The 144,179-nt window shown below is 42.7% G+C and overlaps 3 protein-coding genes across 8 annotated transcripts; 1 reads left to right on the top strand and 2 right to left on the bottom strand.

Annotated features, from left to right (window-relative positions):
* Positions 1-870: 870 nt before the first annotated feature.
* Positions 871-6,336, top strand: uqcrq (ubiquinol-cytochrome c reductase, complex III subunit VII). Its single transcript, XM_078411257.1, is given in 4 exon segments — positions 871-893; positions 2,190-2,296; positions 2,299-2,379; positions 6,118-6,336. Coding segments are annotated over 4 exon segments (306 nt in total). The 3' UTR covers positions 6,213-6,336.
* An 18,879-nt stretch (positions 6,337-25,215) lies between these two features.
* On the bottom strand, positions 25,216-91,629 carry aff4 (AF4/FMR2 family, member 4). Of its 4 annotated transcripts, none has more exons than XM_078411319.1 (22): positions 91,239-91,629; positions 69,522-69,651; positions 66,624-67,457; positions 63,658-63,702; positions 61,212-61,298; positions 60,140-60,176; positions 58,894-58,945; positions 56,135-56,161; positions 52,530-52,584; positions 51,904-51,941; positions 51,377-51,536; positions 47,450-48,376; positions 43,083-43,171; positions 40,402-40,660; positions 37,797-37,900; positions 34,315-34,378; positions 33,818-33,954; positions 33,633-33,704; positions 32,273-32,366; positions 32,143-32,186; positions 30,093-30,316; positions 25,216-29,519 (listed from the first exon to the last, which is right to left on the bottom strand). In XM_078411319.1, the coding sequence occupies exons 2-22, from the start codon at positions 69,645-69,647 to the stop codon at positions 29,392-29,394; spliced, it is 3,603 nt and encodes a 1,200-aa protein (XP_078267445.1). In that variant the 5' UTR covers positions 69,648-69,651; positions 91,239-91,629; the 3' UTR covers positions 25,216-29,391. The 4 variants fall into 4 exon arrangements, with proteins under 4 accessions (XP_078267445.1, XP_078267446.1, XP_078267447.1 ...); XM_078411320.1 differs by having other exon boundaries at positions 51,377-51,533; XM_078411321.1 differs by lacking the exons at positions 52,530-52,584; positions 56,135-56,161; positions 58,894-58,945; positions 60,140-60,176.
* A 2,511-nt stretch (positions 91,630-94,140) lies between these two features.
* Positions 94,141-122,652, bottom strand: zcchc10 (zinc finger, CCHC domain containing 10). Of its 3 annotated transcripts, none has more exons than XR_013548067.1 (5): positions 122,588-122,652; positions 114,846-115,007; positions 112,069-112,107; positions 107,698-108,030; positions 94,141-95,158 (listed from the first exon to the last, which is right to left on the bottom strand). XR_013548067.1 is itself a non-coding variant. In XM_078411318.1 (4 exons), the coding sequence occupies exons 1-4, from the start codon at positions 122,626-122,628 to the stop codon at positions 107,778-107,780; spliced, it is 495 nt and encodes a 164-aa protein (XP_078267444.1). In that variant the 5' UTR covers positions 122,629-122,652; the 3' UTR covers positions 99,897-107,777. The 3 variants fall into 3 exon arrangements, 1 of the variants encoding a protein (XP_078267444.1); XR_013548066.1 differs by lacking the exon at positions 94,141-95,158 and adding an exon at positions 99,897-100,399; XM_078411318.1 differs by lacking the exon at positions 94,141-95,158 and having other exon boundaries at positions 99,897-108,030.
* Positions 122,653-144,179: the final 21,527 nt, after the last annotated feature.

Below are 144,179 nucleotides of genomic sequence, written 5' to 3'. Positions count from 1 at the left end.
GTGTACCTGCACTGTGTACCTGCACCCCAACACTGGTACTGCACTGTGTACCTGCACCCCAACACTGTGTACCTGCACCACAGCACTGTGTACCTGCACCCCAGCACTGTGTACCTGCACCCCAACACTGTGTACCTGCACCCAACACTGTGTACCTGCACCCCAACACTGTGTACCTGCACCCCAACACTGTGTACCTGCACCCCAACACTGTGTACCTGCACCCAACACTGTGTACCTGCACCCCAACACTGTGTACCTGCACCCCAACACTGTGTACCTGCACCCCAACACTGTGTACCTGCACCCCAACACTGTGTACCTGCACCCCAACACTGTGTACCTGCACTGTGTACCTGCACCCCAACACTGTGTACCTGCACTGTGTACCTGCACCCCAACACTGTGTACCTGCACCCCAACACTGTGTACCTGCACCCCAACACTGTGTACCTGCACCCCAACACTGTGTACCTGCACTGTGTACCTGCACCCCAACACTGTGTACCTGCACTGTGTACCTGCACTGTGTACCTGCACTGTGTACCTGCACCCCAACACTGTGTACCTGCACTGTGTACCTGCACCCCAACACTGTGTACCTGCACTGTGTACCTGCACCCCAACACTGTGTACCTGCACTGTGTACCTGCACCCCCAACACTGTGTACCTGCACCCCAGCACTGTGTACCTGCACCCCAGCACTGTGTACCTGCACCCCAACACTGTGTACCTGCACCCCAACACTGTGTACCTGCACCCCAACACTGTGTACCTGCACCCCAACACTGTGTACCTGCACCCCAACACTGTGTACCTGCACCTGCAATCCCTCCTGCACACCTAGGGCCATCACCTACCCCGCCTACATGACGTTGACGCAGCGTGCGCGGTGACGCAGCACGCATCACGCAGCGCGCAGGGCGCGGGGCGGGGCCGCGGCGCCGCCATTGTTGGTCGGGACCAAGGAGACGGAAGGTGAGAGAGAGAAAGGAGGTGGGGGGGGGGGAGAGAGGAGAGGAAGGGTAGGAGAGGGGGGGAGAGGGGGAGATGGGAGAGGGAGGAAGGGTAGGGGGGAGGGAGGGGGGAGAGGGGAGAGGGGGGGGAGGAGGAAGGGTAGGGGGAGGGGAGAGGGGGGGAGGGGAGAGGGGTGGGAGAGGGTGGAGGGGAGGGGGGGGAGGGGAGAGGGGGGGGAGGGGGAGGGGGGGAGAGGGGGGAGATGAGAGGGTGTCGAGAGGGGGGGGAGGGGAGAGGGGGGGGAGGAAGGGTAGGGGGGGAGGGAGGGGGGAGAGGGGAGATGGGAGAGGGAGGGGAGGAACAGAAGAGAGAGGGGGAGAGAAAGGGTGCCAGGACTGGGGGAGAGGAGTGAGAGAGGGGGGGGGAGAGGAGATGAGAGGGTGGGAGGGGGGGGGGGGGAGAGGGTGGGAGAGGGGGGGGGGGAGAGGGTGGGAGAGGGGGGGGGGAGAGGGTGGGAGGGGGGGGGGAGGGAAGGGGAAAGTGGAAAGGGAGGGAGGAGAGAGAGAGAGGAGAAGAGAGAGGGAGGCGCGGTGGAGAGAGGGGAAGAGAAAGGGACTGGGGAGAGTGGGAGGGAGAGGGATAGTGGGAGAGGGGAGGGTGGGAGAGGAGAATAGGGGACGGAGGGTGGGGGAGAGGGGGAGTGGAGAGAGGGAGAGAGAGAGGGGGAGAGAGAGGGGGAGAGAGGGGGAGAGAGGGGGAGTGGAGGGAGGGGAAGAGAAAGGGAGCTGGGACTGGGGAGGGGGGAGAGTGTGGGAGAGGGGAGGTGGGGAGAGGGAGAGTAGGGGACGGAGGGTGGGGGAGAGGGGAAGTGGAGGGGGGAGGAAGAGAAGAGAGAGGGGAGAGAGAGGGTGCCAGGACTGGGGGAGGGGAGCAGGAGGGTGGGAGAGGGAGGGTAGGGGGGGGAGGGTGGGAGTGGGGGGGAGGGGGGGGGGGTTGGGAGAGAGGGTAGGGGGGAGGGTGCGGGCCTGATGAGGGGCGGGTTGCCGAGGGAGGAGCTAGTTACCGGGGGCTGGATTGTTAGAGACTGTGTGTACTAACCAGCATCTGCAGTTCCTTGCTCCTACAATAAAAGTCTTACAGCAGCTCAACGGGCCTGTCAGCACAATCCACACAGAGTTGGAGCAGTGGTTCTGTGTCACACCTGGCGATTCATTCTGTCTGTTTTCTACAGAGCCTTTGGACTTTCCTTGGACTTGGACTTGCGACAGGATGGGTCACGGTTTGGAGAATTGGCCAGGGTGCGTCACATCATCACCTACACCCTCTCCCCATTTGAACAGAGGCCTTTGCAAATTACTTCTCCAAAGGCATCGCCAATTCATGGAGGCGTTTCCGTGGGCAGGTTTTTCGCGTTGTCCCCCGTAAGTACCGAGTCTTTGCCGCCACCCATTTCTGCACCAAAAGCAAATTTCGTTTAGTTTTAGATTGGAGGTACAGCGCGGAAACTGGGCCTTTCCCCACCGAGTCCGCGCCGCCCAGCGATCCCCGCACACACACACAGGGCCTTTCCCCACCGAGTTCGCGCCGACCAGCGATCCCCGCACACACACACGGGACAATTTACAATTTTACCAAAGACAACCTACAAACCTGTACGTCTTTGGAGTGTGGGATGAAAGCGGAGCGCCCGGAGAAAACCCACGCAGTCGCGCGGAGAACGTACATTGTCTGTACAAACGGCACCCGTAGTCAGGATCAAATCTGGGTCTCTGGCGCCATTAGGCAGCGACTCTACCGCTGCGCCACCGTGCAGCCTCTAACCTCATCGACCGCATCCGGTGTTCCCGATGTGGCCTCCGGTGACACCATGCCACACTGATTAAAAACATCCCGAGCAGCTTCACACGTGGTGCGCGCTCCCATGTCATGCTCTGTGTAAGCTGCCTCCTGCCGTGTACGTTTATATTGGTGCTGTGCTCCTTTTGAACGGGGGTACCGATTGAGAATGATCAGCCATCATCACATTGAATGGTGGTGCTGGCTCGAAGGGCCGAATGCCTACTCCTGCACCTATTGCTATTGAATAGAAGCGCACAAAAGATCAATACACAGAGTTGATAAGGTCTGAAGTCATAGGGATCAAGCCTACTCTGCCATTCAATCATGGCTGATCTATCTTTCCCCCTCAACCCCATTTTCCTGCCTTCTCCCCATAACCCCTGACACCCGGACTAATTAGCTTACATAGAACAGTGCAGCACAAGAACAGGCTCTCTGGCCCACAGTGAACTAGTATCACTTCATAGAGTCATAGAGTGATACAGTGCCCAACTCGCCCACACCGGCCAACAATGTCACAGCTACCCTCGTCTCACTTGCCTGCGCTTGGTCCATATCCCTCCAAACCTGTCCTATCCATGTTCCTGTCCAACTGTTTCTTAAACGGTGGGATAGTCCCAGCCTCAACCACCTCCTCTGGCAGCTTGATCCATATACTCACCACCCTCTGTGTGAAAAAGTTACCCCTCAGATTCCCGTTAAATCTTTTCCCCTTCACCTTGAACCTATGTCCTCGATTGCCCTACTCTGGGCAAGAGACTGTGCATCTACCCGATTTGTTCCTCTCATGATTATAGATGACCTCTATAAGATCTCCCCTCATCCTCCTGCGCTCCATGGAATAGAGACCCAGCCTGCTCAACCTCTCCCTCCCTGTAGCTCACACCCTCTAGTCCTGGCAACATCTCGTAAATCTTTTCCGAACCCTTTCAAGCTTGACAATATTTTTCCTCTAACATGGTGCCCAGAACTGAACGCAATATTCTAAATGTGGCCTCACTGATGTCTTTTCCAATGACCCTTCTACAATCATACAACCTGTGATCTGAAACATTAACATGATGGCCAGTTAAAATAATCTCCTCTGCACGTGATCCACACGCCCCCATTTACCGCACATCCATGTGCTCACACACTGCTGTTGTGTCTGCCTCCACCTCTGGCAGTACATGGCAGGCCCCCCACCATCCTCTGTGTAAAAATAACAATATATACCCCACACATCTCCTTTAATCTGTGCTCCTCACCTTAAAGCCATGCTCTCTACTCCATGGTATTTCCACCCTGGTGGGGGTGGGGGGGGCGTTCCGGCTGTCGATCCTATCAATGCAGCTCATCGTTTTATCTACTTCCATCAGGTCTTCCTCAGCCTCCAGGGAAAACAAGACAAGTTTGTCCAACCTCTCCTTATAGCTAGTATAAGAAAATAACTGCAGATGCTGGTACAAATCGAAGGTGTTTATTCACAAAATGCTGGAGTAACTCAGCAGGTCAGGCAGCATCTCAGGAGAGAAGGAATGGGTGACGTTTCCGGTCGAGACCCTTCTTCAGACTGAGGGTCCTTTTCGCTAATGTCCTCGAGTGTAGCTGCTGCTTACCTCATTCACCAGTATTATCTGCACGTTAATTATATCCAATTAGCCAACATTCCCTGCATAATGTAGGCAAATGTACTTCACATGGGTGATGAATATATCTGCATTTCACCATGGCTTTTCACTTAACAAAGCTCAAAAATCAAGTGAATATGCATTTGCTGGGGCGAGTATGAATTTTGAGAATGCGAACTCTATGTAATCTACGGTTTGTAATCTGAGGTTTATACTCTGCTTTAAGAAAACTTGAATTCAATGGTTAAATGTCGCATTGGATCGGAGAGTGGTGAAATAAAGTTTGAGGGAATTTCATCACATACTTGAGCTGAATAAAGACACAAAGTGCTGGAGTAACTCAGCGGGTCAGGCAGCATCTCTGGAGAACATGGATAGGTGACGTTTCACAGAGTGCTGGAGTAACTCAGCGGGTCAGGCAGCTTTTCTGGAGAACATGGATAGGTGACGTTTCACAGAGTGCTGGAGTAACTCAGCGGGTCAGGCAGCATCTGTGGAGAACATGGATAGGTGACGTTTCACAGAGTGCTGGAGTAACTCAGCGGGTCAGGCAGCATCTCTGGAGAATGATCTCCCCTGCCTGCACATGATCCATATCCCCTCCATTTCCTGTGCATCCATCTGCCTATCTAAAAGCCTCAATCGCTGCTATTGTATCTGCCTCCACCACCACCACCCCTGGCAGTACTGGATAGGTGACGTTTCAGGTCGAGACCCTTCTTCAGACTGATACTGGGGGGGGGGGGGGTTGGGGAGGAAAGAAAGTGAGTTGAAAGAAAGGGCAGGATTAAGTGTGGCGAGTAATTGGTGAACACAGGCTGGGAGGGGGAGTGTAGGCAGATGGTTGGACAAAGGCCAGAGATGAAAAAAAGCTGCATGACAAAAGGATTGAAGAGTTGCAAATTGTGAAGCCAGATGAGGAATATCGGGGGAGGGGAGAAATTGGTGCGAGTCTGGGGGGGGGGGGGGGGGGGCGCTTGACCTGAATAAAATGCGTTTCCTGTAGACAAGGAACTGCAGGTGATGGTTTACCAAGAAAGGCACAAAGTGCTGGAGTAATGTAGGGGGTTCGGCAGCATCTCTAAAGGACATCGATAGGTGACGTTTCAGATCAGAATCCTTCAAACTGAAGAAGGGTCCTGACCCGAAAAGTCACCTATCCATGTTCTCCACAGATGCTGCCTGACCCGCTGAGTTACTCCAGCACTCTGTGAAACGTCACCTATCCATGTCCTCCAGAGATGCTGCTTGACCCGCTGAGTTACTCCAGCACTCTGTGAAACGTCACCTATCCATGTTCTCCAGAGATGCTGCCTGACCCGCTGAGTTACTCCAGCACTCTGAAACGTCACCTATCCATGTTCTCCAGAGATGCTGCCCGACCCGCTGAGTTACTCCAGCAGTTTGTGTCTAAAATAGGTTTCATGTTGGAAGAGACTGTTTAGTTCATTGTCACGTGTACCGAGGTACAGCGAAAAGCTTTTGTTGCGTGCTAACCAGCCGGGGGAAATATAATACATGATTACAACCGAGCCGTGCACAGTGCACAGATACATGGTAAGGGAATAACGTTTAGTGGACGGTAAAGCCAGTGAAGTCCGATGAAGGATAGTCCGAGGGTCAGCATGACTGTGCTGCGTTCTTTATTACCTATGGTAGAAAATAATATGTTCATTGATCTGAATCAGATTTGGGTTTTTTTTCCCTCAGCATTTGTGATATCGTACCTGGTTTACACCTGGGGCAACCGTGACCACGAATTGTCTCTGAAAAAGGACCCAACTCGCTATGCCAACGACAGTTAGGTTGAGGTGCCGAGGCATTCCTACCGACAGATATACAGAGAGTATTTTCACCCAGCAATCTCACCTGCTAACTTGTGGGGGAAACTGTCCAGTCTATTGAAATAAAGTATTTATTCTATACTGTCCCCTGTGAGCTCACTGAAAAATATTATTCCATATGTAATTAATGTGAATTTCTTGATTAGTACGTGTGTCAGGGGTTCAAGATTCAAGATTCAAAATTCAATTTATTGTCACATGTACCAATTAAGGTACAGTGAAATTTGAGTTACCATACAGCCATACTGAGTGAAAAGCAACAAGACCCACAGCCACAAAACATAAACATCCAGCACAGTGGACTCCACATTCCTCACTGTCATGGAAGGTGATAAAGTTCGAGCATCTTCCTCTTTGTTCACCCGCGGTCGGGGCTGTTGAACCGTCCACAGTCGCCGCTGCCGACTGTCCGAGGCCCTCACGTCGGGGTGATCAAATTCCGGCGTCGGGGCGGTTGACAAACTCTCCGCGGCATTGAGCTCCCGAGTCGGCCTCTTCTTACCAGAGACCGCGGGCTTCACGATGTTAAAGTCCACAGGCCCCACGGTTGGAGCTCTTCACAGTCGATCCTCGGCAAAGGATCGCAGCTCCGCGATGGTAAAGTCCGCCCCACGCCCGTGGCTTGAAGGGCCGGGCCGGTCTCCAGGAAAGGCCGCCAACTCCTCGATGTTAGGCCGCAGTGGGGACGGAGATACGACACGGAGAAAAATCGCATCACCGTCGAGGTAAGAGATTGGAAAAAAGTTTCCCCCAATTCCCCCCCCCCCCCCACCCCTACATAAAACAAACCAAGAAACACTAAAACATACTTTTAATACATACTTAAAATAATCAAAACAGTAGAAGGACAGACAGACCGTTCTGGGGAGAAGGCAGGAGAATGGGGTTGAGAGGGAAAGATAGATCAGCCACGATTGAATGGCGGAGTAGAGTTGATGGGCCAAATGGCTAAAATCTGCTCCTATCACTTATGAACTGAAATACTAACATGGAAGGTTTAGGTTTATTACTGTTGTGCACTGAGGTACAGTGAAAATCTTTGTTTCGCATGGTATCAGATCAAATACTATACACACATACATGCAAGTCAAATTCAAGGATAATATGTAGAGAAGGGGAAGATACAGGGTGCAGAATATAGTTCTCAGCATTGTAGCGCAAAGTCCCAGAGACAAAGTCCAATGTCCGCAATGGGGTAGAGGTGAATCAGACAGTACCTTGGCTTGTGGAAGGACCGCTCAGAAGCCTGATAACAGAGGCTAAGAAGCTGTTCCTGAGTTAACCACATACTCAGTCTGCCTTGAGTTTAGGCCATGAAGTACAGTTGTATTTGGTAAGTGCTTTACACTTGAATGGTTGGAAATTTAATCCACTGCCTCCACTGTCTTCAGAGACAGAGAATTCCACAAATTCACAACTCTGGGTGAAAAAGTTTTTCCTCATCTCAGTTGTAAATGGCCTACCCCTTATTCTTAAACTGGCCCCTGGTTCTGGACTCCCCCAACATCGGGAACATGTTTCCTGCATCTAGCATGTCCAATCCCTTGATAATTTTATATGTTTCTATAAGATCTCCTCTCATCCTTCTAAATTCTAGTGAATACAAGCCCAGTCGCTCCATTCTTCATAAGAGGATTTCAGTATAGGAGTAAAGAGGTTCATCTGCAGTTGTATAGGGCCCTGGTAAGACCACATCTGGAGTATTGTGTACAGTTTTGGTCTCCTAATTTGAGGAAGGACATCCTTGTAATTGAGGCAGTGCAGCGTAGGTTCACGAGATTGATCCCTGGGATGACGGGACTGACATATGAGGAAAGATTTAAAAGACTAGGCTTGTATTCACTGGAGTTTAGAAGGATGAGAGGGGATCTTATAGAAACATATAAAATTATAAAAGGACTGGACAAGCTAGATTCAGGAAAAATGTTCCCAATGTTGGGCGAGTCCAGAACCAGTGGCCACAGTCTTAGAATAAAGGGGAGTCCATTTAAAACTTGAGGCGAGAAAAAACTTTTTCACCCAGAGAGTTGTGAATTTGTGGAATTCTCTGCCACAGAGGGCAGTGGAGGCCGATTCACTAGATGGATTTAACAGAGAGTTAGATAGAGCTCTAGGGGCTAGTGGAATCAAGGGATATGGGGAGAAGGCAGGCACGGGTTACTGATTGGGGGACGATCAGCCATGATCACAATGAATGGCGGTGCTGGCTCGAAGGGCTGAATGGCCTCCTCCTGCACCTATTTTCTATGTTTCTATTCTTTCATCACATGACAGTCCTGCCATCCCGGGAATTAACCTCGTGAACCTACGCTGCACGCCTTCAATAGCAAGAATGTCGTCCTCATGTTAGGCCAAAACTGCACACAGTACTCCAGGTGTGGTCTCACTAGGGCCCTGTACAACTGCAGAAGGACCTCTTTGCTCCTATACTCAACTCCTCTCGCTCAGAAGGCCAACATGCCATTAGCTTTCTTCACTGCCTGGCGTTGTGAAGCAGCAACTCTAACCGACTGTGCCGGTCTGAGGCAGAGCAAACGGAAAGATGGGAAGGAATCTTACCCAATTCCTGGTGATCCTAAGTCTTTTGGGGTTTAGTTTAGAGAAACAGCACAGAAACATCCCCACACACTAGCACTACCCCACACACACTGGGGACAACTTACAATTTTACCGAAACCTACAAATCTGCACGTCTTTGGAGTGCGGGAGGAAACCGGAGCACATAGAAACATAGAAAATAGGTGCAGGAGTAGGCCATTCGGCCTTTCGAGCCTGTACGCACCGCCATTCAATATGATCATGGCTGATCATCCAGCTCAGTAGCCTGTACCTGCCTTCTCTCCATACCCCCTGATCCCTTTAGCAAAAAGGGCCACATCTAACTCCCTCTTAAATATAGCCAATGAACTGGCCTCAACTACCCTCTGTGACAGAGAATTCCACAGACTCACCACTCTCTGTGTGAAGAAATGTTTTCTCATCTCGGTCCTAAAAGACTTCCCCCTTATCCTTAAGCTGTGACCCCTGGTTCTGGACTCCCCCAACATCGGGAACAATCTTCCCGCATCTAGCCTCTCCAACCCCTTAAGAATTTTATATGTTTCTATAAGATCCCCCCTCAGTCTTCTAAATTCCAGCGAGTACAAGCCCAGTCTATCCAGTCTTTCCTCATATGAAAGTCCCGCCATCCCAGGGATCAATCTAGTGAACCTTCTCTGTACTCCCTCTAAGGCAAGAAAGTCTTTCCTCAGGTTAGGAGACCAAAACTGCACACAATACTCCCCGTGCGGTCTCACCAAGGCCCTGTACAACTGCAGCAGAACCTCCCTGCTCCTAAACTCAAATCCTCTTGCTATGAATGCCAACATACCATTCGCTTTCTTCACTGCCTGCTGCACCTGCATGCTTGCTTTCAATGACTGGTGCACCACGACACCCAGGTCACGTTGCATCTCCCCTTCTCCCAATCGGTCACCATTCAGGTAATACTCTGCTTTCCTGTTCTTGCCGCCAAAGTGGATAACCTCACATTTATCCACATTATATTGCATCTGCCATGCATTTGCCCAGTCGCCTAATCTATCCAAGTCACTCTGCAGCCTCCTAGCATCCTCCTCGCAGCTAACACTGCCACCCAGCTTCGTGTCATCCGCAAACTTAGAGATGTTGCATTCAATTCCCTCGTCCAAATCATTAATATACTGTAAATAACTGGGGTCCCAGCACTGAGCCTTGCGGTACCCCACTAGTCACTGCCTGCCATTCCGAAAAGGACCCGTTTATTCCTACTCTTTGCTTTCTGTCCGCCAACCAATTTTCTATCCACCTCAACACTGAACCCTCAATACCGTGTGCTTTAAGTTTGTACACCAATCTCCTATGTGGGACCTTGTCGAAGGCCTTCTGAAAGTCCAGATATAACACATCGACTGGTTCTCCCTTATCCACTCTACTAGTTACATCCTCGAAAAATTCTATAAGATTCGTCAGACATGATTTGCCTTTTGTAAATCCATGCTGACTTTGTCCGATGATTTCACCACTTTCCAAATGTGATGCTATCACATCTTTAATAACTGACTCTAGCATTTTCCCCACTACCGATGTTAGGCTAACTGGTCTATAATTCCCCGTTTTCTCTCTCCCTCCCTTTTTAAAAAGTGGGGTTACATTAGCTACCCTCCAGTCCTCAGGAACTACTCCAGAATCTAAAGAGTTTTGAAAAATTATCACTAATGCATCCACTATTTCTGAGGCTACTTCCTTAAGCACTCTGGGATGCAGCCTATCTGGCCCTGGGGATTTATCTGCCTTTAATCCATTTAATTTACCTAACACCATTCCCGACTAACCTGGATTTCCCTCAGTTCCTCCATCTCATTAGACCCCCGGTCACCCGCTATTTCCGGCAGACGGTTTATGTCTTCCTTAGTGAAGACAGAACCAAAGTATTTGTTCAATTGGTCTGCCATCTCCTTGTTCCCTATGATCAATTCACCTGTTTCTGACTGCAAGGGACCTACATTTGTCTTAACTAATCTTTTTCTCTTGACATATCTATAAAAGCTTTTGCAGTCTGTTTTTATGCTCCTTGCCAGTTTTCCCTCATAATCTATTTTCCCTTTCCTAATTAAGCCCTTTGTCCTCCTCTGCTGGACTCTGAATTTCTCCCAGTCCTCTGGTATGCTACTTTTTCTGGCTAATCTGTATGCTTCATCTTTTGTTTTAATACTATCCTTGATTTCCCTTGTTAGCCACGGATGCACTACCTTTCCTAGTTTGTTCTTTTGCCAAACTGGGATGAACACTTGTTGTAGTTCATCCATGCGACCTTTAAATGCCTTCCATTGCATGTCCACCGTCAACCCTTTCAGCATCAATCGCCAGTCTATCTTGGACAATTCACGCCTCATACCCTCAAAGTTACCTTTCTTTAAGTTCAGAACACTTGTTTCTGTATTGACTTTGTCACTCTCCATCCTAATGAAGAACTCTACCATATTATGATCACTCTTGCACCCGGAGAAAACCCACGCAGGTCACGGGGAGAACGTACAAACTCCGTACAGACGTCTTGAAGCAGAAAGTGGACACTCACACACGTACACGGTCTATTTGGTGGCCAGCTACCTCGGGCTACCTTTGTAAAAGTGGTTCAAATGATATTGTCAGGTATGATCCAAAATGGCGGCGCTGCCCAGCAGCTGCAGTCCGTTTGTCTTTTGTGTTTTTTGTTGTTTTTTGTCTTAATTGTAATGTTTAGATGTGATGTAGTGTTTTTTGTGGTTGTGTACTATGTGTGTGTGTGTGTGTGTGTGGGGGGACTGTAAAATTGTCTCTTCCGAACGGAGACGCGACCTTTGTTTCTGTGTCGTGTCTCCGTTCCCGCTGCGGCCTACCACCGGCCAAACACCTGGAGCTGGCGGCCTCCAGCTGGGACCACCTGGGGCTCTGGTTCACAGAGCCCGCGGACCGGACTAACCATCTGCGGAGCTGGCTGCCTTCGGAGGCTTCGGCCGCGGGCCGCGTGTATATCGGAAGCCCGCAGGCCCCTGGGTGGGGGCCGACATCGGGAGCTCCGGCAGCGGCAGCGTCTTCGCCCGTCCCCGGATCGCGGGGCTTGGGTCGGCCCGCCGCGGACCTTCCACCGTTCGGCGCGGCCTGGAACGTGGCAACTACAACAGCCTGACCGCGGGAGAAGACGGCAGGGGACGAGAAATGACATTCTGGCCTTCCATCACAGTGAGGAGGTGACTGGAGGAGACTCACTGTGATGGATGTTTCTTTTTGTTGTTTTGTGTTGGTTTGTGATTGTGTGTGTTATTGCTTATTTTTATTGCTCTTATTGCTGGACTGTGGGTAACGAAATCTCGTCCAAAAGACGTGTTTTTTGGATGACGATAAAGGCTATTCTGATATTCTGATGAAGGAACCTGTGCAGCACAAAGTCTTTTAGTTGAGTAATGTAGTGAAGGTCATGAGAATGTAACTTGAACCATCTGCTCATGTTACCATTAATGTACTCTTACTAATTAGGTACAATAAAAATGGTGCAGGATTAGGTTTGGGTTTATTATTGTCACATGTACCAAGAAGGTACAATGTAAAGCTTTGTTTTGCATGCTGTCCAAATAGATCGGATAATACCATACATAGGTGCAATCAGTTCAAACTCAAGTACAATAAATGGCAGCAGAACAAAGTTCAATGATCATGGTAACATAAAATAGTGTAAAAACTGTCAGAGGCAATAACCCAGAGTAAAATTAAAAGGCACTGGAAATAAAAATGGGTTAATAAATAGAATAGACTGGGTGAATCATGATTTACTAACTCAGCGAGACAGGCAGCTTCTCTGGAGAGAAGGTATTGGTGATGTTTCAGGTTGAGACCCCTCTTCAGAATGCTATGTTTAGTTTAGTTCAGATATACAGCATGGAAACAAGTCCTTTGGCCCACGGAACCTACGCAGAGCATCGATCTTAAATGAACACTAAAATAACAACGGTTAATGAGGTTAAGACCAAATGAGTTTAAATGGGAGATCAAAGGGACAGAGGGTGTAAAACTGACAAATGAAGAGAAAACTTGTCGAAGGGACAAGTCTGAAGAAGGGTCTCGACCCGAAACGTCACCCATTCCTTCTCTCCTGAGATGCTGCCTGACCTGCTGAGTTACTCCAGCATTTTGTGAATAAATACCTTCGACTTGTCAGAGGGATGTTTGCAAACTGGAAGGAAGTGTACAATATTGTTCCTTGGTGGTTTATATTGGTACCAGCACATTCTTGTATATATATATATATATATATTTTGTTAAAAAAATAAATTAAAAAAAAAATATATATATATATATAAGATGGGAATGATCACTTTGATGGCATTTGTACCAGCATCTGCAGTTATTTTCTTATACTACTTTGATGGCATTGTACTGTACTGCCAACTTTACTGTTGTTTTTAGTCAGACGGTGGTGAATCTGTGGAATTCGTTGCCACAGACGGCTGTGGAGGCCAAGTCAATGGGTATTTTTAAGGCAGAGATTGACAGATTCTTGATTAGTACCACCCATGGTCAGCCATGACCGAGGGGGCCAAAGAAGATCAGTACGGGTGTCAGGGGTGATGGGGAGAAGACAGGAGAATGGGGTTGGGAGGGGGAGATAGATCAGTCACGATTGAATGGCGGAGTAGACATGATGGGCCGAATGGCCTAATTCTGCTCCTATCACTTATGAGGACCCCCAATAGACAGCAGGGATTAGACGAAATATTTAGATAGATCTCAGAATAATAGGGTTATAATAGCGAAGGGTTTTAACTTTCAGTATGTCATCTCAGATTTCAGTATGTCACCGTGGCGCAGCGGTAGAGTTGCTGCCTTACAGCGAACGCAGCGCCGGAGACTCAGGTTCGATCCCGACTACGGGCACTGTCTGTATGGAGTTTGTGCGTTCTCCCGTGACCTGCGTGGGTTTTCTCCGAGATCTTCGGTTTCCTCCCACACTCCAAAGACGTACAGGTATGTAGGTTAATTGGCTGGGCAAATGTAAAAATTGTCCCTGGTGTGTGTAGGATAGTGTTAGTGTGCGGGGATCGCTGGGCGGCGCGGACCCGGTGGGCCGAAGGGCCTGTTTCTGCGCTGTATCTCTAAATCTAAATCTAAAAATCTAAATTAATGCTAAAGGCTTGGATGGGGTGGAAATTGTTAAAGTATTCAGAATTTTAAAATGTATTTTTGTGATCGACTTAAGAAAACATAGACAAATTGCTCAGACCATAATGTCAATGAAGCTTTGAAACAGGTGTCTGAAGGTTGATCACTTCTGGAGAGTTGAATAGAAAACAAGAGTTACAGTAAATTTACATGAATGATTGGTTCGAACAGATTTAGTTTAGTTTAGAGATACAGCGCGGAAACAGGCCCTTCAGCCCATTGAATTTGCACCAATCAGCGACCCCCACACACTAACACTATCCTACACACACTCTGGACAATTTACCATTTTACAGAAGCCAATTAGCCTACAAACCTGCACGTCTTTGGAGCGTGGGAGGAAACCGGAGCACCCGGGAAAACCCACGCGGTCATGGGGAGAACGTACAACCCTAGCCAGGATCGAACCCGGGTCTCCGGCGTTGTAAGGCAGCAACTCTACCGCTGCGCCACCGTGATTTGGAAAGTTGACCAAGCATGTGGTTTGTTTGAGGTGCATAAAATAAACATGTTTGTGGGGTAGCAGTGGAGGTGGGGTGCAGGGGCTTTGTAGCCAGTTCCACTGCAAGGCTCCTGAGGGAAGTTGGAGTCAGAGGGCAGGCCCAAAGGAGGGCAATCAAAGAACTTGCAAATGCCGCCGAACGGAGCAGTCACTGGCTGTGGCTGAAAAGAAGAGATACTGTCTGGGCTGCCATGTGACCATCTAGAGGCTAACCATAAGACACAAACCCAGGGCTGATCACCCTGTGGTGGGCCTGCTTCGACTGAGGGTGTCTTGTGATAAAAGGCCGAAACACCCAGTGACGTTGAGGTACACAACTGAAGATGTGTCTGAATGGTAGCAACATCACCTAGTGGTCACCCCCAAGAACAACACCAGTCAATTGTAGTGCAAACCTTAGGGATTGTAACATCTAGTCCTACTAATCAATCACAGGGCAAATGAGATGAATATACGATTGGAAGGAACTGCAGGTGCTGGTTCACACCGACAATGTCACAAAAAGCTAGAGTAGCTCAGCGGGTCAGGCAGCATCACTGGAGAAAAAGAATAGGTGATGTTTTGGGTTGAGACCAAAGATACTAGAGGAACAAGATAGACCACTCGACCCTAAAAACTGTAGTATATAATGACGCCATTTTAGTTGGCAGAAACATTTAAAAAGAAAAATAACAAAAATCTGTGAATTGATAGATGAGATATATTCTGCATTTTAATGGTATCATCACACATACTGTTCCCCCACAACACTGATTACACTGCGAGAGGCATAACGAACGGTGGGTTTTGCTTACTAAAATGGCTCCTTTGCGTACTACACTTCAGTATCGTCGATTTCAACGGAGTGGTCCATCTTGTTCCTCTAGTATCTTTGGTTGAGACTGCAAACTTGAAGATATTGTGGACATGTTTGGAACAGAAACACTGCGAAGCTGGCAGGCCAAAAGGCAGCTTCCTTTGCTCTGCAATATCTATTCCTATCTTAAACTACGAGCGGCCTTATTGAGTTTGCAGTAAATGCTGATCTGAGGCAGCCAACAGGCAGCTCATGGCCAGGATAGACACAAAATGCTGGAGTAACTAACTCAGCATCTCTGGTGAGAAGGAATGGGTGACGTTTCGGGTCGGGAACCATCTACAGACTCATGGCTAGGAGTTACTCCTTGCGATATCTCCTCATCAGCGAATGTCCAAGGTTTGGCGTTTTGGCCCGGAGAGGGACGTCAGATCACGGGGACTGCTCCTGGAGACCAAGCCCGCCAGCCGACCGGACTTTGGACTCGTGGAAATGGCGCCAAAAACATGGCGGCGCGCGGTGTAAATGTACGTTAAAATAATTTCACTGTGTAGTTGCAACACCCAAAGGCCATATCCTCAATCTCCCCACGATGAGAGACTAAACAAGCCCATTCTCTTTGCCTCATCCTATCATCATGTTTGTAAACCCCATCATTGCCACATGGATCACCTGGGTGAACTGAATTATGGACTTTAATAGGTCCCTTTACCTTTGTCCAATCACTTGTGTATTATTTTGATGTCTGAAATTGCATTCAGATAAGCTCTGGAAAGTGTTTTAATCGTCACTCCAAAGACGTACAGGTGTGTACGTTAATTGGCTGGGCAAATGTAAAAATTGTCCCTAGTGGGTGTAGGATAGTGTTAGTGTGTGGGGATCGCTGGGCGGCGCGGACCCGGTGGGCCGAAGAGCCTGTTTCTGCGCTGTATCTCTAAATCTAAAAAAATCTATCACTTTGTGCACTAATACTTTAAACAAAAAACAATGCAGCTTTTGTTTTTCCCATTTTTCTAATAGTTAACCCTCGTTATAACCGATCAAATTGATCAAAAGGGCGGCACAGCGGTAGAGTTGCCACCTCACAGCGCCGGAGACCCGGGTTCGATCCCGACTACGGGCGCCGTCTGTACGGAGTTTGTACGTTCTCCCCGTGACCTGCGTGGGTTTTCTCCGAGATCTTCGGTTTCCTCCCACACTCCAAAGACGTACAGTTTTGTAGGTTAATTGGCTTGTTATAAGTGTAAATTGTCCATAGTGTGTGTCGGGTCGTGTTAATGTGCGGGGATCGCTGGTCGGCGCGGACTCAATGGGCTGAAGGGCCTGTTTCTGCGCTGTGTCTCTAAACTAAACTAAACTAAAGCTAGCCCCGTTTGCCCATGTTTGGCCCATATCCCTCTCAACCTTTCCAATCCAACCTGTCCAAGTATAACACCATTTTAAGAACCTGCCTCGTGCTCCTCCTCTGGCAGCTTGTTCCATATCCCCACCAGCCTCTGAGTACATAAAATAACATCAGTCTGAAGAAGGGTCTCGACCCAAAACGCCACCCATTCCTTCTCCCCAGAGATGCTGCCTGTCCCACTGAATTACTCCAGCATTTTGTGTCTACCTTCTATTTAAACCAGCACCTGCGGTTCCTTCCTACAAATAAAATTGCCCCACAGGTTCCAATTATAAGTTGCGCGGCTCACCTTAAACCTTTGTCCTCTGGTTCTTGATTCCCCTACGCTGGGTAAAAACGTTGTTGCATTCAAACCATAAATTCCCCTCATGATTTTCTACACCTCCAAAGATCTTCCCTCTGTGCTCCAAGGAATAAAGTCCGAGCCTGCCCAATCTCTCCCGAAAACTCAGGCCAATCGGGTCCTGGCAACATCCTTGTAAATCTTCTCTGCACTCTTTCCAGCTTAATGGCATTAATTTTGGGGGAAAGCGTAGACACAAAACGCTGGAGTAACTCAGCGGGACAGGAGTCTGAAGAAGGGTCTCGACCCGAAACGTCACCCATTCCTTCTCTCCCGAGATGCTGCCTGTCCCACTGAGTTACTCCAATATTTTGTGTCTACCTTCGGTGTAAACCAGCACCTACACCTTAATATTGGGGGGAAAAATTGTTGATACAAATTGTGGTTAATTTTATATAGTATAAGAAAATAACTGCAGATGCTGGTACAAATCGAAGGTATTTATTTCACAAAATGCTGGAGTAACTCAGCAGGTCAGGCAGCATCTCGGGAGAGAAGGAATGGGTGACGTTTCGGGCCGAGACCCTTCTTCAGACTGATTGACTTTAGGTTTCTGAAGATTAGGAAAAATATGGTTGTGGAATTCTCTGGCACAGAGGGCAGTGGAGGCCAAATCACTGGATGGATTTAAGAGAGTGTTAGAGCTCTAGGGGCTTGCGGAATCAAGGGATATGGGGTGAAGGCAGGCACGGGTTACTGACAATAGACAATAGGTGCAGGAGTAGGCCATTCAGCCCTTCGAGCCAGCACCGCCATTCAATGCGATCATGGCTGATCATTCTCAATCAGTACCCCGTTCCTGCCTTTTCCCCATACCCCCTCACTCCGCTATCCTTAAGAGCTCTATCCAGCTCTCTCTTGAAAGCATCCAACGAACTGGCCTCCACTGCCTTCTGAGGCAGAGACTTCCACACCTTCACCACTCTCTGACTGAAAAAGTTCTTCCTCATCTCCGTTCTAAATGGCCTACCCCTTATTCTTAAACTGTGGCCCCTTGTTCTGGACTCCCCCAACATTGGGAACATGTTTCCTGCCTCTAATGTGTCCAATCCCCTAATTATCTTATATGTTTCAATAAGATCCCCCCTCATCCTTCTAAATTCCAGTGTATACAAGCCTAATTGCTCCAGCCTTTCAACATACGACAATCCCGCCACAGTACTCCAGGTGCGGTCTCACTAGGGCCCTGTACAACTGTAGAAGGACCTCTTTGCTCCTATACTCAACTCCTCTTGTTATGAAGGCCAACATTCCATTGGCTTTCTTCACTGCCTGCTGTACCTGCATGCTTCCTTTCAGTGACTGATGCACTAGGACACCCAGATCTCGTTGAACATCCCCTCTTCCTAACTTGACACCATTCAGATAATAATCTGCCTTTCTATTCTTACTTCCAAAGTGAATAACCTCACACTTATCTACATTAAACTGCATCTGCCATGTATCCGCCCACTCACACAACCTGTCCAAGTCACCCTGCAGCCTTATTGCATCTTCCTCACAATTCACACTACCCCCCAGCTTAGTATCATCTGCAAATTTGCTAATGACGGCGGTGCTTTCCTCGAGGGGCTGAATGGCCTCCTCCTGCACCTATTTTCTATGTTTCTATGTGCATGTATGTGTTTAATAATACTTAAGAACACACAAAGAACTGTGGATTAAATGATTTTAATTTATATTCAAATCCCAGCAATTGTAACACCAAGATAATTTTGCTTTTGCATTCAGGATTTAATGGTGAAGTTACCACTTTCTCCAGAGATGGCGTAGAATGCTCTCGGACTGTTACAATGGTTAAAACACTATCATGTTTCCTGAATGATAGACACAAATTGCTGGAGTAACTTAGGGTCAGGCAGCACCTTTGGAGAAAAGGAATAGGTGACATTTCGGGTTGAGACTGAAGAAGTTGCTGCTTTACATCGCCAGAGATAGACAATAGACAATAGGTGCAGGAGTAGGCCATTCGGCCCTTCATAGAAACAGAAAATAGGTGCAGGAGTAGGCCGTTCGGCCCTTCGAGCCTGCACCGCCATTCAATATGATCATGGCTGATCATCCAGCTCAGTAGCCTGTACCTGCCTTCTCTCCATACCCCCTGATCCCTTTAGCCATAAGGGCCACATCTAACTCCCTCTTAAATATAGCCAATGAACTGGCCTCAACTACCTTCTGTGGCAGAGAATTCCACAGATTCACCACTCTCTGTGTGAAGAAATGTTTTCTCATCTCGGTCCTAAAAGACTTCCCCCTTATCCTTAAGCTGTGACCCCTGGTTCTGGACTTCCCCAACATCGGGAACAATCTTCCCGCATCTAGCCTCTCCAACCCCTTAAGAATTTTATATGTTTCAATAAGATCCCCCCTCAGTCTTCTAAATTCCAGCAAGTATAAGGCCTAGTCTATCCAGTCTTTCTTCATATGAAAGTCCTGCCATCCCAGGGATCAATCTGGTGAACCTTCTCTGTACTCCCTCTAAGGCTAGATTGTCTTTCCTCAGATTAGGAGACCAAAACTGTACACAATACTCCAGGTGCAGTCTCACCAAGGCCCTGTACAACTGCAGCAGAACCTCCCTGCTACTATACTCAAATCCTCTTGCTATGAATGCTAACATACCATTTGCTTTCTTCACTGCCTGCTGCACCTGCACGCTTGCTTTCAATGACTGGTGCACCATGACACCCAGGTCACGTTGCATCTCCCTTTTTCCTAATCGGCCACCATTCAGGTAATACTCTGCTTTCCTGTTCTTGCCGCCAAAGTGGATAACCTCACATTGGGAACATGTTTCCTGCCTCTAACGTGTCCAACCCCTTAATAATCTTATATGTTTTGATAAGATCCCCTCTCATCCTTCTAAATTCCAGTGTATACAAGCCTAGTCGCTCCAGTCTTTCAACATATGACAGTCCCGCCATTCCGGGGATTAACCTAGTAAACCTTAGCTGCATGCCCTCAATAGCAAGAATGTCCTTACTCAAACTTGGAGATCAAAACTGCACACAGTACTCCAGGTGCAATTTCACAAGGGCCCTGTACAACTGCAGGACCACTTTGCTCCTATACTCAACTCCTCTTGTTATGAAGGCCAACATTCCATTGGCTTTCTTCACTGCCTGCTGTACCTGCACGCTTCCTTTCAGTGACTGATGCACTAGGACACCCAGATCTCGTTGTACGTCCCCTTTTCCTAACTTGACACCATTCAGATAATAATCTGCCTTCCTATTCTTACCACCAAAGTGGATAACCTCACACTTATCCACATTAAACTGCATCTGCCAATGCATCCGCCCACTCACACAACCTGTCCAAGTCACCCTGCAACCTCATAGCATCTTCCTCACAGTTCACACTACCACCCAGCTTTGTATCATCTGCAAATTTGGTAATGGTACTTTTAATCCCTTCATCCAAGTCATCCAAGATGGGCGGCTGAATCCTGACTATGGGTGCTGTCTGTACGGAGTTTGCATGTTCTCCCCCCCCCCCGACCTGCGTGGGTTTTCTCTGGGATCTCCTGATTCCTCCCACACTCCAAAGACATACAGGTTGTTGGCTAATTGGCTTGGTATAATTGTAGGTCAGTGCTAGTGTGCGGGGACCACTGGTCGGTGCGGACTCGGTGGGCCGAAGGGACTGTTTCCACGCTGTATCTCTAAACGGGTCTCGACCTGAAACTTCACCTGTTCCTTTTTCCCCAAGAGAGGCTGGTTAACCTGCTGAGTTACTTCAGCATAAACCAGCAGCTGCTGCTCCTTCCTACACTCACGTTCACTCAGGCTGCAGATCAGGTACTTGGTATTGTGCTCTCATTATAACAGATTGCCAGTGGCAATAATCTCTTCTCTCGTGGCAAGTTTCCAGTTCAATTCTTACCAGCAAGCTGCACCAGTTGTTGCCTCACAGCGCCAGAGACCCAGGTTGAGTTTTAGTATCAGCTACTCGTATGGTACAGAAATGAGGTTGCACAAGTGTCCATTTTGGTGTTGGCAGGGTTAGGGGGGAAGATTAAGGACCATGTCAAGTTACGGGCTCCCTTCCACCCCCTCCCCCTCGATTTGATGCATGCAAGGCTTCAACAAGAAAATCTATGGTGATCTTTTGGCGAACAATGTAGTGGCAGCAAGGCAGCACAACGCCAGAGTCCTGGGTTTGATCCTAACTACAGGTGCCGTCTGTACAGATTTTGTACGTTCTTCCTGTGACCACGTGGGTTTTCTCCAGGTGCTCCAGCTTCCTCCCACACTCCAAAGACATAGATTTGTAGGCTAATTGGCTTCGGTAAAAATTGTAAATAGTCCCTAGCCTGTCGGATGGTGTTAGCATACGGTGTGATCACTGGTCAGCGTAGACTCAGTGGGCTGAGGGGCTTCGTTCCATGTTCTATTTCTAAAGTTGATCAATTGAATGTGAATTGAGAAACAATACAAGTTAATTCACAATAACATTTTGACTCAGTGGGATGTACATTCAAGAGAGTTAGATTTAGCTCTTCAGGCTAAGGGAATCACGAGATATGGGGACAAAGCTGGAACGGGGTACTGATTGTGGATGATCAGCCATGATCATATTGAATGGCGGTACTGGCACAAAGGGCCGAATGGCCCACTCCTGCACCTATTTTTTTTAATGTTTCTATAATATTTGTTAGCTGTTATAAGTGAATGACATAACCAAAGACAGTGGCATGGATTGGTGAAATATACTAAATTATCTTTTAAGTTGCAGCAGAAAGGAAATTAAGTGGATATTTTTTAGAAGTAATTTGATAAATTATTAGGAATGTTCTTGGAAAAAAAGCACCAAAGGAAATTTAGCAAGAAAAAAAGATTGGTCAAGAGCACAAAAATGAATGCAAGTGCTCTCATTTGAACTTGATAGGTTGTGATTGGGGGAAGCAAGATATCAGGGCCTTGGAATATATTGGTTTTAAGGCCAATAATTTCTCCAACGCTCTTCTCCATCGCCCCAAACAAATACTGATCTCCTTGAACCCCATCGCTCCATTATTCTCTTGCATTTCTTCCAAGGCAGAACGAGAGTATTTGTTGATGTACTGTATTCTGGAATTTTATTCATAACCAGGGACACATTTTCCTGTTTTTTACTCAATGGGACCAACATTAGTGAATACATGCTCTCCTCTTCACAAAAACACCAGGCTGGGGGGGACTTAGTGGGTTAAAGCAGCATCTGTAGAGGGCATGGACAGGTGGCATCTCGTGTTGGGACCATCTTTCAGACTGAAGGTCCCGACCTGAAACGCCACATGCCCATCCCACCACCACTTACCAACCCCTGCACCTCAACATTCCTCACCTCTGGCTTCGACGCCCTACCCCCCATAAACAGTTGTACAGCATGGAAACAGGCCCTTCACCTCAACTTGTCCATGCTGACCAAGATGCCCCATCTACACTAGTCCCAAGTGCCTGTGTTTGGTCCATATCCCTCTAAACCTTTCATATCTATGCACCTGTCCAGATGTCTCTTAAATGTTTAGTACCTACCTCAACTGGCTTATTGCATTTAATAATAATAATAATAATAATTTTATTTGTCACATGTAGGTTGGCACAGGGTCAACAATACAATGAAATGTATTTGACAAGACAACGGGTCACCTCAGCAGTAATATTCCAAGGATAAATCAGATAAAAATGACATACATAAGGTAAAAAGGCAATATTAAAAATAATCAACATATATGATTTGAAATGTGTTTGAGTTCAGAAGCCCGATGGCCTGATGGTAGAAACTGTTAAGTCTGGTGGTACGTGCAGCCATACTCCTGTATCATCTGCCTGACTGTAACAAGGTGAACAGCCTGCATGCTGGGTGGCTGTGGTCCTTGATGATGCTGCGTGCCTTCCGTAGGCACCGCCGGTAGAGAATGTCCTGAATGGCCGGGAGACAGTTGCCAGTGATGTGCTGTGCCGTCTTCACCACTAACTCTCTGTAGTGGTTTGTGGCTGTGGGCAGAACAGTTCCCGTACCAGACTGTAATGCAGCCCGTCAGCAGGTTCTCGATGGTGCATCTGTAGAAGTTTGTGAGGATGCTGGCGTTCATGCCAAACCTCCTCAGTCTTCTCAGGAAAAAGAGGCGCTGGCGGGCTCTTCTTCGTTATTGTGTCCGTGTGCAGTGTGCAGGAAAGGTCCTCAGTGATGTGCACACCGAGGAACTTAAAGCTGCTGACCCTTTCAACCTTTCTTTACCCACCATCCTGTGTGACAAAGTTGACCCTCGGGTTCCTATTAAATCTTTCCTCTCTCACTTTAAACGTCTGTCCTCTGGTTCTTGATTTCCCCTTCCCTGGGTAGAAGACTCTGTGCATGAACCTTATCCATTCCACTCTTGATTTTACGCACCTCCATGAGACACTGTCATTCCGTACCTGAAGTGCAGAACTTCAACGTCCCACCCATGGATTTTGTGAACGAGGCGAGGAAACAATAGGTGCAGGGGGAGGCCATTCGGCCCTTCAAGCCAGCACCGCCATTCAATGTGATCATGGCTGATCATTCTCAATCAGTACCCCGTTCCTGCCTTCTCCCCATACCCCCTGACTCCGCTATCCTTAAGAGCTCTATCTAGCTCTCTCTTGAATGCATTCAGAGAATTGGCCTCCACTGGCTTCTGAGGCAGAGAATTCCACAGATTCACAACTCTCTGACTGAAAAAGTTTTCCTCATCTCAGTTCTAAATGGCCTACACCTTATTCTTAAACTGTGGCCCCTGGTTCTGGACTCCCCCAACATTGGGAACATGTTTCCTGCCTCTAACGTGTCCAACCCCTTAATAATCTTGCAATGGCATCAGTGTTTAATGGTTAAAAAGAGCCAAGTGCCCCGATTGCAAGAAGTCTTCGAACCTTATCAAAATAAAAGTCATAGTGGCTCTGACATGCATTTTATTCCAGAACTAAATAAAAGTAGATAGGTCAGAGTACATCTCTGAACCTACGTAAATCAGATGGGACTGGCAGTATTCATTCCAGATATGCTTGCAATCTTTTAGACACGTTAAAAAGTGGTGGTAGCAAGTCTATAATTCTAGAGACTCGTTTGGGGGGGGGGGGGGGGATTTTACATGCTGGTTTATAATACATAGAAAATAAGTGCAGGACGAGGCCATTCAGCCCTTCAAGCCAGCACTGCCATTCAATGTAATCATGGCTGATCAACCACACTCAGTACTCCATTCCTGCCTTCTCCCCATATCCCTCGATTCCGACTTGACTAGCCCTAAGAGCTCTAACTCTCTTTTGGGTGCATGCAGTGAATCAGCCTCCACTGCCTTGAGACAGAGAATTCCACAAATTCACAACTCTGTGGGAGATTTTTTTTCTCCTCATCTCAGTTCTAAATGGCCTGCCCCTTATTCTTAAACTGTGGGCTCATGTTCTGGACTCCCCCAACATCAGGAACATGTTTCCTGCATCTAGGTGTCCAATCCTTCAATAATTTTATATGTTTCCATATGATCCTCTCTCATCTTTCTAAATCCCAGTGAATACAAGCCCAGTTCTTTCGCCATATGACAGTCCCGCCATCCCGGGAATTATCCTTGTGAACCCACACTGCACTCCCTCAACGTACTTACAAAGGCAATATTTTAATAAAAGGTGACAGGTAACAAACATTCTGGAGTGCCAGAAGGTACAGTTTAAACCAAAACTATGGAATAACAAGATGTTTTAGTTTAGTTTAGAGATACAGCACAAAAACAGGCCACCCGGTCGACCAGCGATCCCCGCACATTAACACTATCCTACACACAGTAGGGACAATTATACATTTACACCATGTAAACTAACCTACAAACCTGTGCGTCTTTGGAGTGTGGGAGGAAGCCGAAGATCTCAGAAAACTCACGCAGGTCACAGGGAATAAGTACAAACTCCATAGAGACAAGCACCCCTAGTCAGGATCGAACCCGGGTCTCTAGCGCTCCAAGGCAGCAACTCTACCGCTGCGCCATCGTGCTGCCCTTAATTCTGAAACAATGGGATCTACATTCTGTAAACATGACCGTAGGAGGTTGGGCCGAAGCTCGACATCGTGATTAAACGGCAGAGTACAGCGATCCATTTAAACACCACTTCTGAGACTTCCCCTTAATTTACCAGAAACCCCATTTGACGGAACCATGCAAGTCCGGTGCCTCTGTTACAACAAACACACAAGCTGGTCAGCATTTGAAAAATTTATTAAAGAAAAATCTCACCGGAAATTCACTAAAGTTAACAATCTGCATTATACAAAGCAAATCTACTTTTCCTGACAGAATAATAAGAATCTGAGGTTTTCTTTATACACTGTAAATATGCGAATTCCATCTTACTTAAAAATATGCAACTTGTGACTAAAGTTGAAAAATACAGAGCTGTGCTGCAACAATCTAGATTTACTAAAAACCCTTTTCCATTATGATGGAAAATATATAATTTTTACAGAAGCCAAAAGTTCAGGTTATACAATGCATTTACTTGCCATAAACATTATCTTACAAATACTTCCCAAATGCCTCACCACGTTAGAGGCAATCTCTGCAGCACTTTCTAAAGGGACAAGGTACCGCATACTGCTAAAGATGGCACTATGTTAGAGAACATTGTCCGCAGCTACAAAAGAGCTTCCACTTACTGATTTAACTACCGTCTCCAACATTTTCAAGTGTTATAAATCATAAGTGAACACGGCAATTTGGAGCTTATTTAAAAAAGAACATTAGAATGAAAAATAGACCATTTCCCATTAATTCAAAGGCATGTTTTGCAAGTTTATATACCCTAAATTACACTACCTTTATTTCATAATACATTTATTTGATAGGATTAACACTCCATGATCGTGTATAATTCACATAAAGCAGGGCCTCAAAAACAATTCAATATGTTAGTAATCGTGTAACTACATTCCCCCCCCACGACTGACAAAAGCAACCTGTTCACGACAGACAAGTTCAATGAGGGTGGGGCTAACATGATGAGTGGAGGTAAGCTGGGGGCAGTGACTAACTACAAACATTAAAATAAAAAAAAAGATCAATTTAACTTAGTATGAAATGTTCACTTTCAGTGATCCTCCGAATTAAATGCAGAAAGCCCACAGGCAAATCGAGAACAATGATTTGGTGAGATTAAAAAACACTGATCAGGACTGATTTCAACAACGTTTTTACAGGAAGATACAAAAGCCAGGTGCATACTCGAATGGTCATAGTTATCATTTCCCTTTTTATTTACTGAAACTACTGCTTGCTATCACACTTTAAACCCAAATGCTCAACGTGTATTGTAACCATCAATTCATTTGTAGCTCAAGTCTGAAATTAAACCAAATCATGTAACGAATGAGCGATTGAAACTTGTTCATCCAAAAGAAAATCAGAACAAGTGACAGGGAAGCATTAAAATGGGAACGATGTGCTAAAAAGGTCGAGATAACCCGGATATCTACAGTAATAAATACTATAAAATATTATAAGGTCAGTTATTTCTATCAAATAAACATTTATAATTAGAAATACACATTACATTTAAAAACTTGATATTCCATGGCAGACATCATAACAGACACAAATCTATTACACACCTTCAGTATTTAACATCAAATACGCAGTTCGAGACAACGGTTAAAGGTCGAAACCATTTTGGAATTTGGCTGAGTGTGTGCATGATCTCTCCACATACTACTGTACAGGAAGACGCTGCTCGTCACCAGTTTAAAGGGTGTTTCGCACTGTGGGGCAATATATTAGCGTTTTCCACAGAACGCACAAAAGGAGAATACATTACAAAAAACAGATTCACTTTGCAAGTATTAGGCTATAACAAGTGGCACTCATTTTTTTTTGTTAAATACACAAAATATTATTTGTTTGACTTCTCCAATGTGAGCCATAAACACAAAGGCATTTCGGCAGTGACAGACGTGAGGAAAAGCAGATTGCTGAGCCTTTCCTTGTGGCTCCATTTTATTGGAACCTCTACGAATCTTAAAGTTGCCATTTCTTTGAAAAAATATACTTCTGACAAGCCCTATATGCAAGATTAACTCAATAGTGTTGCAAGAGATACTGTTAATCAGGCATGACTTCTCACAATCAAGCCCACCTTTCCACGGAGATGGAGGTATTACAGAAGAATTAAAATCTTCCTGGGAGAAGGAAAAAAACCTAAAGCCCTTGTTCATGCTGTCCCCCCCTCCCCCCACACTCTGTCACACCCATGCGCTCTCAATACTGATGCCACTTCTCACTTCAAGCACGCCATATGGATTTGCAGCAGGGAACCCATTACAGAACATTACAAAGCAGCAGACAGAACACACTTACAGAACGTGTCCTCAAAATAAAATAAATACATAAATAAAATGGCCCAATTTAGCAAAAAACAAATATCCCCAAAATAATCCCCATCCCAAATAAATTTATTTTTGCCTGTTAAAGTTACTTATACATTTACTGACTAATCTAGCCAACATGATGCTAGATTACGGCAAGGGTGAGATGTCGTCTTTTTAAAATTTGCAGGATAGGCGTAGTTTTTTGAAAAAAACTTGCAGGCCGACATTGGATTTTAAATAATTACATTAAAATAGATTCTCTATTTAGGACAAAGAAATATAGGACACTATATTTCCTTAGCTCACCGGGTAGTACCTTAAGTTTATTTTAAAATGCTTGCACCTGTTCCCAAATGTTTGTTTTTTTTGTTTACTCTCACAGAATGAGATCCCATCACTGGCTCACAAACTAGTGTAGTCATTTTGAAAGATCGAAGAGGCATGGATTCTGGGGCAGATGTGGTCACTAATTGTAGCAACATTGAACAACACAGCATGACCCAAGCTGGAAAACAACACAACTCACAGATTTCCTCAAATTACATCATTTACACGGATTTAGTGTTTGATGCAGCACCTTGTAAAATCTACTGAAAATGTACGATTAAAATAAGGAGGAAAATACAAGAAATGTATAAGGCACACTCAGTGTGTTTGAAGTGGCAGATTCAAAACCCCCCAAAAAAGATCAGGACAAAAACATACAGAAAATGGAAATTGCTATATAGTTTCAGTTTCAAAGAAATGCAATGTTAATCAATTTGATTTAAACAGAAATCGTGCAACTCTGAAAGATATTCGTTGTATTGGTAGCTCGCAGTTTCCATCTCTTAAACCTAATACATAGGAATTCAATCACATTTTTTAAAAGTAGTTTTCTATACCGTGGCACATCCAGAAACAAATCCAGTTAAATGCAAAGCAAATACAAATCTCTCTGTGAAAAGGTGTCAATTCATTTTTTTTGGGGACAACGCACATTTTTAGTGCACTCTTGTCTATGTACATAAGGTGGAATCAGATGCCTTCCCAGTGAGGGCGATGTGCAGAAGTTATGTTGGTGAGGCAAGGAGCTGCTATTCATTTGGCAGACTGGTTACTATAAACCTTGCGAACAAACGCTGTACAACCTCTGTACACGACTGCATGCCTTCTATACAAATGTTACACTAGATCATTTTGGACAATCCAGTCACCAACACTCAACATTCAAAAATGAATGCAGTAAAAAAAAAATTTTTTAAATCCCACCCAATATCTTATAATGTTCGTCTGACAAAAGATCCATTCATCATTACGCTATATTAACTGTGCTGGAAAATTGATGCTGTTCATAGAACTGTGTACCATCGATACAGCAGCATGATTCTCCTCTTCAATGAAAGTAGTACATTTCCCAATAAGGTCATACTATTTGATCCAGAAACAAGATCTGGCTTTAAACATGCAAACAGTCTCACAATTAATATTTCTTTAATATACCCTGTGATAATTCCTGATTCAGCCAAGGAACTGAACAGTTTTTTAAAAAGGTCGGTGAAACTCCTTAGAATAGCTATGAACTTATTTGGTAACATCAAACAGATATAAAATATAATGCACTCATTGTAGATTCCATGCAAGTTAACCCGGGTTTTTGTTTCAAAGCAGTGATTCCTTGATTAGTGTAATGTAAAAGAGACAAATCACGGTATGCATGATTACGAGACTGACGCTGACAAAAAATGAAATGATCCTGCATAATAGGAACAAAATTCCCAAAGTTCTAAGATATCTGTGAGGAAATGTAACAGAAATGTTAAAAATTGCTATTTGCTTTTTTTTTTAATCAGAAAGTTATGTTACTAGGTTCAAAAATAGTTTCATTGGTAATATATCATAATTTTTTTTTTTTGTTCTGTAAAAGGTCAGGAGCCTATTTACAATTAGAAAAAACGTGGAAAGGGTGACATGACGTAATTTGCGTGACAGTAAGAAAAAGGCAGATTTTCCAGGTGTCCTGTCCAACTTTTCCCGAGCTCACGGTAACAGATTAGCATCCAAGCGGAGCCAGTGTAGTCCCTGGCGGCTGTAACGTACGAGGTCAGTCATACTGCTGCTGTTGAACACCAGGGGGTGCATTGCCTTGTCCAGCTCCACAAAAAAGTCTGGGGATAAAACAAAAAACCTTTTCACTGACTTCATTAAACAAATTTGTATTTAGTATATTCACAGCGTAAGTACAGACGGAGCGTAGAACAGAACAGTGCAGCACAGTAACAAGCCCTTTGGCCCAAACGTCTGTGCCGAACGTGACAAGTTTTAAGATACAGGAACAGAATTAGGCCACTCGGCCCGTTGAATTATAACAAAGTAGGTTTAATTCAGAACTAAAGAATCAAACCTTTTCAGTCTGCATAAATTTGACCTGAAAACAACAGGATAATATTTCATTGGTTCTAGGACCAGAATTAGGCCATTCGGCCCATCAGGTCTACTCTACAATTCAATCAAGGCTGACCACCCTCTGACAAAAGAAATTCCTTCTCATCTCCTTTCTAAAAGTACGTCCTTTTATTCTGAGGCTATGGCCTTTGGTCCTAGACTCTCCCACTGGTGGAAACATCGTCTCCACAACCACTCCATCCAGGTCTATTTCAGGATAGTTCATGGAGAACGCAAGGGTAACAGTGATCGAACGCAATGTAAACGTGCTAGAAACGCACGGTCTTTGACCCTACCTTTGTTCTCTTTACCCAGCTGGTCAGCTTGATCCCACACTTCGGTGGCAAAGAGGAAATTGGACGTGACTTGAACGTAACTGGCTGCCATCTGGTGGATTCTCTGCGGAATTGTGACTGAGGCAGAGGAGCTGCTGGAAGAAGTGCTACTTCCGGAGGAATAGGTCCCAGTATTCCCCGGAGAAAGCTTGGGAGACACTGGGGATGGAGTGCCAGCAGCTTTGCTACGGAATGACCATGAGAGAAAAAGTAATAATTAAAAAGGAGTCATATACCACCATCAAATACAACATACTTTCATGTTCACATGCTTTAAGACTTTTTTTTAAAATACACTAGTTTTGTTTTCCTCTACTTCATTTCACTTTCCTGATCCTGTTGACTACGCAGGTTTTATTTTGAATTTAATGTTAAAAATACTAATTGCTCTCATTTGTGGCCATGAAGGATAGAAATTATCAGCAGCTCACGACAAGGCAACAACTTCTCAGCAACTCACAAAAGGACGCGTAGTGCTGGAGTAACTCAGCGGGTCAGGCAGCATCTCTGGAGGACATGGATAGATGACGTTGGATAGGTGACATTTCGTGTGAACTCTTCTTCAAGATGGAGTCAGTCAGAACCCTGGAAGTTCTGTGTTTTTTTTTTAAAACCTACTCTCCGACTCCCTAAATTCCCTTTGTGGGACCTCAACACCCTACCACTGTCATTGGTACCAATATGGACTACGATTCATGGCTGCTCACCCTCCCCCTTTCAGAATGTCCTGTATCAGTTTAGAGACAGCCTTGACACTAGCTCCATTCTCGTCTCGCTTATTGCTACAGAAACGTTGAAGGTAGACACAAAATGCTGGAGTAACTCAGAGGGTCAGGCAGCATCTCAGGAGAGAAGGAATGGGTGACGTTTCGGGTCGAGACCCATCAGCAGACTGATGTCAGGGGAGGGGGCAGTACAAAGATAGGAAGTAGTAGGAGACAGGAAGACAGTGGGAGAACTGGGAAGGGGGAGGGGGAAGAGGGGGACAGAGGAACTATCTGAAGTTGGAGGTCAATGTTCATACCGCTGGGGTTTAAACTGCCCAAGCAAAATATGAGATGCTGTTCCTCCAATTTTCGCTGAGCCTCACTATGACAATGGAGGCCCATGGCAGAAAGGTCAGACTGGGAGTGAGAGGGGTTTTGCTACAGAAACATTTCTCTGTACCCCTGACTATCGAGTCCCCTCTCACTATTGCTGGTATGGACATAGCCCCATCCTGCTGTTCAACAGAGCCGGACAAAGTCCCATAGCCTTTCCCCCGTAACCCTTGCGACTTTAGGGATACAGCGCAGAAAAAGGCCCTTGGGCCTACCAGCGATAACTCCATGCACTAGCACTATCCTCCACACTGGGGACAATTTAAAATGTCACCAAAGCCAATTAACCTACAAGCTTGTATGTCTTTGGAATGTGGGAAAGAAACACAGATAGTGGGGAAATCCCACACGGTCACAGGGAGAACGTACAAACTCCGTACAGACATCACTTGTAGTCAAGATTGAACCCGGATCTCTGGCGATGCAAGGCAGCAACTCTACCGTTGCGCCACTGTTCTGCACTTTATTACTCTTACATGTAATTAATCAAACTGGCTGTAGACTGGCTTCTGCGATGGCAGGGACCTCGAGAGGAAGCCAAGGTGGATGATCCACTGGCAGGTGGGTGAACATGGTTTCCAATGCTTGAGCCTTGCCTTTGGCATTTGTATGCCGAGTCCTGTTGTTGAGGATGTGCATGTTTGTTGAGCTTTCCTCTCAGTAAAGCCAAGTTTTAATATAGATCAACTCGGGAACTCTGAGAAGTGTTGTTGAAATAGAAGCTTTCCGTTTGGAGAATATGTTTAAAATGCATTACATTTTCATCACAACAGCCAATATCTTTTTGCATCACCGTTGTCTTTGGAAAACTATCATTGAAATATTTTAAATGACCCCAAGACAGAGTATGAAGTGAACTCCAGGTTAAACAGCAAAACACATTGACAATCGAAAGGCAAGTAGTAAATTACCTCCCAACACCAGGTGATTGAGCTTGAGCGCTGTTGTACGAATTCTGGAAAATAAAATAATTTATCACATGGAAATGTCGAAAATAAAAATAATTTAAATTTTTTTAAAAAAGGCAGCATTGCGACTTACCTTAAGGTGTTCAGTCAAAGTTTTGGAATATTTTAGTGCACTGTCTTTCTTTAATTTGAACAACCTCATGCACAAAAGCGACTGGCATCTGAGACTGGAAAACAACGATATTGATTTTAATTTCATTAATAGGAGAATATACTTTTGTAAACAATGGTTACAGTTTGATCAGTCAAAACTGGAGTGAATGTTCTAGGATTGCATCAATCATCTAAAATTTTCTTTTATAAAGTATTCTTTAATAAATAAGTATTCTCATCTCTTCAAATGTATCCATGTTATTCACTTCAACTTGTGCATGACAGTGTGTTCCACCTTCTATCTGCTTCTTGGGTACACACATTTTCCTATTAGATTAATTGATGATAATCATATTGTGGCCTCCAACTTAGGCTTATCAGGTCATCGCCTCTCTCCTCCCTCACATAGTTTGGCCTTTCCGAATAAGTGTATGATCTCAGTATAGATATTATCCTTGTGGTTTTTTTTCAATCAAAAATAGCTTCTCCCCTCTGTTGTCAGATTTCTGAACAGTCATTCCATGAGTTAGGGTGCAGCCCTGATATTCCAACCGAACTCATTCTGGACTTTAGATCTTTTCTCTAAAACTGTTACTCAGCAATCCTGGAAAACTACATGAAGGAATGGGTGACATTTCAGGTCGAGACCCTTCTTCAAAGGAAGAAGGGACTCGACCCGAAACGTCACCCATTCCTTCTCTCCAGACATGCTGCCCGTCCTGAAGGTTACTCCAGCCTATCTTCGATTTAAACCAGCATCTGCAGTTCTTTCCGACACTGAAAAACTATATTTTGCACTCTGGTACTTCTCTCATTTCTCTGCCTGGTGTTGCTGGGAGTGGCTTGATTGTATTAATGCATATTATTATCGGACTTGACTGGGTAGCACAAACATTTTTCACTGCATCTCGGTACATGTGACAATAATAGTCTAATATCAATTGTAAATATGAACACCGTTTCCTATTCTGCAATTTATGTACGCTGGGTACCAGCACAATCTCCTGGCTTGTGACCAGAATGCGTTGGCATTATCTTATTTCTGCATGTGGAGGAGATAGCATTAAATGGAGAATTTCCATTTAATTTCGTAAAGTGGAAATTTTAGTGTAAATTTCCCCAGTGTGGGACGAATAAAGGAATATATTATTAAAGACCAAATTAGTCAAGGCATTAATTTTGCATGGGAAAGTTACCAAAGATGAAATTGGCGAGGTAGAGGTTTTAGAAATAAGCTTAGTTATTTCAAACTGCATCTTTTTTTGTGGCCGATTGCTGATTGTGACAGGACAAAAAAATGCCTGACAGCAATAATGATGATTCTGCGAGATTACACCTACCACAAAACAGCTAGCTTCTTGTCTGCTGCTGTTGCATCAGGTGCTATATGGTTCTTCAACTTCATAGTGTATCTGAAAGATTAAAAAAACGTGGTGAAATAATACATTTCATTGAAGGCGCCCTCAAGATGTTACTTGGTTTTGCACCGCCGTGCGTGTCACTCTGTTGTTGAGGATTTACTCACTTGATAAGTTCTACAGTCTCAGCATACATTGGGAAAGGAGATTTGGCTTTCTGAGAATTGCGCTCCAAAGCATTGCCACACTCAATGAAAGATACAACTGCATCAAGATAATACACTGCTTTTTCAAACCTGTCAGACTGCAAAACAGAGAGGAGTCAATAAACAGATCAAAGAAATAAACCATTAAAAAAAAGTCATGATGCGGGGAGGTGTAAATGTTTATTTCGTACTACACTAAAACAGAGAATGCAACACCTACATAAAAAGTGCACCTCACTTTATGAAGGAAAGCAGTCACGAAAAAGAACGAACACTAAGCTACATTATGGATTGAGGGCGTAATTGAAAATACAAGGCATATGGACAGAAACGGGTTAGCTGGCTGTCAGCCAAATTCAGAGTTTTGTTAAAACTGGTGGGCAGGGAGGGCAAGGCAATAAATAGAACAAATATATTTTAGATGAAGTTTTATTTAAAACTCATTGTGCAGTACTCACCAGTGCATCTGCATTGTGCTTAAGTTTCTTTGCTTCCTGAAGGTAATGATCTGCTGAATGTAACCTAAAAACATTGAAGACAAGTAATTTTTTTGATATTCAGTTATTTGTACAAGATGGCACCACTTTGGAGCTTGATGAACAAGATTCACAAAAAAATAGGTGCAGGAGGAGGCCATTCGGCCCAGCACCGCCATTCAATGTGATCATGGCTGATCATCCACAATCAGTACCCCGTTCCTGCTTTCTCCCCATATCCCTTGATTCCCTTAGCCCCAAGAGCTATATCCAATTCTCTCTTGAAAACATCCAGTGAATTGGCCTCCACTACCTTCTGTGGCAGAGAATCCCACAGATTCACAACTCTCTGGATGATTTTTTTTTTCTCATCTCGGTCCTAAATGACCTACCCCTTATTCTTAAAGTAATCCCTGGTTCTGGACTCCCCCAACATGGGGAACATTTTTCCTGCATTTTGCCTGCCCAATGCCATAATAATTTTATATGTTTCTATAAGATCCCCTCTCATTCTTCTGAATTCCAGTGAATACAAGATCAGTCGATCCATTCTTTCATCAAATGTCAGTCCCGCCATCCCAGGAATTAACCTGGTGAACCTACGTTCCACTCCCTCAATGGCAAGAATGTCCTTCCTGAAACTAGGAGACTAAATCTGCACACAATACTCCAGGTGTGGTCTCACCAGGATCGTGCACAACTGCAGTAGGACCACCTTGCTCCTACACTCAAATCCTTTTGCTATGGACATGGCTGATCATCTAGAATCATTCAAATCTTACAAATTTCATTGAACATATTTATTGTTGTTGGTTAAAGCGAACAGTAAAAGCTGATTTAGAAATGATACATTTACAGTCACCATAACAAACCATGAATAGCATGGTTACCAACTCGATATATTTAGTGAATAAAATAAAATTGAATAAAGTAATTGTAGTTTTGAATGATATATGTAAAAACAAATACAATTAAGCAAGCTATTTTTGAAGGAGTACATATCCTATCCATTATCTTTCCAGGACTTCACTATTCATGGGTGGAACTGCAAGTTAGAGTTCTGTTCTACATTAAGATGGTTACCAGACAGCTGCCTGAGAGCATTTCACCATTAACACTTTTTACAGCCCGACACTATTGTTAATCATTCAACAAAAACACTCATCTTGCTGCTCTTATTGCCAATCTAAAAAGGAAAAAAAAAGTGCAGATCAGGCCAAATGCTTAAGTTTTTCCCCCCATCCAAGCAATAGTAATTCCCATGATGCCACCCATGGCCGGGGAAGGCGAGAGCAGAGCTGCAGCAAGTAGATTAGATGCGGCCAAAAGATCTGACCACTATAGACAAGGGAAGCCATGGTTCAGGAAAGGCGACATTTCAAGAGGTACAAGTGTGGAAAGTCTCATTGTAGGAGCCATTTTGCATTTATGAGTTATTTTTACTTATTATTATTATTACCTTGTATCCTGCTGTAGTTTGGACACTATAGAGTTAATGCAATGCTTACGTAGGGGCCGGGCGGAGCTAGAGTACAGGCAGTTGGGTATGTGCTGGCAGAGAGTGGGTGTGAGCCAAGGAGGTGCTGACAGAGGGTCAGCCAGAGGCTCCGCCAAAAGATTTATTAGCCAAGATTAATACAAACCACAAAGTTATATCTGGCAATTCGTATCGATCGCATAGACTGTGGTAAGATGTGGAATTTTACCTAGCAAATTAATAACCAGTCGATGACATGAGATATGCCAATATGTTAATTGCACCTTCAAATAAAGACTAACTATCAAATGTCGAGGAGGATCTCTTATTATTTGTTCGAGTCATTACGCTTATCGCTCACCCGGTCTATGCAAGTGGTAGCTTGGGAGCTAATTGATAGACGACAAGCTGGCCGCTACACTCATCATTGGAGCAATTATGTCGGAGATGGATGACTTGGGAGAATGGAATGAAGTCCTTGTGGGAGGCAGGGTAGGAAGTATAGCCAAGATAACGGTGGTAATCTTGGGCTGGTAATGTAGGTTTATGGCTAGCCTATCGCGAGATAGCAATGGAGAAATCCCAAGAAAGGGAAGAATCAGAAGAAGGTTCCCGACCCGAAATGTCACCCATTCTTTTTCTCCAGAGATGCTGCTAGACCCACTGAATTACTCCAGCACTTTGTGTCTACCTTCAGAGAAGAGTCAGAGATGGATCACGTGATGGCGAGAGCAGGGTGAACATTGGTAGAAGTAGTAAAGACCATGGGGTTTTTGTCTGTTCCAGAGGAAAAGTCATAGTTGAGGTCTGAGCAGGAAATGAACGATGAAAGGGCCCAAGTTGGCGATGTTGCAGACCTGGTTTAAAGCTCACCACTATTTTGTGTTGACATGCAAACCCAAAAACAAATCTGACTCAGGCAGGGTCAGATAGATGAGAGGAAGAGGCACCAAACAGCTGGCCAAAAAAGCATTTTTTGACAAGACAATATTGTAATTTTACCATCATTCAGAAGCATAACATTTCTGACTGTCTGGTACTGAATGTCAGACAAATAGTTTAAACAACTGACAGACGGTGGACAGTAGAAGAGTCAATGGTAATATTGAAGAGGTAGTGCTTTGGAATTGGCAGGGAATATGGAGAAACTAAAACAGTTTACAAATGCCGTTTTACGCAGAGAGTTGTGAATCATCCAGAGAGTTGTGAATCTGTTAGAATTCTCTGCCACAGAAGGTAGTGGAGGCCAATTCATTGGATGTTTTCAAGAGAGTTAGATTTAGCTCTTAGGGCTAACGGAATCAAGGGATATGGGGAGAAAGCAGGAACGGGGTACTGATTTTGGATGATCAGCCATGATCATATTGAATGGCGGTGCTGGCCTGAAGGGCTGAATCCTGCACCTATTTTCTATGTCTAATGGAGCAACTTGTGAGTGAGGAATAGAGCACCAAGGCTTGATGGACTGGGGAAAGTGGAGGCAACTGGTACAGGAGAGGGGGCAACTGCTGCTGGGCCATTCTATCATTATGACTGGATAGATACGTGCAATCAAGCTCCGCGGAGCCGGAAGAGACTATGGTGTGGTCAGCAAAATTGGGGTTACAGGTAAACCCACAAGGGTTTTGCCATAAATCAGAAAGGACCTTGTGGGCCACTACATATATTTCAATACTCTGGGAAAGCCAGGATTCTGATCAGAGGGATGCAAACAAGGAAGAGCAGAACAAATTTGAAATTTGCTTAATATTTGCTCACAAGCAACCGTGAAAAAAGTAACCGCGGATGGAAACAGAGTGGTTATTAGCGGTGCGGTGCTTCGAACACAGTTACTGTACCAAACATAAACTGAATGGATTAAGTTTGTACTTTCATCTTAAGTATAGCCAATCTGTTTTCATTTTTATGGAACTGCCCTTTTGCAAGTGTTTTACAATATTTCAATTTAAATCTGTAGATTATCAGGGGAGGTGACCAGTGTACTTACCGATCATCAAAGCTGAGCTTGGGCCGCCTTGACTTTAAACCATCTCCTGATGGTGCAGATGACTGCAAAGCACTCGAGGAGCTCACTTGAATTTTTTCCTGTGACTGGATAAAAGACGACCAATTAATCTATGAATCTCAATAATACCACTACTACTACGAGATGTTTGGAAATCTGTTTAAAAGATGAAGTTCTATTCAAGAACAGGTTTGTTGAACAGGTGGACCTCAAGAATTTTAGCATCAATTAATCTTTTCACAACATATGCATGGGACTAGCTGCCGGAGGAGGTCGTTGAGGCAGGTACTATCACAACTTTTAAGAACCATTTAGACAGGTACATGGACAGGAAAGGTTTAGAGGGATATGGGCCAAATGCAGGCAGGTGGGACTGGTGTAGATGGGGCATGTTGGTTGGCATGGGCAAGTTGGGCCGAAGGGCCCGTTTCCATGTTGTATGACCCAATGACTCTAACATTAGCAGGTTAGGCAGAAAACTATATTTCTACACCTGTTAATGTGTCCAAGTTTAATTTATTATCACTCCTGATGGTGATTTCACACAAGTTATTTGGCAGCCATTCATTACCAGTATCAAGATAATCTAGATTTTGCATTTACCAAATCTCTCTCTCAAAGGATTTACATGAACGTTTCCCATGAAAATAACTACCCCGATAGCTGTTGAGTGGCAGAACAGGACCTCAGCCTTGTTCCCTTCATTAGAAATCTAAATAAAAGGATGCAAAATACCCAGTAACACTTGCTCTTTCAGTTCACATCATTCCCATGCCAGAGGTAACCAAAATTCCCAGAACAGCTACAAAATTTGGTCTGATATATTCTTCGATATTTCCAAAGTAAGATGCTCCGATGCTTTAAGAGAAACATTTGGCTTATTGCCACGGACATTGAGAAACGTACGGATTGAGTTCCTGTAACGCAAATGCTCTTGCAGTTATTTGTTGGAGAGAACTGTTGAAATAATTTTTATCTGTTGCAGTGCACTCTGCAGCTATATTTTACCAATGGAATTCAACAAAGAACAATGGCAGGGACAAGTTTTGCAATAAGACGTAGGAGCAGAATTAGGCCGTTTGGTGCATCGAGTCCACTCTGCCATTCGATCATGGCTGATCTATTTTACCCTCTCAACCCCATTCTCCTGCCATCTCCCCAGAACCTTTGATGTCGTTACCAGTCTGGAACCCATCATTCTCCACTTTAAAAATTTGGCTTCCACAGCCGTCTGTGGCAATGAATTCCACACATTCACCACCCTATTGACCAAGGAAACCCTTCCGCATCTATTTTCTAAGATTAAAGATCCAAGTTTTGCTTTCCTATACTCGAGTACGCAATCTCATTAGTTGTAAGGAAATGAGGGTTAATATAAGATAAAGACAATTATTTCCATCACTCGGGTTGAATGGTGGCATGGAGTTATTGTGAATGCAGAACACTGGATAGGCTGAAAACACCTCAATCACTGAGTGAAAAGGAGCTCCAGAGCACCGATGAAACATAGATGAAACACAGCATCTTCCCCACCACCGATGTCAGGCTAACTGATCTATAATCACCCGTTTTCTCTCTCGCTCCTTTCTTGAAAAGTGGGATATTAGCTACCCTCCAATCCACAAGAACTGATCCTGAATCTATTGAATATTGGAAAATGATCACCAATGCGTCCACGATTTCTTGAGCCACCTCCTTGAGTACCCTGGGATGCAGACCATCTGGCCCTGGGGATTTATCATCCTTCAGTCCCATCAGTCTACCCAATACTATTTCTCGCCTAATGCAAATTTCTTTCAGTTCCTCCATCTCCCTTGATCCTCTGTCCACTAGCACATCTGGGAGATTGTTTGTGTCTTCCTTAGTGAAGACAGATCCGAAGTAGCTGTTCAACTCTTCTGCCATTTCCTTGTTACCCATAAAAATTTCACCCGTTTCTGCCTTCAAGGGACCCATATTTGTCTTTACTAATCTTTTTCTCTTAACTTACTTAAAGGATTTTACTGTCCTTCTTTATATTCTTGGCCAGCTTTGCTTCATACCTCATCTTTTCAGCCCGAATTGCCCTTTTTGCTATCTCTGCCCACCTGCCTGTCCTTTCTATAAAACGTATAACCCTGAATATTCAGTTCCCAGTCCTGATCCTTCTGCAGCCACGTCTCTGTAATCCCCACAATGTCATACCTACCAATCTCTAACTGAGCCTCAAGCTCATCCACTTTACTTATACTTTGCGCATTCATATATAGTACTTTTAATCCTTTGCTCATCTCAGCTTCCACATCTATTCCTATTACACTTGGCCATTTCTCTCCTATTGCTTCATGAGCTTTGTCCCGTTAATTCTGGGGTGTTTCTCAATTATTCCTATACTCTCTTTCCCTTTAATTCCATCCTTGTCTATCCCATTGAAACACCCCCCCCCCCCCCCACTATTTAGTTTAAAACCACCGGTGTAGCAGTGGCAAAACATGGAAAATGGAGTGGAAAATGAAGAGACTTTTGGGAATAGCACCATCATCATAATGTATAACCTTGGGGCAGTGACACGTACATAAATTCTGAAGCTCAAAATACAATGACTCACTCGGTTTTCCTTTGGATGCGAGAATGTTTTGTCATCTGTTTTTTTATGCTTGGAAGATGAAGAGTTACTTTTGCTGCTGTTACTGCTGCTACTAGTCTGCTTTGGGTTACCATTCTTGCTCTTTGAGGTGGAGGTTGGATTGGCAGTTCTTCGGCGACTTGGGTGTTTATGCTCGGTTTTGGGTGTTTTTTGTCCAACGCTTGCAGATGGAGATGACGGAGGCAGCTTTTCTCTTTCGCCAACTGGTTTTGAAGAACCCCTTTAAAACAAAGTGTTAAGATGTTAAATTCCAGGGTACCATTTTACCTGTGGGTAATAAAACTTCTGAAATGAAATCACCAATAGTCAAATCTAAGCCTGTACATTAGTGTTCCAAGAGCTTTCCTGAGTAATTTCATAGAAACGTAGAAAATAGGCGCAGGAGTGGGCCATTCGGCCCTTACCGCCATTCAAAATGATCATGGCTGATCATCCAGAATCAGTACCCCGTTCCTGCTTTCTCCCCATATCCCTTGATTCCGTAAGCCCCAAGTTAAATCTAACTCTCTCTTGAAAACACCCAGTGAATTGGCCTCCACTGCCAATCTTATATTTTTCTTTATTCAGCAGTGCTGGGATTGATTTCCTCAGATCAAATAACTAAAAGATTTGATAGAAATTGACAGATTGTTAATGGGTATGATGGGGCAAATGGAGAGGAAAAAAATCCCACTGACATGTGGCTCAATAATCATGATGGTTGGAGACCCAAGACAAAATGCTAGGGGCTGCCAGTAGTGGTGGTGGAGTTTGAGCCTTAGAGATAGCCACAAGGGTATGCAAGAGAGGGATTCGGTTCACAGGCAGAAAGAGATTAGTTTAACTTGGCATTATGTTCAGCATGGTCAATGTGGGCTGAATGGCTTGTCCCTGTGCTGTACTGTTCAGTGTTCTCCATCATTTTCTGTCGTGTAGTCATGGAGTAAAAAGCATGTTCTATTCTGTCAATCTGCTTGAAAACATTCAGGAAACAGATTCAATTTTACAGTAAACACTATTGTGATTTAGTTTTTTTAGTTTTAGAGATACAGCGTGGAAACAGGCTCTTCGGTCCACGCCGACCCATGCTATCCAACACACACTAGAGACAATTTAGCATTTTTACCAAAGCCAATTAACCTATAAACCTGGACGTCGTTGGAGCGTGGGAGGAAACCGGAGCACCCGGAGAAAACGTGCGCGGTTACGGGGAGAATGTACTCCGTACAGGCAGCACCCGTAGTCAGGATTGAACCCGGGTGTCTGGCGCTGCAAGGAGGCAACTCTACCGCTGCACCACCTCATTAGTTCCAACCTACACATTAGGGACAATTTGCAGAAGCTAAATAACCCAGAAACCTGCAAGTTTTTACCTTGCGATTGTTGGGAAGGGTGAGAGCAGAACCAAATCTGGTGCTAAACATGGCGCCAAGATAAACGAATGACCTCTGCCTGCACTTGCCCATATCCCTCCGTTCCCTGCATATACCTTAATATCGCTGATTACCTCATACAAAGGACCCGTCTACAACATTGCAGAATCCCAACAGGAGCCTGATGTACCATGAATCTGGGAAAAACCTAGGATCGGTGTGCGTCATATACATTAATGGCGGATGAAGGGATTAAAAGCACCATTAGCAAATTTGCAGATGATACAAAGCTAGATGGTAGTGTGAACTGTGAGGAAGATGCTATGAGGTTGCAGGGTGACTTGGACAGGTTGTGTGAGTGGGCGGATGCTTGACAGATGCAGTTTAATGTGGATAGACAGCACCTGGAGTACTGTGTGCAGTTTTGATCTCCAAATTTCAGGAAGGATATTCTTGCTATTGAGGGCGTGTAGCGTAAGTTTACTAGGTTAATTCCCGGAATGGCGGGACTGTCATATGTTGAAAGACTGGAGCGACTAGGCTTGAATACACTGGAATTTAGAAGCATGAGAGGGAATCTTATCGAAACATAAGATTATTAAGGGGTTGGACACGTTAGAGGCAGGAAACATGTTCCCAATGTTGGGGGAGTCCAGAACCAGGGTCCACAGTTTAAGAATAAGGGGTCGGCCATTTAGAACGGAGATGAGGAAAAACGTTTTCAGTCAGAGTTGTAAATCTGTGGAATTCTCTGCCTCAGAAGGCAGTGGAGGCCAATTCTCTGAATGCATTCCAGAGAGCTAGATAGAGCTCTTAAGGATAGCGGAGTCAGGGGGTATGGGGAGAAGGCAGGAATGGGGTACTGATTGAGAATGATCAGCCATGATCACATTGAATGGTGGTGCTGGCTCGAAGGGCCGAATGGCCTCCTCCTGCACCTAGTGTCTATTGTCAGCACAGAAGATGGGAGAAAAAGACAACCATCCACCAGGTGGAGTGGGAGAAGGTTAACAATCTTGTGTAGTGGTGAAGCACAAAGCGTGGACTCTCAAGCAGAGTTGGAAGGGACATCAGAGGAGTAATACTACCTGCAGGATGGTGCCACATCATTGCATGCTGTGCTCAGATGAGGACAAATGCAAATTAAATTTAAAAAAAGTGTTTTATAAAACACCCGAAAAGATGAATTAAAAAAATGTAAATTCAACACAAAATTCATCTGCATACGCAGATGATTTAAATGTCACCTGTTAAATCATTTTGATTGCTTCATGGCAGAAATATACTCACTCTTTGCTAATGGATGGTTTGTGGTTAGAATTCGTCCTTTCTTCCATCTTAGACTTCTTGCTATCACTGTTCTCATTTTCCGCATCGTTCTGAACAAAGATTCAAAACTGTTGTCAAAATCTCAACCTTTCACAAATGGCATATTTTCACGGATTACATTTAAATTCCAATAATAATATCATTCCAAATTTGGAGATCATTTGGTGCATTTCACTTCTATTTCAGTAACACGATCAGGTCTGTGAAATACGTAAAATAAGTCAAGGCAGTGGTTGTAACTTTATACATTCTGAAATTCAAAATATCACCATTTCAAAACAAACTATGTATCTGGTAATTTAGTTTTAGTTTAGAAATGCAGCATGGAAACGGGCCCTTCGGCCCATCGAGTCTACAACGACTATCGACCACCCATTCATACTAGTTCCATGTTATCCCACTTTGTCATGCACTCCTCTCGGGGCAATTATAGAGGCCAAATAACCTACAAAATTTGTTATGGCAAGTTGCCATACCCATTCAAAGGTGCCAATGAAACTGCGGAAATAGCACTGGACTGCAACTCTGACTTCAAGCTAGAGAAATGGCTGAGAGAAAGTTATGCAAGACAATGCATATTGGGGCAGCACGATAGAGTTGCAGCCTTACAGTGCCAGAGACCCGGGTTTGATCCTGACCACAGGTGTTTGTCGGTACGTAGTTTGCACATTCTCCCCGTGACCGTGTGGGTTTTCTCCCGTTTCCTTTCACACTCCAAAGATGTGCAGGTTTGTAGGTTTAATTGGCTTTGGTATAGATTGTAAATGATCCCTGGTGTGAAGGACAGTGCTAGTGTACGGGAATGTGTCTCTAAGCTGATCACAAATTCCACTGTTCAGTCAAATCGCTTCATGTTTAAAAGCCATTTCAAAAGAATTGGTGATTCCAATTTCAACACATTTCCAGTGGAAGAATGGGTTTAACGTAATAATAAATCAGAGAAACATGCAGCTTATAAGGGCAGTAATGAAGCCGTAACATTCACGCTGGCTAATGAGGTTTGAAAGCAGCCTCACTTTCCAGCTCAAAATCTTTAGTCACCAGGTTAAGACACATCCATTGTTCATTTAGGTACCATGTGAACATAATTAGTTCACCCCTGAGGGCACAAGCAATCCCATCTGAGGCAGGGTCACTGATCTGTGGTGTATGGTACACCTCAGCTGCCACCAGGATGTGTACATAGCCTATGACGTGTCCAAGAATAATGATGCCACGGGGGAATGAAAGCACCCAGCCGGTAAGATTTCCGAGCAACTTCAGGGCAACCCACATGGGAAAACCACTATAGTTGCTTTACTGGCATTATAATGGCTGCCATTTGTAGCAATGTTATGGGGTAGGTCAATGGGTGAACAGCGTCCTAAAATAAAATGGATTTTGAGGGAAGGAAAAGAAATGAGCACAAAAGAAAATGGAAAGACTAGAACGGAAAACACCAAGGCCCCAAATCAGTAGACTTCAGGCAACTATGGGTTGTCAACACAGAGCCTCCAAATGGTCCAGGTCCACCACCAATTATCCAGTACCCTTGGATCCAGAGCCTTTCTGGATTATCCATTTTGCCAGACCAATCTCCGAGGAGTCCAACGGTACTGGAACAGTCCGCCTAGGCCACCAGGGGGCTGAGATACTGGCCCATAGAGACGGCTGCAGAAGTTGGCCATGGGAACGGATCTGCCAGTCCCGGCCACAGCCGGCAAATTCGACCCGTTGATCGGCACAAAAGTCCGATGAGGTTGAGATCAGCTGCCTCACCCGGCCTAAGCGTGACATTTAAAAGAGGACTTCCGGGGGTGGGGAGGAAGGATATTAAAGATGGAGGGGGAAAGGTATTTTACACAGGTTACACCAGTTGCTGGGAAATCAATGGTGGACCTGTACTAAAATTGAAGGTCAGAAATGTTACAAAATGCTCTTCAGCTAAAATGCTCTTCACCGTAATCAAGATTTACTTCGGCTTTAACTACTTGTCACTATAAACATATATTTAAAAAATACCTAGTTTATTTTATCGAATGCAAGATTATCAATTTTAATTAGGAAGAACATTGAGAGCGAGAAGAACAACAAGAATGGATTAATCACAAGTTATGTGTAGGAACTGCAGATGCTGGTTTGAATCAAAGATAGACACAAAATGCTGGAGTAACTCAGTGGGACAGAAAGCATTTCTGGAGAGAAGGAATGGGTGACGTTTCAGGTAGAGACCATTCTTCAGAATGTCAGGGGAGAGGGAGATATATAGATAAGGAAGTGTAAGGTGTGAAAACGGGACAAAGTGAATGAAGTCAAGGAAAATGTAGAATAGATCAATTAGCTAGAAGGTAACAACAAAGCAAACAGAGGTAAAATGTAGTCAGAGACAGTAAGACTGATTGGAGAACTGGGAAGGGGGCCGGGACTGGAGAGAGAGAGGGAAAGCAAGGGTTACTTGAAGTTAGAAGTCAATGTTCAAACCGCTAGGGTGTGAGCTGCCCAAGCGATATATTAGGTGCTGTTCCTCCAATTTGCGCTGGGCCTCACTCTGACAATGGAGGCAGCCCAGGACAGAAAGGTCAGTGTGGTAATGGGAGGGGGAGGTAAAATGTTTAGCAACCAGGAGATCAGGTGGACTGAGCGGAGGTGTTCAGCAAAACGATCGCCGAGCCTGCGCTTGGTCTCGCCGATATATTCGAGTCCACACCTGGAACAGCAGATACAGTAGATGAGGTTAATCACAAGTTATATGGGAGAGGATATAAATCATATGGAAGTAAATTCTACAGTTGCAAATAAAATCCTGCATGAAAAGCAGAAAAAGTTGAAATTTCGCAACAGATTCTCTGGTCACTGTGGAGGGGGAAGTACAGTTTACATTCAGATTGATGATCTTTTGATAGAAGCTAGAAATGAAAAAAAACATTACAAAATAATATAATGAGGACTGGAGAGAAAAAGAGGGAAGGTCTACGATAGGGTTAACACAAGCAATTGAATGACACAATGCGATGGGAAAATATGGCGGAAGTGCCATTGAAAGGGGAGATTTCTTTGGCGAGTTGTTTTGATATTGTTGAATTAAACGTTAAGCCCTTCATTTTGAAGGTTGTAAAATGGGGGCGTTGTTTCACGGGAATACATTGCACTTCGTAGGAACAAGGCAGGAGGCTAAAAATAGAGTTCAGGGCAGGAGCCGAATGACTCAATTAAAGTGGCAGGCATCTGGAAGTTCAGGTGTGACTAGAACATTCAGTTAAGTGAAGCAGTAATTTGTTCATACTATTTCCAAAATACTGCATTTGTTTGTAACAATCCAGCCACCGATTCAATAACCAGATTCTGACAGAGAAAGCCCAACTTTCCAGCTGCCCGACACTTCAATTTTGCATCCCATTTCTAACTCTCCATCTCTGGCATCTTACAGCTTGGACTAAATACAATCTACTGAAGCAGCATCTTGGCACATTACAGCCCCAGGACACAATCAATTGAACAATTTCAGGTATTCAGCCAACCACTCCTGTACTCGTATCTCTTCGTCTGGCTTCACATTTTGCGCGTCTATCCTTATCAGTCTTTTATCTTCTTCCCATCCCTGGCTATTGATAGGCATCTCTGCCAATCACCCCCCCCCCCCACCTGTATCTACCAATCACTTGCCAGGCTTTGTCCTGCCTCCACTTCTCTACCAGCTTTCTCCCCCATAATACAGTCTGAAGGGTCCTGACCTGCAACGTCACCTATCCATGTTCCCTAGAGATGCTGCCTGACTTGCAGAGGTACTCCAGCACTCTGTGAAACGTCATCTATCCATGTTCCCTAGAGATGCTGCCTGACTTGCTGAGGTACTTACTCCAGCACTTTGCATCCAGATTTGTTTCTCATACTTCCAGCGTTAATCTTTCTCCTCAATGATTTTCAGATTTCATTCATCGCCTCCCATTCATACTCTTTTCCAGAGACACTTTCACCAACCTCTTTCAACCAGTTCTACCATTTACATCGTTCTGTTCTTCTCACCACAAAACTTCCCCCTTTCACCTATTTTGTTTCTCATTTTTTCGGGTTCTGATGAAAGACTATCAACGTGACATAATCACTGCGCCTTTCTCCACTGTTGCTGCCTGGCCTGCGGAATAGTGTCATCGGAAAAAAGGCAAAGTGCCGGAGTACCTCAGCCGGTCAGGCAGCATCTCTGGAGGAATTGGATAGGCGATGTTTCGGGTCAGGACCTTACTTCAGACTCAAATTTCAGCATTTTGGTTTTGAAAGAAACCTGATCGACTCTGGTCATTTGGTTCTCCACTCTTCCCTCTTTCACGTTGGAAAACAAAAATGTAACTTACTTTGTGTTTCCGTTTGCCTTTGTTGGACTTTTTCTCAGCGGATTGCTTTGGAGTGTCATGCATGCGTTTGTCTGAAGAGGTCTCCTTATCCATTTGGGGCTGTTTTGTCTCCTTGTGAGGCGATACCGGTTTCCTCGATAACAGACTTAAATCAATTCTGACAATGAGTGAAGTAATGTTGCGATACTTGTCGTCTACATCACTCAGTGGTGAAAGTAGTTCTTTCTCTTCCATAGGAGAGAAAAGCCTTTGTTGGAAAATGGTATCTTCCCCGTCAATGGAGGGTTTATGGACAGGAGTCCTGTTATTCTCAGAATACTTTGGAGTTTGGGAAGCAGGTGGAAGTGTTTCACTTTGCTCAGAGTCAGAAGACGACAAGTCAGTTTGAACATGCTCTTTTGATTTCTGGGGTGTTTTGGTGACAATCTTGTGTTTCCTTTCAGTCATGGCCCTTGCGGAAGACTTGGATTCCCGCTTTGTGCTGGGCTTTCGTGAACCTTTTGTGGCAGCTTTGTGATGGTTTGCAGGATTAAGGGTTGCCCGGTTAGAAGTCGGCTCACTTTCAACTTTCAGCCCGCCTCTTGGCTCCTCGGTCACAGTTGGTCTCTCTGCTTTCTTGGGCTGTTTTTTACCTACCGTCTTCCTCTGCGTGCTACCATCACTTTGAGCCGGTGACTTCTGGCGACCCCTGGTCTCTGACCCTTTCTGTGCATTCCTGGACTCTCGCCCGGGCGTGACTGCGGTTACTTCCTTGGATCCACCGGGATCCTCGTACGCCGCGCCCTGATCTCGACTCTCCTTCTTGTAACTGCGACCTTGTGATGATTGAATATGACTGTCCACAGACGAAGCTGGTGAAACTTTGTGCGAACTCACTTTGTTGAGCCAGTTGTCTAGCTGCCATTTACTTGAAGGTTGCGGTTCAGGCTGGAACAGAAAAAAATCTTTAAAAGCATTTGCAGGTTTTGCTTCACAAACATGTGAACACCTAAAGCACTCTTTTTGAACTCTGATACTATGATACCCTTTTGTCAAATACTCCCAACTATTTTTTTTCCTATCTAACAAGCCCACAAGGTATCGCTGTTACCTTTATAGATAGAAAATGGAATGAGAGCAATAAAGAGTGGAATAGATTATTTGGATGAGGGGATTGAAGGTTTTGTGGCAATGTTTGCAGATGATACGAAAATAGGTGGAGGGGTAGGTGGTGTAGAGAAAGCAGGGACTCTGCAGAAGGACTTGGAAAGGTTGGGAGAGTGGGCAGAGAAGTGGCAGATGGAACATAGTGTAGCAAAGTGTGGAGTCGTGTATTTTGGTAGTAGGAATAATGGCATGGACTATTTTCTAAATGGGCGACAATCCAGAAATCAGAGGTGCAAAGGGACTTGGGAGTTCTGGTGCAGGAGCCCCAAAAAGTAAATATGCAAGTTATCATATCATATCATATCATATCATATACATACAGCCGGAAACAGGTCTTTTCGGCCCTCCAAGTCCGTGCCGCCCAGTGATCCCCGTACATTAACACTATCCTACACCCACTAGGGACAATTTTTACATTTACCCAGCCAATTAACCTACAAACCTGTACGTCTTTGGAGTTGAATCGGTAGTAAAGAAAACAAACTCAATGCCAACATTTATTTCAAGAGGGCTTGTATACAAAAATAGGGATGTAATGTTTAGGCTCTATAGGCGCTGGTAAGGCCACATTTGGAATATTGTGAGCAATTTTGGGCACCGTATCTGAGGAAGGATGTGCTGGCTCTGGAGACGGCCCAGAGGAGATTTACACGAATGATCCCAGGAATGAACAGGTTAACCTATGATGAGCGTTTGTCGGAACTGTGCCTGTACCTGCTGGAGTTTAGAAGAATGAGGGGAGACCTCATTGAAACATACAAAATAGTGAAAGGTTTAGATAGAATGGATGTGGAGAGGATGTTTTCACTAGTGGGAGAGTCTAGGACCATAGGCTCAGAATTAAAGGATGTTCTTTTAGGAAGGAGATGAGGAGAAATTTCTTTTTGTCAGAGGGTGGCGAATCTGTGGAATTATTTGCCACAGAATGCTGCTGAGACCAAGTCAATGGATGTTTTGTTTAGGCAGAGATAGATAGATTCTTGATTAGTACAGGTGTCAGGGGTTATGGGGAGAAGGCAGGAGAATGGTTAGGAGGGAGAGATAGATCAGCCATGATTGAATCGCAGCGTAGACTAGATGGGCCGAATGGCCCAATTCTACTATTCCTTATATTTATAATGATCAGAGCTATAGAATCACACAGCAAGGAATGAGACCTTTCGGCCCAACTTGCCCATGCTGACCAAGAATCCCCATTTACACCAGTCCTGCCCGCCCAGCTTTTGCCCATGTTCCTTGAAACCTGCCCAAATATCTTTTAAACGTTGTTATGAGTAGCTGCCTCAAGTACCCCCCAATGGCAGCTGGCCCCATATACCCACTAACTTTGTACAATCCTTGTACAAAATGAGCTATTCTTTCCCCAACGAAAAAGATACAAAATGAACACAGACAGTGTTAGCCAACTGACTAGGACAATGCCAATTTAATCTAAAATGGAAATAGTTTAAAAAAAAGAGTTTATGTGGAAACCAAGACACTAGATATGAGCTAGATACAACAAATGTTGGAAATACTCAGGTCAGTCAGCAGCAGTGGAAAAATTTGCAACATTTTACAATTCAGAACAATGAAATTGCAAAAGGATTGCCTACACATGCAAGTCTTCGGTTCGACAGACTGCATATCTGACCGCAAACTACCGTGTTCGTGTTACAATCTCACAAGTTGGACTTGAAGCTGCAATCCCTAACGTGAAGGCTACAATGGTTCCAAATGAGCCACTGCTAGCTTATAGTTGGAAATAACAACACTGCCCAGGCTGTGGAAAGTATGTGGCTGCAACGCACCAGATTGAAGGAAAGGTAAAACATGACCGTGCCACTGGATGGTTATATTCCACGCTGGCACAGTGTCGTAAGCTGCTGCCTCACAGCACCAGAGACCCGGGTTCGATCCTGACCTCGGGTGCTGTGTCTGTGTGGAGTTTGCATATTCTTCCGGTTTCCATGATTATTATTCATTGATACAATAGACAATAGGTGCAGAAGTAGGCCATGATGATCATTCTCAATCAGTACCCCGTTCCTGCCTTCTCCCCATACCCCCTGACTCCACTATCATTAAGAGCTCCATCTAGCTCTCTCATGAATGCATTCAGAGAATTGGCCTCCACTGCCTTCTGAGGCAGAGATTTCCACAGATTCACAACTCTGACTGAAAAAGTTTTTCCTCATCTCCGTTCTAAATGGCCTACTCGTTATTCTTAAACTGTGGCCCGTGGTTCTGGACTCCCCCAACATTGAGAACATGTTTCCTGCCTCTAACGTGTCCAACCCCTTAATAATCTTATATGTTTCAATAAAATCCCCTCTCATCCTTCTAAATTCCAGTGTATACAAGCATAGTCGCCGATACGGATTCACTGCATCCATAACAGTGAAATGCAATGTTACAGGCAGTGTGACACAGCAAACCATTTTAGATTCTTAAGAAAACGTGTCAGGAAGCGTCTTTGGAAACAGACTCATTTTTTTCAGGTCAATAACATTTCATCCTTTAGGGGAGACCTGACATCAAGGACCTTTCTACCCCCTTTATTTAGAATGTAGACCATTCTGTTAAAAGCTGTTTGAAACATTAAATTAGTGTCTCCATCCACAAGTGCTACCTGACCCACTAAATGTTGAGCAATTTTCTGTTTTAAGTGAAGTAATGTTGATGGAAAGCCATTGAATATCTTTGCAAAGAACATGGAAAAAAACCCCCCCAGTATTTTTCATTATACAAACAGGGTTCTTTATGTGTTTAAAAGATCGGTGAAAATCAGTCACGACTTACGTCTGGAGAAACACATGCTGGTTCATTAGCTTCACTGTCACTCGAGCTGCTCTCACTTTCTGAATCAGATCCAGAACTACTCTCAGACCCACTGTGGCTGCTCGAGTCAGCCCTTGGAGGCTCCAAACACTCATTGTTTTGCTGGGCAGGTTCAGAACTACTGGAAAAACAAAAAAGAAAATCATTCAGGAAAGCAGTTAAAACTTTGTTCAGAAACTGTACAAAGTCTCCTCTGCATAAAAGACCACCTACTACAAAAAATTAAGAGAATGAATTGCAAATATGCCATGCATGATTGAACATATTTCACAAAATTATCATTTAGGAAAGCAAACTTCAAAGGGGCCGTGTTTATATATCTGAATTTCTTTGCTAATGCTCACACTTCTTTATCTTATGCTTCTGATATTATCATCGTTTCATTAAATCTATTAGCAGATGGCTTAATCACACGTTGTAAAGTGGCATGGATTAAATTAATACAAAGCTCGTGATGATTTACATTAACACAGACAAGCACTACATACCCTTCTGGAGTAACCTTTGCAGGTTGTTTCCCCAAGTCCTAAAAATAAAGTACAAAGATACTCATAAAATTAAGATAGATCCATACTATAACTTCTTTTAACACATTCCCAAACTCTTTTGCAAAAGAGGAAGCCAATTTTGTTGAGGCATCGTTAAATTCAGTCAGAAGATTTGTGCACTTGCAACGTAGATTCAATTGGCTTGGATTACTCCCAGCTCAAACAAATAGCTTGCAAACATAGCATCGTTATAGTTTGACAATCTGCAAGGTTGGACCTAACAACTTATAAATCGCATAATATTGGCACACATTTTCCATTTCTTGTCGTTTGTTCCTCCTTTCTTTGCTGTCTGCTGCATGTGATCCTTTACACATTGTTGCCCTTGCTTCCATTAACTCTTGTCTTTACATCTTTTATTAACAATGACACCATTTTCACCCGTTAACTCTATCAAGCTTTTGGTGAGTGAAAAGACCATTCAGGGAAATTTAACGGAAAAACAAAACGTGCTCCAGGAGTCAGTCACAAGTTATTTATATTTTTCTGGCAAGTTCACCCATAAATGTGATGTTATATCAATTCCAGTTCTCACACACAAAACAAATGCTGGAGTGAAGGCAAACCTGATCAGCATCGCTGTCTTCACTGCTGCTAAGCTTGAGGTCCTCTTCCAACACTCTACACAAAATGAAAACAGAATTTCCATCAACACCAGAGAAGATAGTAAGTCGTGTCGAATTTTTAGATTTAGAGATACAGCGCAGAAACAGGCCCTTCGACCCACCGGGTCCGCGCCGCCCAGCGATCCCCACACATTAACACTATCCTACACCCACTAGGGACAATTTTTTTTAACATTTGCCCAGCCAATTAACCTACAAACCTGTACGTCTTTGGAGTGTGGGAGGAAACCGAAGATCTTGGAGAAAACCCAGGCAGGTCACGGGGAGAACGTACAAACTCCGTACAGACGGCGCCCGTAGTCAGGATCGAACCCGAGTCTCCGGCGCTGCATTCGCTGTAAGGCAGCAACTCTACCGCTGCGCCACCGTGTAGACTGAAACTGATCTATATGCACAATGTTCCAGATTCACTTTACTTCCAAACTCAGGAGAGCAAGTCGGGTCGGCGGTGGGTGCCGGAGGTCGGACACGTCGCCGAGAACAAAGGGAGGCCCGACGTAGGGGAACCGCCGTGAGGAAGAACAAAGGAGGACCACAACTGGCGTGAAGAGGCCGCCTTGAGGGAGAAGAAAGGAGGACCCAGCATGGGGGACCACTGAGAACTAAGGGGGACTACAAATGGAGGGAGTTCAAAATGGAATATGTTGTAACAATGTTGGCACCCTTTACGTGGCAACTCTCTGCATACCTTGGGTGGGCTAAACAAAGAACCTCACTGTGACTTGTCACGCGCAACAATAAAGTAGCAATCATTCAGGTTTGATTTCAGAACAAACCCCCTGAACAATCTACTACAGTAGAATACAAGAAAATACTAAAATATATTTGTTGATAATTTGACCAAATTTTGACATTTTGTCCGGCTTCAAAAAAAATCAGAAACTAATTAAACATCCATTCAAAGAGGATAAGTCACAATCCATGAAATACCCAAGGCTGCTTTTCATTCTAAAAGATAAAGCAGCAGTGCGCTCGACTGAGTAAACAGGATTATTTTAACTATGCTTGTACTGCTGATATCACAAATTTAATACAGCAAAAAAAAACAATAGTACTGAATACTAAACCATTAATTAAATTAAACTGGTCAGTTGAATTAATCAGATTCTATTTAGAAATCTGATTTTTTCCTCTTAACCATCATCAATTAATACCAAAGTTAACAGATTTAAAATTCACATTACGAAGAAAAATGAGAAAATCTGGTAATATTTATTAAAATACACCATGCCTTTGCTTGCATTCTACGATAGTCGATGTCAGGAGGCGGTTCTAGTGTAACTAGGTGATCCCCTGCAGATTTGTAAATTTTGTTCTAAAACTTAAGTACCAGGTGGAATAAGCTAAATAACATCCTATGGAACAAGATAAGCTTCATGGTTTCCAAGTTCTAAAACTTGCGCAAATAGAATATAGACTATTCTATCAAAGGAGATGAGAAAATCTGAACAGGAGTTGTCTGACTTGCATAATCCGATCTCAGTATATTGTGTCTCCATCATTTCCAGGTCTGATTTGAATGAGCATAATTTGGGTGGCCTTTTATCTTGAATGGAAGATACGGATACTATTGTATTCCTGTGTGGTCTTGTGGCATCTAGAAGAGGTAGGAGAATGGGTGACAGGACAGGAACACTCTCCACATGTCTGGATAGATGCTACTACAGTAAAACTCAACAAGCACCATCCAGTTGAAGACAAACCTGTCTATTCAATTGACATTGCACCAACTTTATCTACCACTGGCAAATGTGCCCAATATGTACACATCCGCAAATCAGGCTGTAGTTACTCACTTTCAGTACACTTTCCTAAATCAAGAACTCTACTGTCGAGGACAAGGCCATAGACAGACCACCTGCAGATTCCCCTCCAATTTCACAAAACATTTCAATGTACTTTCATCGAAGGTATTTATTCACAAAATGCTGGAGTAACTCAGCAGGTCAGGCAGCATCTCGGGAGAGAAGGAATGGGTGACGTTTTGGGTCGAGACCCTTCTTCAGACCTATATCCTTCCTTTGTCCCGCCCCCTGACATCAGTCTGAAGAAGAGTCTCGACCCGAAACGTCACCCATTCCTTCTCTCCCGAGATGCTGCCTGACCTGCTGAGTTACTCCAGCATTTTGTGAATAAATACCTTCGATTTGTACCAGCATCTGCAGTTATCTTCTTATACTCAATGTACTTTCATATTCATTGATTCACAATCAGGGCATGTTGGAAAGACCCAAGGCTTTCCACCATCTTCAAGGGCAATTAAAGATGAGCTTTGCCAGTAATACCAACCTATGTCATCGACAGAGGTGTTGACATTTTTAGTATTTCGTTGGGTATAAATGTGCTTTGCAACGTGCTGCAGGTGTGAAAGTCCACGCAAGTTCATATTTCTGATACATTTTTTTGTCATCGACTTTAGTTTCACAGAACAAGGGAAGAACACCACTGGTGTTTTGTATGCTGGGACAGACAAGTAGCAGGCAATTGATTTCCTCAGGTTTAGGCCTTCCAAGTATTTTGGAATTCCACTGTCTCGCAACAGATTACATGTGAAGTGTTACCAATGAAAAAGTTTATTCCAAAATGAAACAGATCTGCATTATGACCACTACCCCGGTCCACATTACCTATGTATCCTACCAGCATTTGCTCTAGACAGCATTTGAAAACTCACACACCAAGTTGGAAAAGTCACAGCTCAATAGGGAAATGTGAAAAGAATGGTGTGCGGGATTGGCCAGGCTATTTGATGCTGTCCCTCTTAATACCCCAACACATGTATAAAATCATGGAGGAATAGATTGGGTAGATGTACAAAGTCTCTTGCCCAGAGTGGGGGAATCGAGGACCAGAGGACATAGGTTTAAGGTGAAGGGGAAAAGATTTTAAGATCTGAGTGGTAACTTTTTCCACACAAAGGGTGGTGGGTGTATGGAACAAGGTGCCAGAGGAGGCAGTTGAGGCTGGGACTATCCCAACATTTAAGAAACAGTTAGACAGGTACATGGATAAGACAAGTTTGGAGGGATATGGACCAAGCGCAGGCAGGTGGGACTAGTGTAGCTGGGACATGTTGGCCGGTGTGGGCAAGTTGGGCCAAAGGGCCTATTTCCACACTGTATCACTATGATTCTGTGTTGCATTTTAAAATGTTATAGTATTATTATAAATTCTCCAGTGAACTTAGCTGTGCAGGTACAAGGTGCATGATGAGCAACATCACCCTATGAGTCAGATGCTGAACTAATGGAATTTTCTCAATTGAGTAGTGGATTATCAAGAGTCACATGGTGTGGGACTGCCCCATTACATTACAGTGGAAGTATGGTTACCCTACGCGTCGCTCATTTCCCAGTAACCAGCTGCTCAGAGCAGGCATCAAGGCAGCATTGCAGGAACTCCCACACCAACAATGGGTCAACTGCATAACTGAATAGCGAAGACATCAAGTCGGTCCAAGCCACATAACAATTTGCAACGAAAACACAAGGATCAAGGCATACAAAGCCCTTTTCCTGTTATAATTCCATTTGTAGTAAACTTACCCTGAAGGTGTCTGGTCACTTTCTGGGCTATTTTAAAAAAAGAAAGAAGGCACTAAGTTATGCAACTTAGAAATCACATTACAAGATATAGTTTTAAAACTTACAGTATTTAAAATCCAGAGTAGAAACAAATGAATAAACTGCAAAGGATTTTTGGCCTCGTAAATTTTAAAAGCGATCTTTCCCAGCAACAACAATGACATTATACACATCGACACACCTAGACTGGTGAGCAACATGTATGTGAATTAAAACCAAAGCTTAATGATATCAAAATTAAGGCTCAATGATGACAAATCTTATGTTCATAATTCATAGGAGCAGAATTCGGCCATTCGAGTCTACATTGCCATTCAATCATGGCTGGTCCATCTTTCCCTCTCAAGCCCATTCTCCTGCCTTCTCCCCATAACCTTTCACACCCTTATTTATCAAGAACCTATTAATCTCTGCTTTAAAATACTCAATGACTTGGCCTCCACAGTCGTCTATGGCAGTTAATTCCACAGATTCACCACCCTCTGACTAAAGAAATTCCTCCTCATCTCCTTTGTTGAGGAATGTCCGTTTACACTGAAGCTGTGCCATCTGGTTCTAGACTCTTCCACCAGTGGAGACATCCGCTCCACATCCACTCTATCCTGGTCTTTCACTATTCGATGGGTTTGAATATAACAGTATAACAGAGCTTTATTTGTCATTCGGCACCAAGGCACCGAACGAAACCACATAGCAGTCACACAAAAAAGAACACAAGACACATAACCCCAACACAAACGTCCATCACAGTGACTCCAAACACCCCCTCACTGTGATGGAGGCAACAAAACTTCCACTCTCCTCCCCACGCCCACGGACAGATAGCTCGTCCCCGACCGACCCGCACAGTCCCCGCAAGGGGATGGAAGTCCCCGCGGCCGAGTCGCACCGGGCGCTGAAACGTCCCGCGGCCGAATCGGGCGACGGAAAGCCCCGCGATTCCCCCCGTCAAATGCTCGCCATATGTTAACCCAAACATTCCCGGGATTATTCTCGTAAACCCTCTCCAATGCCAGCACATTCCTCCTCAGATATGGGGCCCAAAATGGCTCACAATACTCTAAATGCGGTCAGACCAGTGCTTGTCTTTATATTCTAGTCCTCTCGAAATAAAGCTAACATTGCATTTGCCTTCTTTGCTATCGATTCAACTTGCAAATTGATCTCTTGGGAATCCTGCACCAAAGTTCTTTGGCCTGTGGATACTTACCGTAGAAGTGGTCACCAGGGACCTCGATGGCTTCCATCAGCTTACACTGACTACAGCTGCAAAATATTTACCATCTGTCTTGTCTGTCTAAAGGAATTAAACTATAATCATTACGTATAAAACTAGACTATTGCCCTTAACTAACCCAAGTACACACTCCCCAGACACTGCATTGGATATTTGAGTTGTATACAATTCCCATCTTTAACTCAGTTGAGTAATCTCTCCCCAATACATTATCAGTATCATCTGCTCTGGGGAAAGATTGGGGTGGGAAATCACCACTGACTCAAAACATAAAAGACCAGCCATGAGACCATGGCTACAAAAGGTTAAAGTCTGAATCGTCTGCCATGAATGACTCATCTCATGACCCCTCATACCTTTACACCATCAATACAAGGGAAGAAAAAATACTTGATTAACCTGGAGTGCAATTAAAATATCCAAAAGCTTAATTTCTTCATCATTGAAACACACGGCAGAGAGGGCCACCATTCTTTCGATGCTGGCCAAAAATGGCTTTTAGTTTAATTCCACTTTTGGATTTTGGTCCCTAGTTTTGCAAGTTGTTAATCTTCAAAAGCTTGCCCAGGTGGTTCTACAATTCAATGATGGGTTTTTGCTCCCATCACTCCTTCAGGCATTTAATGGGTAAATTAATTTCTCAACTCCCGTCCAATCTGCCCACACATTAAAGTAAAAACAAATTTCGTCGTTAACAAGGCCTTTGCGAAAGAAAGTGAGTCTTGTTTATCCAGCTTGATAAAACTAACCACTGAACCCGTCTTCCTTGACTTTCTATTTACTGCAGCAATCCAAGGCTTTCCTTTATCAGCATCTCCTTTGACTGCCCTTCCAAATGGGGGATGGCAATGGTCAAGATAGACACAAAAAGTTCAGCGAGGCGGGCAGCATCTCTGGAGAGAAGGAATGGGTGACGTTTTGGGTCGTGACGTTTCGGGACGAGACCTTTCTGAAGAAGAATGGAAACATCACCCATTCCTTCTCTCCAGAGATGCTGCATGTCCCGCTGAGTTACTCCAGCAGTGTATATTTTGTGTAAACCAACGTCTGCAGTTCCTTGTTGCTCCTTAAAAATGATACTTGTCTAAATCCTGTGTCAATATCCAAACAAAACTACTTTGAGATGGGAGGGGGAATAAATCAAATTTTATCTGATATCACGTCATTATTTGCCCCCTTCCCTAACTACACGCTCCCAAAAAAATTAGCACAACCTCAAGTTCTGCAAGCAAGCGCCAACTGGATTTGTATTGTTGAGTTTACAACAAATCCAGCTTCACAGACCGAGGCCTACTGCAAATTGCACGTCGTTAAACTCTATCCTTCCACACTGTCATAAATGCTAAATGACAAGCGGAATAACGGCTCTGCCCCCCTGTGTGTGAACTTGTAAACCTAATGCTTATAACAGGACACCATTTTTTTTCTCCAGGATGCATACAAAAAGCTTTCTCCAATGTGCAGAGAAATGAAAATTACTTACCATTTTGTTTGAGGATGACTGGAGGTTGACTTTGGTGCTGAATTGTATCTCTCTGCAATTAAAACCTCTATTAAAATATATATTTGTTTAATCACCACCATAAAATTTAAAGCCTATTATGCGCAATAAATTTGCACACAATTGGAAGATACCAGACTATGGCTCCATTAGTCCGAGTGAATATATCAGGCAGTGGTTGAGCCATGCACTACAGGCTCCAGTTTCAATGCCTGAACTATATTTCATTAATTTGACTCAGCTGCATTGATATTAATAAAACTGGTCTCAATAACTTGGAAACTACTTTTCTCCTCATAGTTCTCATTATCAGTCACTATCCATTGACTCTTGCTTTGTATCCACTGTGTGATCTGGTGTAGCCCTGTTGTTCTCTGTGGTTGAAAAGCTGCTCACTCAAGTTAAATTAAGGAGGTGACAGTTCTCAATATAGATGACATGCATTTAGCTGGTCAGCTCAGAATCCAACAGGGTGCAGATGCTGTGGAATCTGGTTTAGGTAGAAAGAAGAATGTGTGGAATCAGGAATGGCAGAGGAAGGAAAGAAGCTGGTAACTGTAAGAGGAATAGTGGTTCCTTTGGAATTCCCAATTTATTTTTGGTCGAAGAGGATCTCAACCAGCAATAATTATAATCAAACAAGCAGCTTGGTAATGAAGATCATTCAAAAACCAAATGGCCAATTTGATCAAGTCGTAACGCTTATGGAGTCAGAATGGCACCGATTCAAGAAACTTTTATGGGAACTAAATAAAGATGAATGCTATTAAAAGTGTAGGGCCAGCTGCGGTCAACGACTATGTACTTTCAATCTTTACCACCGATAAAGATTCCACACATTGAGGATCACTCTCGTCACTAAATTCAGGACATGCTTGTCTCCTTAGATATGCATCTCCAATAACATGGTTTTATTGACCACAAATTGACAATTATCTTGTTGATGTGTGGGCATCTCTTTCAAAATGATAAAAGAGATGCAGTTCAGTTATGAAAAGTATGTTTCTCTGATACTTTTCTGTTGTTACAAAAAATAAGCACAATGTCTGATTATCTTTCGCGCTTCTCAAAACATGAAATCGAAATTCAGTATTTGATGTCTGCATGGGCATGAAAAAAGCCTCACCCATCCCATTGATCCAAGTCAGATAAAATAAAACGTTCTACTGATGAGAGGGTCACATCAGGTAATGAAAGCATTTCATTTAAAATAGCTTTGAATACTTACTCTGTCCTTGTACACTGTAGTTAACATGCTGAGATTCCTAAAAAATAAAAGACAATATAAAATGTGAAATTTACTGCAACAATAATGGATTGGAAATGGAACAAACTCCTCTTTGACTGATATGTTGACCAAACTTTAATACATACCCTGCAAACTACTGTCATTCAGGGAACTTTCAGAATGCACTTTACTGTTGAGATCATACACATTTTGCTGGGATTTCTTTCCATAAAGATCATGAAAGAACGCTAGAGGCACGGCAATGTTTTATTTCAAATGTTGCTCACAACTTTGGTGAACAACATTTCTAAACTCAGCAACATGAACTTTCCACTCACCAAAATCTGTTAATTCTGAACTTTAGAGAACCTGAATCCTAAAAGAGTTAAAATGAACTTTTGACGCAGACTAGAATCTTGTCAGTGGGTGGGGAAGAACAGCTACAGGTCAAAAAAGGATCAGATGCAGCATGGAAACAAAAGAAAATGGAGAGAAGAAACACACAATGGTTAATTCTAAGCTGCAGTAATTTTCAACCAAGATGGAAAGTAGCAGTTTCTTCAAGCTAATTACCGAGATAGTTTTGTACTCTAAGCATCTTAAATATAAATGGATATATGTACACGACATTTAAAATTGATGTTTTTCTTCAGTCATGAATTAGTAGAAATATTCAGATTGGTAGATATATTGATACTCAACTTGGATATGGTTATCTTTAATCAAAAGCTGTTCAAAATTACTCAAAGTTAAATTTAAACACATTAGATTTGAAAGTTCATGTTAAGTTTAAAGTTTGACAGGTTGCATGCAAAGAATTAACCACTAAAAAAGGATACAAAAACATACTCAAGTTCACTGTCATTGTGAATTCCTCTGCAATGCTTTTTCTTATAACCTACAATATGCTGTTCCTTTGACATTTCTCACTTTTCTTCTTTTTCCACAGCATAAATCCACATCTACATTATTTCTTTCCTCTCCTACATCATACAACCTTCATTTCTTATAACCTTCATTCGATTCCAAATTCAAATATTCCATTTCCGTAGAGGCAAATACAGATACCTACCTTTGTTGGAAATGGAAATTTTGATGGCTCAGCCTTGCATGGTGTGTGAATTGCTGTCAGGGGTGGTGGCCAGGAATGAGTCATCTCCTACAGCACACAGAATGCAAGAGGTCAGAATTGTATTCCGTGTTAGATAGCAACATGATAACACCGCATAACAGGCTACTTAAGCAAGAATTGTTTTAAAATTTAAAGGGAATCCAATTATGTCCTGTCAAACACCCTGGAACTTAGCATATATTGAAATCTATAACTAACCACATTTTCCATTGTAAATTCTGCTGGTCGTTGCACAAATCAATCTATAATTACCCCCCACCCATCAATAACCACGCTGCTGGTGCAATTTTACAACCTTCATTTGCGTTATGGATTCCAATGTTTATAATGGAAATCATAGGGACAATTTGGGCACAGCCAACTAATCTCCCAGTATTTAACCAGACGAGATATATATAACCATAACTGTATCCAAGATGGCGCCCAACCCAGGCAACTGTGTGCTAGTCACAGAAATTGATCTGCAATCACGCATTATAACTGCACTGAATCCAAAGAATACAGCTGACCTGTGACTTTATCATAAAGATCAAACTCAGAATAATTTGTACAATCATACACAGATTATGCAGTTCATGATCTCAAATAAATTTAGTTGCTTTTGTATTATAACATAGCAAATAGGTGCAGGAGTATGCCATTCAGCCCTTCGAGCCAGCACCAGCATTCAATATGATCATAGCTGATCATCCACAATCAGTACCCCGTTCCTGCTTTTTCCCCTATATCCCTTGATTCCCTTAGCCCTAAGAGCTAAATCTATCTCTCTTGAAAACATCCAATGAATTGGCTTCCACTGCCTTCTGTGGCAGAGAATTTCACAGATTCACAACTCTCTGGGTGAAAAAGCTTTTCCTCGTAGTCTTAAACTGTGATCCCTGGTTCTGGACTCCCCCAACATCGGGAATAATTTTCCTGCATCTAGCCTGTCCAATCCCTTAAGAATTTTATACGTTTCTATAAGATCCCCTCTCATCCTTCTAAACATGCCATTAGCTTTCTTTACTGCCTGCTGTACCTGTATGCTTACTTTCAGTGACTGATGTACAAGCACACCCAGGACTCATTGCACCTCCCCTCCTCCTAATCTGACACCATTCAGATAATAATCTGCCTTCCTGTTCTTGCCACCAAAGCGAATAACCTCACATTTATCCACATTATACTGCATTTGTCATGCATCTGCCCACTCACTCAACTTATCCAAGTCATCCTGCAGCCTCATAGCATCTTCCTCGCAGCTCACACTGCCACCCAGCTTTGTGTCATCCGCAAACTTAGAGATGTTACATTTAATTCCCTCGTCTTGTCACTGCCTGCCATTCTGAAAATGATCCGTTAAATCCTACTCTGCTTCCTGTCTGCCAACCAGTTCTCCATCCATGTCAATGCCCTGCCCCCAATGCTATGTGCTCTAATTTTGCACACTAATCTCTTGTGTGGGACCATGTCAAAGGCTTTTTGAAAGTCCAAATACACCACATCCACTGGCTCTCCCATATCCATTCGACTCATTACATCCTCAAAAAATTCCAAAAGATTAGTCAAGCATGATTTCCCCTTCATATATCCTTGCTGACTTTCCAAACGCGCTGCTTTAACATCTTTAATAATCGACTCCACCATCTTCCCCACTATTGATGCAAGGCTAACTGGTCTATAATTCCCCATTTTCTCTCTCCTCCTACGAAGTAGAGAACATTTATGATCGGGCACGGATTTTATTATAACAAAGCATATTTTCAGTCCTTCCATCCATTTGGTTTAGTTTGTTTTAATGACTCAAATGCTGCTCTGCACTGTCATGAAGGATCACTTCAGCAAAAATGGGCAAGAATCACCCACTTTAAAGGAATGTTAAACCATTCTCACAGGGGATCGAACTGGGATTGCCAACCTGTTGCTAACTATATTTACCAAACTGCCAGGAAGACTGGAACTCATGCTATGCCTTCAGTGCAACTAAACTGGATAAATGCATCATCAGCTCTTTACTGTGATCTGTTTGGCTAAGTTTGATTAAAGCAAGTGCGCTTGCTTAATTGGGTAGCAGCGGGAATAGCATAATTTCCCCCAGTACTGAGGAATGGGAAAACATGCCCATGCATGTAGAACAAGTGTAAACATTGTGTGGTCTTGCTCACAATTAATTACAAGGGAAACCAACCAAGCAACCTGCAGGCACTTAAATGAAGAGGGAGACAGATGAAACATGTGGCTAAAATAATCAAGGGGCTTCTAGTATTGTATCATTATTCATTATGATCATTATTCCCAAGAATAAAACAAGGACTTTGGAAAAGAAAGGAATAAAAGGGAAAAGATAAAAACATATCAAGTGGCCCCAAACAGGTATTCTACTATCCATAATCAAAATGAGACATACCTTTAAAATCTCATCCACACAACTGGCATCACCAGAGACAGAAGACTGAAAATTTCAAGAAGAAACCAATGTAATTTTTCTCACTATTATCAAGATTTTCTCACCAGTTCATAATTTCACATCTGTTATACACTGCACCACTAAGAATACAATTATTACAAACAAAACAAAATTAGATTCAATATCATTACATATTTAAAATAGGTGGAAAAAAACTCAAGCTACCCCTCGTCCGCCGAGAAGATACTGGAAACACGGCAGTTCAGGCAGCATCAGTCAACATTTCAGGTCAAAGACTCCATCAGATTTTTTCTGGAATCCGTTTCTTTCCACAGAAGCTGCCTGACCCATTTCCAGCATCTGCAGTTTCTTGATTTTGAAACTTTAAATACCATCCCGACTTAGAAATATTTCACTGATTCTTCATTGAAGTGGAATCAAAATTTTGGAATCTGTTGCTCAACTGCAATGTGGGAGTACCTTTACGAGGAGGACTGTGGTGATTCAACGGGGCACCCCATAACCTTCTCAAAAAAATAATGGCCAGGGCAATAACTGCCTGGCTCGAAGCTCAGAGACCAAAAAATGAATGAAACAATATTTATGTATCTTAAGTCACGAGTCCAAAACACAAACATGTTTGAGGGAATAATCTACAAACATTAAGATCCCTTGGATTTTATAGTTCCTGTAAGATCAAAATAACTATTCTTGCATTCAATTATTTCTAAATTGCCCACTGCTTGGTAATTTGGCTCGCTATGTACACTTGTTTGATCACATCTGTAGAAGAGAATATTTTGGAAACATTCAGGTCAGGGCAGCAGTTCCAACTTAGAGCATCTAATATTTTAGATACAAATCGAATGTTACATAATTTCAATCAAGCTGTCCACAGTGCAAGTAAAATTGCAATGTAAAATCTTGTTATTTAAAAGGAGAAAGATATGACATAGTTGGGAAATTTATTTGAAGGCTTACACACATAATGCCAGGGTGGTATTTGAACAATTCTCATGCAACTGGCACTCTTTTCCCAAGGATGCCAAATGCTCAGTCTGAAGAAGGGTCTCAACCCGAAACGTCACCCATTCCTTCTCTCCCGAGATGCTGCCTGACCTGCTGAGTTCTACTGCCTATAGTTTGGCATTTGCGTTTGTACCTGGTTGAGCACAATGCTGAAAATTCAGATATTATTGCTTGATTGCAGCTATTACTACTGTTTATCAAAAGTAATTTAACACTATGCAGGAGAGAATTAAATCAAAAATAGTTTCAGTAAAAATCAGCAGTTTTATGTATTCACTCAACATTATTCCAACGATTTGGGAATAAACACAGAATCTGGCAAAAAACAAAAGAATATTTTATCGTATCTTTCTTGTCAGGGCATCAGCTGGTGGCACTGTTTTTTACTCGGACAACAAGGAACACAATAGCCGGTAATACCAACAATTTGCGATAAGAACGAATATGGTGCAAGCAAGGAGGAGCTTTAGATTGTAGTTTACAAAGAAGAGGCTATTTTATACAACCGTAGAAATGCAATCAAAAGAACAAGCATTACAAGCAAACAATTAAGTGTTGAATTCCTCTTAGCAATACTACATTAGAAAACCTACGTGGTTATTTCATTTACTGATTACAGAGTGGGGTACGAAGGAAGTGATCACTTGATTATTGCACAACTTCTAGAATTCCAACTCTGGGTTGGACAATAAAAGCTGCACCTCAACTGAAATATTCTATTTTATTTAATCATTTACTCTGTAATAACTTAATGGCTTGACTGAAACAGCAGCACAAGGGTTATATTTTGATTTTGTTTACATAGTTACAATAAGTAAAACTTTAATAATCTGGCACAGTCCAAACTTTGGTGGTGCCAGACTATTAGATGCTCCCCATTTATTGGACGTCATTTCCATTAATACCACAAGGGACATTAACCAGGTTTTTTCTTTAAAAGACGTGCAAGATTGTAATACATTCTGTGAGAACCGGTCAGGTTCATGGGGCAGGCAAATGGGAAGGGTGTGGTGCGGGAACTGGATGTTGCAGAATGGCATGAGAAGTGGGGCCCCAGTGAGCAGGAAGGCTAAGGATGGCGGTGCAGAGGTGGGGACCCAGAAAACTAGGAGGATGCATGGCACAGGAGGCCAGGAAGCAGCAAGCTATAAGGTAGCTGGGTGCAAATGATCTTAGTAGCCAAATCCTGGACTATCGTGATTTACAAATGTTACTGCGAGCACTTTGGAAAGTATTTGACTCCACTGCATCAAAAAAATAGATGCACCCTAATTAAGTGGAGATTTAGGTAAGCGATTCACTGTAGATAGCCTTATTGAGTGTTGCCAAGTGCTGTCATGAATGATGACTTAATACACAGTTGACAATTTGATCTGATGAGAGTTAAACAGTAACAAACCTCTTCAAGTTCTTATCATTGCTCTATCCAGAAGGGAGAAGGTTAATTTAAAAAACCCATTTATATAAAGATGTCTATTACAGAAACAGCCCAAGAGATGATTTGTTGCAATAAATAGTGGAAGAAATATTTCCCACAAACCAGGTTGACAGGAAAAATAGATTTGAAAGCACAGGACAGAAACTATGGAGTTCTCTGGAACCGCTGAGGATCAACTCTCTGCAATATCAAAATAGTACATTCATTCTGTGCTTTCAATTAGGAAGTGTTCAACACTTTTCATCTCCTTGCATATCTATATGAGCTGCAGTCAGTGCTTGATAAGCTATTCTAAGGAACTGGCATTGATAACAAAATAAGAATTTCTATATTCGACAACCCGTGACATCTAGTTAGTACATCAATAACATTTTTTAAATGACCAAAAAACACTTAAACGTCATTCTACGAGACTTCCCGTTAACAGTTTCATGCAACTTCAGAAGACAACAGTAATACTTTTAATCTTCAGAATCAAAATTTGAGACCGTTTGCTTACCTCCACTGATTGAGATGGGATTTTCAGTTTTGAAAGTAGCACTTTGTTGCCGGACTTCATTTCAGCCAGACTGCTCCCATGAGGCTGGCTACCATAATGCTCAGAAGGAATCTTCGGTTCTACTGATTCATTAGGTGCTTGATCCTGTCCATCCATGGGCCTTACATATGCAGTGGGCTTCTGTATCATTGAGCTGGGCTTGGACATCAATGCAGGAGTGAAAGATTGTGAAGTATGCTGCCCACTAGCAGGAAAGGTGTGAACACGTGACGGAGAGTCCCAGGTCCCAGCATCCAGGTCCCGGGGGGATTTTGACCGATGGCGCTCTTTACTATGGTGGTCACTTCCTTGAGACCTGGAATGACTAGAACTTAAAGATGAAGAAACTGCAGGTGGTTTTGCCGGACTGACTGAATGGGACTTTGAGTGTTCAGATCCATGTTGCCCACTTCTCTTACGACTGCTACTGTTTGAATCACGGTCGTGTCGCTGGCTGCTGCCACTCCCAGTACTGCTGCTGCTACCACCATGTCTTTGGCCACTGCCATGGCTGCTCGGCAACCCCGAACTTGATCTCTTTTGTGACTGCGATGAAGTACTAGGGGCAGAAGTTGCTGGACCCACTGGAGTCCACTTACTGCTTTGGTGAGATGCACTGTGTCTTTGCTCTGCAAAGAAAGCTTGATCAGATTTCTCATCTGTAGTTGATGAAACTGTCCCTTTGGGTATGTCAATGAACTTTTGAATAGGTCTGTCTCCTATATAGTCTTTCATTTCATCATAGTTTCCCAACATACTCTGGATTCTGCTGGAAAGTTTATCTTCTGTTCGCCCCTGTTTCGAAAAAAATAATATTTTAGTCGACTATGAGTGTAACAATGAATTTAATCATAAGGCTGTACCATTGTGAACAATGACAATAGCAGATATGAATAATTATGTCCATCACCATTTCAAATGAAGCTGGGGCGATGTCAGGACATAAATGATGATAAATCATTAAAGGGTCAACATGGTTTTTAACACGAATTGTGTGACGTGGTTAGAATTTATTAAAGAGCATTGATATTGGATGTAAGAATGATGCTTCTGATGCTGGCTGGGAGATAACATATCCAGGATCTCAGGCATTTTGAACATTTGAGTGGGAATATTTGCTTTCTGAGTTACTTACTCTTTTTTGTTTGTACTAATTAAATACATAAGAGCATATATAGAGTGTGCAAACAAAAACAAATGTCTAAGTAACTCGGAAAGCAAACATTCCACCTCAAATGTTCAAAATACTATCTCCCAGCCAACATCAGAAGCACCCTTCCCACATCCACCAACCCCTCAGGTAAATCTAAAAAAGATCAGGGCAAAGTGAAAAAAAAAATCAACTTTGGAAATTCTATAGGGCACAGTTCCTCAAAAAGATAAAATTCTTATCTTAGAAATTACAACAGGAAATTTAGGAAAACTTATTTAAAAAATAGTTGGTAGATTTAAGCATTACAACTAAGTTAAACAAATGTGATTTTCCTGAAATGCAAATTTCCATGTGCAATCAGGATTTGATTAGTACAAACTTTACCTTCTTAATCTATAATTTTTAATTTATGAATGTTGAATTCTGCTTCTATTCCCATCATGGTTCAGCTTACGGAGTAAATTAAATTCCCAAGGGTAGATAACTAGAAATCCATAAATCTCAACATGTAACTGCAGTGTTTAATGGAAATAATTTCTCCCGGGAAAGGAAAACCTGCAAATTAACTCAGTTTGTGTAAGAAGGAACAGCAGATGCTGATTTAAAACGAAGACAGACACAAAATGCTGGAGTAAATCATTGGGACAGGCAGCAACTCTGGAGAGAAATTACGTTTTTAGTTACCCCAGCATTTTGTGTCTATCTTCAGTTCTCTCCAGAGATGTTGCCTGTCCCACTGAGTTACTCCAGCATTTTGTGTCTATCTTTGGTTTAAGCTAGCAACTGCAGTTCCTTCCTACACAATTAACTCAGTTTCTCAATTTACATTCCCAGTGTCTCAGTTTACTCAATTCCTTTAAAAAGGCGAAGCCCTTTCTTTCCACTGAAATGAAATAAATTGCTAAACTGCATCCGATTTTGCAGTGGAACTGTTGGGGAAATGCACCAAGCTGGTGCTCCAACAGTGGACTCGGAGTCTAACACTGGAAGAGATCTGTCATAAAAACCTTAGGATCTCCATGCTTGTGAGTGATCCTCAAACCAGATCAGATTTTCAATCTGGCTTTTCTCTCTCAAGGTTGTGCCCAACAGCTTTGGTATTTGAGTTCACGACCGAATGTTGCAGAATTAAAAACAAAATCAGCCATTCCTTTCATGATCAGAATCAATCTTGAGATAAGGTCTCCAAAGAACAGAGAGCAACTTGTAGTTGCAGTTTAAGTTGGTGGATGAGAGAAATGTCAAATAGGATGGTGGATTGCTCTGGGCACAGCAAGTACCTCTGGATTATAAGAAGCAGAGAAAAAAAAAATCCCATTTCCTGAAACTTGTTATTTCCAAGTACATGAAAAATTAATGCAGAAAAGATTAAACTTATCAGATTCTCACAGGCAAGATTTCAATTTCCAGTGCCTGTGCAGGTTTCCCCAATTACTGCTAAATTTCCCCACACACCATATTTCTAAGTGAACCAGTGTAGATTAAGCACCTCGTGACATATAGAAACTACACAAATACAGTGTAGCTAAACCAAAAAACCACCTTAAAAATAACTGGGAGTTACTGACCAGGTGAACCTCAGATTTGGTTTTATCAAAAATTATCAATTTAGAGTCACAAAGGAAGAGGACAAGTGACTTTGAATCTTGCCCTCACTAAATTATTTAAGGATAATTATTAGCTTTGCTCACCCATATTTACTGTACCTGTACTTTATACGGCTCAGCAAAGAGAGGGGAATTTCCAGGGAAAGTCTCTTCATTCTGCTGAATTCCTTGATTTCTCCGCTCTCGTTCTTTCATTCGTAGTACATTTCTATCTTCACGGTTCATGTTGCTGTAAAGAAAAAGCAGAGCCAGCTATCCATTAAGAGAAATGTAGGCGGCACGTGAAAATCTTTTACAACCTTCAATTCTTGAATTTGGCATGTTCATCACATTTTACATCAGCGTTCACATTAAAAAGCTTATTTATCAATATACATTTGGAAACAGTTGGTGTTAAATGAAGCTATTCCTTGCCTATTTTAAAGCAGAACTGAAACGTGCTGAGAGCAGCCATCAAGATAATAATTTGATTTATTCACAAAATGCTGGAGTAACTCAGCAGGTCAGGCAGCATCTCGGGAGAGAAGGAATGGGTGACGTTTCGGGTCGAGACCCTTCTTCAGACTTTGGCTGCCCTCTATTACATGCAGATAAAATTAGACATACTCCTGAGATTCCATGTCATTTACATTAGGGAGATCTCCCAGAAACCGCATTGTGCTGAGATCTCACCAACTTTCAATGGGAATTAGAAGTCTGCACAAATGAAACAGGTGGCGATAGTATGTCCTTCTTAAAAAATACTTTGGCATAGTTTAGCAAGTTTAATTATAAAAGTGTGGTCATGTTATTTAAATTTAAAAAAAAAAAGATTTAATTTGTATTTTAGATTCCCTCTTTCAGTTAGAGGCATTTCAAAAGCCTTAAAAATCAATTAAGTTGGCAAAGTCAGGTAAGCGGCTAATTACTAATTTCAAAACTTATAAGTGTATAGGAAAGAACTGCAGATGCTGGTTTAAATCGAAGATAGAAACAAAATGCTGGAGTAAAGTCTGAAGAAGGGTCTCAACCCGAAACGTCACCCATTCTTTCTCTCCAGAGATGCTGCCGGTGGTCCCACTGAGTTACTCCAGCATTTTGTATCTATCTTCAAAACTTAAGGATGTTTCAGGGGGCAGGGTGCTTCTTTTGTGTGCTACTGAATGTTGTTTCAGTTTCAGTTTAGTTTATGGTCCCAGTTCATCGTCAGGTACAGTGAAAAACTTGTGTGCCAACCAGCCAGCAGAAAGACAATACATGATTACAATTGAACCATTTACAATGTACAGATACATGATAAGGGAATAAAGTTTAGTGCCAGGTAAAGCTAGCAAAGTCCAATCAAGGATAGTCTAAGGGTCACCAAAGAGGTAGATAGTAGTTCAGCACTGCTCTCGGGTTGCGATAGAATGATTCAGTTGCCTGATAAAGCTGGGAAGAAACTGTCCCTGAATCTGGTAGTGTGCGTTTTCAACCAATCTGAGAAAGTTTAAGATGATCATAGTTAAAGCAAGAAATCTTGCTGTAGGAATAGAGATTTAAGAGGCTGGAGCGATTGTAATACAAGTTTGTAGATCTGTCTCTGTGGCCAGCGTACAGTCACCTGCGTTGGGCGCCATCGTTCTATCATGAACCCGGGTGCTGCTGTGTGCTAGCCTTTTAGAGTCCAGAATGCCTTAGGTTTGTAAGATAGTCCTGGCATCTGAAATAGCTAATGAGAGGCATAGGGAGTTACATACCACCGAGTTCCCTGCTTATGGGGGGGCTCTCACCTACGCTACATTGGCAGCGGAATTGCGGGGCTTGGGTCGGCCCACTGCGGGCTTTTCACCGCCCGGCACGACCTGGAATAGGCCGCGGGATTTTCTCTGCCCGGCGGGGGCTTCAATGTCGGGAGCCCCGACATGGCAACTTCAACAGCCTGACAGCGGGAGAAGACGGCAGGGGAAGAGAAAAGACATTCTGGCCTTCCATCACAGTGAAGAGGTGACTGGAGGAGACTCACTGTGATGGATGTTTCTTTTTTTGTTTTGTGTTGGTTTGTGATTGTGTGTGTTATTGCTTATTTTTATTGCTCTTATTGTTGGACTGTGGGTAACGGAATTTCATCCAAAAGATTTGTTTTTTAGGATGACAATAAGGGCTATTCTGAATTACCTTTTCCAGTCAAATCAATGTCCATGGGGTAATCAAAATCCCTACTTGCATCAGTCTACACAATGGGTAGGAAGATATTGCCCTTGTAATTGTGAAATGCGAGAAACTGGAAACGCCAATCATTGAGACACAAAGATATTAAACTATTCAACATCTTTTAAAGTAGATAAATTGTCATATAAGCAATAAACTAGAAATACAGCATGACAGCTATTAGCTTGTGCAGAGAGGTCAAACATTTCTTGTACCCTGACCCTCAGCACTGTGCTCAGTCCCTTGCACCACTCCCTGTACAGCTGTGTAGCCAAGTATAACACCAACTCAATCTTTAAGTTCACCGATGAAACTGCTGTTATCGACAAGATCTACAACAATGCTGAGATGAAGTTTAGGAAAGAGATTGAAAATCAAATGTCATGGTGTCAGGGTCATAGCCTGGCCCTTAACACCAGCGAGGCACAAGAGTTGGTTGTGACCTAAGGAAGCAAGAGATGAATACAACCCTCTCCCCATCAATAGAGCTGTTGTAGAGATGTAGACAGCTTCAGGTTCGAGGAATCCCCATCACCAGCAATTCATCCTGATCCCTTCATGCGGTAATCAAGAAAGCATTTCATTGTATTTACTTTTTTAGGCATCCGAGAAGATTCAACATATCCATCAGGATTCTCCCAAACTTCTCCAGATATGCTAAACTAAGTATTCTGACAGTATGCATCCCAGCCTGGTATACTAATACTCTGTTCTTGATCATCTGAACCTGCAGAAAGCAGTGAACACAGCCCAATCCATAAAAAATTACCATTTCCTTCCAGTCCATCTTCATGGTGTGTTGCATCAGGAAGTGTTGTCAAGGATTCCTGTAACCCTGACCATTCTCATTACTCTCTTCTACCTTCTGGGTAAGTGTTTGAAAGATGTAAGTGCTTGAAAGCTTGGATGTCCAGTCAAGAACAGCTCCTTTCCCATTGCTATTGGACTCAACGAGCTCCCTCTTTCACATTCCTATCCCGGGGAGTTGCTGCCACAACTCTTTCCTCACCAACTTCGCTGCGATTGTAACAATATCATAATCATATGTGCTGATCCACTTTTTCAGCTCATCTGTCTTACCTGCTAGGTAAATGCAGTTAAAACTGGCCATCTCATGCATCCCCTCATGTCTCTTGTCTGCTCTCCTCACTGGACCTTCATGTTCCATTTTTGATGTCAACTTCCCTAACTGCTATTCTAGATCTCACCAGTGCCAAACTAGTTTAAACTCGCACTAGCAAATCTGTCTGCAAGGCTATCGATCACCCCTTCCTTCCCTCCAGTTCTGCTGCAACCCATGCTTGTACAGGTCACTGAGGCCCCAGAAGAGATCACAGTCATTCAAAAGCTGAAGCTTCCCTTACCCCCCACAGATCGTTAGACACACATTCATCAGTCCTATCATATTTCTACACTCACCAGCACATGGCATGGCAGGGAGTAATTAATCCTGAGGTTACAAACCTTGAGGCTTTGCTTTTTAAACTTTCTATCTCACAGCTTAAATTCCAGTGTCAGGATCACATTTCTTCCTACCCAACTTTTTGTAATAATACAGGCTTTAGCCTCCAGCTGCTCCCGCCTACCCCTTCTAGAATGTTCTGCATCCGCTCCAAGATATTCTTGACCTTTCCACGTGGGCAGTAGCACCACATCCTGGAGTATCACTTGCAGCCACAGAAACACCAAAAGTTACACCGTTGGAAAAAAAATAGAAAAAGCCCTTCGTTTCCATGTTTTCACTCTACATTGAGTTCTTCAACTAGATACATGCTACATTTGGGCACACCTTGGGGCAAAGTGACACAAACAATTTTGAAATGTGTGTCAACATTTTTTGTAACCATTATAGAGATAAGTATAGATCACTGATGATTGAATCCAGCCACTTCTTCAAACAACCTATTTGTCTCATCTCACACAGATGGTTCAATTACTGAAGATGTCTGAAGAAGGGTCCCCACACGAAACGTCACCTACCCATGTTCTCCAGGGATGCTGCCTGACCTGCTAAGTTACTCCAGCACTGTGTCTTCTTGTGTCCTTAACCAGAATCTGCAGTTCTTTGTTTCTACACATTCAACAATTCAAGCTGAAATAGCTTGTGCCTTTTTTCCCCCAGCAAGTATTCAAAGAATTCTAAATGGCTTGCATTTAAGTTATTACAATCTACTTGCTGGGATCTTGATAAACAACACCAAATGCTTTGGGAACAAGTCTCCTCCAGATTAGACAAAGGCGCCAATGGCAGCTTGGACTCGGAAGTGAAATGGAAATATTAACAGCTTCAAAACAAATGCTCTAAAAATTTCAGAATTTTACTATTGTTCCAATGATTGCAAAGCAAATGAAATACTGCCAGAAGAATAGAACTAAGGGATTTAGCTTGACGCTACGCCATCCAATCTTTGCAGGATTAAAAGCATGCATTGCTTTCAGGGAAAGATAATAGTTAAATCGATTTGTACCAGCATCTGCAGTTATTTTCTTAAGATAATAGTTAATTACTAGAAACAAAAGAAGAGGTATGACAATATTACGATGAAACATGAAATGGAAGGATGCAGTATTTCAGTGTTCAGAGACTGGATTGAAAATGTAATGTCAAAGTAAAAGCACTGTATGGAGTTCAGCCAATTTGTATGTTAACTACACTGGTATTCTTCCAAAATTGCATCAGAAAACACATAAATGAGACCCGCGCTGATCTGACATTGATTAGAGTTTATAGCTTGAAACCAATTGTAGAATAATAATCTTTACAACCGTGTTTAATTAATTTTGGATTGTGCCCTCAAGTTTTCATCCCCTTGCACACACCATACTGTTAAACTGTTGCAAGAAGGAATTGAATTGCTCCGTTGCCAGTACATATGACAATTAAACACTCTTGACACTTGAAACTGTGGTATCTTTGCTGTAACTTTAGCAATGAAAATGCACATAACAGATCAGGAAAGTGGCCATTCCATCATGACATAACATAAGGAATGGTTGTACAGGATTAAGTTGCCAAACTAGTAACCCAGAGGTTTGGATTAACAATCCAGAGACCAAAATTCAAGGCATATTACCATGAAATTAAAGATTCTGGAATTGAATTTGAGGGTAGGCGATCGGCTGCAGCACGTGTCTCCATGACCAGGCCCAGATTATTAAATACTCTAGGAAGCCACTAAAAAAAAACGGAACCCAAATGCAGAGAGTAGACATTGTGTTCAATTATGTGGTTTCTACTCATTACCAACAGCATTCTAAAGAAGGGCCTCGACCCGAAACGTCACCCATTCCTTCTCTCCCGAGATGCTGCCTGACCTGCTGAGTTACTCCAGCATTTTGTGAATAAATCGATTTGTAACAGCATCTGCAGTTATTTTCTTATACATTCTAAATGAACTCGAAGGGCCGAATGGCTTACTCCTGCACCCATTTTTCTATGTTTTCTATGTCTATGTTTCTTTAACTGGAGGAGATAACTGATTAAAACTGAAACACAAGAGAAAAAACAAATCAAGTGCTGGAATTGTGAGATACAAGAATGGGATACAATGGCTAATTATTTGAAATTATTGAATTGCATTCTGAAGTCTGTAAAATGTCAAGTCAGAAAATGAGATGCTGATCCTCAAATGCATTTAAGTTTCTTGGATCATTTAGGAAGGTATAGACAGAGGTCAAAATTGGAGTGTGCTGGAGAATTAAAGAGATTTTCAGATCGATGAACTGCATTCAAGGTAAAAATGTAGAATTCAGTAAGTATGATTAAATGCTAAGTTTTAACATGCAAAGCTCTCTTTCATAATGCAAAGCTCTCTTTCAAAACGGGGAGGTAAAAATTCCATCAAGGCAAAGATTAAACAATGCAAACAGATCTAATCAGCTAGAACCTCAAGTAATTAAACAATAGCAGACCAAATAGCTCTCATCTAACTTCATCTTCTAAGACAAAAAAATTCCAAACAAAGTTGAACGTCTGGTTGACAAAGAAAGCAAAAACCTGACTTCAGGAATAAATGGAAGATCTGGACAGAAAAATGGCATGTGGATGTTTAATCTAAATCAGTCTAAGGAATGCACTGAGAGAGAAATAACAAGTAGAACAAAGTAAACAGAAGAATATGGAGATGGGCACAGTGGGGCCCTTGAATCCATGGACAATTTGCAAAAAGTCAGCAAGATGGTTTAAAAATATGATATGCTTTCCTTTATTAATTATGGCAGAGAATATGAAAGCAAGGAGATTGTGCTATAATGATTGTTAGGCCATGTACCTGTATGTGATTGATGCAGAGAGATGCTAGAACTAGTACATTTTAGCTTCAAGGAAATTCTGCAAGGGCAGTTATTTTTCTAGAATAGAGGGGGCTCTAGGGAGATAAAGATGGATAACATTGGGGAACCCAAACAGAGTAAATAAGAGGAATCAATTTCTCTGTTAGTCAAGGTCAAGATTAGGGGGCACATATTGGTAGGATGAGAGGAAAAAAGGAGAAAATAACTTCTAGAGAATAGCAAGGATATGGAACTCACTGGAAGGTCTCAACATATTTTAGAACTATTTGGATGGTGTAGGAGCCATGTGTGTTTGTAACAGCTGCTTAGCATATATTATTTTGTATCTTGCTGTATTATTTTTGGACACTTGGGGGTTGTCGTGAGATGAATACACATATGAGAATAATGGACTGGGAGGAGCCAGAATTAGTAGTATATCTGGGTATGCAGAGATAAGAGGTGCAGACACGGAGAAGCTACGGTGAGAAATAGTTCTTACCAGATCTATGAGGGAGAAATACAAATCTGTTTGCATTACTACTTCAATAAACGACTAATTAAACTGAAACGCCATGAAGATCTCTGTTGTCAATTTGCGTCGAGATCACCCACTCCAGCCTCCGTGAAATGGTGTTAAGCGGAAGGGACTTTATTGCAACTGAAGTTGCCACTATAGATGGGTATTTGAGATCCCGTTCTTAAAGCCATTGATCAAATGCTGCAAAATGGATTTCGAACAATTCTATTTCAACCAGTGGGGACACGTTGGGCAAACACTGGTAAAAATGAAACTAGACTGGGATTTTACTTAAAAATGAAAGAATTTCCATTAAAGTAATGTACATTTGAACTTCCAATATTAAAACTGGAAGCCTTATCATAAGATCAAAAGTGAAAGGAGTAGAATTCAGCCCATCAAGTCTACTCCGCCATTCAAGCATGTCTGATCTATCTCTCCCTCCTAACCCCATTCTCCTGCCTTCTTGTCATAACCCCCGACACCTGTACTAATCGAGAATCTATGCCTTAAATATATACAATGACGGCCTCCACAGCCTTAAGCAAAGAATTCCAGATTCACCACCCTCTGACTAAAGAACTTCCTCATCTCCTTCCTAAAACAACGCCCTTTAATTCTGAGGCTGACCTCTAGTCCTAGACTCTCCCACTAGTGGAACATTCCTCCCCACATCCACTCTATCCAAGCCTTTCACTATTCTGTACATTTCAGAGGTCCCCCTCGTTCTTCTAAAATTTATATACTTATATCTTATATACTTACCCAATGTGCCAAGTAACAGTAAAAGGCTTCAGTGCTCCAAACACACCTGTTCTATTTCTTCTAACAAAAAAGGAACATTTGTCTTCTGCTATTTAAGGAAACCAGCTATTCAAGGAAAAGGCTACAACTCAGACAATTCCTTTTCTGAATTTATAAATATAACCAGATGAATACGGCAAAGTAAAAACAAAGTTCAACACATTTAATCATGCACCTTCACATACGAGTCTCTCAAATTCACATTTTTCCATGCCTTAATCACTCTTCAGTAGACCGACAATAGCCACACCTTTAAACACAATGTACCTGCTGAGATTATCCACCAATCTGTTAGCTAATCCAAGAACATCTGCAAAGCAGCAAATTAATCCAGATCTATCCTGGACAGTACTGCACTCGAACTGGCCCTTCGGCCCACACAATCTGTGCTATGATGCCAAGACCAAATCTATATCCACCTCGTCCCCAAATATCCATAGGCCTATCAACTAGTTTTTAAAACACTACTGCTGTATCTGCCTCAACCACCACCCCTGGCAACATATTCCAGGCACACACCACACTTTAAAAAAGCTTGCTCCAAACATCCCCTTTAAACTTTGCCCCTCTCACCATAAAGCTATTCTCTCTAATGTTTGATCTGATCGCCTACCCTATTTGTGTCTCTCAATTTTATACACTTCTACCAGATCTCCTCTCAACCTCCGGCATTACAGAGAAAACAATCCTAGTCTGTCTAACCTGTCCCTGTTGCTAATAGCCCCCTAATCCAGGCATAATTCCGGATTAACCTCCATTTGTAATTTTTCCGCCAATTTTTGGAGCTCTCTATACCTCGCTGTATATTTTAATAGTGACAACATCAGTCCGGCATTGGTCAACCCGCACCATCCCTCTATTTCGGGTATTAACATACTTGTGCATGGATGTTAAAAAAGTCTCTCTCGGGTGCAAATACCAGGGAATCTAAACGACCCCATCAGGCCTTAGATCTCACAAAGGAAGGATGGGCAGCTACCGTATCATCAGCCGTGAAGGACACTTCTCAAGCCGTGAAAACTACCACTTTGATCACAGAAGGCGCTGCCAAGCCAAGTATATGGTTCCCTGCCTTAGGTGATAACGTTTGGTGCAGCACTCCACTCAGAGAACGATTGCTGCCAACGCACCTGTGGAGATGTTGACAAGCCAGTACCCCCGTCCAGAGGGCATTTGACATGCGGTGCTTCCCGTCTGCACAAATGTAGAACCTCTATTGCTAGTGCGCATACCCCACGACTTCATGCCACCTACAAACTTACTAACCAGCTCAACATTATAATAAATGGTTCGATCCTAAACATCACCTATCCATGTTCTCCCGAGATGCGGCCTGACCTACTGTGTTATTACTCCAGCGTTCTCTTTTTTGGCAAACGAGCATCTGCAGTTCTTTGTTTCTACTTATAACAAGGGCAGCACAGTGGTGCCTTACAGCACCAGAGACCCAGGCTCAATTCTGACCATGGGTGCTGTCTGTACGGAGTTTGTATGTTGTCCCTGTTATGGTGTGGAACTTCCCCAGGTGCTCCAGTTTCCTCCCACATTCCAAAGACATGCAGGTTTGTAGGTTAATTGGCTTCTGCAAATAGTCCCTAGTGTACAGGATAGAACTAGTGTTTGGGGATAGACACAAAATGCTTGAGTAACTCAGCTGGTCAGGTAGCATCTCTGGAGAAAAGGAATAGGTAACGTTTTGGGTCAGAACCCCTCTTCAGACAACATTCTGTAGGGGGATAGCTGGTCGATGTAGACGGTGGACTGAAGGGCTTCTTTCCACGCTGTATCTCTAAACTAAACTAAAGCAAAGTCAGTCACAATTTCCTTCAGCGAGCCAGCTTCTTGAAACAGAGAAGTGAAAGCCTTCCATTAATACTGCACACAAAAATGCAATGGCATTCCAAAATGCTTACAGCTTTTTAAAGAATGCACTTCAAAAGACCTAAGTAACAGAGGCTAATGTGCAAATATTTTTTCAAAATGGTTCATCACCAATCACACAGATATGTTAGCAAAACTGACAAAGGGAGGGTTAAATTGGCCAAGGTATCGGATATGAAAGCAGGAGAAATGCAGAAGACATTAAATTACCTGGCATGGTCAGGAAATGGTCACTAAACACACGAGTATAAAGTTGTTCATTTTTGATGTGAAGAATTGAGAGCCAATAACATTAAAAATGCAAAGTGTGAGCAGAGTACTTGCGCACCATTTTAACATAAGATAGCATCAGTAAAACTTCAGACGAACTTTTTTGGTTTCATGCCACATGTGTAAGAATTGAGGGTTAAATACTAGCCAAGCGATGCGAATCAGACAATGACAAATCTATCCATGTTCCATACATTAGAGTTAGGGCCTGTCTGGATGGCCAATTATCAAGAATTGTTTCAAAGGTCTTTTATTGTCACATGTACCAATTAAGGTAGTGATATACAAATTACCATACAGCCATAAGGAAATTCAGTCATCGAGTCATAGAATGTCTCAAATTTGTTGGGCCCTATTCAAAAAAGTAGAGATCAACTTAGTTTCATAATTCTATTGTTATGGACAATAGGTCTATCACAGGCAGGAGAGAATTTTAAATGGCATTACAACTCAGATTCAAATTCATGGGTGGTGAATCTACGGAATTCATTGCAAAAGGTGGAAGCCAAGTCAATGGATATTTTTACGGTGGAGATTGACAGATGTCAGGGATTATGGGGAGAAGATAGGAGAATGGGGTCGAGGGAAAGATATATCAGTCATGATTGAACGGCAGAGTAGACTTGATGGGCCGAATGGCCCAATTCTGCTCCTATAATTTATGAATTTATCCATCATCTCAGTCTGCAGATACTTCTCATGGTCTATAAAATAGACCATTCTCATTCATATGACAATGTTCGAATGGTATAGAACAGCTAATTGGAATGAGGTGCAGCCTCCACAGATTTGATTGTACTAACAGCAGGCAAATATGCAAGAGGAAGTCAGGGTTTGCAGGGGCAAGAGAGAATTTTAAATGAGATTATAACTCAGATTCATGTTCTATACATAATATGAACATGAACCATCAGATAAAGGCAATAAAATTTAACCTCAAACAACAAAGTTTCACTTCTGTCGTAGTTTGCAAAATTCTAAATATAAATTCAAGAAATTGGTGTTTAGTATACTTTCAAAGATAATTTGTTTTCCATACAAACAAAATCAACTGCCAAACTTTACAGATCTAAAAATCTTGATAATGATAATTTACAAAAAAAACATTTATGCTGAGGAACCTGCCAAGGACAGATTTAGTATTATATAATTAGATTAAATTAGTTAATGCCATCCTCCTTTCCTTATCTGGTAATCTTGTGACTTTTCACCTGCCTGTTAGTGCACATGCTCTGGCTGGGTGCTCACATCTCCTCCCACATCATGAAGGCTTGCACGATGGTGGGATAATTGACTATTGCGAATTGTGTTACTAGAGTGATAGAATCAAGGAAGTTTTTGGAAATAAGGGGATAATAAAACGGGAGATTCAGAAAGAGTAAGTGTAAAAGGATGTTTGATGGTGTGGGTTTAATGTGCTCAAAGTCCTGTCTGTGCTGTGTTATTCTAAAATGTTGGCAGATGGTGAACATAATGATGAATAAAATTCAGAGTATGTAAAATGACCAAATTAAAGGAAGGCGAGAATAAAGCAAGCAATTAATCAACAAGGGGCACATCAGCCTTCATTGCCAGTACATTGCAGTATATTGGGAAGCAATTAAGCCAAAGGTGAGGAAGCACTCGAGTACAGCTTACCTATTTACCCGAGGAAGAGTACTTGTTGCATCATAAGAATCATACAAGATACGAGCAGAATTATGCCAATCGGCCCTCCGTCTACCTTGCCATTCAATCACGGCAGATCTATCTCTCCCTCCTAACCCCATTCTCCTGCCTTTTCCCCATAACTTCCGACACCTGTACTAATCAAGAATCTACCCATCACTGCCTTAAATATATCCACTGATGGCCTCCACGGCCATCTGTGGCAAAGAATTCCACAGATTCACCACCCTCTGACTAAAGAAATTCCTCCTCATCTCCTTCCTAAAAGAATGTTCTTTAATTTTGAGGCTATGACCTCCAGTCTTAAGACTCCCACTAGTGGAAATATGCTCTCCACATCCACTCTATCCAAGCCTTTCACTATTCTGTACTTCTAAATTCCAGTGAGTACAAGACTAGTGCTGTCAAACGTTCATCATATGTTACCCAACTAATTCCTGGGATCATTCTTGTAAACCTCCTCTGGACCCACATCCATCCTCAGATGCTCACAATATTGCAAATGCGGCCTGACCAGCGCCTTGGAGCCTCAGCATTACACCCCTGTTTTTGCATGCAAGCCCTCTCGAAACAAATGCTAGCATTGCGTTTGCTTTCTTTACTACCAATTTGACTTGCAGATTAACTTTTTGGGAATCATGCACTAGCACTCCCAAGTCCCTTTGCACCTCCGATTTCCGGATTTTCTCCCCATTTAGAAAATATTCTACGCCTTTATTCCTACTACCAAAATGCATGACTCCACAATTTGCTAACTATATTCCATCTGCCACTTCTCTGCCCACTCTCCCAACCTATCCAAATCCTTCTGCAGAGTCCCTGCTTTCTCTACTACCTGCCCTTCCACCTATTTTCGTATCATCTGCAAACGTGGCCACAAAGCCTTCAATCCCCTCATCCAAATCATTAATGTACAATATAAAGAGCAGTGGCCCCAGTGACATGCAGAACTCCGCTAGCCACTGGTAGCCAACCAGAAAAAGCCCTCATTATTGCCACTCTTTGATATCCTGATATCCATGTTAGCAAAGCTCTCATTTTCCTTAGCAACCTCTCATGTGGCATCATATAAGCATCCTATTTTTTCAGTCTGAAGAAGGGTCTCGACCCGAAACATCACCCATTCCTTCTCTCCAGACCTGCTGAGTTTCTCCAGCATTTTGTGATACCTATCCTATTTTTTGAGATATGGGGATTGCCCAGTGAAATGAAACAAAATGGGGCTATATATTCTTTCTATTCTCTGCAATTAAGAATGATAGAAAATAGACACAAAAAGTTGGAGTAACTCAGCGGGACACAACATTTCTCGAGAGTAGGAATAGGTGACCTTTCAGGTCGAGACCCTTCGCCAGACTGGTTAGGGATAAAGGAAAATTAAGAATTATACATTCTTTTGCCAAATGGGATCTCAAGATGAATGTTGGAGTGCATCTCAAACTGTTGTAGAACTGGGACCTTCACCTTGAGAATGTTTTTTTAAATGGAGAGGGTTAAAAATCTTTAATTATTTACCCCTGAGTGGTGTTAGTGCAGTTCCTATTACAGATATATTTTGGGGGACTAAAAGAATTAAGGAATATTGGAATTGGGCTAATAAATTGTTCTGGCCAGATCAACCATGATTTCATTCAACAGAAAAGTTGACTTGAGTGACCATATCATTTTCTGATTTGAATTCTCAAGCTAATCTATATTAAGTTAGTGGAAATGCTGTTTAAGCCATCCCCCACTCTTCACTTTATTCAATTCGTAACATGAAACTGTCTTTGGTGTAAATCCAATCTGCAATCTATCTATCTGCAATCTTACATCACCAATCAGCCAGCTTTTCTCAACAGCCGTTGACAACTAATAACCCAATACATTTAAGAGTAATATTTAGCCAAATGTTTTTTTTGTACATGGCAGGGCACTTTTGAATATAAAAGGCAAGATTGAGTGTAACAAATTTGACGAACTACGGATGATTCAGCATTTTATTTAAATGTAGCGCTTGATAATCAAAGTTCTGACAAAAAAGTAAGAGATGCTTGTTTATGAACATCAAAAAGTCTTTGTTGTAGGCATACTAAAGCAGATATACACGCTTATTATTTTTCAATTCTGCCTTTAAATACGATGTTTGGAAATAGCCACACTCTAGGCATTTTAAGAGAGAGTTTCAAGTACATCACCGATAGGAACAGTGGACTGTTTTATTTCCATGACAAAAGCTGTCATTCACATTGTGCGTGAAAAGCCCTGCAGCTGTAAACCAGAGTGGCATGTAGACATCAATCATGGCAAAGATCTTTCCTTCTCTAACATTTGTACAAAGATCTGTTTTATGAATTTAACTCAAATTGCGCACAGAAGCGCAAAATTATTACACGCATCTTGTGATCAACTGTTCAACAGAATATACTTTTACACCGGGGAAACTAAATGCAGATAAGATAACCAAGATGTCAAACCCTCAAATTTTGTGCATTGGTACAGTTTTGATATTTTTTGCTCATCACAAATATCTCTCACATTCTAACTCATTATTGCCCCTCACAAAACATTCAGAATCCATACATTCAGAGAAACTCATCTTTTTCAACAAACCTTTAGTTTGAACATTAATGTTAGCCCTTGGTTTCATTCTGTTCCCATTAAAGTGGGAGCTGCCAATAACATGAGCTAATATCCAAACCAGGAGGAAGCAAATAGCATACAATGGGATACAGGGCTGTGGAGTCGGAGTAATCGTGGTGCTGCTGGTGTCGGAGACACAAGAAATCAAGGAGTCGGAGGTTTTGGGATCGACTCAACAGCCTTGATGGGATAGAAAAAAAGAACAAGCAAGTGGATAAGTGGTGACTGGAGGAAATAATGAGAAAAATGTGAGGATGTTCAGGTTTTGACCTCTGTAACCAAGGAATAACTCCCTTGGTTTTTGCATTGCAGTCCTACTACAGTGATTTTGGAATTGATTGATGCTCAATAAAAGCAACGAGACATTTAATATTCTGCGAGGCACCAATAAAACAAATGTCATGGGGTAGCTTCCACTGGCTCGGAAGTTTAGAAACATGTACAGACGCTCCACGACTTACGCAAGGGGTATGTTCCGCAAACCATTGCATAAATCAGATTTTACGCAAGTCGAAATTACCTTAAAACTAGATAGAAACTAAAAAGCAGATGCTAGTTAATATACAAAATGACAGTGCTGGAAGAACTCGGGTCAGACAGCATCTCTGGAAAACATGGATAGGTGACATTTTTGGGTTGGAACCCATCTTCGCACTAATTCTGCTGAGTTACTCCAGCATTTTGCACTGTTAACCGTTAAAACCACTGCTGCTGCCTCATCCTTCTCCAGTCGCTTTGTTCACTTCGCCTCTCCCCACACCTTCAGTAACGGGTTGAGGATGCGGCCGGCGGCAGTGGTGGAGGATGGAGAGGACAAAGTGATGGGTAGATGTGGTGGGAGGGGGGGGGGGAAGCGACAGAGGGGAGAGCGGACAAAGCAACAGCCGACAGGACGAAGCGGCAGCTTGTGAAAGTGGAGGGAGCCTCTTGGTGTCCTTGCTAGTCCTGTCGGTGGCCTGAAGAAATCAATGTCGACCCGGGGCTACAACCTGAGCCGCATCAACTGGACGGTGTGGCGGCTGGCGAAGGGCTCGCTGGTGCATCTTGCGGAAGATGTCAGCGACTCGGCCGGGAGTTTGTCTCCTCCACCTCCCTTGATCTCACTAAGCGTTGAGAGCGTTGCATTGACAGTGGCCGAAACTGGGAGAGCTGGAAGCCGTTGATGCTTTTATACTTATGAAGCTGATGGGAAGCCCTTCATACCATACCACACACATACAGCCGTAAACAGGCCTTTTCGGCCCACCAAGTCCGTGCCGCCCAGCGATCCCAGTACATTAACACTATCCTACACACACTAGGGACAATTTTTACATTTACCCAGCCAATTAACCTACATACCTGTACGTCTACATACCTGTACGTCTTCATCCTCCCATTGCAATAACAATTGTTTACATTAGTGCGAGTTTACGCAAGTTGCCCATGACGCAAGTTGGGGAGTGCCTGTACACGGTCTCAGAAGTACAGCTGGCTACATAGAACTGAGCCAAGACAAAGTCAAAGACAAACTCTGAAGAAGGGTCTTGACCCGAAATGTCACCTATTTCTTCTCTCCAGAGATCCTGGCTGCCTGTCCCGCTGAGTTACTCCAGCATTTTGTCTATCTTGACCCAAGACAAAGCATCCTTACAGTTCCTGTGCAGTTCTACAGCTCATTCTGGATCCTGAGTTCTTAGCATATTCAATGGTGAAATTAATAGATTTTTGATAGATTAATAGATTAAAAGATACAATCAGCTGTATCTTTTGCAGAGGTCAAAGGCCCATAAAATTTATTCTTACTTCTATTTAAATTCTTCAACTGATGCCAAACACAGAAGAGGTGAAGCTTCTGAGGATAATGAAAGATGGAGTTTGGGAAGCCACAACAGAGCCACATGCAGGCACTACCAGCAAAACTGGAACAAAGCAAGAAGATAAACTGAAGGTACAAGCTGGAAAAGCTGCCTGTTGAGCCAAAGACTGTGAAACAATACACAAAAATGACAAAAATGTTATACCAGTGACAAATAAGTTTAGACAGCAACATAATAGTTTAATGAAAAGAAAATGACAAGAAGAGGAATAGCAGGTAATATTCAGCAAGTCAGGCTGTATCTGCAAGCAAGCTTAAGGCCGAGCAGTTTTCATGAGAATAGGCAGATGATCTGTCACTGACCTGAAACATTAACTCCGCTTCTTTTTTCATACATATTGCCCAGCTTTGTGCATTTCCAGCATGTTCTGCTTTTACTTTGTATGGAAATTATACTTATATTAGAAAAATAATTGATTGATTTATTTTTTTATGTCTTGCTGCAGTTAACACTTTGCTGGCTTGAACTTTGCAGTTAGAATCAGAGTTATACAGCGCTGAAACAGGCTCTTCAGCCCAACACGGCCATGCCAAACAAGTTGCCTAATTAGAAACACACGTAACAGTTTCCAGCACACGAACAAGCGAATCAACTCAATAGATCATTGCCAATAGATCAGCTCCACGTAAACGGCCATCTCCCATTATACTTCAACTTAACTGATCAGTACTGCATCCCAAGAACGTAGCAATTGCTTGTGCACAAGGACAAAAAAAAACTCAACCGCTCCTGGAACTGCACTTCCATCATTTACAAAATGACATTTATTAGAAATCAATTGAATAATTGATAAGTAGCATAATACTTGCAATATCATTGCATCACAATTGATATCTGCAGATATCCTGCAGGACAACACAAGTATCTCATAAACTGTGATCAGAAGAAATCCACCGTGAGAGATTTATATTTTTCAAAGCCGATTAAAACTTAACTTGGTACAAAGAAACATCTGCTAAATTAGAAAGTTCAAAGAGCCATCTTTTGAAAAAAATGTTGAAACATTCACTCGAGTTGAAAAAAACAGCAGTTAGTGATATGAATAAGATCGACCATCTTGTGCACTAAAAGAAAATCACCACAGTACAGTGTGGACACATGTAGCACCTTCAATACCCTTGAGCAGGGAGAGGAAAATGATAAAAGGTAATGAAATTTAGTTAATTGATCTCATAAGAGTCAATAATCTAACATATTAACTGTTTTCTACCCACAGACAAGTGTCCTGACAAGTCCTTTAAGTGTGTTTTTATTTCAGGCTCCCAGGATTTGCAGCACTTTGCTTTTACATTGATCTCAGCTGATAGAGGTCACAGTTTGTGCTCACTCACCACACAAGTGGATGGGTTATTAATGGGAATCCACATTTTCTGGAACCCAGCTCATTGTAATTAATTTGCAAACAATACTTTCTTCCATGTAAAATGTATATAAATACAAACTTAAAGCATCTTTTTGATATTAAAATGTGGCAATGTTTCTGGCAGAAAGAATATTTGTAGGGACAGACCACAATCTTAATTGTAAGAATTGCTGCATAGACATCTTAAATTGTAGCATTTTTCAGTCTTCTGACAAATATTTTTCACGACAATATTTTATCAAAAAAGCTTTTTTCAAAAAGGAATACTAATCGCCAGGCTTCTTACATTATGTTTTCCTCTGATTACTCAACTAATTTAAAATTAGCGGTACTCAAAAGTAAACAATGAATGTAATGAGCATATGATGAGTGCTTGACAGCACTGGGCCTCTACTCGCTGGAGTTTAAAAGTTATGGGGGGGATCTCATTGAAACCTACAAAATAATGAAAGGCATCGATAGAGTGGATGTGGAAAGGATGTTTCCACTGGTGGGAGAATCTAGGACCAGAGGTCATGGCCTCAGAATTAAAGGGTGCTCGTTTAGAAAGGAGGCAAGGAGTAACTTCTTCAGTCAGAGGGTAGTTAATCTGTGGAGACCAAGTCAGTGGATATTTTTAAGGCAGAGAGACAGACAAATTCTTGATTAGAACGGGCATCAAGGGTTATGGGGAGAAGACGGGAAAATGGGATTAGGAGGCAGAGATCAGCCATGGCGAAGTAGACTTCTTGGGCCGAATGGCCTAATTCTACTCCTATAACTTGTAAATGTAAATTAAAGAAGCACATTAATATGTCTGTTAATAGTTTTTTGTAATGTTCAATCTGATTAATGTGAATTAGATTCAGAGCATCAGCCCCAAAATAAAATAGGAATTTGATTACTTTGTATTTTGCAGCTGGGCTACCCAATTCTTTAATTTGATATTATTAAATAACCACCATATCTACAAGCAAGGATTACAGGTTATTAGTTTTTGATTTTTTTTCTGGTTATATTTTGCAATGTTCTACATAGAGCTCAAAGTGATTTGCAAAAAAGGCAGCTACTTGGTACTAATCAAGATGAAACATAGGTATGATAAGGTAAACCACAAGAACAAAGTACAATGACAAACATTTAAATTCTATGGTGCATTACTAACTAGGCACACACTGCATCCCTGGGCATAGAACATTGAAATCTATTTCCAATTTGGACACAATATTACACTGAAATTTGCATGCTTGATTTACATTGTGGCTACATTATGCAAGACAGGTAGCACAGACTAGGCTGGTATTTCCTTGGGTAAAGATTAAAATAGCGATGAAATTTTAAGATGCTTCAGTTGATGGGTCAGAGTTGAAGGAAAGAAAGCACAATTGGAGTTTTTTTTTAGATTAGGAAACCATATTGGTAAATAAAGTTAAGAAACAGATGAGCTGTTTTAATCAACCACAACTCAGTGGTGTCACTCTATTCTGAAGGCTGTTGGTTCAAGTCCGCATGGCAGTTGGTCAATTAAAAGCCTATTGGTGAGTCGCGAACAGGAGCCAAAAATATCCCATCATCAGGATGCAATGGCGATGGGTGACAGTTTTTGTAACTATAAACTTGTATCCAATGGTGACTTATGTGGGTTAGTTTATGACCTCCTGCTGTTTGTAATGACAATATGCACATAAAAATAATGATAAAATCTGCCCGCGTAGAAATGCCAAGTAATGCACTTGGGGAGGAACAGAAGAGCAAAGACCCTAAAAAATGTACATCAGATTAAGTGCTGCTCCAGTTCAAATCAACTTTCTCATAAACCAACCTCTTCATACCATAAATCAACTTTCATTTCAATACAACCAGTAATGTTTTGACAAAGACATTCAGCAACATTTTTGCAAGACATCTGTAATCAGTCTGCGTCACCTGAAGCTGCAAGATAACATGGTAGCAGGCAGTGAAGAAAGCGAATGGTATGTTGGCATTCATAGCAAGAGGATTTGAGTTTAGGAGCAGGGAGGTTCTGCTGCAGTTGTACAGGGCATTGGTGAGACCGCACCTGGAGTATTGTGTGCAGTTTTGGTCTCCTAGCCTGAGGAAAGACGTTCTTGCCTTAGAGGGAGTACAGAGAAGGTTCACCAGATTGATCCCTGGGATGGCGGGACTTACATATGAGGAAAGACTGGATAGACTGGGCTTGTACTCGCTAGAATTTAGAAGACTGGGGGATCTTATAGAAACATACAAAATTCTTAAGGGGTTGGAGAGGCTAGATGCGGGAAGATTGTTCCCGATGTTGGGGGAGTCCAGAACTAGGGGTCACAGCTTAAGGATAAGGGGGAAGTCTTTTAGGACCGAGATGAGAAAACATTTCTTCACACAGTGGTGAGTGTGGAATTCTCTGCCACAGAAGGTAGTTGAGGCCAGTTCATTGGCTATATTTAAGAGGGAGTTAGATGTGGCCCTTTTTGCTAAAGGGATCAGGGGGTATGGAGAGAAGGCAGGTACAGGCTACTGAGCTGGATGATCAGCCATGATCATATTGAATGGCGGTGCAGGCTCGAAGGGCCTATTCCTGCACCTATTTTCTATGTTTCTATGTAGCTGGCTGATAAATATAATCGTTTTAATGGATTATCTACATGGGGCGCAAAATCTTCAAGTCTCTAAGGGGTTTTCATATAATGTATGACATCACTACTTATTAGCCTTTGCAAAGTCCAACAGTATCAGGCCCTTTTAAAAGATGGGAGAAACATTGGCCCTCCCTCCAAAACAGTAGTAAAACAGTGTTAAAGAACATACTTCAAAAAACATGAAAAACATTTAAAGTGAACAAATTAAGAGTTTTCATTCATGCAGTCAACTTTAACTAATTACAACGTAGCTTTGTACAAACAGTGGTTAGTGATTTAGTGTTAGAATGATTTTTTTTAAAAAAGTAGCCATGTTAAGGATCAACAAGCTTTACTGTTCCTTGTACAAAACTCTTAAGCCTCAGGTAAAAATGACCCAAGGGCATATAAGAGCTATATATAACACAGTAATTTCTACCCCTGTTCTAAAAGGAAAGCATTATAAACAAAAATATAGTTCAATTGCACAAAATAATACTTAGTTTTAGGATTTTTTAAAGATTTCAAAACATTTAAGGAAGTGAGGCGATTAAGTATTGCGGAATTAAAAATGTCGTTTAAAAAGTTTGTTCTCAAGAATCTATTCTCTCTCTATCCTGTATTCAAATTTTATGTGCATCATCATCTTGGCTCACATTGCAGAAGCCATACCACACCAATAAAAACCATGATAATACTGTACATTCAAAAATGTCCATTGATAACAAAACTAATAGCTATCGAATGTTCCATCAATTTAAGTAATTCCAAGATACTTCAATGCATTAGTAAAATGCAAAGGGCATTTTGTAGTTTATCATACTGGACGTTACTACCTAAAAGTGCTCCCTTAGAACACAAAAGTTTGATTTCTCATTTCAAACCTAACACGAAACCAGGTGCAACTAATACAACTGTGGATGTTAACCACACTACTACTAAACCAAGACAAATAGATAGATATCTACTGAATCCAACATTTGCTTCAAATGAAGAAAATGGACCCCAGTTAAGTCAGTCAGTGGCTTGCCTAGATAAACCGCGTCCGAGTTCGAGAGATCCCATTTTGTTATTGGCACATTAACACATTTCACATTAAACAACCTTCCGCATAAAATATCTTTTGAAAATAATAACCGGCGAGGCGAACTTAAAGGGAAAAAAAAAAAAGGTTCAATTCCTACGTGCATCTCTTTCTCCAAGAGAGAAAAAAAAAGAGCTTGGTTAATCTCCTATTGCTGCCAACAATCCTGACGCTTGACAGACATCTTTATTAATGGATTTGTAGTTCTTCTCGGCTCTACTTAATAGAGTTATTGGTCGGGGATGGACAACTCCTCCCAGGGATGCCAAGTGCTGTTAAGGGCAGAGAGAGAGACACTTTCTTCAACACCGGCTTTTGAACAAAAGGGTTCGGCCGACGTGACGTCGCATTTACAAGAAAATGTTTTCAGGGGAGGGAAAAAAAAAAGAAACCAACACCAATTTTCATTCGCCATCTAATTCACCGGAAAGGCTGGAAATCCCCTGGCTTTACAATAATCGGCCTGGATTAAATAAAAAAAGTAAAAATCAACACCCATACATCGGTTCTCAGCGTTGGGTGGGTGGGTGGGTGGATTGTTTTGAAAGGGGGGTAGGAATCAGATGGATTATAAGATTTTTTTAAAAAGGGGGTCGGTGAGAATGAGGCCTCGGTCCCTCGTTAAACGAGCGGCCGGGCGGCGGCATCTCCAGCCCGGGGGAGTCTGACACGACAGGTCGGGGAAGGAGAACAAGCCCTTGCTGGCTTACCTTCAGTGCTGTCCCAGGCCCCGAGCCATCTTGCACATCCACGCAACTGGAAGAGGGGGGATTACTGTAGGCCGGCCGGGAGAGGGGAGGGGGAAGACAAGCCGGCGCTCCCTGCCCTACCGCCACCTCAGATGCACCGCCGCCACCGCCGCCGCCGCCACTGTTACTGCCGCTGCCTTCCCCCGCCGCCGTCGCCGGCCGTCCACGCCCATCGAACCGATCGCGGTGCAAACAAATATTTACAGACGTGTTTGTAAAGGTGGGAGTAGTTTTTTTTTCCTCCCAGGGAATAAAACAATGTGTGGAAGTCGGCGTGGGGAGCAGAGTAGGAGCGGCGGTAATCAGGCGGACGCCATTTTAAGAACGGACCTCCTCCTCCCCTCCCCTCCCCCCATGAGCCCGAACAGCTGGTAACCAGGGAGGGGTCACGTGACGTGCGCTTGGCCACACGAGGGGGGGGGGAGGGGGGGAGCCCGGGCCCGGCCCGTCACCGCTCCCTATACGGAGCGAGATGGTAAGGGGGGGGGGGGGGGGTTGTGGGTGGGGAGCACGTGACCGCTCCATATACGGGGCGAGACAGGGAGGAGGACGGAGCACGTCACCGCTCCATATACGGAGGGAGATGGGACGCAGCGCGTCACCGCTCCGTAAACGGAGGGAGATGTGGGACGCAGCGCGTCATCGCTCCATATACGGAGGGAGAGGGGAAGGGGGGTGTGGAGCACGTGACCACTCCATATACGGAGCAAGATGGGAGGGGGAGGACGGTGCACGTCACCGCTCCATATACGGAGGGAGATGTGGGACGCAGCGCGCTACCGCTCCATATACGGAGGGAGATGGGGGACGCAGTACGTAACCGCTCCGCATACGGGGAGACGGGGATCAACGCACGTGACTCTCCCTTATATGGAGAGCGTCTGGATGAGCACGTGACTACTCCATATATGGAGAGACCAGGTGACAGCGTCACTACGCCAGAGGGATTGCTGATGGATACAAATCTGTACAAGACTTTTATTACTGCCTATTTGCAAAGCACTTTTCCCGCCCTGAAATCACTGTAAAAACTCTTGAGGGATGGGCCCTGACATGCTTTTGGAAAAACAAATGACTTTTCCACTGATTAGCAACATTTTAAGTTTAGGTGCACACAACTAGTACAATTAAAACAAAATAAATTCATCAACACATAGTATATAATTCAAATTTTATTCTCTGTACAGGTGCAACAGATATATCCTGAAAGTTTGGTAACTGCAGTTGTTTGCACAAAAGCTTTTGTGAAGTGACAGTTACAAAAACATATCTTCCAATTTAGAAAAGGGAGCCTTTTTCTGGCATGTATATATATATTAATTCCACATTTTCCATGGCCAAGTGAGATTGCATTTGAATTCAAAGATTGAGGATTCTGTCCGAGTCCATTGTGGAAATTGTACCCAAGCTGGAGTAACTCAGCAGGTCAGGCAGCACCTGGAGAACATGAATAGGTGACTGTAGGAAGAAATTGCAGATGCTGCTTTAACCGAAGATAGACACAAAAAGCTGGAGTAACTCAGCGGGACAGGCAGCATCTCTGGAGAGAAGGAATGGGTGACGTTTCAGTCTGAAGAAGGGTCTCCACCCGAAACATCACCCATTCCTTTTCTACAGAGATGCTGCCTCTCCCGCTGAGTTGCTCCAGCTTTGTGTCTATCAGGCGAGACTTTTGTTTCTACTCCAATTTACATATTTTTGTGGGAAAGATTATTGTTGAATGAAAAATAATTATCTTAACATGAAATTTAAATTGTTTCACTAAAACAGGCAAGTCGTACACTGACAAAAAACAAGTTTGTAGCAAGATATGTAAAAAGACATTATATAAATTATATAGTTATACAAACATTACTAGCATTATTACTAGCTTTGCCAAGATTTTACATTGAAATGTTTGCTCTTTTCTAGCATTGTATGAATATATCACGATGTATTTTTTCTCTCCAAGATCAAGGCTGTAAATTCGTTTTGTGCTTTCATATGGAAAAATTGTTTTCAGGACACATTTTCCATGGCCAAGTGGGATAGTACTTGCAATCAACGATTAGATTTTAGTCATAGAGAGTCATAGAGTCCTACAGCACAGAAAGAGGCCCTTCGGCCCATCGTGTCCGTGCCGCCCGTTACCAAACACAGTCTAATTTTAATCCCATTTTCCCGCATTTGGACCGTAGCCCTGAATGTTGTAGCATTTCAAGTGCCCATCCAAATGCCTCTTAAACGTTGATAGTTTTGTGATAGTACATTGTGGAAATTGTACCCCAAAACTCCTAGAAAACTCTCTTCTTTTAGTATCTACTTAATCTTGAGACAACAACCATAAAAGATGCTTAAAGTTGGATACTCATCCTGATGCATTATGCATAGTCTCAATGTTGCAAGCACAGCATGATAATAGCAAGATAATATTATTTGTCAGCTGTTGCTTGAGCTACTAAGGGTTTGACTTAAAAAGAGTAAAGCTATTATAATAAAGTATAATTCACAATTTTTGTTTTGATTAGAACTCTATCACCATCTTCACAGTTGACATGGAATAAATCCCTGTTCACAAATGTATTGAATTTTATATCGCACTTAAATCCTGCCATATTACTCACTTTATTTGTAATTAATTTTAGAAATTTGTACACTTCACATCCTGTGTCTTTGGTCCACGTGGAAGAAATTAATTTAGAGGGAAATTAAAAGAAAATGAAAAGCGGAGACTTCGCAAGTTTGCTTCGAGACTTTATTGCATGATATCATGGAGAGATGGCGGCAGTAAACTGCCCACCAGTTCTCTGACTTCACAGCAGAATTAACTGACAGTTATACTGTGCAGTAAACAACTTTTGTTTTTTTTGTTAGATACTACTCTATGAAAATATTCTATCAACTATATGGGTACCAATTATTTTATTTGTCATGACATACTTTTGGTTATGTTAATCTTATTCAACAACATATGGTTAATACGTCAAACACAATACAAGGGCATCTTGACATTATTCTACCTCACCTTTTAGGCAGCCCGTGCCACCATCCTCTCTCTGAGCCTATCATAAGCCCCCCATTTACAGTAACATTTCTATGCCACCAGCGGAAGGTCATCACAGTCTGGTTTGGGAACAGCTCTGCCCAGGACAGGAAGGCCCTGCACAGAGTAGTGCGTTCAGCAGAACGCACCATGGGAACTACACTCGCCCCCCTGCAGGACCTATACATCAGGAGGTGTACATCGAGAGCAAGCAAGATTATGAGGGACCCCTGCCACCCCAGCAACAGACTGTTCCAGCTGCTATGGTCAGGCAAACGCCTCCGCTGTCACGCTGTGAAGACGGAGAGGATGAGATGGAGTTTCTTCCCACAAGCCATCAGGACTGTTAACTATTATAACTCCAGGGACTAAATTTTGTCTTCTCTATATTAACTTTAATTTATATGCTGTAACTGTAATTCTTTTTTTGCACAATCCGCAGGCATTGCCACTTTCATTTCACTGCACATCATGTATGTGTATGTGACAAATAAACTTGACTTGACTTAGTCTACTGTACCTTCTCACAGAAGGGAAAACAGCTTTGTTATCTCCTCTACTATTTCATGTTTACCTTTACCATCCACCCTTCAACACATTCCCAGATAAGAGGTAATACGTCTAATCTTACTTTGCCGATTCTTACGGACCTCTTCTGCACCTGGTCAACGAGAGATGCCAATTGTCACATCCAAGCACCCTTTCGTTACCTTGTTCAATTCCAATCAAAATTAAGTAAGGAAGGATATTAATTTTTCTTCCACAGTCCACCTTGAGGATATTGCAAACTTGACTATATCTGGCACAGAAGCAATCTTGTAACTTGTTGTCAGGTTTAGCCGAGCCAAGTAATATATCTCTGGAGAACAAAGAAAAACCCAATATTCATTTCCTCTCACACTGCATCTTGATAAAAATATGGAAAGGTTATTTCAATGCAGAATAAAAACATTTGGTTTAAATTGTGTGTTGATTGCATTTCAAAATCATGTATTAGGTAGCTTTAAGATATATTGGTTGCCACTGGCAATGTGAAAAAATCTGCCTGTGCAATAAAGTCAGGGAGGTCAAATGTCAATTGACCTCAAAAATGAAACTAAAAAGAAGTGACATCAGTGGAATAACAACATTCACATTTTTCCTCATAAATGCCACTCAATAAATCATAGCTTGAATTGAGGTTAGCTTCAAGAGAATTACCACAAACAAGTCTAAATGAGTACCACTCAAAATTTCCAGGAAATCGTTTGTAAGCACATTTCTACATACAGGACAATATTTACTACATTGAATGTAGTAAATTAACTTTGAGAATTAAATGTTATTCTTTCCACATGCCATAGTTTCTGATGTAATCAGTTATTAATAATTATTCCACTGGATGTCTTAACATCCATCCATTCCACTGATGTAACTTCAGCCTTTTAATTTTGTTACCCATTCCTACTTCCCATCTTTATTGCAAAGGCAATAAAGATTGCAAACTTCTACTCTTTGACTATGACCATTATTGGTGTGGTAACTTCGTTTCTTGTCCACTCAAAGTGCTTTTAATATTCAATTTTAGGAGGGGAGAGTTTATCTTTAGATTTAGATTTTTTAGATTTAGAGATACAGCGCAGAAACAGGCCCTTTGTATGAAATGGGTGAACCAGGTGAGTCTGTACTCATTGGGATACAAGAAAGAGAGGTGACCACATTGAAACATACTGGAAAAATGTTGAGGAAGTATCCTCTTGGGAGTCTAAGACCAGAAGACAGAATCTCAAATGTTTTGTCCACCTAAGGAGATGCAAGTCTTTGGAATATACTAACTGTAAAGTCTGGAAACTGAAAAGGCATACGTCCTGAAGTAAGCTTAGATATCTCACAGCAAAAGTCACACTAAAGTTGCACCCATGATAAAATGGAGCTTGAGGGGAAGAAGCTTAGATTTGAAACTAATGTCTTAAATTTAACTAAAGACAATCACAAAGATATGAAGACACAGTTACTAAAATGGACTGGGAAAATAGATGAGATGGTGGTCTATCAGTGGGAGATATTTAAAGAAATACTTAATTCTCAACATTATAGACAATAGACAATAGGTGCAGGAGTAGGCCATTCAGCCCTTCGAGCCAGCACCGCCATTCAATGCGATCATGGCTGATCACTCTCAATCAGCACCCTGTTCCTGCCTTCTCCCCACACCCCCCCACTCCGCTATCCTTAAGAGCTCTATCCAGCTCTCTCTTGAAAGCATCCAACGAACTGGCCTCCACTGCCTTCTGAGGCAGAGAATTCCACACCTTCACCACTATCTGACTGAAAAAGTTCTTGCTCATCTCCGTTCTAAATGGCCTACCCCTTATTCTTAAACTGTGGCCCCTTGTTCTGGACTCCCCCAACATTGGGAACATGTTTCCTGCCTCTAATGTGTCCAATCCCCTAATTATCTTATATGTTTCAATAAGATCCCCCCTCATCCTTCTAAATTCCAGTGTATACAAGCCTAATTGCTCCAGCCTTTCAACATACGACAGTCCCGCCATTCCGGGAATTAACCTAGTGAACCTACGCTGCACGCCCTCAATAGCAAGAATATCCTTCCTCAAATTTGGAGACCAAAACTGCACACAGTACTCCAGGTGCGGTCTCACCAGGGCCCGGTACAACTGTAGAAGGACCTCTTTGCTCCTATACTCAACTCCTCTTGTTATGAAGGCCAACATTCCATTGGCTTTCTTCACTGGCTGCTGTACCTGCATGCTTCCTTTCAGTGACTGATGCACTAGGACACCCAGATCTCGTTGAACATCCCCTCTTCCTAACTTGACACCATTCAGATAATAATCTGCCTTTCTATTCTTACTTCCAAAGTGAATAACCTCACACTTATCTACATTAAACTGCATCTGCCGTGTATCCGCCCACTCACACAACCTGTCCAAGTCACCCTGCAGCCTTATTGCATCTTCCTCACAATTCACACTACCCCCCAGCTTAGTATCATCTGCAAATTTGCTAATGGTACTTTTAATCCCTTCATCTAAGTCATTAATGTATATCGTAAATAGCTGGGGTATATAAAGAGGATAAAAATAAATCGAGTAAGCAAACTGAAAAAGAAAACAAAAACAGCAAAAGTGAGAGCAGCAGAATTAATTGATCCCTCAGAGAATGATGTTGGGGAATTTGTAATGGGAAATAAGAAAATGGCTGACTGAACAAATATTTTGTACCTGTTTTCACCTTAGAGGACACTAAAACATCCCCAATAATAGCTGATCCAGAGCAAAAATAATGAAGGAACTTAAAACAAATCAGCAGAGGAAAAGAACTAAGCTAGACACAAAAAGCTGGAGCAACTCAGCGGGACAGGCAGCATCTCTGGAGCGAAGAAATGGGTGACATTTCGGATCGACACCCTTCTTCAGACTGGTTAGGGATAAGGGAAACGAGCGATATAGACGACGATGTGGAGAGATAAAGAACAATGAACTAAGCTAATGGGAATAAAGGTTGTCAACTCTCTGGGACATAATGACCATGCTAGGTCAAGGAATAGTAGAATTAGGCCATTCGGCCCATCGTCTACTCTGCCATTCAATCACAGCTGATCTACCTCTCCCTCCTAACCCCATTCTCCTGCCTTCCCCCGATCACCTCTGATACCCGTACTAATCAAGAAGACAGGGCATTAAACGTAGTAGCCAGAGAACTGCACATCGTGTATGTGACAAATAAACTTGACTTGACATGACTTGATGTATTCATTGTAATAGTTCAAACTTCATACTCTGGAAATGTTCAGGAAGACATTTCCAGAGTATGAATGTCCAGAAAATACAAATACAATCCCCCCCTATTCAAGAGAGGGAGACAGAGAACCACACTAGTTTGTTTAATATTTGTCTCTGTGAAAATGCTGCAATTCATCAGGTGAATGGACATTTAGAAAATAATAAATGTATTATTTATTAGAGAGAGCAAATAGATTACAAAAACAGGGATGTAATGTTGAGGCTTCATAAGGCACTAGTCAGACCAATTTGGAGTATTCAGAGCAATTTTGGGCCCTATATATGAGGAAGGATGTGCTGGCGCTGGAGAGGGTCCAGAGGAGGATTACTGGAATGATCCCAGGAATGAGTGGGTTAACATATGATGAACGTTTGACAGCACTGGGCCTCTACACACTGGAGTTTAGAAGGATGAGGGGGGGACCTTATTGAAACTTACTGAATAGTGAAAGGCCTGGATAGAGTGGATGTGGAAAAGATGTTTCTACTAGTGGGAGTGTCTAGGACTAAAGAAATTCCTCCTCATCTCCTTCCTAAAGGAACATCTCCTTCCTGAAGGAACATAATTTTACTCTTAACTGTGGTGAATCTGTGGAATTCATTGCTACAGAAGGCTGTGGAGGCCAAGTCAATGGATATTTCTAAGGCAGAGATAGATAGATTCTTGATTAGTACGGGTGTCAGGGGTTACGGGGCAAAGGCAGGAGGTTGGGGTTGAGAGGGGAAGATAGATCAGCCATGATTGAATGGCAGAGTAGATTTAATGGGCCAAATGGTCTAATTCTGCTCCTATGAACTTACCCAACAGGATCAATTTACAGTTTCCAGTTAATCTACCAACTTGCACGTCATTAAGACGTGGGACGAAAACTGAAGCACTGGAAGGAAACCCACAAAGCCACATAGAGAAGTGCAACTATACGCATACACCACCCAAGGTTAGGATTGAACCGGTGTTTGCTGACGTTGTAAGGCAGTGACTCTACAAACTGTAGATAGACACAAAATGCTGGAGTAACTCAGCGGGACAGGCAGCATCTCTGGAGAGAAGGAATGGGTTACATTTCGGGTCGAGACCTTTCAGACTGTCAGGAGAGAGGGAGATACAGAGATAAGGAAGTGTAGGGTGTGAAAACGAGACAATGGGGACGGGGATAAAGGAAAATGTAAAATATACAGAGATAAGGAAGATAAATCACCGATCTTTTACTCTATGATAAATTTGTTGTGTACATAGACAAAGCCTTTAAACATTTGACGTAGACACAAGGAACTGCAGATGCTGGTTTATTAAAAAAAGTGCTGGAGTAATTCAGAGGGTCAGCAGCATCTCTGGAGAACATGGATAATGAAGTTGGGTCGATACCCTTCTTCAGACTTTAAATGTTTCCTTTTGTTTAAGCACTCAAATTGAAAGGTTTAATGATAGATAATCTATTTTAGCGCACCCACCTCTTGTGGAATGCAAGGTTTACCAGGATTCTGGTTTTTTTGTACTCCATACACCAAGTGAAATGACTTAATGATTCAAATTCTAACTTAAGACATCTTAACTGAAATAACAAATTACATTTAGTGCACAAGATCTTTTAAATTCCAGCCGTGAATAGTAAATAATTATTCCCACAGGAAAGAACTCTATAAACAATTACAAATGAGCTTTTGTTGAGAAACTGCCAAGTGTGGATTTTATAATTCAATATTGTTTTAAAAAGTAATGCTGTCAATATTCACATTTACAGTCTTATCTTTATTTAAAATGAGAAAAGGGCATAAATTTTAATTTATACACACTGAAGTAACAATTGTCTTTTAAAATGTTTAACCCACATTATATTAAAATACTGGCAACACTTTTTTTAAAAGTTTATACATTTATGAAAAATATGCTTCAGATAAAATGAAACATTTAAAACAGCTACACTGTTCTAATAGCTTAAAGTATTGCAATGTACATTTATCAAGCTGATGCTCCAAAGATAAACAAATCAAGATATGATATGACATTTTTTTTAAAGGCTTATGACATCTAAAATTAATGATCAGCCATGTTGATATCTGCTTTAATATACACAGATAGCTGTAATGGTATTGAACCAAGACAAGCAAGTTACATTCATCTCATACAATTTCTTCTGATAAGTTGATAATGTTTGAAGATTATTATCCAGCACTCCAACAAGAACAGATTCAGGGTCCTGTGAAAACTAACATTTCTGGCTCACAGGACAATAAGTCAAATTTGGCAAGTTTCCTGAAATCTGGTTGTAGCTAAGGAACTGTACCTCGTTCACGATGTCTCCTCTCAGGAGACCCTTTAAAACAATGCTGAAGTTAACAAAAGCGAACTGGAATAGGTTTGCATGTAACAATTACCAGTATAGACAACAGCCAAAAATCTGCTTATATTGTACATTTTCTATGAAATAACAAGTGACAGTTTAAGTATATGATAAGTCAAACCAATGTAGATTATTCATATTATAACATTGCTAATAAAAGCATTAATACAAAAGAATAGCAAATGAGGAAGACAAGGAAGATACTGATGAAGATACTCCTTGAAGCATCGAGTAGTATTTGAAATATGGCAATAGAGACTGTGATGTTCCAAAAGTGACAAAACAAAATTTGGGCATTTTACAAAAGCTGTATATAATGCACTCGATTTTTCACAGGTGCAAGAATCCCCACAAGTAACCCACGTAGCAAACCGCTACAGCTCATGTGCATCCTGCTTTTTCTTTAAACTGGCGGTTTGTTATAGTCAATTCCAAAGTAAGTGGGAGTACTGTTCAATGTAGGAGAAAAATAATGTCAGTCTGAAAAATAATGAAGGTAGGAAGGTAGATGAAAGACAATGGAATTTGTCAGATGACAGAAAAGGTATATGGCTAGAAAGCTGGGATTGCTCCAATTTGGACTTCAGATGTACAGCGTGGAAACAGGCCCTTCGGCCCACACAGAGTCGCACTGACCAGCGATCACCCCTTACACACTAGCACTATCTTACACACTAGGGAGTGTATAATTTTACTGAAGCCAATTAACCTACAAACCTGTATGTCTTTGGAGTGTGGGGAGAAGCCGGAGCACCCGGAGAAAACCATGTGATCAGCCATGATCACGGTGAATGGCGGTGCTGCTTCGAAGGGCCGAATGGCCTACTCCTGCACCTATTGTCTATTATAAAACCCATGCGATCACAGTGTGAATGTGCAAACTCTGTCCAGACAGCACCTTTAACCAAGATCGAACCTGGGAATCTGGCGCTGTAAGGTAGCAGCTCTAACTGAAAGTGGAAATCACGTTGCCCATGTTGTGTGGATATAAACCACAAAACACACAGAACTGCAGGCGTAACCTACCGTTAAATAAGTTGAAAAGCTTACTTTTTTTGTTCCTGTTTTGAGTAAGAATGACTGAATCCGCTTCAAAGTATGCAGAAAAAAATCAATTTGTGAGTTACAGTAAAGTACTTTTTTTTTGCCATTTTGTAAGAGGGCAATTTAAAAGCAAAAGGAGTTATTTACCCAAGTACACCGCAGTACTCAACTTAGATGTCTGAACATAGAGACAAAGTGCTGGAGTAACTCAGCGGGTCAGGCAGCATCTCTGGAGAACATGGATAGGTGACACCGTACTTTGTCACATGAGACACCATACTTTGCTAATGAGACATCATACTTTGAATGGTGACATCTAACAGGGTTTTTATTAAAAGAGTCTCCAGGTGTTTACATCTCAAAGGCAAGTTTTATTCAGGTGCTACTTGTGCTTTCAGGTTATCTTCATATGAACAATTGTACTGAATGATGACGCAGGTCAAACAACAATAGACAATAGGTGCAGGAGGAGGCAATTCGGCCCTTCGAGCCAGCACCACCATGCAATGTGATCATGGCTGACCATTCTCAATCAGTACCCCGTTCCTGCCTTCTCCCCATACTCCCTGACTCCGCTATCCTTAAGAGCTCTATCTAGCTCTCTCTTGAATGCATTCAGAGAATTGGCCTCCACTGCCTTCTGAGGCAGAGAATTCCACAGATTTACAACTGTCTGACTGAAAAAGTTTTTCCTCATCTCAGTTCTAAATGGCCTACTCCTTACTCTTAAACTGTGGCCCCTGGTTCTGGACTCCCCCAACACTGGGAACATGTTTCCTGCCTCTAACGTGTCCAACCCCTTAATAATCTTATATGTTTCGATAAGATCCCCTCTCATCGTTCTAAATTCCAGTGTATACAAGCCTAGCCGCTCCAGTCTTTCAACATAGGACAGTCCCGCCATTCCGGGAATTAATCGAGTAAACCTATGCTGCACGCCCTCAATAGCAAGAATATCCTTCCTCAAATTTGGAGACCAAAACTGCACACAGTACTCCAGGTGCGGTCTCACTAGGGCCCTGTACAACTGCAGAAGGACCTCTTTGCTCCTATACTCAACTCCCCTTGTTATGAAGGCCAACATTCCATTGACTTTCTTCACTGCCTGCTGTACCTGGTTGCTTCCTTTCAGTGACTGATGCGCTAGGACACCCAGATCTCATTGTACGTACCCTTTTCCTAACTTGACACCACTCAGATAATAATCTGCCTTCCTATTCTTACCACCAAAGTGGATAACCTCACACTTATCCACATTAAACTGCATCTGCCATGCATCCGCCCACTCACACAACCTGTCCAAGTCACCCTGCAACCTCATAGCATCTTCCTCACAGTTCACACTATCACCCCGCTTTGTATCATCTGCAAATTTGCTAATGGTACTTTTAATCCCTTCATCCAAGTCATTAATGTATATTGTAAATAGCTGCGGTCCCAGTACTGAGCCTTGCGGTACCCCACTAGTCACTGCCTGCCATTCTGAAAGGGACCCATTTATTCCCACTCTTTGCTTTCTGTCTGCCAATCAATTTTCTATCCATGTCAGTACCCTACCCCCAATACCATGTGCTCTAATTTTGCCCACTAATCTCCTATGTGGGACCTTGTCGAAGGCTTTCTGAAAGTCGAGGTACACCACTTCCACCGGCTCTCCCCAGTCAATTTTCGTAGTTACATCCTCAAAAAATTCAAGAAGATTAGTCAAGCATGATTTCCCCTTTGTAAATCCATGCTGACTCGGAACGATCCCATTACTGCTATCCAAATGCTCCAAACATTACCGATCTACTCCAAAGAAAAGGAGGGAAGATGAACTAAACCAATTATGCTGGCAACAATGAAATATTTCAAACTACAAGGCATATATATTTTGGAATTAATGTTTCAATTAGCATTTCACATTGGAGACTTAATGCCAGATAGACAGGTAAATCACATTACCTGCATTAATTTGTCTAATGAGGCTCAATAATGTTATAGTTTTCTCAATGTCTGATATTAAGTGCTAACTAAGCAACTTCTATAATTAACATAGGCACAAAATGCTGGAGTAACTCAGCGGGTCAGGCAGCATCTCTGGGGAGAAGGAATGGGTGACGTTTCGGGTCGAGACCTTTCTTCAGACTGATGTCGGGGATTGGGCAGGACAAAGATAGAATGTAGTCAGAGACAGTGGTGGGAGAACTGGGAAGGAGAGGGGACAGAGAGGGAAAACAAAGGCTATTTGAAGTTAGAGAAGTCAATGTTCATACCGCTGGGGTGTAAGCTACCCAAGCGAAATATGAGGTGCAGTTGCTCCAGAACAGGAACGTCAGATTGGGAAAGGGAGGGGGAGTTGAAGTGCTGAGCACCCGGGAGATCAGGTAGGTTACGACGGACTGAGCAGAGGTGTTCAGCGAAACGATCGCCGATCCTGCGCTTGGTCTCACCTGGAACAGAGTATACAGTAGATGAGGTTGGAGGAAGTGCAAGCAAACCTTTGCCTCACCTGGAAAGACTGTTTGGGTCCTTGGATGGAGTCGAGGGGGGAGGTAAAGGGACAGGTGTTGCATCTCCTGCGGTTGCAGGGGAAAGTACCTGGGGAGGGGGTGGTTTGGATGGGAAGGGACGAGTTAACCAGGGACTTGCGGACGGAACGGTCTCTGCGGAAAGCAGAAAGGGGTGGAGATGGGAAGATATGACCAGTGGGTGGGATTCAGTTGGAGGTGGTGAAAATGTTGGAGGATTATATGCTGTATGCGACGGCTGATGGGGTGGAAGGTGAGGACAAGGGGAACTCTGTCCTTGTTACGAATGGGGGGAGGGGGAGCAAGAGCGGAGCTGTGGGATATTGAGGAAACTCTAGTGACATCTATAATGGAAGAGGGGAACCCCCGTTTCCTAAAGAATGAGGACGTCTCCGATGCTCTGGTATGGAAAACCTCACCTTGGATGCAGATGCGGCGTAGACGGAGGAATTGGAAGAAGTGGATAGAGTCTTTACAGGAAGCAGGGTGGGAAGAAGTGTAGTCTAGATAGCTATGCGAGTCGGTAGGTTTGTAGTAGATGTCGGTCAGAGTCTGTCTTCTGTGATGGAGACGGTGAGATCTAGAAACGGTAGGGAGATGTTGGAGATGGTCCAAGTGAATTTGAGCGCAGGATGGAAATCGGTGGTGAAGTTGATGAAGTCAGTGAGTTCTGCATCAATGCAGTCATCAATGTAGTGGAGGTAGAGTTTGGGGATTGAGCCAGTGTATGCCTGGAACAGTGATAGTTTGATGTACCGTACATAGACACAGGCATAGCTAGGGCCCATGCGAGTGCCCATAGCTACGCCTTGGATTTGGAGGAAATGGGAGGAGTCGAAGGAGAAGTTGTTGAGGGTAAGGACCAGCTCTGCTAGGCGGAGGAGAATATTGGTAGACGCAAATTGGCTGGCTCTGCGGTCAAGGAAGAAACGGAGGGCTTTAAGACCCTCCTGTGGGGGATGGAGGTGTCGAGTAACTGGACATCCATAGTAAAGATGATGGAGTAGGGGCCTGGAAAACGGAAGTGATTGAGGAGACGAAGAGCATGTGGGGTGTTTTGGACATTGGTAGGGAGGGATTGGACCGGGGGGGATTGGATGGAGTCGAGGTATGTGGAAATTAATTCGGAGGGACATGAACAAGCAGAAACAATGGGTCTGCCAGGACAGTTCTGTTTGTGGATTTTGGGGAGAAGGTAAAATCAGGCCGTGCGGGGCTGGGGAACAATAAGGTTGGAGGCTTTAGAGGGCAGAGAGCCGGAAGTGATGAGATCAGTAATGGTGTTTGAGATTAAGGCATGATGCTCATTTGTGGGGTCATTAAGATGCTGCAGCACTGCATAATATGAAAGATAGTACCACGTATCAATCCCAAGTCATTAATTATGGTTCATTGTTGAAATATGCCTGAAATATCACACAACGGTGATCGGGCTGATCACCAACGGCGATGAAACAAAATACAGAGCGGAGGTGTAGAACCTGGCGGACTGGTGCTCTGATAACAACCTGTCCCTAAATACCACCAAGACCAAGGAGCTGATGATCAACTTCCGTAGGTCACACAACGGGGAATACGCCCCCATCTTTATCAACGGGGAGTGTGCAGAGAGTGTCCAGCTTCAAGTTTCTGGGCACTTACATTTCGGAGGACCGAACATGGTCCAATAACACTGCTGCGCTGGTCAAGAAGGCACAGCAACGACTGTTCTACCTAAGAACACTGAAGAAGTCTGGTCTACCCCAACAGCTGCTGACGACCTTCTACCGGTGCACCATAGAAAGCATCCTAACACATGGCATCCCTGTGTGGTACCTCAGCTGCATGAAGGCAGAGAGGAAAGCTCTTCAGCGGGTAGTCCATAGAGCTCAGAGGACCACCTTGGAGGGCATCTACAACACACGATGCCTCAGAAAAGCCACCAGCATCCACAAAGACTCTTCACACCCCTGCAACAGTCTATTCGAACTTCTACCATCGGGCAGACAATACAAGGCCTTCTACGTCCGCACCTCCAGACTCAGGAACAGCTTCATCCCCATGGCCATAGCTGCTATGAACCGGTCCTGCTGAGCTGGATGGTCACATCGCACAGTGAACCGGCACAGACCTACTTGCACTTTATTCTGTTTTAAAACTGTTCTAATTTGTTTCATTGGGTTGTTTAAATTAATACTGACTAGCTAATTAAATTATTGCATCGTATGGGAGGCGCATTCCCAATCTCGTTATACCCCTGTACAATGACAATAAAGATATATTGTATTGTATTGTAGAGTTACAGATAACTGTGAAGTAAGCAATCTTGGGGAAAAAAACCCCACAATAATTCTTTGTTTTTACATCTACATTTGGATTGAAAAATATTCATTTGTGGAAATGGAGCTCCCTGCATGGGAGCTTTTGTTCTAGAATGGGATTATTAGATTTACCAATCTCTGGTGCAGGTCGGGCGTCAACAGAATGCCAGCAATAAATGTCAGAGACAACAATATATGGCACCTTTATAAATATATGACATTTAAAAATAGCATACATGCATTCAAGGAGTGCCATGTCTATAGCTGTCAAACATGACAAAGTTTATTTCAGGAAAAAAAACCTCAACTTAAAGAAACGTAGTATCAAAGAAAAATGATAGTCAATGTAATTGGAGATAGCCAATAACGATGTTCAACAATATATGCAGCTTTCCCCAATTACATTTCTCTTCAAAGTTCCACATATGCTCAATTCATTCAAAACAAATAACATACATTTCTGTTCCTTTATTACCTCAATAACTAATTAATGAACAGTAAAGTTCGTAGTTAAATTCAAAATCACAAGTTCAAGTTCAAAATCACAGCAATTTGTTGACTGAACAAATGCACCTCTTTAATTAGATGGGCTTTCTCCTTAAAACAAACAGAGGCGTACAAATCAAGTTTAAAAAAGGGAGACAATCACATTTGGATAGGAATAATGGATCTAGACTTAATTTGGAGTTTATAAAAATAACACTTCAAATGAATTTAACAATAGTGTGCATTACAACAATAAAATATTGATAGCCTTTATTTAGTGGACAAGGTTGAGAGGAAATCTACAATATTTGAAGTTTTGATAAGATATTTCACGATTTGACCAGATATACTAGTAACCAGATATAGCACACATTTAAGCCATTCTCCAAAGGAATAAAGAGGAGGTTGACTGTTTTTGGTAAAAATATACACACAGGCTCGCTGCTATGTAGAATATGCTAACAAATGGCAGTGAATCTGCAGACTGTAGCTGTATGAATGGGTGGGGATAATAAACCTGATATGTGGTGGGGGGGGGGGGGGGAAGAAGTGGAAAATTTGAGAGGTGGGAAAAATGACACCAAATAGATGGTTTCTTCACAACAGAGATATTATGAGTCAGGTATCCCCAGCATTTGCTGTGACATTTTCAGCTTTACCAAATGTGCATTTCCCATTGTTGGAGTACCGTGACTGCTTAAACATTTGCATGCTGACCCATTAACATAAGAATCTGCCTAACGGAAAAGTATTGTGCACTACATTTTAAAAAAAGAACAATATTCACTGTAAAAGAAATAGACCAAAGATTAAAGTTGCAGACAGGCACATTTGAAGGTCACAAACATTAGGCATACACTTCACATTTGATTCATAATTAGTCTATATGGATTCTTCTTATAAGGAGCTAGTTTATTTTTTAATTAGTTACCTTAAAAAGATACTGTATCAAATTGAAGGGGATGCTTGCAGACCAGCTCAGATCGTGATCGAGAGAGAGAGAGAGTACGGTCACGATTTCAGCCTCTTTTTTGGTGGTTCTTCATCCGAGCTGCTCATACTGCTGCTGGAACTAGAGTCAGAGTCGGAATCCGAAGATGAAGTTTCACTTGATGAAGAAGTTGAGGAAGACGAGGAGCTGTCGGTTGACGAACTGTCTTCGTCACTGCTGCTGCTTCCTGATGTCGAGGAATTGGATGATGTTTCACTGTCTGACGATGAGTCGGTCGAAGTACTGCTGCTGCTGCTGCTAATGCTCTGGGACCTTGCAATGAAAGTGAATACAACAGACATTGAACTGATTGATTGAAAGATACAGCATGGAAACAGGCCCTTCAGCCCACTGAGTGCACACCGACCATTGGTCACCCTTTCACACTGGTTCTATGTTATCCCACTTTCTCCATCCACCCCTTACACATTATGGGCAATTTATAGAGGATAATTAACCTATCGACCTACATGTCTTTTGCTTACAGGAGGAAACTACCCGGGAAAACCCCCCCACACATTCACAGCGAGGCAGTGCAAACTCCACACAAGCAACACCCAAGCTCAGGATCAAATGCAGATCTCTGGCGCTGTGAGGCATTACCTCTGCCAGCTGCATCACTGTGCTGCCCACATATATCATACAGCATAGAACACTCGTTATCTGTACACTGTGGACAGCTTGATTGCAATCACGTATATTATTTTCTTTGGCTGGACAGCATGCAACAAAAAGCTTTCCACTGTAACTCGGTACATATGACGATAATAAATGAAACTAAACACAAGAACATGCCTTTTGGCCCACAATGTCTGTGCTGAACATAATGCCAGGACAAACTCTTGTCTGTCTGCTTATAATCCATATCCCTCCATTCCTTGCATATCCAAAAGTCTCTTAAATGGTTATTCTTATTATCTTCCTGTCTCCACCTATATCCTTCCTTTGTCCCGCCCCCCCCGACATCAGTCTGAAGAAGGGTCTCGACCTGAAACGTCACCCATTCCTTCTCTCCTGAGATGCTGCCTGACCTGCTGAGTTACTCCAGCATTTTGTGAATAAATACCTTCGATTTGCACCAGCATCTGCAGTTATTTTCTTATATTCTTATTATAAAATCATATCCAATTTTTAAAATGTAAAAAAAATTATACACACACACACACACAGGTATTAGAAGTAGTATACAGTTCATATCTGCTTTCTTTTTTTAAATTCAAAATAATTATATTTGCTGCGAGTTTCTTTAGGTTTACCCTATTTTATTTTACGGAGAAAAACATTTTGGCAGTGATTATGAATACTTCCCTTGCTTGATAGATTCAAAGAAATAAGTGATATCCATTCTCGAGACACATGAACTACGAGTAAACTATTCAGGCCCTTGCGCCTGCTCCACCATTATCTCTGTACCGGCCACTCCCCTTACATCAGTCTGAAAAAGGATCTTGACCCGAAACGTCACCCATTCCTTCTCTCCAGAGATGCTGCCTGTCCCGCTGAGTTACTCCAACCTTTTGTGTCTGTGCACAATTTAACAAAATCATGATTGATCTTTTACCTCGACACCCACTTTGCTGCACTAACCCCACATCCCTCAAGTTTGAAGAGCCTCAAACCTTTGCAATGGCTGGGGGTTCTGTATTCATTTGCAATCACAACCCAAACCAGGAACATGGATGAGAGAAGATTGCCTCATCTTACAATTACCCCTTTGTGCAAAGCATTCAGATAACTCTTCCCTCTCCCATGGGCTGGAATGTCTGTTGCCATCTCCAATTAATGACTCTAAACCAAAAGGGCCATTCTTAGTCGCATGTGCGACCAAAAATATGAAAAATTGTGGAAAACATCTCTTCAAATTCTGAAAGCATTACAGGTATATTGCTTTGTACTGTATATATGACTTGTATATGTCAAAGTTTATCAAGTGAAATTTTTATATGTTGTGCTGACAGTGGTTGTTTAGGGTCAGAGGTCAAATAAGACTGGTCACGTGTGTGACCTCACACTGAAGCATTTTTTTTATAACTCAGTTTTCTTACAAAATCTGAATTTAAAAAAAGGTTCTGTAGGTAGGAAAATAGCAATGAATAAGATTAATCTCTTACAAGAATTTTTTAATGTATTGCTTTATGTGATGACGTCTGGTCACGTGTGTGACATTTTGGTTCACATTTCAAAGAATGGCCCAAAAGCTCCTCTCCAGAATGGAGGAGGACATGTCTGCAACGGGCCTTTGTGGACAGCTGCAGCTGGGACTGCAAAATGGCTCCAAAATGGCACCTCTTGCATATGGATTTGGTGGGCTGTTCTGTACATACTGTACTGACCGGGGTGATCGTGCTTCTGTACAGGGATAGACTTGCTGGTCTGTATGCAAAAAAAATTACTTCACTGCACCTGGTACACCTGACAAAGAAACCATTGACCAAGAAACAAAGTCTAACGGCAGACATGCTTGGCCTAGATCATACTGGCAAAGAGGAGCTCCCATCTGCTGTTACGATGTGTAATTTGTCTTGCCATCTTTAATGTGTAATAATTAAATTGAAATAATTAAGGCTCTTCGCATCTGTTTATAGTACACTTCCAGTGGCGTGATAATATTTTAAACCTTCAGGATAGATTAGGCCTGGGCTATTTCATGCACTCCCTTTATACTCACTGGGACCCTGCTCTCCACACACCTTGAAGCGGATCGATTCAATAGACAATAGGTGCAGGAGGAGGCCATTCGGCCCTTCGAGCCAGCACCGCCATTCATTGCTAGTTACAGGAAAACACTACTGCTTCAACAGCTCGCTGCATATTCCATTATTTTAAAAGATCAATGAAGGACTTATACAACTCTTGCTTCTCTTAACTCCTCAGATGCGATGCCAATTTAATGTACATGTAGCTCAAAGCCAATACAGATACTAGCATTTAACTCCCCTGACATCAGTCTGAAAAGGGGTCTGGACCCGAAACGTCACCCATTCCTTCTCTCCAGAGATGCTGCCTGTCCTGCTGAGTTACTCCAGCATTTTGTGTCTACCCAGCATTTAACTCAATGGCTCACAACATTCAATCTGTGTGATATTTCCCCATGGCCCACACTTACCTGGAGGAAATTCTAAAGCCAGTTCACAGCTTGCAAAACTGGCTCCTGAACAGCACAGCCTTGTCTAACGTAGACCTCTATCATTAAACATTTGTGCCCTCATGTTTTTAAACTAAATCCCACTTGTGGGATCTTTGAAACACATATTTTTAAAAGAATTCAAAGCATGTTAAAAATTCATTCTGACACAAGGAATTGCAGATGCTGGTTTACAGAAATGAATGTACTGGAGTAACTCAGCAGGTCCGGCAGCATCTCTGGAGGAAATGGATAGGTGACATTTTGGGTCATGGCCCTTCTTCAGAAAGCTGGAAGAGAGGTGGGAGCAAATGGTTTCAACTCCAAATTGGAACAAATACAGCCTTCATTAAAACATCTGCACAAAATTCTCACTCATTACACAAACTGAGAGCTTCAGAAACTGATAACCCACCAAAAAAGTAAAAAAAAAAAATGGGCGCAGGGTGGAAGAAGGGAAAGAATACCCCAGACTACCATGGGTTGGAGATTCCAAGTATCACAAAAATTATGATGCTAGAGTAAAATTGGAAGTTGAGCATTGGACAAGATTTGGCATCGACGCCAGTGGGAAGTAAAGGGCTGACAAGAAAGGTGAGCATTAGTGTCATAAACCACGGGGTGGTAAATCTGTGGACCTCTTTGCCACAGAAGGCTGTGGAGGCCACGTCAGTGGATATATTTAAGGCAGGGATAGATTCCTGATTAGTACGGTTGTCTGGGGTTATGGGGAGAAGGCAGGAGAATGGGGATAGGAGGAAGGGAGAGATAAGTCAGCAATGACTGAATGGTAGAGTAGACTTGATGGGCCGAATGGCCTAATTCTGCCCCTATCACATGCGGTCAAGGTGGTGGGTGGAAACCAAACACAAGGCTAAGGGTGTTCTGGGAAGTGCTGTACTCTATGGTACTGAAATCTTAACAGAATCATTATGTATTGCAGGAATGGGGAGATTTATATACAGGTGCTCAGCTTCCAATGGGGTTCCGTTCCGAGAAACCCATTGGAAACCGAAAGTATTGTAAGTTGAAACTCATTGTAATACACGTGTTCTCGTGGCCGGAAGCGAGCGGCGGCTCGCTCTAGGTCGCTGCCGTTTGCACCATCGCAAAGCCGAACTATCGCAAGTCGAAACATCGTAAGCCGGGGAGCACCTGTAATAAATGTTTCGCCTTTTGAAGCTTACCTTTTCTTCTTTATCTTCTTTTCTGTATTTCCTTGTCCGCTGTTGGAATTTAAAATAATTAGCTTCTTGGTTGAATGTTTCATTTAAAAAAAAATAGTAAACATTAAAAATCTTGGCCAATGATATAAAAAACACTGTCTTTTGTATGCTGCAAGGTGCAAAACAAATTTGCAATGTGATAATCCCAAATAACAATTAGAGACTGGACAACCTTATATTTTTTGGCAAATTCCTTAACCTCTTCCATAATACATTCATGAAAGTTACTTCCATCCAGTTTATTTAGAGTAAATAAAAAAAACTGAGGATGTCGTCTTTTTGAGTACCGATATAAGCAAATTTAAAATAGCCTTTCACAGAGAGTCCATTAGCATGAAACAGAGCTGTATTAAGCATTTTTGAGGTCTTGAGTTCATAACATTCAGTACACCTTTGCACAATCCATATATTCTCCTTGGACACATTAATACTAAAGTGTAGTAAAGTGCAAAATGAAGCAAGGCCAGAATATTGACACACTGCATTAATAATGCCATGTACTGAAGATTTAATAAAAGTGCCTCTTGACAAGAACCCCATATTGAGTTATGACTGGGCTTGGAGGCACAAGGCTATTCATTAATCCAACCCGATTTAAAAGTTGACCAAAACATATTTATATATGAGCCAGCATTTAATTGCTCACCACTCTCAGTTGCTCTTGAGAATGTGTTGGTGAGCTGCCTTCTTGAACCGCCACATCTACATCTACAAACTACACTGGCTAATCTTTCCACAGGTGGTTAATTCACCAAGTTTGAATTTCATGAGTTTTTTTAAACAAAACAAAAGCACCTAGTCTAATCACATGAATTCTGTATGTGGATGGAGCTTAAAAAACAAAAATGGCAAGGTGATATTAGATTTCAATAGTCTTATGTATAACCATAAATTGAAAGAGGCTCAGTCTGAAGAAGGGTCTCGACCCGAAACGTCACCCATTCATTCTCTCCAGAGATGCTGCCTGTCCCGCTGAGTTACTCCAGCTTTTTGTGTATATTAACTATAAATTGAATTTGTACAGCACCTTTATAAGAGAAAACACACTACTAAGTACTATCAAATATCCAGATATATTAGATCCGGTGGTTGAAGTGGTAGGTTTTTAAAGGATTTCATATGTGGTTAAGGAAGAAAATTCCACAGTTTGAAAGCCATGAAGAAATAACCAGCAGAGATCATTTGGAGGCCGAAAGGGAAAGAGGGCAAGTATAAATGGGATGGAGAGGGTCAGGCGAGATCAAGAAAAAGGAGTAGGCCATCTGAAACTTGGAGGTTGCACTGCCATTCATTAACAGCGTGGCAAGTAATGTACAGTAGTTCTATAGTCCTGCACTCTCCCCATATATCTTTAAAAAATTAAGATGCAGAAATCTACCCCTTATGCAAGATATTGCAGCAGTAACATGTAGATAAGAACAAGCACAGGTTTTCAGTACACACTGTTACCATTATATCCACTACACCTTAATATCTAGATATCTATTCAGACAGAGGCACAAGCAACTGGAATCTTGAGCAAAAAACAAAGTGCTGGATGAACTTATCAGGCAGCACCTGCAGAGGGAATACACAGATAACATTTCTAGTTGGGACTCTTCTTCAGACGGATTGGAGTAGGGGGGTGGGGGGGACAAAGCTGCAGGAGAGGTAGGGTGGGACAAAGCCTGGCAAATTATCGTAGGATACAGGTGACGGGGGTAGTTGATTGGCAGAGATAACGGGTAGGGTTGAAAAAGAGACAAAAAGGGAGTTATATTGCAGAGGGCAATAGAAACGGTAATTATAGTTCTGCAGTCCAAAATTCATCAAGATTAAAGAATACAGAACACAAAGAATCTATTTTGTCTCTCAGACTTATCAGGCAATGGGGTGGAGTTTGTTACAAGGAACAAAAGCAATTACTTTCTTGTTATCAATATTCAGTTAGGCACTCATCCAGAGCTGCATTATCAATCAAACAAACTTGACAATTTAAAGGCAGCAGACATTTCAATAATAAAAAGAGGCAAGCAATCAGCTTAAATACCCAAATGATGTTGCCAAAGAGAGTATAATGATGAATATTGGAGGCAGCCAAGGTCAGTTTAAAAAAAAAGCTGTCACCACTTCTCCCTGTGTAAAAGGTGATTCTTACTCTGTGAACCTGGAACACTTCTAATGCAGGTGTTACATGCAAGCAGACTCGTAGAGCCCCAATTTTTTGCAAGAGGTCTTTGGTGCTTCTGGCAGTAGTTGCTTTATGATCAGAAACGCAAAACTTGCTTCCTTGCTCACTTTGAGACTAAAGTAATCAACTGCAGTTTCCCCGCTTGTATCTCAAGTAGGGTTGCCAACTGTCTCCGTATTAGCCGGGACATCCCGAATTTTGGGCTAAATTAGTTTGTCCCACACGGGACCGCCCTTGTCCCGTATTAGTAGGGTTGCCAACTTCCTCACTCCCAAATAAGGGACAAAGGGTGACGTCACTGCCCCGCGCCCACATGACCTCACCCAGCCAGCGGCCACGTGCTCCCACTCCATCAATGGCGGCTGCCATCGGTGGAGCGGGAGCACGTGGCCGCTGGCTGGGTGAGGTCACGTGGGGCGCGGGGCGGTGAAGTTACCTTGTCCTGTATTTGGGAGTAGGGAAATTGGCAACCCTAACCTCAAGGTATCAAATCCCACACTAGAGACACCGTGCAATGCACAACATCGGGCTATTGCAGAAGTATAGTTTGGAATCTAAACATACATACCTTGTTGGCAATGCTAGTTTATTTTGTTTGTCTTTTAAAGTCTTCTTTAACTGCACTGTTCGCGATGGTCTGTGTAGATACTTCCGTTTTCCAGTACACTCGTAGGTCCAGTGCCCATATTCTAAACATTTTTGACATCGAACATGCTGTTTATTGGCTTCCCTAAAATGAAGAAACCACAAGACTGAAATTTTAATCATGCTAAAAAGTGCTTGCTCTGCCATGCCATTATGAAACTAATTGTGGTAGTTAAATAATGGGGAGGAGCAAATCGAACATTCTGAAGTGGGGGATATACTGAAGATGCGGCAGACTGCGAGTGCGGACGGGGCCGCCAGACTACGGAACATCTACTGAGCTGTGACAGGCTACATGACACACGCACTGTAAAGGATCTTGCAGAGGCCAATGACGTGGCACTAAAATTTGCTCGCTATTGGCAAACAGTTGTGTGATGACACGACATACCCAAATACTGTAACATAAAAACAACAAAAATAGTGGATCGTAGCCCAGTCTATTTAAAGCTGTACAGATCAAAATCTCAGGCATAGGATGCAGGTACAGTTTGGATGGCAAGGGATACACTAGCCTATTTGTAAAGGAGTAAGAGCTACCTTGATTTAATTAGACGAGGCAATTGTGAGCCAGCATATGGAATTTAGTGTACAGATCTGATCTTCCCAGGAAAGGATATATTCATGGTATGAAATCTAGTAAAGATCCACTAGACTGATTACTGCAATGGTGGCGTTGTCATTTCGGAAGAGCCAAGTAGGCACCTATACCCAAGTTGATATGAAAATGTGGTCCTCTCAATGAAATATACAAAACTCTCACACAGAATGACAGTGTAGACGTGGAGATGAAGTCTCATCAGCTACCATGTCTATACAAGCAGTTGCATTCTCAACATAAGAGGCAGCCATTCAAGAAAAGATGAGAAGATCCATTTGTACCTAGTCGATGAATCATTAGAATTCTCTAAAGGCTTTGGAGGGACAGTCATTGAGTACATTGAAGAAAGAGAGTGATAATGTTTTTGATTATCAAGAGATATCAGTCTGCTGCAAGAAAGCGTCTCTGAGACATTAGCCATGATCTTATGGAAAGGCAAAAGCAGACACTAAAGTCTGATGTAGCCCATTACTGCTTCAATTGTTGTTATAACCTCAGAAGGATTGCAGACCTGATACTAAAATACCCTGAAACACAATAACTGATTCTATGGTGTTTGTGTATTTACTTCCAATATTCAACAGGAGTACAACCCGTACTGCAGCTGCAATGCCACCTCACATCTTTCTCATATTTTTGCTTGTGTCAAAGTGTTCGAGTCTGGGTATCCTTCCAATTACAAATAAAAATGTTAGAATACAAACACGATCCTGAAGTTCAAAGCAGCCAGATTTTCAATAGTACAATCTACCAAAGCTCACAGTTTGCTTGCCTAGAGAAGATTTCTAGATACAGATTTTGGCTAGGAAACCAGATCCCAGATTATCACAGCCCAACATAAACAGGCTTCTTTCCATTGCAACACTCTGGTTCCATCATGGAGTTTCCTTGGGATTTAGATAGACAAAAAAAAGCTGGAGTAACTCAGTGGGTCAGACAGCATCTCTGGAGAAAAGGAATATCTGAAGAAGAGTCTCAACCCAAAACGTCACCTATTCCTTTTCTCCCGAGACGCTGCCTGACCCGGTGAGTTACTCCAGCTTTTTGTGCCTATTTTCAGTTTAAACCAGCATCTGCAGTTCATTCCTACACAATCCTTGAGATGTAATTAACTATACCATCAGAATTTCTAGATGATAAAGCCATCATTGAGATTGAAAGTCATTCAGAAACTAGACTGTCATTCTATTTTGGTTCAATAAAATTTCAAACATTTAGAATATGAGAAAACAAATATTTGAATAAACCTGATTAAATCAGAAGTTACTATAAATGCATTATTCCACCTGCAGGTGCTTCTTTGAATAAGCTCTCTGGTGCAGCAGACAAATCAAGGGCTGGGAAAGCTACAGGAATTTGCACTCGATAGAAACCACAAGAAGTGGCGTCGTTCACATATCAATAATCAGCTTGGTGTCTTCTGCCCTCACTTTGCCCGTACAAAATTCTTAAGGGGTTGGACAGGCTAGATGCAGGAAGATTGTTCCCGATGTTGGAGAAGTCCAGAACAAGGGGTCACAGTTTAAGGATAAGGGGGAAGTCTTTTAGGACCGAGATGAGAACTTTTTTTTTCACACAGAGAGTGGTGAATCTGTGGAATTCTCTGCCACAGAAGGTAGTTGAGGCCAGATCATTGGCTATATTTAAGAGGGAGTTAGATGTGGCCCTTGTGGCTAAAGGAATCAGGGGGTATGGAGAGAAGGCAGGTACGGGATACTGAGTTGGATGATCAGCCATGATCATATTGAATGGCGGTGCAGGCTCGAAGGGCCGAATGGCCTACTCCTGCACCTATTTTCTATGTTTCTATGTTTCCCAATTTCCAACCAAATACAAAGAAAGATGTTAGCACTTCCAAGTGGAACCGTCAATTTTAAGTTGGAAAATCTGGACCAATAACATTTTAGAGGCACCCGTTAAATTACAAATGCAAAATGAGTAGAGGAATGTGAAGAATATTCCAACATTAAACAAAACGTCTGTCCACAGCTGACTCAAACTTTCTTGGAGCTGCAATTATTTATATTTAGATAACTTTTCCATTCTAGAAGGACGCAATTCAAAATACCGACTCTTTACTGAAAGAACACTGTTTCAAATAAAACATGAATATCTGTGACGTTTATGCAAAGAGCAATGCACTATAAATGGAAAAACCTCAACAATACTCATGCACATGATTAGTGACAGGCCCTACTTCACTAATCTGAATTTCTTTGAGGGATGACAACTCCATATAAACTATGGAAAAGTGGAGGATGGAAATGCCACAATACCAGCTTATAAAAATGTATTTCACCAATAATCAACTTGTAGACTGCCAGAGTAAATCTTGAATTGAAAAGTTATCAGCCGAGAGGTGGAATGAATACTTTATTGTCACATGTGACAAGTCACAGTGAAATCCTTTTAACTTGCATACCTGAGGTATGCAATAGTCGACCCATAAAGAGCGTCAATAAATTTACCTAGACAAAGTACAAACCAAAAGATAATTGTTAGAGGAGATATACCTGAGTGCAAGTACCTAGTTAAATCCAAAGAGGATCTTGAGACTTATCAATTCCAACTTATAACGTATAAGATTATTAAGGGGTTGGACACATTAGAGGCAGGAAACATGTTCCCAATGTTGGGGGAGTCCAGAACAAGTGGCCACAATTTAAGAATAAGGGGTAGGCCATTTAGAACGGAGATGAGGAAAAACATTTTCAGTCAGAGAGTTGTGAATCTGTGGAATTCTCTGCCTCAGAAGGCAGTGAAGGCCAATTCTTTGAATGCATTCAAGAGAGAGCTAGATAGTGCTCTTAAGGATAGCGGAGTCAGGGGGTATGGGGAGAAGGCAGGAACGGGGTACTGATTGAGAATGATCAGCCATGATCACATTGAATGGCGGTGCTGGCTCGAAGGGCCGAATGGCCTCCTCCTGCACCTATTGTCTATTGTCTATTTCACTAAGGTGGAAGACAAAAATCATTGCAAATTAGTCAAATTTGCTATGTGTTAAATTATTAAATTATAAAAAACAATTCAGATTTGACCGAATTTTGGACATATGAGCAACAAAACACAATGACATTTAATGTGGGTAGTTCTTAAGATCTGCAAATTATGCACGATTAATTACAGGTAAAACTGAAGGAGGCACTGGATTTTATAGATCCTGTTCTCAACATGCCCAACCAACACAGAACACCAAGACAATGAGGTTTATCTGTACAATTATTTTGGCAAGGCAGTTTAGCGATGTTATGGAAAATGGGAAACATTTTAAATGCATTTCACAATAATTCAAATTCTAGTGAAAACCAATGAGTAAAATGATGAGTAAATAACTAATCATTGTACTGAGCAGACAAACCAGGGACAAGAGATTTATAATATGGAGTGTAATACAGAATGACACACACTCATCTCATTTTAAAGCAACATGGCACATGGCCATTTTTAGAGTCATAGAGTGATAAAGTGTGGAAACAGGCCCTTCGGCCCAACTTGCCCACACCAGCCAACAATGTCCCAGCTACACTAGTCCCACCTGCCTGCGCTTGGTCCATATCCCTCCAAACCTGCCCTATCTATGTACCTGCCTAACTGCTTCTTAAATGTTGGGATAGTCCCTGCCGCAACTACCTCCTCTGGTAGCTTGTTCCCACCGCCCCTTGTGTGAAAAAGTTACCCCTCAGATTCCTATTAAATCTTTTCCCCTTCACCTTGAAACTATGTCCTCTGGTCCTCGATTCCCCTACTCTGGGTAAGAGACTCTGTGCATCTACCCGATCTATTCCTCTCATGATTTTGTACACAGCTAGAAGATCGCCCCTCATCCTCCTGCGCTCCAAGGAATAGAGACCCAGCCTACCCTATACTCAACCTCTCCCTATAGCTCACACCCTCTAGTCCTGGCAACATCCTCGTAAATCTTCCCTGAACCCTTTCAAGCTTGACAATATCTTTCCTATAACATGGTGCCCAGAACCGAACACAATATTCTAAATGCTAAAAACCAACATCTTCTACAACTGCAACATGACCTCCCAACTTCTATACTCTATACTCTGACTGATGAAAGCCAATGTGCCAAAAACCTTTTTGACCACCTTATCGACCTGCGACTCGACCTTCAAGGAACCATGTACCTGCACTCCTGGATCCCTCTGCTCTACAACACTCCCCAGAGGCCTCCCATTCACTGTGTAGGTCCTGCCCTTGTTCAACATCCCAAAATGCAACACCTCACACTTCTCTGTATTAAATTCCATCAACCATTCCTCAGTCCACATGGCCAATTGATCCAGATCCTGCTGCAATCTTTTACAACTACCTTCAGTATTTGCAAAACCACCCACTTTTGTATTCTGTTGAATGTACTCTCACCTCTAACAGAAGATTGCAGATTCAAGCTTCCTGCCACTTAAACATAAAAATCTAGGCTGACATTCCAATACAGTACTGAGGGAGTGCTGCCTTTTTGGGGGTTCGTCTTTTGGATGAACAGGCAGTCCCTTTGCTGGGATCGACTTAGGGAGCTCCAACCACGGGAGCCTGCGGACTTAACATCGTGGAGCTTGCGATCCCTGTCAGGATTCGACTTAGGGAGCTCCAACCGCGGGAGCCTGCGGACTCAACATCGTGGAGCTCCCGATCGATTTTGGGAGCTCCAACCGCAGGAGCTTCGATCGCGGGAGCTTCGATTGCTGGCTGCGGGAGCTTCAATCGCCCCGACTGCGGATGGTTCGACTGCCCCGACCGCAGGATGGAAGAAGGTAATACGTTATTGCCTTCCATCACAGTGCACTGTGGTGGATGTTTATGTTAATTTTTATGTAGTTGTATGGCTTGTTGCTTTTTTGGTATGACTGTATGGCAAATCAAATTCCTTGTATGTTTTTACATACTTGGCTAATAAATTAATTGCAATTACAATTAAAGTGCAGTGAAATTTGGCTATATAATTCTTGCAGGGGAATAATTCTTCCCTGAGTAGAGTCAGGAGTATATATATATATATATATATACACATACGCGCACACACACAAATATACATACATACACACACACACACAAATATACATACATATACATACACACACACGCGCGCACACACACACAGAGCAGCAAGGTGGCACAGCGGTAGAGTTGCTGCCTTACAGCGCCAGAGACGCAGGTTCGATCCTGACTACGGGTACTGTCTGTGTGCAGTCTGTACTTTCTCCCTGTGACCGTGTGGGTTTCCTCCGGGTGCTCTGGTTTTCACCCCACTCCTCTAAGACGTACATGTTTGTAGGTTAATTGGCTTCAGTAAAAATTGAAAATTGTCCTTAGTGTGTTGGATAGTTTTAGTGTGCGGGGATCGCTGGTCACAGAAACATATAAAATAGGTGCAGGAGTAGGCCATTCGAGTCAGCACCGTCATTCAATCTGATCATCCAAAATCAGAACCCCGTTCCGGCTTTTTCCCCATATCCCTTGATTCCCTTAGGCCCACGAGCTAAATCAAACTCTCTTTTGAAAACGGCACGGACGGTCGGCACAGACACAGTGGTGTATATATATATATATATATATAAATAAACCAGAAATAAAGTCTGAAGAAGGGTCTCGACCCGAAACGTCACCCATTCCTTCTCTCCAGAGATGCTGCCTTTCTCGCTGAGTTACTCCAGCATTTTGTGTCTACCTTAAAATAAACCAGATGCTGGTTTACCCCAAAGACAGAGAAAATGCTGGAGTATCTCAGCAGGACAGGCACCATCTCTGGAGAAAAGGGATAGGTGATGTTTTGGGTCGAGTCTAAAGAAGGGTCTCAGCCCAAAACATAATTGATTCCATTTCTCCAGAGATGATGCCTGACCTGCTGAGTTACTTCAGCATTTTGTGTCTACACTTATGTGAATATTTATATATATATATTGACAAACATGTAGACACACTATGTGGGTGTATATATAAACATAGACACAAAATGCTATATATTCTGAAGGTTATCAACCAGAAATGTCACCCATTCCTTCTCTCCAGAGATGCTGCCTGGCCTGTTGAGTTACTCCAGCTTTTTCTGTCTATACACAAAAAGCTGTAGTAACTCATATATATATATATATATATACGAGTTACTACAGCTTTATATATATATATGTATGAGTTACTACAGCTTCATATATAGCTTCATAATTAGAAACATATAAAATTCTTAAGGGGTTGGAGAGGCTAGATGCGGGAAGATTGTTCCCGATGTTGGGGGAGTCCAGAACCAGGGGTCACAGCTTAAGGATAAGGGGGAAGTCTTTTAGGACCGAGATGAGAAAACATTTCTTCACACAGAGAGTGGTGAGTCTGTGGAATTCTCTGCCACAGAAGGTAGTTGAGGCCAGTTCATTGGCTATATTTAAGAGGGAGTTAGATGTGGCCCTTTTTGCTAAAGGGATCAGGGGGTATGGAGAGAAGGCAGGTACAGGCTACTGAGTTGGATGATCAGCCATGATCATATTGAATGGCGGTGCAGGCTCGAAGGGCCGAATGGCCTACTCCTGCACCTATTTTCTATGTTTCTATATATATATATGAGTTACTACAGCTTTTTGTGTAACTCAACAGCTGGAGTAACTCAACAGGCCAGGCAGCATCTCTGGAGAGAAGGAATGGGTGACGTTTCTGGTTGATAACCTTCAGAATATATAGCATTTTGTGTCTATGTTTATATATACACCCACATAGTGTGTCTACATGCTTGTCTATATATATATATAAATATTCACATAAGTGTAGACACAATATATATATATATATATACACACACAAACAAACAAACAATAATAGTGCAGAAAGACAAAATCAATGCCCCCAAGACAGTCTATGTAGTTCAGAGCTGATTGAGGGATTGGGGCCTGGCCTGGGCTGAGGATGGGAACGGCTTCACCAGCCTCACGGCCACAACACGCTCAGCGTCCAGCCCCACACAGACCTACGTCCCTTAGTGACAGCCCGCGGCCCGCGATCGATCGATCGATCCCTCCCTCCCTCTCTGCCGTCCCGCCGGGCCGCGGGCAGCCCCGAACACTCACGCCTGCCTGCGAGCGATCAGCCTGTGCATAGGGGTCGCCATCTTGCCTTCCCGAGATGCCCCAGTCCGTCTCCAGGCAACGGCCCGGCCCGGCCCGCCCAGGTGAGCAGAGCAAGCCTTGCTGCTGCTGCTGCTGCTGCTGTAGATGTAGATGTAGTTCTTGTTCTTGTAGTTGTTGCTGTAGATGTAGATGTAGTTCTTGTTCTTGTAGTTGTTGTTGTTGTTGCTGTAGATGTAGTTGTAGTTGTAGTTCTTGTAGTTGTTGGTGCTGTTGTAGTTCTTCAATATCAATAGTCATTTATTTGTCACATACACATAAATGTGTAGTGAAATGAAAAATTACCCGCAGTTCAACAATAAGACCAATAAGAATAATCAATAAAAATGCAATAACACATACAATCATAAACTAACACCAAACAAAAGAAACATCCATCACAGTGAGTCTCCTCCAGTAGTTGTAGTTGTTGTTGCTACTGGTGCTGGTGCTAGTGCTGCTGTTGTTGTTGTTTTTTGTTGTAGATGTAGTTGTAGTTCTTGTAGTTGTTGGTGCTGGTGCTGTTGTTGTAGATGTAGTTGTAGTTCTTGTAGTTGTTGGTGCTGGTGCTGTTGTTGTAGATGTAGTTGTAGTTCTTGTAGTTGTTGGTGCTGGTGCTGTTGTTGTAGATGTAGTTGTAGTTGTTGTAGTTGTTGGTGCTGGTGCTGTTGTTGTAGATGTAGTTGTAGTTCTTGTAGTTGTTGGTGCTGGTGCTGTTGTTGTAGATGTAGTTGTAGTTCTTGTAGTTGTTGGTGCTGGTGCTGTTGTAGATGTAGTTGGAGTTCTTGTAGTTGTTCTTGCTGCTGGTGCTGGTGCTCGTGCTACTGTTGTTGCTGTAGATGTAGTTCTTGTAGTTGTTGGTGCTGTTGTAGATGTAGTTGTAGTTCTTGTAGTTGTTGTTGCTGCTGGTGCCAGTGCTGCTGTTGTTGTTGTTTTTTGTTGTAGATGTAGTTGTAGTTCTTGTAGTTGTTGGTGCTGGTGCTGCTGTTGTTGTTGTTATTGTTGTAGATGTAGTTGTAGTTCTTGTAGTTGTTGCTGGTGCTGTTGTTGCTGTTGCTGTAGATGTAATTGTAGTTCTTGTAGTTATTGTTGCTGTTGTTGCTGCTGTGATGCTGTTGTCGTTGTTGCTGCTGCTGCTGCTGTTGTTGTTTTTGTTTTGTTGTTGCTGCTGCTGCTGCTGTTGTTGTTGCTGCCGCCTTTACTGTTCCTCACACTGTGGTTGGGGGAAGTTTTAGACTTTATTATTTACATAGAAAATAAAAAATAGGTGCAGGAGGAGGCCATTTGGCCCTTCGTGCCAGAACCGCCATTCATTGTGATCATAGCTGATCATCCACAATCAGTAACCTGTGCCTGCCTTCTCCCCATACCCGTTGATTCCGCTAGCCCCTAGAGCTCTATCTAACTCTGTCACTGCGGTCACAGTGGCACAGCGGCAGAGTTGCTGCCTTACAACGAATGCAGCACCGGAGACCCGGGTTCAATCCTGACTACGGGTGCTGTCAGTATGGAGTTTGTACGTTCTCCCCATGACCTGCGTGGGTTTTCTCCTAGATCTTCGGCTTCCACACTCCAAAGACGTACAGGTTTGTAGGTTAATTGGCTTGGTAAATGTAAAAATTGGCCCTTGTGTGTGTAGGATAGTGTTAATGTGCGGGGATCACTGGTCAGCGCGGACCCGGTGGGCCGAAGGGCCTGTTTCTGCACAGTATCTCTCTTTTAAATTCATCCAGTGAATTGGCCTCGACAGCCTTCTGTGACAGAGAATTCCACAAATTCACAACTCTGGGTGAAAAAGTTTTTTTCACATCTCAGTTTTAAATGGCTTCCCCTTTATTCTTAAACTGTGGCCCCTGGTTCTGGACTCCCCCAACATTGGGAACATTTTTCCTGCTTCTAGCTTGTCCAGTCCTTTCATAATTTTATATGTTTCTATAAGATCCCCTCTCATCTTTCTACCTGCCTCAGTCTGAAGAAGGGTCTCAACCCAAAATGTCATCCATTCCTCCTCTCCTGAGATGCTGCCTGACCCGCTGAGTTACTCCAGCATTTTGTGTCTACCTTCAATTTGAACCAGCATCTGCAGTTATTTTCCTACACTCCATTGCATCACAAATGTTTTGTTTAAAGGTCAAAACCATAGTGTTTATTCAGAATTCTCCAAGAAGACCACACCGCACTAAATTTACACAACACAATTCTATGGGTAGGGAAGATTTTAGATTATTATTAAATTCACCTTGCATTGCTAATGTTTTTTGCTTTTTTAAATGTCAAAACCATAGTATTTAGTCAGAATTCTCCAAGACCACACAGCACTAAATTTACACAATACAATTCTATGGGTAGGGAAGATTTTAGACTATTATTAAATTCACCTTGCATTGCTAATGTTTTTTGCTTTTTTAAAGGTCAAAATTACAGTGTTTAGTCAGAATTCTTCAAGAAGACCACACATCACTAATTTTACATGACATAATGCACTGGATAGGGGAGATGTTATTTTCTATTCTTAAATACACATTGCATTGCTAGTTTTTTGCTTTCTTTAGGTCAAAATTGTTTTGTTTCGTCAGAATTCTCCAAGAAGACCACACAACACTAACTTTACACTGCACAACACTAACTTATACACCACACAACACTAACTATACACTATACCACACTCCACATCACTAACTTTACACTACACAATACTATCATATACACCACACACACTAACTCATACACTACACAATCATAATCATACTTTATTAGCCAAGTATGTTTTGCAACATATGAGGAATTTGATTTGCCATACAGTCATGCCAATAAAAAGCAACAAGACACAAAATACATTTTAACATAAACATCCACCACAGTGACTCCTCCACATTCCTCACTGTGATGGAAAGTAAAAAAAAAAGTTCAATCTTCTTCCCTTCTTTGTTCTCAATAGACAATCGACAATAGGTGCAGGAGGAGGCCATTCGGCCCTTCGAGCCAGCACCGCCATTCAATGTGATCATGGCTGATCATTCTCAATCGGTACCCCGTTCCTGCCTTCTCCCCATACCCCCTGACTTCGCTATCCTTAAGAGCTCTATCTAGCTCTCTCTTGAATGCATTCAGAGAATTTGCCTCCATTGCCTTCTGAGGCAGAGAATTCCACAGATTCACAACTCTCTGACTGAAAAAGTTCTTCCTCATCTCAGTTCTAAATGGCCTACCCCTTATTCTTAAACTGTGGCCCCTTGTTCTGGACTCCCCCAACATTGGGAACATGTTTCCTGCCTCCCAATGCAATACATTCCACAATGCAGCGCATTCTCAGTACTCCAGTGAATCGCCAATGTGACTAAAGCAGTTCAAGTTGTGGACCTTCAAAGCCTGGAAGAACATTGATATTTGATTAAATTATATTTCCTTTCTTGATATTGACCAATAACAAAATACAAATGTCTTCAGTCGTGATCTTCTTAACTGTGATCAACTTTAAAACATTAAGGAAAATACTCTTTCTCCACATTCCACGCCCTGGATATAAGGTCCCGACCCGAAACGTCACCTATCCATGTTCTCCTGAGATGCTGCCTGACCCGCTGAGTTACTCCAGCACTCTGTGAAACATCACCTATCCATGTTCTCCGGAGATGCTGCCTGACCCGCTGAGTTACTCCATCACTTTGTTTCTTATTTTTGTAAAACAACATCTGCCGTTTCTTGTTTCTATTGAAGAAGGGTCCAGATCCGAAAGGCCACCTACCTATGTTCTCCAGAGATGCTGCCTGACCCGCTGAGTTACTTCAGCACTTTGTGTCTCCTTTTCCCTGAATTCTCAATATCCCCAATCCACAATATACTGTGACCTAAATTGTTTTCCTAGAGCAGGAACAGGGCACTGATTCTGGATAATCAGCCATGATCATATTGAATGGCGGTGCTGGCGCGAAGGCTCGTGTCTACTCCTGCATCTATTTTCTATGTTTCTATGCTGCCACAAGCGCCATATAAAATATCAATTGTGTGGATATACAATTTTATAAAATAAATATTTAAATAAAGTTTTCAGTTTAAATTCTTCTCCCTCAGTTGTGTTTGCAAATGAGCAACAATTTTGTGTTTGCAGTGAATTTTTATAATATCAAGGCATTAAGTTTCTTGTGTAAAGTAACAGCTGGAATCCTTGGATATATTCATCACACTGATTGCTACATTTAGCATTTAGACTGCCTTTCACAAAACAGATCCAATTATCTTTTAGTTTTGTGTTAATTCCACAATTGAGTGGCTGTACAACTCACAAGATTGGTAATCTAAATGCGTTCTTCAATATGAAATTAATTTCCATGTATTTATTATGTTACTCCAGTGAGCAAAGGGAGAAGAGTATTAATGGAAACGTCGGTGCCTTCTTCACTTAGTCTGGGCTGAGGATGACTTGCTTGTAGTCCAGTCCCATTGTCTTTGTGGTGGTTCATGAAGCCAATGTGAGATTTGCAGACTCTACCAGAGAGAGATGAGGCACAGATTCAGAACACAAAGTCCTGGAGTAAGTAACTCAGTGGGTATGGCAGCATCTCTGGAGGGCATGGACAGTCGATGATATAGTTCCTTGCTTCAGAATACTTGACTCACTGAGTTACTCCAGCATTTTTCGTTTCTGCAGTTCCTTGTGTGTCTACTTTGGGTATACTCCTGCTGAGGCAATGGAAATGACTTAGCCCGTCCCGACCCGAAACACCGCCTACTCATGTTCTCCAGAGATGCTGCCTGACCCACTGAGTTACTCCAGCACTTTAGTTCGACACAAAGTTCCAGCATCTGCAGTTCCTGTGACATCTCAGGCACGTACAGGATGAGATGGATGTCATGCAAAGTAATTTGCTCTTCCTGTTCTTTTTTTTTAGTTTAGTTTAGTTTAGAGATACATCACGGAAACAGGCCCTTTGGCACACCGAGTCCGCACCGACCAGCGATCGCAGCACACTTACACTATCCTACACGCATTCGGGATGATTTACAATGATACCAAGTCAATTAACCTAGAAACCTCTACATCTTTGGAGTGTGGGAGGAAACCGGAGAAAACTCACACAGGTCACGGGGAAAATGTACGAACTACGTACAGACAAGCACTCTGTAGTGGCAACTTCAGTCCTTATGATAAAGTCCTCTCCGCTTGCCACCACTTCACGAAGGCTGGAGTGATCGATCTTCACGCAAACCAACAACAGAGAGATCTTAAAGACGTTTCAGTTTAATTAGTGGTTTATTGAAGTAGTAATACAAACAGATACAATATAATACAGAACATCCTCAAATCAGTTTCTCCATCAACGTTGTAATTGATGATGACATAGCAGTGAAGTTCCTGTTTCTGGGGTCTGTTTTGGGCATGTGAATCTCGATTTTCTTGACTTGATTATCCTGGCTCATTGGAGCGAGTTCAGTGTAACTAGAAAAAACAGACACAAAAGTGCTTGAGTAACTCAGCGGGTCAGGCAGCATCTCTGGATAGGTGACACTTTGGGTCGGGACCCTTCTTCAGACTGTTTGTCGGGGGGAGGGGGAAGAAAGAGGAGCAGGACAAAGCATGGCAGGTAATAACTGAACACAGGTGAGGGGGATTTTGATGGGCACATGGTTGGACAAAGGTCAGAGATGAAAGACAATGTGTGAGACAAAAGGAATGAAGAGTTGTGAATTGTGAAGCCAGAAGAAGGAATGGAGGTGAGGGGGGATAGTGAGAGAAATTGATGAGAGTCTAGGTGAGGCACAGGGGAGGGGAAGGAAGAGAAGAGAAATGGGAGGGGGGAGAAAAGGAGGGGGTGGGGGAGCGTTTTGTTAGAGGTCACCTAAAATTGGCGAATTCAATGTTCATATCATTGTGCTGTAAGCTACCCAAGTGAGAATATGAGGTGCTATTCCTCTAATTTGTGTGTTGCCTCACTCAGACAGTGGAGGAGGCCCAGGCTCAGAAAGGTTAGTATGGGAATGGGAATGGGTGTCCAAATGGTTAGCAACCGGGAGATCCAGCAGGCATTTCGGAATCGAGTGCAAGAATTTGGAGGAATGGTTGCCGCCGAGCCTGTGCTTGGTCTCGTCGATGTACAGGAGACCACATTGGGAACGACGGATGCAGTGGATGAGATCAGTGTAACTAGAGTTTGGATGTTGAGAACATTGACCAGCGAGAGGAAGTTGGCATTGGTTTGCCAATGGATTTAAGGGACTTTGTAGATTTTTTAAAATTGGTTAAAAGGTTGTGTGCTTTGGCATGAATTTTCCTATGATTTAGATTTAGATTAGATTCTCTGAAGATTTCTATTTCACGGTACCTCACGTTTTTAACTTATTAAGGAGCCGTGTCATCTTCGATCACGGCAAGAGAAGGGAAAGACATTGTGGCCTTCCATCACAGTGAGGAGAGGACTGGAGGAGACTCACTGTGATGGATGTTTCTTTGATGGATGTTTCTTTTTTTGTGTGTTCTTGGGGTTGTGTAATTTTAATGCCTATTTAATGCTTTTATTGTTGGACTGTGTTTTTGGGGTTTTTGGGGTTGTGTAATTTTAATGCCTATTTAATGCTTTTATTGTTGGACTGTGGGTGACTGAATTCCGTCCAATATTGGATGACAAATAAAGCTATCTTGAATCTTGAATCTTATCAGTCAGGGTGGATTGTTTCAATCTGAAGTATTTTACAGTACTGTTGTCCCACAATGCAAAAGATGTGAAACTACATTGTCACATTAGCCACCAGATGGAGTCAGTGAACCAGGTAAAACAATATTTGAAACTCCTGCCAAGAGATTACTCTGTGAAGCACCATATTATTTCTGCACCACACAATTTATTTTTGATAATAAAAACATAATGACCTACTTGAGTTACATGGGCTTTGATATGGTATCCAAGTCCTCCCATGTGACTCCCATGCTAATGTATAACTGAGTTTTAACAGATGCACAGCCACCTCATGGTGTGCAGAATGCCGGGCCCGTATGTCCAAGTACCTGTGCCATCCGCTGGCTGTCCACGAAGTGACAGTTCTTCAAACAGAAGATAGACACAAAATGCTGGAGTAACTCAGCGGGCAGAAGGAATGGGTGACGTTTCGGGTCAAGATCCTTCTTCATAAGGTCATTAGGAATAGAATTGGGCCATTCGGCCTATCAAGTCTACTCTGCCATTCAATCATGGCTGATCTATCTCTCCCTCCTAACCCCATACTCCTGCCTGCTCCCCATAACCCCTGACACCCATACTAATCAAGAAGTCAAACAACTTTGCATCCTCATTCTTGTCAACTTTACCATTCTCAAGGTGAATTTCATCACCGATGAGCCACATGGTTCAAATTTGTGCTGGGAAGTAAAACTATTTCAGATAGAAAGCTACAGCATGGAAACAGGCCCTTTGGCCCACCGAGTTCACACTATCAACTATGCATTCACACCAATCCTACACTAATTCATGTGTGGGAAGGAACTGCAGACGCTGGTTTATATCGAAGATAGACACAAAGTGCTGGAGTAACTCAGAAGGTTCGACAGCATCTCTGGTGAAAAAGGATGGGTAACGTTTTCTGTTCGTACCTGAAATGTCACCCAGCCCTTTTCGCCAGAGATGCTGCCTGACCCACTGAGTTACTCCAGCACTTTATGACTAATCTAATTCAACTTTATTGTCTCCATATCGCCATCAGTTCCCCCAAGTTCAACCAATAATCAGATAAGCTCGATGCTCATAATTTTCTCAGATACAATTTCATTGAAAAAAGGTTTCAAACAACTGATAGCACAGTTTAACTGCTATCTCTCCAGACCAGTTCTTAAATAGGATTATGTCATTCGGCCCATGGAGTCTTCTCCGACATTCAATCATGGCTGATCTATCTTTCCCTCTCAACCCCATTCTCCTGCCTTCTCCCCATAACCTTTGACACCCTTACTAGTGAAGAATCTGTCAATATCTGCTTTAAAAAAGCTGAATAACTTGGCCTCCACAGCCGTCTGTGGCGATGAATTCCACAGATTCACCACACTCTGACTAAAGAAATTCCTCCTCATCTTTCTAAAGGTATGTCCTTTTATTCTGAGGCTATGCCCTCTGGTGTTTTCCAATGTACTACAACTTTGTCACAGAAAGCTAGTGATGAATCCTCATTGCATTACTAGATTAGTAACTCAATCGCTTGGACTAACGATCCAGGGATCCAAGTCGAAATCTGACCACGACAATTTAATAATCTCTGGAATTAAAACGAACAAATAAACACTGCTTGTGCTAATAAGGATGACCACAGATCTGCTGAATTCCTCCTCAAATGATGCACCATAAAACACCGTCTCGTTCATTCAACTCCTCCAGAGAAGGAAAGCTGCATTTTTATTCAGTCTGGCTTAAATGCAATTCCAGACCCTGAACACTATGACTGTTTCGTAAAATATTGTCTGAAGTGGCCAGGCAATGAGTTTGGGCAATAAATACTGCATTTGCCAGCAATGCCAACATTCTGAAATATAATTATTAATAAACTATTATTTGCTACGTGGTCCCCAAGAAGAATCCAGGATCAAATACTGTGTGGCTCATGTCCGTGATTTGGAGGATTTTCTGAATTTAACAATAGAGCTTGCAGGCTGATTAAAAATTAAACTGGGTTTGTTGTATCCTTCACAGAAGCAAAGTTGTCTTATTTTTTTACTTGGCCTGCATGGGACTTAGGAGCAGATTTAGGCTGTGTAGCCCCTCAAGCCTTCTCTTCCATTTAATAAGATGGTGAATCGCATAATTTTGGCCTCAGCTCAACTTACCTCCCTGATTCTGAGAACTCTTGACTTTCCTATGTTCCAAACATCTGACTCACCCTTGAATGTATTCATTGATTGAGATTTCACTGTTTAGCTTAGTTTAGTTTAGAGATACAGCGTGGAAACAGGCCCTTCGGCCCACCGAGCCCGCACCGACCAGCGATCCCCGCACATTAACACTATCCTACACACACTAGGGACAATTTACACGTATACCAAGCCAATTAACCTACAAACCTGTACGACTTTGGAATGTGGAAGGAAACCGAAGATCTCGGAACAAACCCACGCGGTCACGGGGAGAACGTACAAGCAGCATCCGTAGTCAGGATCGAAACCGAGTCTACTGCCGCTGTAAGGCAGCAACTCTACCGCTGTGCCATTGTGCCGCCCTAAGTCCTTTGCCGAGGATTTTGAAGATTCATGACTATCAGGGTTCTCCTACCTCTTCTCCGACCTCAATGAGTCACAAAGATGTAACCGGGACTGGAGGGCTTGAATTACGAGGAGAGATGGGATAGGGTCATGCCTTCCCCCTGAGGCAGAGAAGTGGTTTTATCATGAGGGGCATATACAAGATGAATGGTCATCGTCTTTATCTCAGAATAGGGTGGCCTAAAACTAAAGGCCATCGATTTAAGGCAAGAAAGGAAATATTTGAAGGTGACCGGAGGGGGAAACTCTATCACACACACAGAGTGGTGGTGAAAATGTCCGACAGGACTTTTGTTTGATTTGGAAATTCAGTTCTGGCATGGGACTCACCCCAAAGGCATTAACAATCGTGCAATGTCAGATTCTAGCCCTCTAGCCGAGCATGATTTTAAACTTTAATGGTCAAAGAGAAAATAAACGTTGTTGATTACTGATGGAACAATCAGGGAACAGCAGAGGTTGCAGCTGAGGTACATAAAGGATGTGCATGTCACTTTAATGGCTAAATTCTGAGGTCAGAGCAAGTTTTTACTCAGAGAGTGGTGGGTACCTGGAACAGACTGCCAGGGGTGGTGGTGGAGGTAGATATGATACTGGCATTTCAGAGGCTTGTGGATAGCCACATGGATCTGCAGGGCATGGAGGGATATGGATCATGTGCAGGCAGAGGAGGTTAGTTTATCTTAGCACCATGTTTGGCACAGACATTGTTCACCAAAGGGCCTGTTCCTGTGCTGTTCTGTTCTATGATCTATGTACATACCGAATTGGGGAAAGGCAGAGTTATACATCTAAATTTGAAAAAGCTGTTTAATGCTGGTTCAACTACAATATTTTAATCATACTGACACCTTTGAAATTGTTGGAGAGACATGCTGATACTGTTGTATCAGACCTAGGAAGTGTTTGGGGCCAATACTTTTAGATGCTGAAGTCGTCTACTCTGTTTATGCTACTGGCCCAGCATGCGGTTTTACACAGTGGCACAGCTGTTGGAGCTGCTGCCTCACAGCACCAGAACACCGGGTTCGACGCTGAACTCGGTGCTGTCTGTGTGGAGTTTGCACGGTTCTCCCTGTGACTGCATAGGTGTTCTCCGGGCTTCATAAGCCCGTCAAGTCTACTCCGCCATTCAATCATGACTTACCTATCTTTCTCTCTCAACCCACTTCTCCTGCCTTCTCCCCGTAACCCCCAGACACCCGTACTAATCAAGAATCTATCTATCTCTGCCTTAAAAATATATGTTCATAAGTGATAGGAGGAGAATTAGGCCATTCAGTCGACATCCCAAAGACGAGTCCGTTTGTAGATTAATTGGCTGCTGCAAATTGCCCCCCTAGTGTGTAGGGAGTGAATGAGAAAGTGGGGTAACACAAAACTAGTGTGAACGGGTGATTGATGGTTGGTGTGGACTAAGTGGACCCAAGGGCCTGTTTCCATGCTGTATCTCTTAGTCTCTCGCTCTTTCGCTCTCTCTCACTCTCTGACTATCTCACTCTCTCACTCTGCATAATGATAAAAATGAAATTATGTAACCAGCACCCTGTGTGAGTGAGTGCATGTGTGAATGCAGGAAAGCTGTCAATTCTGTGTTAAGGTCTGAGAGATGGCAACGGTACAGCATGTGTTTTTGCAGGTGGCAAGCAGCAGTCAAAGTGGACACTATTGAGCAAAAACTAAATTTCACCAATCCCATTTTACACCGATCGGCCAAAACGTTATGCAGGCATGTGAATTTTGCCAAATAAACTGAGAAATCGGATCGGAAAATGCAAGAACCCCCCCCCCCCTCGATGTATAGCCTTGTAATGAACACTAGGTCCCGTTGGAGGTCGCTAGGGGTTCCGCGAGAAATCCCCCCCCCCCCCCCCCCCCCCGCGCCCTGGAAGTCTCGTCGGAAATATGGCACCTAGGCTGGGCAAGACAGCCAATCTCGACCTCATCGGGACTTCCATGGCCAATTTGTCAATTCGGTCGCTAGAGGTTTCGCAAGAAATCCCCCAGCACCTTGGAAGTCTACCCGGAAATGTGGCACCTAGGCTGGGCAAGGCAGCCAATCTCGACTTCATCGGGACTTCCACGGCCGATCGGCGGGTTGAATTTGCAACCTGCGGCCGGAGCTCCGGAACTCCAGCCCTGCCGGAGCCAGCAAATCTATCCCCATAGCCGACTTCCTTGGCCAGCTGGATAAACCAGCAAAGCTCTGGAGCCAAGAGAGCCAGAAAATCAGTGGTGGAACTGTAATGAGTAAATATTAAATTTAAGTGCAAGATTATATAACTAAATTAATCAAGACAGGGTTAAAACATAAAACACAGCAGAAAAGCCAATTACCACCTTTTTGGGCTGATTATCAATTAATGTGCGAATTTACTTCAAAATGTTATTAGTGTACAGTAACATATTCACATTACTTTGTAATATCTGTTTTTAGTTTGAAATGCACTAAAAGAGGCTTGAAACTGGTAATTTCGTGAGCAAATTTTCAAAAAAAAATCCGATTTTCTGACTCTCGTTCTCTGTCTCACGCAAGCAGTCGGCTCTTTTCCCCCTTTTTTTTTAATCTCACTCACATACCTGATTATGACCACCTGCCGAAATATGCTGTTGGTCCTCCGTGTGCCGCCAAGACAGCGCCGACCCGCCGAGGCTTGGACTCTACGAGACCCCTGAAGGTGTCCTGTGGTATCTGGCACCAAAACATTAGCAGCAGATGCTTCAAGTCCTGTAAGTTGCGAGGTGGAGCCGCCGTGGATCAGACTTGTCGATCCAGCGCATCCCACAGATGCTCAATCGGATTGAGATCTGGAGAATTTGGAAGCCAGGGCAACACCGTGAACACTTCATCATGTTCCTCAAACCATTCCCCAACAATGTGTGCAGTGTGGCAGGGTGCATTATCCTTTTGAAAGAGGCCACTGCCATCAGGGAATACCATTGCCATGAAGGGGTGTACCTGGTCTGCAACGATGTTTAGGTAGGTGACACGTGTCAAATTGACTGTCACATGAATGGTCGGACCCAGGGTCTTCCTGCAGAACATTGCCCAGAGCATCACATTCCCTCGCCTTTCGACAGTCGGTTCGGACCAGACGGGATAGCCTTTGTTGCCCTCGCGCATCGATGAACCTTGGACACCCAACACCATGGTTTGTGGTTTATCCCTCCTCGGACCACTGTCGGTAGGTACTCATCACTGCTGACCGGGAGCACCCCACAAGCCTTGCCGTTTCATAGATGCCCTGACCCTGTCGCCTGGCCATTAAAATTTGGCCCTTGTCAAAGTCGCTCAGGTCTTTACTCCTGCTCATTTCTCCTGCATCCACCACATCAACTTCAAGAACTGACTGTTCACTTGCTGCCTAATATATCCCACCCCTTGACAGGTGCCATTGTAACAAGATAACCAATGTTATTCACTTGATCTGTCAGTGGTCATAATGTTTCGGCTGATCAGTGTATATTTTCACTTCAGATTTACCACATTGACCTTTATCCCAAAATTGGACCTTTCTCTAGGGAACTAACGCACTACAAGGTGAGAACCATATTCTGCATTTTCTCCTTTGCTCTACCAATTGTACTTGAGTTTGTCTGGATAGTATTTATGTATAGTATTGACTGATCTGATTGAACTGCATGAAACAGCTTTTCACTGTAACACAGTACACATGGTAATAATGAACACAAATCTACACCTATTTCAGAGCAATCCAATTTTAATAATAACTAGACCAAGTGACTCGTTGGGCCCATAACTCATTGGGTTGCCATTGTGATGTTGGGAAAAATCGCACTTTTTTCTTTAAAATAAATGCCTTTAAAAAAAAAAATCTCAATGAAAATCGCGATTTTTCTTAATTTTTTATTTTTTTCTGCATTGGTCTAGCACCCTCCCCACCCTCACTCCATCCCCTCAACCCCTCTTCTTCCCCACCCATTCCCCCCCTTCCCCTCCCACACCCCTGTCACCCACTCCATCCCCCCTTATCCCCTCCCTCCATTCTTAGGGGCTCACTGGCGGCGCCGCCATTCCCGCCCGTTGGGTTTCCATGGTGACATGGAACATGGAGGTATTACTGCGCATGGACGGCTGACGGGCACAGCAAGTGGAAAAGGGATTTATTAAAGTTTAAAATGCGAATAACAAAATATAACAATTTGAACGTAAATAGGATTTCTTGATGCAGGAATTTTCAACATCAGCATCATTTCCCCTTTTCACAACAGGAAGGAGCTGGCGAAAATCGCCACAACAAAATGTAAGAATGCCGCCAAAATGCTCATCGTTCTGTTTGCATAGATCTCGAAGAGTTCTGTCCACCGCTTCAAAGCTCTCCCTCCTAATCATCGGGCACTCATCCCAAACAATCAGTCTCACACTCCTGATCAAATGAACCATGTTGGAGTTCGTCTTAATGTTGCACATGGTATTATCGGTCACTTCGATGGGTATCTTGAATCGAGAATGTGCAGTTCTTCCACCAGGCATCAATGTAGCTGCTATACCAGAGGATGCTACAGCAAAAGCAACATCAACTTGACCTCGAACTTTGGAGAGGATTAAATTGGTGAGAATTGTTTTGCCCATTCCTGCTAGTGTATCAATGAAAAACATTGAAGGAACATTCCTTTCCAAGCAGCTGCACGCATGGTCATACACTGCTCTTTGCTCAGCATTCAGCAGAGGCTCCTTCTCTTCAACAAATCACTGTTGTTCAGGTCTATTGTACTGCAGTTCACTCTGCAATTCTGGATTGTCACATCAAGGTTCATCCTTCCATGTCTTGGTAGTGGCACATGAAAGTATCCCAGTGTCTTGTTGTAATTCACAAGCTTGTCTTGAATATACAACAGAGCCTGATCATGATGCCTCTCATCAATCATGATATTTGGATCATCGATTGTTCTCCGTTCTCTTTGAAGGTAATCTTCAGACATTGAATTCTTGAAGCGATCCCATAATTGTCGAGAAGTGTTGATCTCAGCAATCGTCAGCAAAACAAACAAATCTCTCATTGCTTCGGGGAGTCTTGTCCGTTCAGCATCTTCCATCGTCTGTTGCCAATGGTCGTCAGTTTGCAACAAACCTCTTTCTATGCAGACGTCTTTGAAGGAAGGAAGAATATGTCCATCATGTGTTCTCGATGAATCGAAGGATACTGCCCTTTTTACGTGATGGAGAAGCAGTCTCAAGTAGTAGAGGTCACATCTCAAGTAGTAGAGTTGAATCGGACAGTGCCCTAGCTTATGGAAGGACTATTCAGAATCCTGATAACAGATGGAGATCTGCCCAAAAAGAGCAGGGAGAAGAAGGAATGACCAGGGTGAGACAAGTCTCTGATTACGTTGGCTGTTTTTCCGAGGTTGCGTGAAGTGCACATGGAGTCAGAGGCGGAAAGCCTGGTTTGCGAGACGGACTGGGCTATATCCCCACCTCACTGCAATTTCTTGCAGACTTGGATAGTTCCCAAACCAGTAAAACCTTTTAATGACATTGCTAACAGTAAATAGTGTAATAACAAGTAACTGCAGATGCTGATTTACCAAAGAAAGATTTTTTAAAAATGCTGAAGTAACCCAGTGGGTCAAGCATCTCAAGAGAATATGGATAGGTGACTTTTCAGATCAACACCCTCATGCAGTAAATAGTGTAGATAGAAACAGAAAATTGAGAAACGGCATTAACAAATTGGGAGTGATGAAAACGATGACAATGGAGTTCAGCATTGAATGTGGAGTCATCCATTTTGGATTCTAATTAAACACCACAGATTTTTCCCCCCAAGAAGACAAGAACTATGGACGAGCAAGAATCTAACTGAAGAACCCTTTGTGGAAAGGCAAAATATATAAAAAGGTCAAATGGATTTTGGCCATAACATCAAGGATACAACGCTAAAGTTAATGCGTGCACTCTCTTCTAGATTATTCTGTTCAATGCCGGTAAATAAACCAGGAAGGAAATATGACCTTGGAGTGGCATAAAATGCTAATTAGCAACGATGATTTGGGACTATAGTGGGTAGTTGTGTCGGCTAGGCCTGTATTCCTGAAACTTTAGATATTATCTATATTCAGCATTAAAACTGATTGAAGAACTAACAGAGAAGCTATCTGCTCTGTCATGGAAGAGCAAAAAATATTGGACATATCTTTTGATAGCTTTTAGTCTGTCTGTGGATGATGTCAGTAAGCACTTATTTCTCTTTATGACAGTGGAAATGTGCAGTTGTCTGCCTTGAGAACAACGGAGGTTTTGTCAATTGTTTAGTCAGTGAAATTAAGATTTTTGTTAAAAGTAATGAATTTAAGAAATATAGAAAAGAGTTAAAGCACAAGGATAGGTGATAACAAGGGAAGGGGTAGAATGAAAAAAAGGAAATACATCAAACCAGAAACATTTGAACAGACATTTATACGAAAAGTTAAAATTTGGTTTGCGTTTAATTTTGATTTTTTTAAATATATTTAAATTATATTTTTTGCTAACTATTGAACTTTGAATAACTGAAAAGGTTTTTTAAAGAATACCACTCTTATAAGATTACACTTATTATTGTTTATACTTTTAGTATTGTTATAAAGGTTTAATCTAATACCACCAAACCCTCCCAAAGTGTGGCAATTATCAGATGGTGTCTCAAGGGAGCATTTTCATCAGTTTGCATCAGTACTTTTTAAACAAACCAAATCTCAGAACATTGCTCAATCCCAACAGAAATAATTTTGAAAAACTGCCCAATGTTACAAATGTATAGATGAACAGGTGAAACGATATAGGGTTAGTGAGGGCGAGTTGTAAAGAGATAATATCATGGCTGATCGATCATTGAATTGTACAGTAGGCAGGAGATGCCAAATTATTATTTTTTAATTGTTCTGTACATACAAGTGTTCGGGCCTCCAATGAGAACAAGATGCAATTTATCTTACATCCTCCGCACTCTCCTGCCCAAGTACAGCCAAGGTTAAAAGAAATACATAGAGTGTGACAAACACAGGGAACTGCAGATGTTGGAAATTTTGAGTTAAGCTTAAAAGTGCTGGACGAACTGTGGGTGAGGCACCATCTTTGGAGGGAATTCCTTCCCAACTTCCCATTGAGTTGCCCCAGCACTTTTGTGTTGTATTCAAGGTAAAACAAACGTCACCCTACCTTGAGCTGGAATATGGCGTTTGCCCATGGAGAGGAGAGGAAAGGGGAAAGACGTCCCTGCTCAGGCCATGCACTTAAACGTGAATCTCCCACTTTCCCCACCCACCCACAGCAAGGTCTCTACTCACCAACCCGCCATCTTAGTAAAGGAGGTCCGGTGGGGGGAAGGAAAGCGAGAGAGAGGGATTGAGAAACGAAGGGGAGGAGGAAAAAGGCACCAGAGGCGTTACAACTGCGTGATGGAAACTTGGCTTTATTTTGTGTAGGAGGTTTTTGGGGGGTGGGGGGATTTGTTATTTTTAAAGATAATGCCGACCAGTTGTGCGGCCTATGGATGCACGGCCGTGTACAACAAGTACACCAGCTTCCACAGGGGAGGGGAGGGGATGGAGGGGAGGGGATGGAGGGAGGGGATGGAGGGAGGGGATGGAGGGGAGGGGATGGAGGGAGGGGATGGAGGGAGGGGATGGAGGGAGGGGATGGAGGGAGGGGATGGAGGGAGGGGATGGAGGGAGGGGATGGAGGGAGGGGATGGAGGGAGGGGAGGGACGGCCTCAGGGGATGGGATGGGAAAGGGAGATGAGAGGAAAACTCCTCAGGTGAGTCAGTGTTAATCCAGAGATGCTGCTTGACCCGCTGAGTTACTCCAGTTTTTTGTGTCTATCTTCGGTTTAAACCAGCATCTGCAGTTCCTTCCTACACCAAAGATGAATAAATGCTTTACAAAAGATGAATAAATGTTTTACAATTGACTAATAATGCAACGCGCTGTTTTTTTCAGACAGTAAAAATTAATATGGTTAAATAAATTATTCATTAAAATTACAGCATTTGGATTTGAAAGGACATGATTGTTATTTTCTATGAGATATTGCATACCTTGTGAAGATAATTGCAGAAAAAGCATCACAATTTCCCATAAGGAAATAAAAAAGGAGGAAGCATGCTAATCTATTTTATAGATAGAATTTGATTTGCTAAAGGATATAGTTTGTCTCAAATTTAGACAATATTCAATAGACAATAGGTGCAGGAGGAGGCCATTCGGCCCTTCGAACCAGCACCGCCATTCAATGTGATCATGGCTGATCATTCTCAATCAGTACCCTGTTCCTGCCTTCTCTCCATACCTCCTGACTCCGCTAACCTTAAGAGCTCTATCTAGCTCTCTCTTGAATGCATTCAGAAAATTGGCCTCCACTGCCTTCTGAGGCAGAGAATTCCACAGATTCACAACTCTCTGACTGAAAAAGTTTTTCCTCATCTCAGTTCTAAATGGCCTACCCCTTATTCTTAAACTGTGGCCCCTTGTCCTGGACTCCCCCAACATTGGGAACATGTTTCCTGCCTCTAACTTGTCCAACCCCTTAATAATCTTATACGTTTCGATAAGATCTCCTCTCACCCTTCTAAATTCCAGTGTATACATGCCTAGTCGATCCAGTCTTTCAACATATGACAGTCCCGCCATTCCGGGAATTAACCTAGTACACCTACGCTGCACGCCCTCAATAGCAAGAATATCCTTCCAATAGCAAGAATATATTATATATTATAATATATATATAATATATATTATTTATATAATGGAAAACAGCAAAAACCCTTCAGGTTAATTAAATTTGGTTTAGTTGTAGCCCTGGAGGCTTGAGAGGAGATGCATTATTACTTATGCTAATTATTAAACTAGGCTTGATAAATAACAGACAAATATAGAGTTTTAACCATCTTAACAGATAGCATGACATGTAACCAATGTCCAGAATTACAAAATGTTACAAAGTTTTTATTTTAATTAGGAGAAGAATCCCAGCATGGATATGCTCTTTTTGCAGGTACCGCACTTGCAAAAGGTACGCTCTAAGTACGAGCCTCCTTATGCGGCCTTATGCTCCTGGCCTTGCCGAAGCAGCGTGAGGTATATTGACTCAATTTATAATCAAGGACGAATCACACCGTGGCCACTCCCTCTTCTCCCCTCTCCCATCGGGCAAAAGGTACAGAAGTGTGAAAACGCACACCTCCAGATTCAGGGACAGTTTCTTCCCAGCTGTTATCAGGCAACTGAATCGTCCTACCACAACCAGAGAGCAGTGATGAACTACTATTTACCTCATTGGTGACCTTCGGATTTTTCTTGGACGGACTTTGCTGGCTATATAATATAATATAATAATATATTCCTTTATTCGTCCCACACCGGGGAAATTTACAGTGTTACAGCAGCAAAGTGGATAGCAAGAGATCATTCATTATAAATAAAAATAAAGACAAGGATAAATTGTCATCAGTTTACTGTGTATTCCTTAACTGTTACTGTTGACTCGTCTGCTGGGAGCAGTGGTGGTTGTGCAGTCTCTTGCCCTAAGCATTATTCCCTTATCATATGCTGTAAATGGCTCGATTGTAATCATGTATCGTCTTTCTGCTGACTGACTGGATAGCGAGCAACAAAAGCTTTTCACTGTACCTCGGTACACGTGACAATAAACTAAACTCAACCGAATGCTTGATATTGCTTGTTTTCCAGTAGAACCTTTCAACCAATTCTATTCCAAGTTCCTGATGAGCCACATAGCCTACTTAAGTGACATAGAATGATTGTCGCTTGGATGGAAAAATCAAATGCGAGAGGGCACAGCTTTAAGGTGAAAGGGCCAAAGATTAAAGGAAATATGCAGGAAAGGTGTGTTGAGTGCCTGGAACACCATGCCAGTGGTGGCGGCAGATACAATAGTGGGGTTGAAAAGACTTTTGGATAGGCATATGGACCGTACAGTCTGGTACGGGAACTGTTCTGCCCACAGCCACAAATCACTACAGAGAGTGGTGAAGACGACACAGCACATCACTGGCAACTGTCTCCCGGCCATTCAGGACATTTTCTACCGGCGGTGCCTGCGGAAGGCACGCAGCATCATCAAGGACCACAGCCACCCAGCACGCAGGCTGTTCTCCTTGTTACCGTCAGGCAGACGATACAGTATGGCTGCACATACCACCAGACTTAAGAACAGTTTCTACCATCAGGCCATCAGGTTTCTGAACTCATAAACACATTTCACATCATATATGTTGATTATTTTAATATTGTCGTTTTATCTTACTAATGTCTTTTTTATCTTATTTATCCTTGGAATATTACTGCTGAGGTGACCCGTTGTCTTGTCAAATACATTTCATTGTATAAGAAAATAACTGCAGATGCTGGTACAAATCGATTTATTCACAAAATGCTGGAGTAACTCAGCGGGTCAGGCAGCATCTCGGGAGAGAAGGAATGGGTGACGTTTCGGGTCGAGACCCTTCTTCAATACATTTCATTGTAATTTTGACCCTGTGCCAACCTACACATGACAAATAAAATTTAAATTAATTAATGAAAAATTATTGATATGCAGGGAAAGGAGGGATATAAATTATGTGCAGGCAGATAAGAGTTGGTCTTGGCATCATGATTGGCACAGACAATGTGGGCTGAAGGGCCTGTACTTTCTATGTTCATTGGATGTGCAGGTCAAGGAGTTGGAGGCTTGGGTGGGGCAAAGGTCTGATGGGGCCATGGTGGGTGAAGAGGGAGGGGACGGGACATGCTGGGGATAATTGTGGAAAAGATGTGCACAACAGATTCCTTTTCTACATTTAAAGTAGCATTGGGCCCTTTTCCAGTAGCTCCCAAGCAACATTGGGCCCTACTGCAGAAGAACTAATGCACTTGGACGACTTTCATGAAGGCAACAGGTTTGTATACACACAGGACCCAGGTAAGACTCTATGACTATTATTGTAACATTTAAGAAACAGTTAGACAGGTACATAGATATGAATGAATGAATGAATGAATGAATGAATGAATGAATACGTTTATTGGCCAAGTATGTGCATATACAAGGAATGTGCCTTGGTGCTCCACTCACAAATGACAACACAAACATACAGCTAACAATTAAGAAGAAAGCATAATCACATCAAAACAATAAGGATACAACATTACGGTCTAAACATGTGGGTGAAAATAAACCAGAGCAAAAAAGAGACTACAGACTTTAGTTGTTGAGTAGATCTATCACTCGTGGAAAAAAAGCTGTTTTTATGTCTGGCTGTGGCTGCTTTGACAGTCCGGAGTCGCCTTCCAGAGGGAAGTGCTTCGAAGAGTTTGTGGCCAGAGGGGTCAGAGATGATCTTGCCCGCTCGCTTCCTGGCCCTTGCTGTGTACAGTTCGTCAATGGGGGGAAGGTTGCAGCCAACAACCTTCTCCGCTGTGCGAACGATCCGTTGCAGCCTCCGGATGTCGTGCTTGGTGGCTGAGCCAAACCAGACCATGATGGAGAAGGTGAGGACGGACTCAATGATAGCAGTATAGAATTGGACCATCATTGCCTGTGGCAGATTGTGTTTCTTCAGTTGCCGCAGGAAGTACATCCTCTGTTGGACCTTTTTGACTGTGGAGTTATGGACAATAGACAATAGGTGCAGGAGGAGGCCATTCGGCCCTTCGAGTTGATGGTGGCCCCCCATTTAAGGTCCCTGGAGATGATGGTTCCAAGGAACTTAAATGACTCCACAGATGTGACTGTGGTGTTGTTGATGGTGAGTGGGGGGAGGGGAGGGTGGATCTCTTCGAAAGTCTACAATTAGATAGAATAGGTTTCGTAGTTTATGGGCTAAACGCAGGCAGGAGGGGCTAGTGTAGATGGGGCGTGCTGGTCGGCGTGGGCAAATAGGCCCATAGGGCCTGTTTCCACACTGTATGACTCTATGACTCTAAGATACCTATGTTTGCTTCGTGATAAAGTATCAGGGATTTTTTTCCTTGCATTGTGCATTGAAACATTGTAGTGTGGGCATTAGTTTCTAGGATCTTAAGCATCTGCTTCTCACCATGACTATTTGTTCATTAAACAATTACATTCATGGGTAGAGGTCTTGCTAAATACTCTCAAAACTGACATGGTGATTGCTGTAAACTGCTGCATTGTAAGTTGTTATGTTCTCGCCGCTAGCAATGTGCAGATACCATATAATAATGACCGAGGAGTCCTGGTGGACTGCTGGCTGATGTTGTACACTCACCTTTGCAATTACAATTACAGGAGCTGGTGGAGATGTGCCGGCACAGAGGCTGGACGACACGCTATGAACCCATAGAGGTGGGCTGC

The sequence above is a fragment of the Rhinoraja longicauda genome, chromosome 14 (assembly GCF_053455715.1).
Source record: "Rhinoraja longicauda isolate Sanriku21f chromosome 14, sRhiLon1.1, whole genome shotgun sequence".
In the NCBI taxonomy this organism is placed as follows: Eukaryota; Metazoa; Chordata; class Chondrichthyes; order Rajiformes; family Arhynchobatidae; genus Rhinoraja; species Rhinoraja longicauda.
The sequence above is the reverse complement of the archived record's forward strand: the minus strand, read 5'-3'. Positions and strand labels throughout refer to the sequence as shown.

What these genes read in the sequence shown, in the direction of transcription:
- aff4 (XM_078411319.1), bottom strand. Translation starts at nt 69,647, where the DNA reads ATGAACCGTGAAGATAGAAATGTACTACGAATGAAAGAACGAGAGCGG. An exon ending in AATTTCCATTTCCAACAAAG is followed by an intron (nt 60,177 to 61,211) that starts GTAGGTATCTGT and finishes TTTATTTTTTAG; the next exon opens with GAATCTCAGCATGTTAACTA. An exon ending in AGTGACCAGACACCTTCAGG is followed by an intron (nt 52,585 to 56,134) that starts GTAAGTTTACTA and finishes CATTTTGTGTAG; the next exon opens with AGTGTTGGAAGAGGACCTCA.
- zcchc10 (XM_078411318.1), bottom strand. Translation starts at nt 122,628, where the DNA reads ATGGCGACCCCTATGCACAGGCTGATCGCTCGCAGGCAGGC. An exon ending in CTGATCGCTCGCAGGCAGGC is followed by an intron (nt 115,008 to 122,587) that starts GTGAGTGTTCGG and finishes TCTTCATTTTAG; the next exon opens with GGAAGCCAATAAACAGCATG. An exon ending in AAGAAGATAAAGAAGAAAAG is followed by an intron (nt 108,031 to 112,068) that starts GTAAGCTTCAAA and finishes TTTCATTGCAAG; the next exon opens with GTCCCAGAGCATTAGCAGCA.